This window comes from Mustelus asterias, chromosome 16 (genome assembly GCF_964213995.1).
Source record: "Mustelus asterias chromosome 16, sMusAst1.hap1.1, whole genome shotgun sequence".
In the NCBI taxonomy this organism is placed as follows: Eukaryota; Metazoa; Chordata; class Chondrichthyes; order Carcharhiniformes; family Triakidae; genus Mustelus; species Mustelus asterias.
The window spans coordinates 28,523,070-28,667,248 of NC_135816.1; the positions used below are offsets into that span (position 1 = coordinate 28,523,070).

The 144,179-nt window shown below is 46.1% G+C and overlaps 1 protein-coding gene across 1 annotated transcript; it reads left to right on the forward strand.

Annotated features, from left to right (window-relative positions):
* Positions 1-967: 967 nt before the first annotated feature.
* LOC144505066 (organic cation/carnitine transporter 2-like) lies at positions 968-71,927 on the forward strand. The gene is made up of 10 exons (XM_078230814.1): positions 968-1,474; positions 23,300-23,403; positions 29,514-29,668; positions 42,008-42,179; positions 49,140-49,266; positions 50,925-51,025; positions 55,969-56,183; positions 60,323-60,505; positions 67,451-67,586; positions 70,312-71,927. Exons 1-10 carry the CDS (start codon positions 1,088-1,090, stop codon positions 70,409-70,411), a joined length of 1,680 nt encoding a protein of 559 aa, XP_078086940.1. The 5' UTR covers positions 968-1,087; the 3' UTR covers positions 70,412-71,927.
* The last annotated feature ends 72,252 nt before the right edge of the window (positions 71,928-144,179 follow it).

Sequence of the window (144,179 nt, forward strand, 5' to 3'; positions counted from 1 at the left end):
ACCCCATCACTGATAGTCTCTCCTGCTCTCTACCCCACACTGATACAGCCTCTCCTGCTCTCTACTGCATCACTGACACAGTCTCTCCAGCTCTCTACCCCATCACTGATAGTCTCTCCTGCTCTCTACCCCACACTGATACAGTCTCTCCTGCTCTCTACTGCATCACAGGCCTTCCCATTTGCTCATTCTGTCTCTTCTCCCTTTCCACTTTTTTCAAACTCTCACATTTCTCGAGAGATCTGAGCTAACGCTTCAAGCCGGGATCAGACTCAAAACGTCGCCTCTGTTCTCTCTCCGCAGATGTTGCCAGACCTGCTAATTATTTCCAACATTTTCAAGGGCGGCTCGGTGGCACAGCGGTTAGCACTGCTGCCTCACAGCGACCAAAGACCCAGGTTCGATTCTCAACTTGGATCACTGTCTGTGTGGAGTTTGTACATTCTCCCCGTATTTGTGAGGGTTTCCTCCGGGTGCTCCAATTTCCTCCCACAGTCCAAAGACGTGCTGGTTAGGTGCATGGGCCATGCTAAATTCTCCCTCAGCGTACCTGAACAGGTGACAGAGTGTGGCGACTAGGGGGTTTTCACAGTAGCTTCATTGCAGTATTAATGGAGCCTTACTTGTGATAAATAAATATAACCATTTCTATTTCAGTTTTCCAACATCTGTGGGATTTTGTTCTGTGTAAATTTTTAAGAAATAGATTAATTACCAACATCTCAGAGAGAACTGAAAACGCTGTCAATGTCCCAACTGGAAAGCCATCGGAAAAACTCAACACACCGGGTGAGGAAGGCTCCAGTTTCACCACAACCAATCATTCCAGCATTCTGTCAGCAATGTGTTTTACAAGGGACATCAGAGGCTGTGTTCAAATTGCAGAGTATCTGCTCAATGATGTCCCATTTGGGAGGAGCTCTCTCAGTGCCGGGTGAAGATTGGCTGAATATTTAAATGTGGAAATGACTGATATTGAATCAGACTTTGAAATGACTCCAGGCTGTTTCTCCACTCGCTCTCCAGAGGTAAATTCTTATAGTTTTAGAGAAGTAATTCACTGCCGGTTCCCCCCACTGTCACCAACATGCGGGACTACGATGAAATCACCGCTTTCCTCGGAGAATGGGGACCCTACCAGAAAGTTGTCTTCTTCCTTTTGAGCCTCAGTGTCATCCCCAATGGCTTCGGAATGTCCATGGTTTTTGTCGCGGACATTCCAGAGCATCGCTGTTTAATTCCGGGGGATCTCAATCTGAGTGAAGCGTGGATCAATAGGACTATCCCTCTGGAACTGGAAAAAGGCAAACTCCAGCACAGCAAATGTAGACGGTACCGGCTGGATGTGATCGTGAATCTTTCGCAGACTTTTCCAGATCCGGATTCCTTCAATATGTCTGAGCTAGAACAGGAGCCCTGTTTGGATGGTTGGGAGTACAGTAAGGATCAGTACATCTCCACCATCGTCAGCGAGGTAAGTGGCTGAAGGAACACAGTCATTACACTGGCAGTAGGGACTCTGAGATTCGGGTAACTAGTATATTTCAATTTCGTGTTGAGTAAAAGGAGCAGATACACTGGGATTGAAATGTGACCGGACAGCTGTAATTCTTTATCTTCCCTGTTCTTAGGCTAGATATATATATTAATATTTAACTTCAGTGTCTTTGCCTCTCTGAGCATTAGTTTTGTTGAATTTTAACTCCTGATTCAAGTTGTTCTCAATTGATATCAATCTTGTTTCTTCTCCTGCAATGTTTAACTGTGCAGGACGGTGTGTTAACCATGGCTTCATGTTCTCTGGCCTCTGAGTCAACAGGTTCAAATCCTAGCCCTGCACAACCATCTAGGCTGCAACTCCAGCGGTGAACCTGGGGAATGTTGAGCCGTCAGACACACAGTTCTCGAGTGGGATACTCAACCAAGGTTCTGTCTGCCCTCTCAGGTGGACATACGCGATCCTGAGGCACTATTTTGAAGAAGGGTGAGAAAGTTAACGTAGTGTTGTGAGCAATATGTATCCCTCAAATCTATACCATCAAAAAATGATCTGCTCTTTATCATATTGCTGTTTCTGAAAGGTGGCTGGGTGCAAGATCGCTGCCACATTTCCTGCATTGCAACAGTTTCTCGAGGTTAAAAGTACAGAATTGACTGGAAGCACTTTGGAATGCCCGATAGTTGTTACAGATACTACAAAATGCAAGTCATTTATTTTTGCACGTTAAGTCCTATCAGCTTTCTGCAGTGTTGGGCTTGTGGAGCAGAGGCAGGGCTCCGACCCATTGCGCCACAAGAATAGAGCCAATGTAAAAGATACAAAGGTACCAGGATTTTTAATTGAATTCAGGAAAACTTTTTTATAGCTAGAACCCAGCAAGCCCAATGAGGAAAGACTGGGTTCTGGAGTTAGGTTTCAGGGATAAAGCTGGAAACGTCTTGGTGGTTTCATGGAATTTTAGTCAGTAATTTACTTCCAAAAAAACCTTTGGAGGGTGGAAGGGAGTTATAGCCTTAAGGTATATAATCCCTACAGTGCGGAAAGTTTATTTATTTATCAGTCGCAAGTAAGGCTTACACTGCAATGAGGTTACTGTGAAATTCCTCTATTCGCCACAGTCAGACGCTTGTTCGGTCAATGCACCTAACCAACAGGTCTTTCAGGATGTGAGAGGGAATCGGAGCACCCGGAGGAAACCCACACAGACACAGGGAAGCCATTCGGCTCATCGAGTCTGCACCGACCACAATCCCACCCAGGCCCTATTCCCGTAACCCTACATATTTACCCTGCTAATCCCCCTGATACTGGGTCAATTCAGCATGGCCAATCACCCTAACCCGCACAGCTTCGGAAGGAAACCGGAGCACCTGGAGGAAACCCACGCAGACACGGGGAGAATGTGCAAACTCCACACAGACAGTGACCCGTTGCTGGAATCGAACCCGGGTCCCTGGCACTGTGAGATAGCATTGCTAACCACTGTGCCATCGCATTGCCCATTCGTTTCAATCTGAGTCACTTCCACATTTAAATATGAATCCAGTCTTCAGCCGACCCCAGAGCTCCTCTCAAATGGGCGGTGTGGACCACTAGGTACAGGAAGTAAAACAACAAAACAAATTGCAGTTAATATTCGGGTAATTGAAATTCCCTACTATTGCTACCTTTCCTCCCCCTCATTTCTCAGCTTCTGCCTATATATTTGTTCTTGTAATTATATAGGAAAATTGCTTAGAAGTGAGAAAAATACTTTTGAGCATAGCTACAACATAAATACAACATAATATTAATAAACTGCAAATATATAGGCATTAACAAAATATAAGAAAGGCAATGGAACGTAAATTAAATATTTTTTCTGGGTGTATGGTGAGGATTAGTTGGACAACACACACAGTTAATAAGGAAGGTTTGCAGAAAGCAGGCACACAAGAACTTCTGCAGATGATCACCAAGAAGCGACTACAATTCATTCTGCACATGCTTATGACTAGTCTGTTAACTCAGTTGGCTGGACGGCTGGTTTGTGATGCAGAGTGATGCCAACAACATGGGCTCAATTCCCGTACTGAGGTTATCCATGAAGGCCCTGTCTTATCAACCTTGCCCTTTGCCTGAGGTGTGATGATCCTCAGGTTAAATCGCCACCAGTCAGCTCTTCCCCTCAAAGGGGAGAGAGGCCTATCGTCATCTGGCACTATGGCAATTTTACTTACTTTACATAGGACGAGAACATTGGATATAATGGAGGGTAGCAGAGCAAGAGGGAGACAAAGGAGGACATACACCTCCAGTTTAAGAAGCAGGACAGGCGTAAGATTTAAAACAACACCAAAATGTTGGTTACTGTCAATGATCATGAAAATTGGAAAACCCTGATCGTGGAGGTTGTAAAATATGGCACTTGAAGGAGATTTGCTCTTGTATACCTGTCTGACTAGGGGTCTGTAGCACTCTCCCAGCAGAAATTCAGAGGTGTGTTCTTCAACAGCAATTCTCAGCTGGGGATCTTCAGCCCCATTGGATCAGTGAGAAGATTCCAAAAGATCTGTCAAGGCCTAGAACTGATACTTAAGGTCAGTGGCTGGATTCAGAATTGTGCTACCACCAAGTGACTTGCACAGAACTGCAGCTGTAAAGGTCTCACATTGAATGTAGCTTCAGGTTTTGCCTTATTCACTTCCACTGAGTGTTCCTCACCTTGAGCTACACAGAGTAGAGTGCTGGACTATGAACAATTCCCCTTTATTTGCTGCCTTATATCATTGGTTCTGATGATACCGAAGAGGCAGGTTAAACTGTTGTTCCAATTAATTTGCTTGATGTGGTGTTATCTGATACTTTCTGCCTTGGATGCAAATGTCTGCATGTTGAGGTGTTGTGAATAGCAATGAATATTGTGCAATCATCAATTAATATCCACAGTCATTAATAAAGCAACTAAAGTTGTGTGGGCCTAGGATGCTGTCATGAGAAACCAGCAACAATGTACTAGGGTTGAAGTGATTGGCTGTCAAGAATCACAATGATCTTCCTTTTTATGAGGAATGATTCCTGCCAGTGGAGAGCTTTCCTCCTGATTCCCATCGACTTCAATTTTGTAAGCGTCCCTTGATGTGCCACACTGGTCAAATGCTGCTTTGAACATAAGAACATAAGAACATAAGAAATAGGAGCAGGAGTAGGCCATCTAGCCCCTTGAGCCTGCCCCGCCATTCAATAAGATCATGGCTGATCTGACGTGGATCAGTACCACTTACCCGCCTGATCCCCATAACCCTTAATTCCCTTACCGATCAGGAATCCATCCATCCGCGCTTTAAACATATTCAGCAAGGTAGCCTCCACCACCTCAGTGGGCAGAGAATTCCAGAGATTCACCACCCTCTGGGAGAAGAAGTTCCTCCTCAACTCTGTCTTAAACCGACCCCCCTTTATTTTGAGGCTGTGTCCTCTAGTTTTAACTTCCTTACTAAGTGGAAAGAATCTCTCCGCCTCCACCCTATCCAGCCCCCGCATTATCTTATAAGTCTCCATAAGATCCCCCCTCATCCTTCTAAACTCCAACGAGTACAAACCCAATCTCCTCAGCCTCTCCTCATAATCCAAACCCCTCATCTCCGGTATCAACCTGGTGAACCTTCTCTGCACTCCCTCCAATGCCAATATATCCTTCCTCATATAAGGGGACCAATACTGCACACAGTATTCCAGCTGCGGCCTCACCAATGCCCTGTACAGGTGCATCAAGACATCCCTGCTTTTATATTCTATCCCCTTCGCAATATAGGCCAACATCCCATTTGCCTTCTTGATCACCTGTTGTACCTGCAGACTGGGCTTTTGCGTCTCATGCACAAGGACCCCCAGGTCCCTTTGCACGGTAGCATGTTTTAATTTGTTTCCATTGAGATAGTAATCCCATTTGTTATTATTTCCTCCAAAGTGTATAACCTCGCATTTCTCAACGTTATACTCCATTTGCCATATCCTCGCCCACTCACTCAGCCTGTCCAAATCTCTCTGCAGATCTTCTCCGTCCTCCACACGATTCACTTTTCCACTTATCTTTGTGTCGTCTGCAAACTTCGTTACCCTACACTCCGTCCCCTCCTCCAGATCATCTATATAAATGGTAAATAGTTGCGGCCCGAGTACCGATCCCTGCGGCACGCCACTAGTTACCTTCCTCCAACCGGAAAAACACCCATTTATTCCGACTCTTTGCTTCCTGTCGGATAGCCAGTCCCCAATCCACTTTAACACACTACCCCCAACTCCGTGTGCCCTATGAAGAATAGTCACTCTCACCTCACCTCTGGAATTCAATGCTTTTATCCATGTTTGGACCAAAGGCTATTATGAGGTGGGCAGCAGGGTGGTCCTGGTGGAACCTGAACTGAATATCTGTGAGCAGGTTGTTGCTGAGATAATGCCACTTGACAATGCTGTCACTGACACCTTCTATCAATTTGTTGATAAATGTGAGTAAACTGATGAGGTGGTAATGGTCCAGCTTGGATTTGTCTTGAGTTTTGGACAATTTCCCAGTTTGTTGTTTAGATGCCAGTGTTGCAGCTGTAATGAAACAGCTTGGCTAGAGATGCTAGGAGTTCTGAAACACTCGTCTTCACTGCTCCAAGTGGGATGTTGCCATGGCCCAGTGAATCCACAACCAGTCATTTTTTTGACATTGCACGGAATGATGTAGATTGGCTGAGGTCTGTAATGAAGAGGAACACAGGAGGAGGCAGAGATGAATCATTCACTCAACACTTCTGCCTCAGTATGTTTACAGTGCTTCAGTTTTGACTTTTGCTCTGGGCATGTTGGGTTCCAGCAGGGCTGTTGTGTGGTCAAAGCAGCAACAACAGTGCACATTGGTGCCTGGAGTCCACTCTTTATTGTTAGGTTGAGTTGCGTTCCACCAATCCACCCACCCGACTATCACATGGAAAAGCCACACTTTCTCTGACACAAAACAAAGGCAAAATACTGCAGATGCCGGAAATCTGAGATTAAAAAATTGAAAAATCTGGATACATTCATCAGTCAGGCAGCATCTGTGGAGAGAGAAACAAGGTTAACATTTCAAGGTGATGGCCCTTCATCAAAGCCGGTTCTGCTGAACGCTCATCGGCCTGAAACAATTGTGTTTTTCTCCACAAACGGGGCCTGACTAACTGAGGATTCTAGACTTTCTGCTTACAGTCCTGCAACCAATAACTTTTACCTTTCACAGCATTCCTTTGTTCAACATCCGATCTTGCCATTAGTCACAAGTGAAAAGACCACGAGCAGCCACAAAAAATTAAAGCGAAAGCTAGACTCCAGCAATAATCAAAAATGACCAACTATGGTAGAAGGTGTGTGATTTACTTCAATTGATAACTTCATTCATGATAGGTGTTGTGGGAAAAATCCACCAGTAGTCAGACTTCGAGATTCAGAAAATACGATTTATTAAACGGATTCGTGGAGACAAGGCACATGGTCTGTAGCAAACCTTCTCTCAATTGTATGCCGGGAGCGGTTCATTTTTATACCCTTTACACAATGGGCATACCGGTGATTCGAACATTATCACATTGTTTAAGTGAGTCCAAGTATTTAACATTTCATGAATGGGTACATTTCCCCATGTTTACAAGAGTACAAACAGGTATAGACATTTAACATTTTATGAATGGGTCTATCAATGGCTAGTTTCGTCTTGTGCAGGTGCTAATCGGTTCCCTCGCATTTATATTTCCCGCGTTCCTGTAACGTTAAGCTCGGCTCTTTGTTTAGGGGTTTCCTTATCTTAAAAGATGTTTCGACCCTTGGCTTTGGCTTCAACAAAAGAACAAAGAACAATACAGCACAGGAACAGGCCCTTCGGCCCTCCAAGCCCGAGCCGCTCCCCGGTCCAGGATTGAATCCTGAATCCAGGATTCCCGCCCAATTTTCCAGCCTATCTACATACTAATATCCTATCCACCGAGCTCTCCCTCACAGCTATGATGCTTTGTTCATCACAACCTATTAACTCACCCCTACCCCCCCATACCAGACCATGTGATCTCCAGGGAGAGGCGAAAACCCAGAGTGAAAACCCCAGGGCCAATATGGGGAAAAAGAAATCTGGGAAATTCCTCTCCGACCCCCTGAGGCAATCGAAACGAGTCCAGGAGATCACACTGGCCCGGATCGGAAAATGCTTCCCAACCCTATTCATTTCCACTTCCACGAACACCATATGAATTCCCTGCCCCCGAGACAGGTTCCCAACTATCCGCAGTCTCGCTCTGTACTGGCACCAGCAAGATGATAATAGAACAAAGCCTTGAAACGAGAAACAAAGAACAATTAGCCCGCGCCGCTCCCTGGTCCAAACTAGAGCACTCTTTTGTATCCCTCCATTCCCACTCCGTTCATATAGCTGTCTAGATAAGTCTTAAACGTTCCCAGTGTGTCCGCCTCCACCACCTTGCCCGGCAACACATTCCAGGCCCCCACGACCCTCTGTGTAAAATATGTCCTTCTGATATCTGTGTTAAACCTCCCCCCCTTCACCTTGAACCTATGACCCCTCGTGAACGTCACCACCGACCCGGGGAAAAGCTTCCCACCGTTCACCCTATCTATGCCTTTCATAATTTTATACACCTCTATTAAGTCTCCCCTCATCCTCCGTCTTTCCAAGGAGAACAACCCCAGTTTCCCCAATCTCTCCTCATAACCAAGCCCCTCCATACCAGGCAACATCCTGGTAAACCTCCTCTGTACTCTCTCCAAAGCCTCCACGTCCTTCTGGTAGTGTGGCGACCAGAACTGGACGCAGTATTCCAAATGCGGCCGAACCAACATTCTATACATCTGCAACATCAGACCCCAACTTTTATACTCTATGCCCCGTCCTATAAAGGCAAGCATGCCATATGCCTTCTTCACCACCTTCTCCACCTGTGACGTCACCTTCAAAGATCTGTGGACTTGCACACCCAGGTCCCTCTGCGTCTCTACACCCTTTATGGTTCTTCCATTTATCGTGTAGCTCCTCCCTACATTATTCCCACCAAAATGCATCACTTCGCATTTATCAGGATTGAACTCCATCTGCCATTTCTTTGCCCAAATTTCCAGCCTATCTATATCCTTCTGTAGCCTCTGACAATGTTCCTCACTATCTGCAAGTCCTGCCAGTTTTGTGTCGTCCGCAAACTTACTGATCACCCCAGTTACTCCTTCTTCCAGATCATTTATATAAATCACAAAAAGCAGAGGTCCCAATACAGAGCCCTGCGGTACACCACTAGTCACAGGCCTCCAGCCGGAAAAAGACCCTTCCACTACCACCCTCTGTCTTCTATGACCAAGCCAGTTCTCCACCCATCTAGCCACCTCCCCATTTATCCCTGAGGTGTTTGTTTGCTATGAGTCACTGTCTGTACTTTGTAAGTGGTTTGTCTGTCAGGATTCTGGCTTGACGTTATTTCTGAACAGCGGGAGCCTGTGGCTGCTTTTCTGGCTTCTTTCCCAGTTAACCCTGTGTGTGCCAGGCAGCCATTTTAGAGTGTGCTTTCTTGTGTTGCCATTTTAAAGTGTGCCCCCCTTGTATTTTCCCCTTTACAGTCCCTCCTGTTGGTCGGATTATAGCTTGGACAATCCTCAGACCACCAATCATACATTCACATATACAGGTTCTCGTTCTTCTCTCCTTCTTTGCTTCTTTTGATGTCTTTATTTCTTCCAGTATCTTCATTTCTTCTGACGTCTTCGGGAATCTTCATTAGGGGTTCTTCTTCGATGTACACACTGGCTCCTGGCACAATTCTTGTCAACATTATTTTAAAACAGGCTTTAAGGCATCCCACAGTCAGACAACAGACAAGTATAATGACAATGAGTATAATCAACCCATGTAACAGGTACGATTCCCAGGATTCTCCCACCAGCCAAGCCAGCCAACTACCTCCTCTTTTGGGTCCCTGTCTAAAGTTATCGAGTTGCGTCCTGATGTCATTGATGACTTGTGTAATATTGTAAGACTCATCTGTGACATGGGTTATGCATTTGTTGCCTATGATGGCACATACTCCCCCTTGTTGTGCTAACTGGTAGTCCACTGCGTATCGTGTCTGCTGAGCATACAATCTTAACTCAGCCATTTCTTGGTTGACAGCCTCCAATGCTTTTGAAGTGCTGTTTCCCAGGATTGTTAGCCCACAAACAATATGGTTTCTATTCTTTGCTCCAATTACCCCGGCTGACCCTCCTAGAGATAAAGCTCCGAGGAACCCATACCCCAGTGAGGATCCCAGTGTACCCGGGGTTTCCCAGTCAGCGCAGAATTCCCTGCTAATAGCCCGGGTTACTATTCTCCTCCGAATGTACCCCTTCTGAGGGCATGGAACAGTCAGTGGCCCGATTGTCCCTACCGCAAAACGGTTTGGGAGGTTTGGTGTTTCTGTCATGTAGGTACCATTGAAGAGGAATACATATCCCTTCTTAGCCCGGTAACACTTAGTGTCCCGATTGTGAGTTTGCTCATACTGCCAATTGTTCAGTTTATTTGGCTTCCCGTTTGATCCCACCACCTGGTAAGTATCAAAGGGGTATGTCCATTTGGCTGAGCTTACGTGAGTCCCATTACATTGCCCACAAATAAGCTGTCTTCCCGCGGTTATATTTAAACATTTCCATTCGTCACAAATACAAGTAATCTGTCCCTTGTTAATCCAACAATGTTGACGGACACACTGTGTCTGTACACAAGAATCATACTTAGGGACTAAGGCATAGGCACATCCCCATCCCTGCCCCGTGAAACAAAGCGGATAGCTTGCAATGTCTGGGCAAGCTTTTCCTCCCTCCTGTTGGGACCCCTCGCATGTAGGATTTGTGGGGTTTACAAGTCCCACACATCTCCCCTGTAAACCTCTTTTATATTTGCCAATTTGTCCCTTACAGGGTGTCTCTGATGTATCTACAGTATATAAGTCATGAGGGGTCCACCCAGGGGTGGCTACAAATAGGGCTTCTACAGATTGTGTTAATGGGTAACATACAGTTCGATTCCCATGTAAATGTATGTGGGCTTTGTAAAACAAGTTATCTTCTAGCCCAGTCAGATTTACAGTTGCCACAACGCAAAATAATACAATTACATACGCGATTACATACATATTCGCAACAGTTATAAAACTTAACACTACAATTCAATTTTTTACAGTTATTTCATTTATTAACCCGCGCACGCCGGCTCTTGCTTGCAGTCTTTGCCTGTGTTGAGGAAAGCAGTTCTGTTAGTTCATCAATTTAGCTACTTATCTCCTTTGTATAATTTCAGCTGCGTCCAGTGCTTCCAGACACCTTTCCCTCTTATGTCTATACAGGCACAGATGTCCCCACTAATTATAATTTCATATGGCCCATTCCACTTTGGTGCAAACCCTGGTTTGTCGGGTAGTGTTTTCACTAGGACGTGACTTCCCACTGTTGGGACGTCAGGGAGCATTTCCAGCTCTCTCTCTGCGTCTTTTATTTCCTGATTGTCTTTTACCAATTTGCGCATCCCTTTTAGCTGGGTGCTCAGGTCCAGAACGTATCTCTTGATTTTATCTTTTAGTGGACCGACATCGGTCCCACCTGTTATGATGCTTTCTGGTAATTGCATCACCCGTCCTGTCATTAGCTCATAAGGGGTTAATCCGGTTGTCCGGTTTGTGGTAGCTCTTAATTTCTTTAAACTAGTGGGCAATACCTCTGTCCACCTTCTCCCTGATGTTTGTATGTCTTTAGCTAGTGCATTATACATTTTAACTATATATCCCCCTTCCATAGCAAGCTTAGTGTGAATTAAATAACACTTTGTACTGGCCTTTTTTGGCTGCAATTGGACATACATTCATTTGTATGTAATCTTATCAAAAGACATCGCTTTCCCCATTAAAATCACATGCCATACAGTTCCGATCTTTATATGAGTACTCTTACACTATCTCTAATTTGATCATTTGTTTGCGTGCAAGCGCTACACCACAGTACTTCACAAAATAATTATGTCTTTATCAATACACAATATAGTATATGAATATATCATACAAAGTTGGTTAAGGCTTTTCAGGATTTGATGTTATTCTTGTGTCTATATAGCAGTGCTATACTGTATAATAAAAATAATCAAGCGGCAGTTGTATCATACCACTTTACACATCTTAACCGTGATATCCAAACCCTTTTAATTCAAGCCGTTTCTATTTTTAAACTGAGCTCCAGATCGAAACCCCCGCACTCTAGGAAAAGTAACAGGCGCCGAATCAAAATCAAAGCAGGTACAATACACACCAGTTATTTGATTAGGAACATTTTGGTTTCTTAACTGGCTAGATTTTAAGCTTTGCAGTGTTTTTATATTTGGCAAACCTTGAACAATAAACGGCACATGAAATTCCGACGGCAGTACATAATTTTAACTAGTTCAGAATACCAAACTATCTGACGTTCGTAAATCGCGATATTCTGCGATTAATACTGTATTTCACTGACTTGATATACTTTAAACTGATTCATAGACCTCAGTCTTTTGTTCCTGCTTTTCTACCTTTCCACAAAATAACTTATTTTCTTCTCTTAACTCCTCAACTAACTCTTATAATTTCTACTTCAAGACAAAGGAAAGAGCACATGCTTCCTTCCAAGGTTTAAATCCTTTCTTAACATTAAAGCAAACAACAACAAAGCATCCACGCAACCACTTTGTTTAAACACACACACACACATGGAAGCTTCCAAAAGTCATTCCACAGTACATCCTTTTTCATTCAAACTTATCATTTCAGACTGGGATGAGTGTAAAACATTCAAAGAGAATACAGAACATTGATTAAGACAGTCGCTTTTATTCTTCTTTCTTCCAAACTTTAATTGACTCAAAACAGAAGTAAATTCAAGAAATCCTATCACTTTAATCTTTACAGTTTTAACACTCTCCCAGCCCCCTGAGGTTAAACCAAGGTGCAATGTACTGCACCCACTGCCTGTAGCAAACATTCCACAGGAACAAACAGGCTTCTGCAGATTGTGTTAACATTATTCCTATTTTCTTCAATTAGACCTGCTAACTGATGTGTTAACATTATTCCTATTTTCTTCGTTCTGTTTCTTTTTACTTTATCTATCCACTTTCTCTGCTGCTCTAAGGTTTGAGAAGTATCCCAGGCATCCTTTTGCATTCTCTTTATTAACTCCTTCCTGTCTGTCATGTAGATTTCATGATGTGGAGATGCCGGCGTTGGACTGGGGTAAACACAGTAAGAAGTTTAACAACACCAGGTTAAAGTCCAACAGGTTTATTTGATAGCAAAAGCCACACAAGCTTTCGGAGCTCTTAGCCCCTTCTTCAGGTGAGTGGGAATTCTGTTCACAAACAGAGCTTATAAAGACACAGACTCAATTTACATGAATAATGGTTGGAATGCGAATACTTACAACTAATCAAGTCTTTAAGAAACGAAACAATGTGAGTGGAGAGAGCATCAAGACAGGCTAAAAAGATGTGTATTGTCTCCAGACAAGACAGCCAGTGAAACTCTGCAGGTCCACGCAACTGTGGGAGTTACAAATAGTGTGATATGAACCCAATATCCCGGTTGAGGCCGTCCTCGTGTGTGCGGAACTTGGCTATCAGTTTCTGCTCAGCGACTCTGCGCTGTCGTGTGTCGCGAAGGCCGCCTTGGAGAGCGCTTACCCGAATATCAGAGGCCGAATGCCCGTGACCGCTGAAGTGCTCCCCAACAGGAAGAGAACAGTCTTGCCTGGTGATTGTCGAGCGGTGTTCATTCATCCGTTGTCGCAGCGTCTGCATAGGTTCCCCAATGTACCATGCCTCGGGACATCCTTTCTTGCAGCGTATCAGGTAGACAACGTTGGCCGAATTGCAAGAGTATGTACCGTGTACCTGGTGGTTGGTGTTCTCACGTGAGATGATGGCATCTGTGTCGATGATCCGGCACGTCTTGCAGAGGTTGCTGTGGCAGGGTTGTGTGGTGTCATGGTCACTGTTCTCCTGAAGGCTGGGTAGTTTGCTGCGGACAATGGTCTGTTTGAGGTTGTGCGGTTGTTTGAAGGCAAGAAGTGGGGGTGTGGGGATGGCCTTGGCGAGATGTTCGTCTTCATCAATGACATGTTGAAGGCTCCGGAGGAGATGCCGTAGCTTCTCCGCTCCGGGGAAGTACTCGACAACGAAGGGTACTCTGTCCACTGTGTGCCGTGTTTGTCTTCTGAGGAGGTCGGTGCGGTTTTTCGCTGTGGCGCGTTGGAACTGTTGATCAATGAGTCTAGCGTCATATCCTGTTCTTATGAGGGCATCTTTCAGCGTCTGGAGGTGTCTGTTGCGATCCTCCTCATCCGAGCAGATCCTGTGTATACGGAGGGCTTGTCCGTAGGGGATGGCTTCTTTAACGTGTTTAGGGTGGAAGCTGGAGAAGTGGAGCATCGTGAGGTTATCCGTGGGCTTGCGGTACAGTGAGGTGCTGAGGTGACCGTCCTTAATGGAGATGCGTGAGTCCAAGAATGCAACCGATTCCGGAGAGTAGTCTATGGTGAGCCTGATGGTGGGATGGAACTTGTTGATGTCATCATAGAGTTGTTTCAGTGATTGTTCACCATGAGTCCAAAGGAAGAAAATGTCATCGATGTATCTAGTGTATAGCATCGGTTGAAGGTCCCGTGCGGTGAAGAAGTCTTGTTCGAACCTGTGCATGAAGATGTTGGCATATTGAGGTGCGAATTTGGTCCCCATGGCTGTTCCGTGTGTCTGGATGAAGAACTGGTTGTTGAAGGTGAAGATATTGTGGTCCAGGATGAAGCGGATGAGATGTAAAATTGCATCTGGAAACTGGCAGTTGTTGGCGCTGAGCACTGAGGCCGTTGCAGCAATGCCATCGTCATGGGGGATGCTGGTGTAGAGTGCTGAGACAACCATTGTGACGAGGAGCGCTCCTGGTTCAACTGCTCCATGTGTGCCGAGTTTCTGTAGGAAGTCCGTTGTGTCGCGACAAAAGCTGGGGGTTCTATGTACAATGGGTTTCAGGATGCCCTCGACATAGCCGGAGAGGTTCTCGCACAGGGTCCCATTGCCCGATACGATGGGACGGCCGGGTGTGTTTGCCTTGTGTATCTTCGGGAGGCAGTAGAGATCTCCAACGCGGGGAGTACGCGGGGACCAAATTCGCACCTCAATATGCCAACATCTTCATGCACAGGTTCGAACAAGACTTCTTCACCGCACGGGACCTTCAACCGATGCTATACACTAGATACATCGATGACATTTTCTTCCTCTGGACTCATGGTGAACAATCACTGAAACAACTCTATGATGACATCAACAAGTTCCATCCCACCATCAGGCTCACCATAGACTACTCTCCGGAATCGGTTGCATTCTTGGACACACGCATCTCCATTACGGACGGTCACCTCAGCACCTCACTGTACCGCAAGCCCACGGATAACCTCACGATGCTCCACTTCTCCAGCTTCCACCCTAAACACGTTAAAGAAGCCATCCCCTACGGACAAGCCCTCCGTATACACAGGATCTGCTCGGATGAGGAGGATCGCAACAGACACCTCCAGATGCTGAAAGATGCCCTCATAAGAACAGGATATGGCGCTAGACTCATTGATCAACAGTTCCAACACGCCACAGCGAAAAACCGCACCGACCTCCTCAGAAGACAAACACGGCACACAGTGGACAGAGTACCCTTCGTTGTCGAGTACTTCCCCGGAGCGGAGAAGCTACGGCATCTCCTCCGGAGCCTTCAACATGTCATTGATGAAGACGAACATCTCGCCAAGGCCATCCCCACACCCCCACTTCTTGCCTTCAAACAACCGCACAACCTCAAACAGACCATTGTCCACAGCAAACTACCCAGCCTTCAGGAGAACAGTGACCATGACACCACACAACCCTGCCACAGCAACCTCTGCAAGACGTGCCGGATCATCGACACAGATGCCATCATCTCACGTGAGAACACCAACCACCAGGTACACGGTACATACTCTTGCAATTCGGCCAACGTTGTCTACCTGATACGCTGCAAGAAAGGATGTCCCGAGGCATGGTACATTGGGGAAACTGTGCAGACGCTGCGACAACGGATGAATGAACACCGCTCGACAATCACCAGGCAAGACTGTTCTCTTCCTGTTGGGGAGCACTTCAGCGGTCACGGGCATTCGGCCTCTGATATTCGGGTAAGCGTTCTCCAAGGCGGCCTTCGCGACACACGACTGCGCAGAGTCGCTGAGCAGAAACTGATAGCCAAGTTCCGCACACACGAGGACGGCCTCAACCGGGATATTGGGTTCATGTCACACTATTTGTAACTCCCACAGTTGCGTGGACCTGCAGAGTTTCACTGGCTGTCTTGTCTGGAGACAATACACATCTTTTTAGCCTGTCTTGATGCTCTCTCCACTCACATTGTTTCGTTTCTTAAAGACTTGATTAGTTGTAAGTATTCGCATCCCAACCATTATTCATGTAAATTGAGTCTGTGTCTTTATAAGCTCTGTTTGTGAACAGAATTCCCACTCACCTGAAGAAGGGGCTAAGAGCTCCGAAAGCTTGTGTGGCTTTTGCTATCAAATAAACCTGTTGGACTTTAACCTGGTGTTGTTAAACTTCTTACTATGTAGATTTCAATCAGGGAACCTGCAGATCCCCTTTTAACTTCACTATCTGCCATTTTGCAGATTTCACTAACCCCGGCCACGATTATTCTTTAGTAAAGTGTGCTAACTACCGTAGGGACTTCACTACCCCCGGCCACTATTGCTATTCTCACACCGTGTTTTACTGCCGTTACAGGGTTTTAAGTTATACTCACGGCTTCCACGATTACCACTTCGGCAATGTGCTTCTCCACCGGATTTCGGTTTAGGTCAGAGTTGATCAAACTCCTGTTCCGCCCCGCTTTTCACCACATTGACAGTACAGTTCCCAACTTTTCAATACATTCATGCAATCAGCTGGCACCTCTGCGTCTGTTCGCCACTACAGAGGGTGATGTTAAACCGATTTCTGCCCTTTTGTGCTTCACAATCCTTTAGTGCCCTTGGTGTCTCTCACTCACTTCAATTCCTGACCTTCACGTGGCAGATTTCTGCTCTTAATAGCCAGTCTAAGGCAGAGCTTTTGAGACAGGCACTACCTTGTCCTTTTGTCGATCAGCACAAATCAGTTATTTATTCCTATCAGCAGTTAGTACTTATCACTATAACAAATACTATCACAAATACACAGTACAAATATTTCCCCCTTATAAACCGTATTTCCTGATCCAGTCTGACTGTCACAGATTCCGTGATCTCTACCCCGGTTGCGACCGTGGCCAATCGGTCTCACCAGTAATAGGATCCTGCCGACTACACCATTTGTTGTGGGAAAAATCCGCCAGTAGTCAGACTTCGAGATTCAGAAAATACGATTTATTAAACGGATCCGTGGAGACAAGGCACATGGTCTGTAGCAAACCTTCTCTCAATTGTATGCCGGGAGCGGTTCATTTTTATACCCTTTACACAATGGGCATACTGGTGATTCGAACATTATCACATTGTTTAAGTGAGTACAAGTATTTAACATTTCATGAATGGGTACATTTCCCCATGTTTACAAGAGTACAAACAGGTATAGACATTTAACATTTTATGAATGGGTCTATCAATGGCTAGTTTCGTCTTGTGCAGGTGCTAATCGGTTCCCTCGCATTTATATTTCCCGCGTTCCTGTAACGTTAAGCTAGGCTCTTTGTTTAGGGGTTTCCTTATCTTAAAAGATGTTTCGACCCTTGGCTTTGGCTTCCTGAGGTGTTTGTTTGCTATGAGTCACTGTCTGTACTTTGTAAGTGGTTTGTCTGTCAGGATTCTGGCTTGACGTTATTTCTGAACAGCGGGAGCCTGTGGCTGCTTTTCTGGCTTCTTTCCCAGTTAACCCTGTGTGTGCCAGGCAGCCATTTTAGAGTGTGCTTTCTTGTGTTGCCATTTTAAAGTGTGCCCCCCTTGTATTTTCCCCTTTACATAGGTATTATGTTAAGAACCCCACTGGTATTAAATGTGAAAGTATCCCTAAACAGGGAAGGGTAACTTAGAATATTTGTTCTTAGTCGTGTATATTTTCAATTTGTATAATGTGAGGGAAGATATGAAAACCAGTGAGGAACACCTCAGTCTTGTTGTGGTAATTTAATGAAGAATATTTATTAACTTAAAAGAAACACACTACAAGGAAGACTACAATACGTGACAACAGTACACATAACTACAATAATGGCCATACAACCCCAGTATCTTATGAAGTGAACCCCTTTTCCCAGATATCTATGTTCCTGAAATCTGAGAAATGCCCCTTCCCCAAATAACATCCAATATTTTATAACTCTGACCTAAATCCCGCATATAGTTACCACCATAAGTTCTCTTTCCATCTGGGAAAACCTTTCTTCGGCGTAATTTTTTTTTTCTTTGGGAGTTTTTTTAAAACAGCTGCTTTCAGCTCAACTTGTATTTGGAAGAGTTTGCTCTCTCAAGATAGATGTGATTATCTTAGCAGTTGCTCCTCTCCTACTGTATTCAGTTATCTTGCTGTGTATATACTGTTTCACTCCTTTGATGTTATCCTATCTCAATAACCACATGGACCAGGCTTTTAAAATATAGGTGCAAATTATTTTATTATCTCTCCATGTTGAACAGGCCCCTTCTACTGTTCTAGCACCTATTTCTATACACCATTGTTCACCCCCTAGTCACTTAGGTAAAGATTTGTTTTCCCACTGCTACGCTAATTCACATATCAAAAACACCTTCAAACAGGTGCACTCATATCAGTTCCCCTTTTATCCAATTCTTTATTGTATCCCAATTTTATTTTTAATCTTGATTTTACTCAATTCTTGCATCTTCCTTTTACTCCAGTACCTTGACAATTAAATGATATCTTGTCTTGCAAAATAGCAGCAATTTGGATTTATGTAATAAAGTAGTCGCAGAATCTTTACAGTGCAGATGAAGGCCATTTGGCCCATCGTGTCTGCACTGGCTCTCTAAAGGAACATTCTACCTAGTCCCACAACCCAGCCCTATCCCCATAAATTTGCACATTGTTTTTTTTAGAAAGCAATCCAATTCCCCTTTGAATACATCAAGTGAACCTATCTCCACCAACCTCTCAGGAAGTTCATTCCAGACTCTAACCATCATGTAAGCGAAAAAATATTTTCCTCACATCACTTCTACCTCCTTTGCCTGTTATTTTGAATCTGTACCCTCTAGTTCTTGGTGTTGACTTGAGAAGTTTCTCACTATTCACCTTGTGCATACCCTCAGGATTTAAATACCTCTATCAAGTTTCCTCTCAGACTTCCTTTCTCCAAGAAAAACAGACTCAACCTCTCCAATCTATCCTCATAGTTACAGTTCCTTATCTCTGGAATCATTTTTGTGAATCCTCTCTGTACTTTCTCCAATGCTTTCACATCCTTCCTCAAGTATAGTGCCCAGGACTGGACACAGTACTCCAGGCAAAGCCTGACCAGTGTTGGTCATAATTTTGAAATGCTCATGTCATCATTATTAGGGTAAGATTATTAAGTTAAGATTATTGAGTTTGCTGGAATACAGATATGCAGCATTTTGGGGACGGCACGGTGGCACAGTGGTTAGCACTGCCACCTTACAGCGCCAGGGACCCAGGTTCGATTCCCGGCTTGGGTCACTGTCTGTGCGGAGTATGCACGTTCTCTCCGTGTCTGCATGGGTTTCCTCCGGATGCTCCGGTTTCCTACTGCAGTCTAAAAGATGTGTTGGTTAGGTGCATTGATCTGAACAGACACCGGAGTGTGGCGACTAGGGAAATTTCACAGTAACTTCATTGCAACGTTAATGTAAGCCTTACTTGCGACTAATAAATAAACTTCTGGAACAGTCTTCCATCAAAATAAATTAGTTGCAACAGTGATTCACTTGTTATTTTCATTGATATTTCAGTTGTTAAGTGCAGTTTTTAATGTTGGATTGATATGAACAGACCAGAATTCTATCCCAAATTGGGGGGGCTGGATATGTTTGAGGAAAAATCTACCAATATCTCTTATATCTGTTCACTAACTAGTAATTCCAGTTGAAAATTTTATTTGTGGATTTCCATGAGTTCAGTTCTGATCTGTCCATTGTCGATTAGCCTGTACTGACCCCCTTGTCAAGTTTCACACACAATGAACGGTCAAATGGGGAGACGATAGCCTAGTGGTATTATCGCTAGACTATTAATCCAGAAACTATTCTGGGAGACCTGGGTTCAAATCTAATGGCAGATGAATTCAACAAAAAATATCTGGGAATTAAGAATCTGCTGATGACCGTGAAATCATTGTCGATTGTCAGAAAAACCCATCTGGTTCACTAATGTCCTTCAGGGAAGGAAATCTGCTGTCCTTACCCAGTCTGGCCTACATGTGACTCCAGAGTCACAGCAATGTGGTTAACTCTCAATTGCCCTCCAAGGTCAACTAGGGGTGGGCAATAAATGCTGCCCAGTCTGCGATGCCACGTCCCACGAATGAATTTAAAAAAATGATCAAGGTAACAACAGGCAGAGACTACACCCAGGGCCCAGATGAGCAGTGATCAGCGGTCTCAGACTATTGTGAAGAAAATCAATGGTGAAAAAGTAAAAATTAATTGATTACAATCCATTTAGCAAAAGCACTGATCATCACATGTGTATGATATAAACATAGATAACCTGTGGAATTTGATTCTCCCAATCATTGACCAATATTGATAATGTGCAGTTTTGCTGCATTATTTGCATGTTGTTGGGGAACATTTCACTTTCAGCTTTAGAAATTTGACATAGTTTTTTTTAGTGGTACAGAATTTGAATATGGTTGTAGACTTGTTGTAGAAGTTTTTGTCTTACACTCATCAGAACAGATGTCTTGTCCAATCCTGGAATCACATCAGCTGTTAGACATAATGGGCAGAATGTTTCTATTAATAAGACGAAGGGGGCAATTCTCCCAAAAAAGTTCTAAGTGCTGAATTCACGGGAAAAATGGTGTAAATCACGATTGTTTTTTCAATGGGAGTTCAGACTCGAATCTCCCACACTCTGCAATGCAGAGGTCACAATCGAGATTTTCATTAAAAGCTCAGGGGACGGGGTCTATTCACGCCAGAGTCTGATAGTTCCGGAACTCTGTGCATAACCCTTCACCCCGCCATGGCCTGATCGCAGCCCCATGACCATTCCTGGGTCAGCCCCAACTTCCCTTGTCTCGGAGCACCACGATCCCCCCCCCCCACATCCCGGCAGACCCCTCCCCACGGGAGGCAGACCCACCGGAGTGAAATTGTACTGGCGGGGTGGGAGATGCCATTGGGCCTGGAGAATTCAGTCCTGGGCCCAATAACCACATTTAAATGACATTAAAATAAGATTAAAAGTACTTACCTGCTGTTCGCTCCGATTTCCTGCGTGGTCCCGACTGCGCCGGATATCCATCGCTGGGAGATGCGCGCGTGTCGGAACACATGCACATATTCCGCGAATTGATGCACGCACAAATCTCCCGGCCCAACCCGCCAAATAATTAGTGGGTCGGAATGGGAGAATCGCCTCCTAAGTGTGGTGGTGAAGTAGTTTTGACAACAGCCACCCCACTGGCCAGAATGGTAGAAACTCAGACCTGATTCAGTGCTTGGAAACTCATTAATAACGCACAGATGATTCATGGGCCGAAACAGCTGTTGGGTCAGGAATTTACTCTCAGGCTCACCATCAGCTGACAGGGTCAAAGTTCGAAGGGGCCAGGGTTACTTGCCAATGCAACACATACATCTCACTCTCTCTAGTCCACCTGTCATCAAGAGACTGTTACAGATGTCTGGCAATGAGAAGAACAAGGCTTGCAGGCTTTAGAAGAAGGTAACACATTGCTTCACCCAACAAGCCCTTTGGGCCTTGATCAGAGGATCATAGGTGCACAGGGATGTCCTGTATCTCAGGGATAGCTCCAGGAAGCACACCAAGGAAGAGTGCATGAGTACTGCAGCACACTGGTGTTCTTCTGGACAACTTTGGCAAAGAACAGGAGCAGACTGACTTTAAAGCCTCAGCAGTGTGGCGTACATCGCAACAAGAGCGATGCAGTGCAGTGGTAGATGGGCTATATATGTTGCACTCACCTCAAAGTTATGACTGAACTGAGTCTGACTTGTGCATGCCACTCATTTTTAAATGGGTTTTAGGCTGGCCTAATATCCCGCTGGTGTGATAAAAGTTTGGAAGGCCTGATGACATTCCAGCGAGCATCTATTTTAATGAGCATTCAGCAAATGTTAGAACATAGAACATAGAACAGTACAGCACAGAACAGGCCCTTCGGCCCACGATGTTGTGCCGAGCAACATGTTAATGAAAGCAAATAGCATTAGCACTACTGGGCAGAGAGGTAGCCAACCCACCATCGATCTGACGTTGGGAGAATTGCAAACTGTTTTTATGCTGGCAGGTCTCTGACTTATTGCCTGCCGCTGGATTCTTCACTGTCATCCACCACAAAACCTGCCAAGTGTGGAATGAGAGAATTCCACCCAATGTTTAATGTCTAGTGTCAGATGTGATTTCACAATTGCACAGCACTTTCTGAACAACACTAAGAATGGCACTAACAACCAATTTAAGATTATCAGTCAGGCTTGCAATGTGGCTCACTCATGCTTGTTAAAAGTGACACATATTCATACATAGGGACCTGTCCTCTGCAGACAAAAGGAACATGACCAGGCATTGCACCTCTTTTGAATTCATTGAAACAATAGTTTTTGTTGCATTCTCCAGCCAAAGCCTCGGCCAACCAAAGTCAACTTGCCAAAGCTCTGACGAAGGGTCATCTAGACTTGGAATGTTGGCTCTATTCTCTCCCCACAGATGCTGTCAGACCTGCTGAGATTTTCCAGCATTTTCTGTTTTTGCTTCGAACTTGCCAATCAATTGGTACTCTTTTCTCATGCAATGTAAATTATTGCTCCCTTTGAAATTTGGCATTCTTGCATGATCCTATGCGTGTGAGATGAAAAGATTCAACAACTTGTCTCTTTCTACAACAATACGCATGATGCATTACCCACCACCAATGAAATTCATTGGGGAGATTCTTTAACAATGGAAATTGTATAGCATCTGTTGGAATTAGGATCATTTTACATGTAGTTTAATGAGTTTCCCTCGGCACCCCAAAGGTGATGAATTGTTTTTGAAGTGTAATCACTGCTGTAATTTGGATAAATGTGACAGCAACATCCTAGAAATTAGATGAACAATCAAATAGTAAAACTTTAGTAGTGGTAGTATAGTAAAACCTTTAGCTTTAGTAAAACCGATTGAGCTATTATTGTGGCCAGAAATAATCCTGCTTTTCTTGAAATAGTGTCATTTTATATCTGGAGGGCGGAGAGGATTGCAGTTTAACATTTCATATAAAACACTGCACCCCCTCATTGCTGAACTGAAGTGACAGCCTGGATTACGTACTGAAGACTCTGGAATTGGATTTGAACTCACAGCCCTCTCATTTAGAGGCGTAAATGCTGCCATTGATCTGAGACTTGGTGGGGCAAAAGGGCTTATCTCAAATCCGATCCCATCCATTCTAAAACAAATACAGTCAAATGATTTGCCTGTAAATTTTTTCCAAACTATGCACAAGTTATTTTTCATTTCTTTTTCAGTGGGACTTGGTGTGTAACGATGACTGGAAAGGGTCATTTTCTATGTCAATATTCTTCATGGGAGTGCTGGTTGGTTCTTTTGTTTCTGGACAGCTATCTGACAGGTGAGTTTTTCATTTATTTAATGTTGGACCACAACCAAAATTGCCTGATCCCTGGTTGGATCCACAATATATTATTGGGAAACTGTCCCAAATACGTTATGAATTCTTAATCATGGCTGCCTACGTCAATTTGATTTTGCCAAACCACATGAAGATTCAAGTCACCTATGGCTAATGTAATGCCTTTTTTACATGTCCTCATTATCTCTTGATTTATTCTCCATCCTACCGTATAGCTACTGTTTAAGGCCCTACAGACTTCTCCCATTAGTGTCTTCTTCCCCTTGTTATTTCTCACTTTCATCCATATGGATTCTACATCTTCTAAGATCATTTCTTGCTACCGTATTTATTCCATCTCACAGGGCAAGTCAGTTAACGTATGCATCCTCAGTCCTCAGCCTTGGAGAGATTCTAATCGCAACTAATGCTTTCCAAGGTAAGGTGCCCATCCATCATGTGCAGCTGCAAGAGGCTCCTTTTGGGTCATGGCTATTGTGGGTGAGAGTAAGGGAGTGGAGTTCATTGGAAAGACCACCAATAGTAAGACCCATGTCTTGATTGGGCAATGGGTTGGGGCATTGGCAGCACGCCTCACGACTCACATTCTGTCCCCTCCCTTCCAGTTTTTGGATTCACAAGTTGGTGACTCTACTTATAGCCGTGGGCCAGGAGAGAGGATGCCAGGGTCAAATCAAATGCAACAGCATGTAGAGAGAAGCAGCGCCTTGAGGAGGAAAGAGTAGGAGGGCCTGCTGAGCTCCTGGTTCAATCTTCACCATCTGCCATGGTGGGATTCAAACCTGGGATATCAAAGCATTACATAAGAACATAAGAACTAGGAGCAGGAGTAGACCATTTGGCCCCTTGAACCTGCTCCGCTATTCAGTAAGATCATGGCTGATCTTTTCGTGGACTCAGCTCCACTTATCTGCCCACTCACAATAACCCTTAATTCCTTTACTGTTCAAAAATCTCACTATCTTTGCCTTATAAACATTCAAAGAGGTAGCCTCAACTCTCCACTGGGCAGAGAATTCTACAGACTCACAACCCTTTGGGTGAAGAAGTTCTTCCTCGACTCAGTTCTAAATCTGCACTCTCTTATTTTGAGGCTATGCCTCAAATTTCACCCACCAGTGGAAAGCACTTCCCTGCTTCTATCTCATCTATTCCCTTCATGATCTTAAATGTTTCTGTAAGATCCACCCTCATTCTTCTGAATTCCAATGAGTATAGTCCCAGTCTACTCAGTCTCTCCTCTATGAGAGGTCATAGACTTAGGATAATGGGTAGAAAATTTAAAACAGAGTTGAAGCAAAACTACTTCTCCCAAAGGGTTGAGAATTTGTAGAATTTGCTACCCCAGAGTGCGGTGGATGCTGGGACAGTGAGTAAATTTAAGGAGGAGTTAGACAGATTTTTAATTGGTAATGGGTTGAAGGGTTATGGGGAGAAGGCAGGAAAATGGGGATGAGGAGCATATCAGCCATGATCGAATGGCGGAGCAGACTCGATGGGCCGAATGGCTTAATTCTGCTCCTATATCTTATAACCTATGAACTTATGAACTCATAAGCCAACCCTCTCAACTCCAGAATCAACCTAGTGAATCTCCTCTGCACCCCCTCCAGTAAGAAGTCTAACAACACCAGGTTAAAGTCCAACAGGTTTATTTGGTAGCAAAAGCCACTAGCTTTCGGAACAGGCTGTCCCTTCGTCACAAACAGGGCACAAAGACACAAACTCAATTTACATGAATAATGATTGGAATGTGAGTCTTTACAGCTAATCAAGTCTTAAAGGTACAGACAATGTGAGTGGAGGGAGCATTAAGCACAGGTTAAAGAGAAGTGTATTGTCTCCACATCATGACCCCCTCCAGTGCTAGTAGATCCTTTCTCAAGTGAGGAGACCAAAACTGTGCACAGTACTCAAGGTGTGGCCTCACCAGCACTTCATACAGCTGCACCATAATCTCCCTTTTTTAAAACTCCATCCCTCTAGCAATGAAGGACAAAATTCCATTTGCCTTCTTAATTACCTGCTGTACCGGTAAACCAACTTTTTGCGATTCATGCACAAGAACACCCAAGTCCCTCTGCACAGCAGCATGCTGCAATTTTTTACCATTTAAATAATAGTCCATTTTGCTGTTATTCCTACCAAAATGGATGACCTCACATTTACCAACATTGTATTCCATCTGCCAAACCCTTGTCCACTCTATTTTAGACAGTTTGACTCAATTGTTTACAATTTACATAGATGATTTGGAGTTGGGGACCAAGTGTACTGTGTCCAAGTTCTCAGATGACACTAAGGTGAGTGGTAGAGCAAAGTGCACAGAGGACACTGAAAGTCTGCAAAGGGATATGGATAGTTTAAATGAGTCATAGAGTCATAGAGGTTTACAGCATGGAAACAGTTACGTGGTAAGATGGGTATAGTGGGATATGGGCCATAGAACCATAGAAAATTACAGCTCAGAAACAGGCCTTTTGGCCCTTCTTGTCTGTGCCGAACCATCTTATGCCTAGTCCCACTGACCTGCACTTGGACCATATCCCTCCACACCCCTCTCATCCATGAACCCGTCCAAGTTTTTCTTAAATGTTAAAAGTGACCCCGCATTTACCACTTTATCTGGCAGCTCATTCCACACTCCCACCACTCTCTGCGTGAAGAAGCCCCCCCTAATATTCCCTTTAAACTTTTCTCCTTTCACCCTTAACCCATGCCCTCTGGTTTTTTTCTCCCCTAGCCTCAGCGGAAAAAGCCTGCTTGCATTCACTCTATCTATACCCATCAAAATCTTATACACCTCTATCAAATCTCCCCTCAATCTTCTACGCTCCAGGGAATAAAGTCCCAACCTATTCAATCTCTCTCTGTAACTCAGCTTCTCAAGTCCCGGCAACATCCTTGTGAACCTTCTCTGCACTCTTTCAATCTTATTTACATCCTTCCTGTAACTAGGTGACCAAAACTGTACACAATACTCCAAATTCGGCCTCACCAATGCCTTATATAACCTTACCATAACACTCCAACTTTTATACTCGATACTCCGATTTATAAAGGCCAATGTACCAAAGGCACTCTTTACGACCCTATCCACCTGTGACTCACTTTTAGGGAATTCTGTACCTGTATTCCCAGATCCCTCTGTTCAACTGCACTCTTCAGAGTCCTACCATTTACCCTGTACGTTCTTCTTTGGTTTGTCCCTCCAAAGTGCAATATCTCACACTTGTCCACGTTAAACTCCATTTGCCATTTTTCAGCCCATTTTTCTAGTTGGTCCAAATCCCTCTGCAAGCTTTGAAAACCTTCCTCACTGTCCACTACACCTCCAATCTTTGTATCATCAGCAAACTTGCTGATCCAATTGACCACATTATCACCCAGATCATTGATATAGATGACAAACAACAATGGACCCAACACCGATCCCTGCGGCACACCACTAGTCACAGGCCTCCACTCAGAGAAGCAATCCTCCACAACCACTCTCTGGCTTCTTCCATTGAGCCAGTGTCTTATCCAATTTACTACCTCCCCATGTATACCTAGCGACTGAACCTTCCTAACTAATCTCCCATGAGGGACCTTGTCAAAGGCCTTGCTGAAATCCAGGTAGACAACATCCACCGCCTTCCCTTCATCCACTTTCCTGGTAACCTCCTCGAAAAACTCTAGTAGTTTCCTGGTAACCTCCTCGAAAAACCAAGCATGCCGAATGCCTTCTTCACCACTCTGTCCACCTGTGACTCCACTTCCAAGGAGCTATGAACATGTACCCCTAGATCTCTTTGTTCTGTAACTCTCCCCAATGCCCTACCATTAGCTGAGTAAGTCCTGCCCTGGTTCAATCGTCCAAAATGAATCACCTCACATTTGTCTAAATTAAACTCCATCTGCCATTCGTCAGCCCACTGGCCCAGTATGTCTATATTCCACATATAGACATACTAGCCCACTGGCTCGTATGTATATATTCTCTCAGCTACACAACGATCATGCATTTAAACACAGACTTCTCCACTCAGCCTTTGATTTACATGAAGTCGCGTGTGATTGAAAATCTACGTTCCATTTAGTTCTCAGCTACCATAACTTTGAGATGCACTGGGAGGATAAAACATTACATTGGGTTCCCAATGTGAGGTTATGGTCATACCTCTGGGATTGAGGGATGGTTTGTCGGGCATCCCCCCCCCCCCTCCCCGCCCCACCGAAAACCAATCATGAGGAAATAAGTTTGGAGATGGTAGATGGAATTTTTCAGAGAAATGGCATTTTTGGTGTGAAAATCAGTGTGAATCCCATCGGTCCTGGTGGTGCATATCCAGATCACAATCTTTAGGCACTTTGAAAATTTTCCCTGGTGTGAAAAATGCCACGCAAAGCCCGCCCCACGGGTCATCTGAGCACTTCAGTCAAGAGGGTACTGCATTTAAACAACTCCACAGCAGTCGCTCACAGTCAAGCTAGGAGGATGGCAGTGAGAAGTCAAACTCATGGATCCTCGGAGGTTGCACTGACTTGATTGCTGGAAGCCATGGAGGAGACGCAGGTTACAACTTACCTATGGGTTGGCAGGGGAGGCAGTGGTGTGGTATTGAGACTGGACTAGTAATCCAGAGACACAGGGTAGAGGATTGGTTAACTAACAGAAAGCAAAGAGTGGGGGTAAATGGGAGTTTTTCTATTTGGTGATCAGTGACGAGTGGTGTGCCTCAGGGATCAGTGTTAGGACTGCAATTGTTTACAATTTACATAGATGATTTGGAGTTGGGGACCGAGTGTACTGTGTCCAAGTTCTCAGATGACACTAAGATGAGTGGTAGAGCAAAGTGTGCAGAGGACACTGAAAGTTTGCAAAGGGATATGGATAGTTTAAATGAGTCATAGAGTCATAGAGGTTTACAACATTGAAACAGGCCCTCCAGCCCAACTTGTCCATGCCACCCTTTTTTTTAAACCCCTCAGCTAGTCCCAATTGCCCGCATTTGGCTTTTGGCAAGCAGGCTTTTTCCGCTGAGGCTAGGGGAGAAAAAAACCAGAGGGCATGGGTTAAGGGTGAAAGGAGAAAAGTTTAAAGGGAATATTAGGGGGGGGCTTCTTCACGCAGAGAGTGGTGGGAGTGTGGAATGAGCTGCCAGATAAAGTGGTAAATGCGGGGTCACTTTTAACATTTAAGAAAAACTTGGACGGGTTCATGGATGAGAGGGGTGTGGAGGGATATGGTCCAAGTGCAGGTCAGTGGGACTAGGCATAAAATGGTTCGGCACAGACAAGAAGGGCCAAAAGGCCTGTTTCTGAGCTGTAATTTTCTATGGTTCTATGATTCTATGGTTTCATTGGTCACAACATTGAATACAGGAGTTAGAATGTCTTGTTGAAGTTGTACAAGACATTGGTAAGGCCACACTTCAAATACTGTGTGCAATTCTGGTCACCCTCTTATAGAAAGGATATTATTAAACTAGAAAGAGTGCAGAAAAGATTTACTAGGATGCTACCGGGACTTGAGTTTGGATTGAGTTATAAGGAGAGGCTGGATAGACTGGGACTTTTTTCACTGGAGCGTAGGAGGCTGAAGGGTGATCTTATAGAGGTCTATAAAATAATGAGGGGCATAGATCAGCTAGATAGTCAATATCTTTTCCCAAAAGTAGGGGAGTCTAAAACTAGAGGGCATAGGTTTAAGGTGAGAGGGGAGAGATACAAAAGTGTTCAGAGGGGCAATTTTTTCACACAGAGGGTGGTGAGTGTCTGGAACAAGCTGCCAGAGGTAGTAGTAGAGGCGGGTACAATTTTGTCTTTTAAAAAGCATTTAGATAATTACATGGATACGATGGGTATAGAGGGATATGGGCCAAATGCGGGCAATTGGGATTAGCTTAGGGGGTTTTAAAAAAAATGGGCGGCATGGACAAGTTGGGCCGAAGGGCCTGTTTCCATGCTGTAAACCTCTATGACTCTACTATGTACACCAATGCATCTGTTTATATACAAATGTGTGCAGTATTTAACATGTGAGTAACTACATGTATGTGTTTATCTGTACCTTCAGCACACAGCAGTTTGCTTCTACTTTACAGGTTTGGGAGGAAGATAGTTCTGTTTGGAACTACGGTTGTACAGACTGGATTTAGCATAATTCAAGTATTCTCCACAAACTGGGAAATTTTCTGCTTTCTCAATTTCCTTGTGGGTATTGGACAGATTTCAAACTATGTGGCTGCCTTTGTTCTTGGTAAGTACCTACTCATTCCCATACTTTTATTAGCTCTTTCATACTCATTTTGATAATCCTGTCTCTCTCAGTATGACACTAAGTTCTGGTCGTTACACGATAATCCAGGACACTGGTAGAACAGCTCTGCAAATTTAAGTCCTGATTTTATTCCCCAATCCTTTTGCGGAAAAATGGTCAAAAAAGTTCCAAAATCTGAGAGGCAGCAAGAATGGTCCCTGCTAGGAATGCAAACCAGAGGGTTAATGGATTGCAAATAAATCAACACGAGGTTTGATTCACAAAATTCAGTGTGACAAAATAAATACTTTGCTGCAAAAATATACTTTATTCATTAAAAAATCTGAAAGAACATTACAAAACATTTCACAGTGGCCTTCACAGGAAGCACAATGCTTTTCAAGTTGTCTACATAGATCATGCCAAGTAGTATCCGCCAAGGCTGGATCTTCATTGTTGGAGTCATGTGTGAGCTGGGTTCTGGTCAGCTGAGGCACCCTCAGGCGCTTCCAAGTGTAGAGATGAGCTATTTAAAAGACCTGTAAAAATAAAACACAAAGGCCCTCCAGTCCTAAACCCCCTTCGGCCTCCCATCCATGCCCTCCAACACCCCCATGGCCTCTCATGTTCCTATGCCAGACCCTGCTCTTCCATTCACCTCCTCCCCCCTTTGCCAAACTCTGCACTTCCACGCAGGCCGTCAGGTTCCTCATGCTAGTTCTGGCATTTCCATGCCCATTGTCCCACTGTACACTTTCTAGAACTAATGAACACCATAATACACATAGTACAGTATATATGATTCCTGAAAAAAATATATATCACTTTGAAAAAATGTAATCCATTGATAAATTTCACTGATGAGCAAAGCCTGGATGGCAAGTTGATGTGTCAGTCATCCAAGGCCGTAGAATGTTCAAAAACCACAAATAATGAGCAGACACAATAAAGCTTTGCTGAGAACCCAGATATAATTATAAGAACACTTGGAGGAGAAATGTTGTTTGATTGACAGCTCAGACTCGCTGATCTCTGTGGTCAATTTCACAATGTCTGTTGACATACATCAAGTGGTTTCAAGTGTATGTGGTTTGTGGTGCTAAAAATTCAAATGGCCTGAGCTATTGACACTTTGATGTGCAGCTGTCCAGACATTTTTCACAGGATAAATATATCAATGTGTTACATTTGTTAAGCTATATTTTTCACAGATCCCACTGTACATTATGGTGTTCATTGGCCCTCGAAAGTGTACCATGACTCAATGGACATGAAAGAGCCAGGTATTGGTAAAGGAAGCATGAAGGGCCTAAGGCTGTGGGGGGTTCTGCAGAGCCTAGCGTTGGGGATGCGAAGAGCCTCAAGTGTTGAGTGAGAGGGTGTAACTTGGGACAGAGGGAGGAGGGGGACCTTTTGAGCTTATCTTTCAGAAGGTCCTCTCATGTACACAAGGGTTCACAACTAAGGGACTGTGAACCACGACTCCTTCAAAACCTGGCCCAACTTCATGAAAATTGTGGAGGAGTACAAGATACCTGTCTCAGCAATGGAGCCAGCCATGTTGGGAGAGCTGGATGCGGACTTCTGACAGAAAGAAACACTCACCCTTTAAAGGCACTCCTGCACATCACACAGTCCAGTGATCTAGGCCATTTTGTAAGGGCTCTCAAGTCAACCCAACTCAGTGAAAATCCAGGCCATGATCTTGGAGTGCACTTCTAGAATTCTGTACCCAGGTTGCTTCAGTGCTTTGCAAGCATGCCCTCTAGATAGTACGAGAGTGAAGAACTGTTCCTTTAGTGTTTTTCTTTCAGATACAGAAAGTATTTGTCACAAATAATTAATATTAGAATTGTGTTAGAACAGGAGTACCTCGAAAGGGGGGTAAGGGCGAATATGCACCCAGGATGTTTTGGATAGTGGAGCATTACAATTGGAGCTGTGCCCAATTAAGTGGTCCACCACTGAGCAACTTTGTCATGTCGGGGTAATTTAAGTATTGACAAAAGATTATTGTCACGATTTTCACCTCTGTTGGCCAGTTGACATGTGATCAGGACACAAAATGGTTGTGGCAGATTTCAGATACCTGCTGGAGTGTTGTGTGGCCAAAGGTCTTTGTGATTGAGCAGAACATGGTGATACTTGTTTAAACAAATTTTAATCTCAATGTAGAGTATCGTCAGCAAGTGATGTCAATGCAAACAATTAAATTAACTGTGATGAAGCTTTAAATGTTTGCTTATCTGCATTGAAAAGGAAACCAAGACAGATTCCAAATCTAAAAGAGGATGAGTTGTGAGGGAAAGTTAGCCATCTTCTGTGCCAAACCAGGAATGAAGGCAGGAATGAGGGACTTCTTGTGATATCTAAAATACTAAACGTTTATAAATCATTTGCACCTAGAATAGTACATCAAATACACCAGAAAATTAGACCCAGAGAATATAACTGGACACAGTTAGTGAAAATTAAATTTAAGAAATCAGAACAGCTTCTTTATTGAAGCAATGAGCCAAGTTTGTAATGTCTGTCAGGGAGGAAGCACAGGCAGAGAAGGATTGTTCAAAGTACGGCTGGAAGATAAGATTTAGAACACGAGAGGGTGGGGCTTTCAAAGAATTACAGATCCATTGTCATCAGAGCAAAGAAAAGAACAGTAAAGAAAAGTACAGCACAGGAACAGGCCCTTCGGCCCTCCAAGCCTGCGCCGAACATGATGCCCTAAATAAAATTAAAAAGGTCTTCTGCCCTTACTCGGTTCATATCTCTCTTTTTCTTCCCTATACATGTACCCATCCAGATGCCTCTTAAATGTTGCTAATGTGCCTGCTTCCACCACCTCCTCTGGTAGCGCATTCCAGGCACCCACCGCTCTCTGCATAAAAAGCTTCCTCCACACATCTCCCTTAAACTTTCCTTCTCTCACCTTGAACCTGTGCTCCCTTACAATGGACACTTCCACCCTGGGAAAAAGTCTCTGACTATCCACCCTGTCTGTGCCTCTCATAATTTTGCAGACCTCTATCAGGTCTCCCCTCAGCCTCCGTCTTTCCAGTGAAAACAATCCTAGTTTATTCAACCTCTCCTCATAGCCAACACCCTCGAGACCAGGCAACATCCTGGTGAACCTTCTTTGCACTCTCTCCAAAGCTTCCACGTCCTTCTGGTGGTGTGGTGACCAGAACTGCATGCAATACTCCAAATGCGGCCTAACCAAGGTTTTATATAGCTGCAACATGATTTCCCAACTCTTGGATTCAATTGACTATCACTGACTACTGTTGTATTTTTGTATCAAGAAACAGCAATAATCCCAATGCCAGTTATACATTTCTGTTTTTGCTTTCTTTTAACCTCATTTTGTTTTTAATTGTTCAAATGTATTCCTCCTTTTTTCCAACTAAATGCATTTGCATGCATTTCAATTGACTTAATGGATTGCACGCCCAATCTTTTTTTTCTATTCATGGGACATGGGCATCGCTGGCTGGCCAGCATTTATTGCCCATCCCTAGTTGCCCTTGAGAAGGTGCTGGTGAGCTGCCTTCTTGAATCGCTGCAGTCCATGTTCTGTGGGTTGACCCACAATGCCGTTAGGGAGGGAATTCCAGGATTTTGACCCAGCGACTGCGAAGGAATGGTGATATATTTCCAAGTCAGGATGGTGAGTGGCTTGGAGGGAACCTTGCAGGTGCTGGTGTTCCCATTTATCTGCTGCCCTTTTCCTTCAAGATGGAAGTGGTCGTGAGTTTGGAAGGTGCTGTCTAAGGATCATTGGTGAATTGCTGCAGTGCATCTTGTAGATAGTACACACTGCTACGACTGAGCATTGGTGGTGGAGGGAGTGGATGTTTGTGGATGTGGTGCCAATCAAGCAGGCTGCTTTGTCCTGGATGGTGTCAAGCTTCTTGAGTATTGTTGGAGCTGCACCCATCTAGGCAAGTGGGGAGTATTCCTTCACACTCTGGCCTGCGCCTTTTAGATGGTGGATAGGCTTTGGGGAATCAAGAGGTGAGTTACTCACCGCAGTATTGTCAGCCTCTGACCTGTTCTTGTAGCCATTGTGTTTATGTGGTGAATCCAGTTGAATTTCTGGTCAATGCTAACCCCAAGGATGTTGACAGTGGGGGATTCAGTGATCGTTACACCATTGAATGTCAAGGGGCGGTGGTTCGAGTGTCTCTTATTGGTGATGGTCATTGCCTGGCATTTGTGTGGCACGAATGTTACTTGCCACTTGTCAGTCCAAGCCTGGATATTGTCCAGGTCTTGTTGTATTAGAACATAGACTGATTCAGCATCTGAGGAGTCGCAAATGGTGCTGAACATTGTGCAATCATCGGTGAACATCCCCACTCCTGACCTTATGATGGAGGGAAGGTCATTGATGAAGCAGCTGAAGATTGTTGGGCCTAGGACACTACCCTGAGGAACTCCTGCAGAGATATCCTGGAGCTGAGATGACTGACCCTCCACAACCACAACCATCTCCCTATGTATCAGGTATGACTCCAACCAGCGGAGAGTTTGCCCCCTGATACCCATTGATTCCAGTTTCGCTAGGGCTCCTTGATGCCGCACTCAGTCAAATGCGGCCTTGATATCAAGGGCTGTCACTCTCATCTCACCTCTGGAATTCAGCTCTTTTGTCCATATTTGAACCAAGGCTGTAATGAGGTCAGGACTGAGTGACCCTGATGAAACCCAAACTGGACATCACTGAGCAGATTATTGCTGACCAGGTGCTGCTTAATAGCGCTGTTGATGACCCCTTCCATCACTTTACTGATGATCGAGAGTAGACTAATTGGGTGGTAATTGGCCGGGTTGGATTTGTCCTGCTTTTTGTGTATAGGACATACCTGGGCAATTTTCCACATTGTTGGGTAGATGCCAGTGTTGTAACTGTACTGGAAGAGCTTGGCCAGGGGAGCGGCAAGTTCTGGAGCACAAGTCTACAGTACTGTTGCCAGAATGTTATCAGGGCCCATTGCCTTTGCAATATCCAGTGCCTCCAACCATTTCTTGATATCACGTGGAGTGAATTAAATTGGTTGGAGGCTGGCAGCTGAGATGCTGGGGACCACTGGAGGAGGCTGAGATGGATCATCCACTCGGCACTTCTGGCTGAAGATTGCTGCGAATACTTCAGCCTTATCTTTTGCACTGATGTGCTGGGCTCCTCCATCATTTCGGATGGGGATATTTGTGGAGCTTCCTCCTCCAACGAGTTGTTTAATTATCCATCACCATTCATGACTGGATGTGGAAGGACTACAGAGCTTAGATGTGATCCGTTGGTTGTGGGATCACTTAGCTGTGTCTATCACTTGCTGTTTATGCTGTTTTGCATGCAAGTAGTCCTGTTTTCACCAGGTTGACACCTCATTGTTGGGTATGTCTGGTGCTGCTTCTGGCATGCTCGCCTGCACTCTCCATTGAGCCAGGGTTGATCCCCTGGCTTGATGGTAATGGTTAAGTGGGGGATATGCCGGGCCATGAGGTTGCAGATTGTGCTGGAGTACAATTCCGCTGCCCACAGCGCCTCATGGTGCCCAGTCTTAAGTTGCTAGATCTGTTCGAAGTCTGTCCCACAACACGATGGAGGTTATTCTCAATGTGAAGGCGAGACTTCGTCTCCACAAGGACTGTGCGGTGGTGACTCTTACTAATGCAATCATGGACAGGTGCATCTGCAGCCAGCAGGTTGGTAAGGATGAGGTCAAGTATGTTTTTCCCTCTTGTTGGTTCCTTCACCACCTGCTGCAGACCCAGTCTAGCAGTTATATCCTTTAGGACCCGGCCAGCTCGATCAGTCGTGCTGCTGCCGAGCCACTCTTGGTGGTGGACATTGAAATCCCCCATCCAGAGTACATTTTGCGCCCTTGACACTCTCAGTGCTTCCTCCAAGTGTTGTTCAACATGGAGGAATACTGATTCGTCAGCCAAAGGAGGACGGTATGTGGTAACCAGTAAGAGGTTCCTTTGCCTATGTTTAACCTGAAGCCATGAGACTTCATGGGGTCTGGAGTCGATGTTAAGGACTCTCAGGGCTTCTCCCTCCCGACTGTATACCACTGTGCCACCACTTCTGCTGGGTCTGTCCTGCCGGAGGGACAGGACATATCCAGGGATGGTAATGGTGGTGTCTGGGGTGTTAACTGTAAGATATGATTCCGTGAGAATGACTATGTCAGGCTGTTGCTTGACTAGTCTGTGAGACAACTCTCCCAATTTTGGCACTAGCCCGCAGATGTTAGTAAGGAACACTTGGCAGGGTCGACAGGGCTATTTTGTTTTGCCGTTGTCTTTTCCGGTGCCTAGGTTGATGCCAGGTAGTCTGTCCGGTTTAATTTCTTTGTTGAGACTTTGTAGCTATTGTTACAACTGAGTGGCTTGCTAGGCCATTTCAGAGGGCAGTTGGAAGTCAACCACTTTGCTGCGGCTCTGGAGTCTCATATTGGCCAGGTCAGGTAAGGACGGCAGATTTCCTTCCCTAAAGGACATTAGTGAACCAGATGGGTTTTTCCAACAATCAACAATGGTTTCATGGTCATCAGCAGACTCTTCATTCCAGATATCTTTTATTGAATTTAAATTCCACCATCTGCCGTGGCAGGATTCGAACCCAGGTCCCCAGAGCATTATCTGGGTTTCTGGATTAATAGTCGAGCGATAATACCACTAGGCCATCGCATCCCCCTGCACTTCCCCCTTTACCACCGCGTTCGCCCATCCAGATTTGGCGCAAAACAGACATGCTCCACAAAAGTCCGATTTGGGCGCTCCAGTTAGTGAGGAGGTAAGTGCCGAGCATCCGACGGCACTCTGCTTGAGGTCATGGGGAGGGGGGAAGGGGGGTCCACTGCCACTCTGCCTGTGATCAGTGAAGGGGAAGGGGGGTCCGCTGCCACTCTGCCTTTGATCAGTGAAGGGGAAGGGGGGTCCGCTGCCACTCTGCCTGTGATCAGTCAGTGGGAAGAGGGGACCGCTGCCGCTCTGCCTGTGATCAGTGAAGGGGAAGGGGGGTCTGCTGCCATTCTGCCTAAGATCAGTGAGTGGGAAGGGGGGTCCGCTGCCACTCTGCTTGTGATCAGTGAATGGGAAGTGGGGACCGCTGCCACTCTGCTTGTGATCAGTGAGTGGGGAGTGAGGACCGCTGCCACTCTGCCTGTGATCAGTGAAGGGGAAGGGGGGTCCGCTGCCACACTGCCTGAGATCAGTGAGGGGGAAGGGGGATCCACTGCCACTCTGCTTGTGATCAGTGAGTGGGAAGGGGGGTCCACTGCCACTCTGCTTGTGATCAGTGAGGGGGAAGGGGGGTCTGCTGCCACTCTGCCTGAGATTGGTGGGGGGGGAGGGGTTTCCGATCGGTCCAGGTGGAGGGTGGGTGGGGGGATAAGGGGGTCAGTAATGTTGTGGGTGTGGGGCAATGTCTGTGGGGCCAGGGAGAGGCATTATCTGACCCGGGAGCAATGTGGCAGGGGAGCCGCATGCTATCATTTCTTTTACTGCGCATGAGCAGTTGGAAGCTCCGATCAGAGCTGCCGGGTTTCGGGTGCGTTAAGCCCCGCCCACAGGCAGAATGCGTATGGGGGCGCCTGAGAACGGGTCTAAAAGTCGGATCTGAAACACTCCCAGTTTCAAGTCCGCCCAGCACTTAGAATTAAAATGGTAAAATACTACTGTGCAACCATGCCGCCCTACCTGGGGTTACAGCCCTATCCCTGTGACCCCAGGTAGGGCGGCATGGTTGCATAGTAATTAGCACTGCTGCCTACAGCACCAGGGATCCAGGTTCAATTCCAGCTTTGGGTGATTGTCTGTGCGGAGTCTGCAGGCCCTATTTTATCATTTTGATTCTAAGTGCTGGGCGGACTTGAAACTGGGAATGTTTCAGATCCGACTTTTAGACCTGTTCTCAGGCGCCCCCCCATATGCACTCTGCCTGCAAAAATATCAGTGATTCTGAATCACACTTCAGAAGCCTGTGGGCGCCTCCAACTGCGCATGCACAGTAAACAAAAGATAGCATGTGGCTCCCCTGCCACATCGCTCCCGGGCCGGATAATGCCTCCACTGGCCCCGACAGATATTACCCCATCCTCACAACATTACTGACCCCCTTATCCCCCCACCCATCCGCCACCCAGACCGATCGCGGACCGCTCCCCCCCTTCCCCCCACTGATCTCAGGCAGAGTGGCAGTGGACCCCCCCTTCCCCCTCACTGATCAAAGGCAGAGTGGCAGCAGACCCCCCTTCCCACTCACCGATCACAAGCAGAGTGGCAGTGGAGCCCCCTTCCCCCTCACTGATCACAGGCAGAGTGGCAGCGGACCCCCCTTTCCCCCTCACCCCACGATCTCAGGCAGAGAGCTGTCGAATGCTCGGCACTTACCTCCTCACTAACTGGAACGCCCGAATCGGACTTTTAGAGGGCATGTCTGTTTCGCGTCGAATCTGGATGGGCGAACGCGGTGGTAAAGGGGGAAGTGCAGGGGGATGCAATGGCCTAGTGGTGTTATCGCTCGACTATTAATCCAGAAACCCAGATAATGCTCTGGGGACCTGGGTTCGAATCCCACCACGGCAGATGGTGGAATTTAAATTCAATAAAAAATATCTGGAATGAAGAGTCTGCTGATGACCATGAAACCATTGTTGATTGTTGGAAAAACCCATCTGGTTCACTAATGTCCTTTAGGGAAGGAAATCTGCCGTCCTTACCTGATCTGGCCTACATGTGACTCCAGAGCCACAGCAATGTGGTTGACTTCAAACTGTCCTCTGAAATGGGCTAGCAGGCCACTCAGTTGTACCAATCGCTACAAAGCCTCAACAAAGAAATTAAACCGGACGGATCACCTGGCATCGACCTAGGCACCGGAAAAGACAACGGCAAAACAAACAGCCCTGTCGACCCTGCAAAGTCCTCCTCACTAACATCTGGGGGCTAGTGCCAAAATTGGGAGAATTGTCAAGCAACAGCCTGACATAATCATTCTCACGGAATCATACCTTACAGATAACACCCCAGACACCACCATTACCATCCCTGGATATGTCCTGTCCCTCCGGCAGGACAGACCCAGCAGAGGTGACGGCACAGTGGTATACAGTCGGGAGGGAGTTGCCCTGGGAGTCCTTAACATCGACTCCAGATTCCATGAAGCCTCATGGCTTCAGGTTAAACATAGGAAAGGAAACCTCTTACTGGTTACCACGTACCGTCCTCCTTCGGCTGATGAATCAGTATTCCTCCATGTTGAACAACACTTGGAGGAAGCACTGAGAGTGTCAAGGGTGCAAAATGTACTCTGGGTGCGGGATTTCAATGAGTGGCTCAGCAGCAGCACTACTGATCGAGCTGGTCGGGTCCTAAAGGATATAACTGCTAGACTGGGTCTGCAGCAGGTGACGAAGGAACCAACAAGAGGGAAAAACATACTTGATCTCATCCTTACCCACCTGCTGGCTGCAGTTGCATCTGTCCATGATAGTATCGGTAAGAGTGACCACTGCACAGTCCTTGTGGAGACGAAGTCTCGCCTTCACATTGAGAAAAACCTCCATCGTGTTGTGTGTCACTATCACCGTGCTATGGGACAGACTTCGAACAGATCTAGCAACTCAAGACTGGGCATCCATGAGGCACTGTGGGCAGCGGAATTGTACTCCAGCACAATCTGCAACCTCATGGCCCAGCATATCTCCCACTCAACCATTACCATCAAGCCAGGGGATCAAACCTGGCTCAATGGAGAGTGCAGGAGGGCATGTCAGGAGCAGCACCAGGCATACCTAAAAATGAGGTGTCAACCTGGTGAAGCAACAAAACAGGACTACTCACTGGAGGAGGAGACTCCACAAATATCCCCATCTCAATGATGGAGGAGCCCAGCACATCGGTGCAAAAGATAAGGCTGAAGTATTCGCAACAATCTTCAGCCAGAAGTGCCGAGTGGATGATCCATCTCAGCCTCCTCCAGTGGTCCCCAGCATCTCAGCTGCCAGCCTCCAGCGACTTCGATTCACTCCACGTGATATCAAGAAATGGTTGGAGGCACTGGATACTGCAAAGGCAATGGGCCCTGAAGACTTGTGCTCCAGAACTTGCCGCTCCCCTGGCCAAGCTCTTCCAGTACAGTTACAACACTGGCATCTACCCAACAATGTGGAAAATTGCCCAGGTATGTTCTGTACACAAAAAGCGGGACAAATCCAACTCGGCCAATTACCACCCGATCAGTCTACTCTCGATCATTAGTAAAGTGATGGAAGGGGTCATCAACAGTGCTATTAAGCTTCACCTGCTCAGCAATAGCCTGCTCAGTGACGCCCAGTTTGGGTTTCGCCTGGTTCACTTAGCTCCTGACCTCATTACAGCCTTGGTTCAAACATGGACAAAAGAGCTGAATTCCAGAGGTGAGGTGAGAATGACAGCCCTTGACATCAAGGCCACATTTGACCGAATGTGGCATCAAGGAGCCCTAGCGAAACTGGAATCAATGAGTATCAGGGGGCAAACTCTCTGCTGGTTGGAGTCATACCTGGTACATAGGAAGATGGTTGTGGTTGTGGAGGGTCAGTCATCTCAGCTCCAGGACATCTCCGCAGGAGTCCCTCAGGGTAGTGTCCTAGGCCCAACAATCATCAGCTGCTTTATCAAAGACCTTCCCTCCATCATAAGGTTAGAAGTGGGGATGTTCACCGATGATTGCACCATGTTCAGCACCATTCATGACTCCGCAGATGCTGAAGCAGTCCATGTTCTAATACAACAAGATCTGGACAATATCCAGGCTTGGGCTGACAAGTGGCAAGTAACATTCGTGCCACACAAATGCCAGGCAAAGACCATCACCAATAAGAGACACTCTAACAACCGCCCCTTGACATTCAATGGTGTAACCATCACTGAATCCCCCACTGTCAACATCCTTGGGGTTAGCATTGACCAGAAACTCAACTGGACTCACCACATAAACACAATGGCTACAAGAACAGATCAGAGGCTGAGAATACTGCGGCGAGTAACTCACCTCCTGACTCCCCAAAGCCTATCCACCATCTAAAAGGCGCAGGTTAGGAGTGTGATGGAATACTCCCCATTTGCCTGGATGGGTGCAGATCCAACAATACTCAAGAAGCTTGACACCATCCAGGACAAAGCAGCCCGCTTGATTAGCACCACATCGACAAACATTCAATCCCTCCATCACCGATGCTCAGTAGCTGCAGCGTGTACTATGTACAAGACGCACTGTCGCAATTCACCAAAGATCCTTAGACCGCACCTTCCAAACCCACAACCACTTCCATCTTGAAGTACAAGGGCAGCAGATAAATGGGAGCACCACCACCTGCAAGTTCCCCTCCAAGCCACTCACCATCCTGACTTAGAAATATATCGCAGTTCCTTCGCAATCGCTGGGTCAAAATCCTGGAATTCCTTCCCTAACGGCATTGTGGGACAACCCACAGAACATGGACTGCAGCGATTTAAGAAGGCAGCTCACCACCACCTTCTCAAGGGCAACTAGGGATGGGCAATAAATGCTGGCCAGCCAGTGACGCCCATGTCCCATGTATAAATTTTTTAAAAGGTTGGGCGCGCAGCCCATTAATTCAATTTAAATGTATGCAAATGCATTTAAGTGGCCATCATGCCCGTTTTGGGCGTCGTCCCAACCGTGGCCATTTTCAGGCCTTGGTAAAGGGGGTACCAGCGCGGAGGCAGGTGCGGACTGCACTACTCGCCTCATGCCCGACTTTACCAAGTTTTCGCACCCGAAAATGGGCACAACTTGATGGTAAAATCGGGCCCTGCATGTTCTCCCTGTGTCTGTGTGGGTTTGCTCCGGGTGCTCCAGTTTCCTCCCACAAGTCCGGAAGACGTGCTGGTTACATGCATTGGCCAGGCGTAGTTCTCCCTCAGTGCAAGCAAACAGGCGCCGGACTGTGGCGACGAGGGAATTTTCACAGTAACTTCATTGCAGTGTTAATGTCAGCCTACTTTTGACACTAATAATAAATAAATAGATTACCCTGCTCATCCCCCTGACACGAAGGAGCAATTGAGCAAGGCCAATCAACCTAACCTACAGAACTTTGAACTGTGGGAGGAAACCAGAGCACCTGGAGGAAATCAATGCAAACACAGGGAGAAACTCCTCACAGTCACCCAAGGCTGGAATTGAACCCAGGTCCCTGGCACTGTGGGGCAGCAGTACTATAAGCACTGTGCCACCGTGCCGCCCTCATACCTGCTGAGTATTTTCCAGCATTTCCTGTTTTTAACTTGCAATCACTGTTTCTCTTGAACTTGTTGCAGGATCGGAGGTTTTTGGGAAATCTGTTCGTGTTATATACTGTACGTTGGGAGTTGGTATTTGTTATACACTCGGCTATATGATGCTGCCCTTATTTGCGTACTTCATACGAAGCTGGTGGATTTTGCAATTGACCTTGTCTATTATTAGCACCCTGTGCATTGCTTTGTGGTGGTAGGTATGAATGCAAACCTTATACCGATATAATCAGTGAGTAAGAACTTCTGTTACAAATTCCAGTTGAGATAAAATGAAAGCCCTTCTTGCATGGGGGTAAGGATAGGGATCAGCAGTGACAGTGTATGAAAAAGGAGGGATGTCTCCTGGACTGTGATGAGGCGCTAGATATTCAGAGGGTTAATTTTCACCTTCACTGCATCATGAAACTTGATGGGAGAGTGTGCCTCAATTCTGGCCCCATCTTTTCGCAGGTCGCAATAAAAGTTTAAGGCTGGAATGTTACGGTGGTTCATGCCGGTGGGATTTTCCCATGCCGCCACAATAAATGGAGATTTGGCTCAGTTCTCTGACCTCACTGCAGCAGAATCGTGCCCTAAATGTCTACCTCACTCACAAAATTGACCAATTGATATCCTTTGACGCTGTTACTCCCAGCATAGAATCATACAGTGCAGAAGAGGCCCTTCGGCCCATCGAGCCCACACCCACATATTAGAAACACCTGAACTCCCACCTAATCCCATCTGCCAGCACTTGGCCCATAACCCTGAATGTTATGATGTGCCAAGTGCTTATCCAGGTTCCTTTTAAAGGATGTGAGGCAACCCATCTCCACCACCCTCCCAGGCAGCGCATTCCAGACCATCACCACCCTTTGGGTAAAAAGGTTTTTCCTCAAATCACCTAAACATCCTGTTCCTCACCTTGAACCTATGTCCTCTCGTCACTGACCCTTCAACTAAGGGGAACAGCTGCTCCTTATCCACTCTGCCCATGTCCCTCATAATCTTCTACACCTCGATCAGGTCGCCCCCTCAGACTTCTCTGCTCCAATGAAAACAACCTAAGCCTACCCAACCTATCTTCATAGCTTAAATGTTCCATCCCAGGCAGCATCATGGTGGATCTCCTCTGCATCCCCTCCAGTGCAATCACATCCTTCCGATAATGTGGCGACCAGAACTGCTCACAGTACTCTAGCTGTGGCCTCACCTAAGTTCTATACAACTCCAACATGACTTTCCTGCTTTTGTAATCTATATCTCAATTGATAAATCTCTGCCAAAGGGCAGCACGGTGGCACAATGGTGAGCACTGCTGCCTCACAGTGCCAGAAACCCGGGTTCGATTCCCGGTTTGGGTCACTGTCTGTGTGGAGTTTGCACGTTCTTCCTGTGTCTGCATGGGTTGTCTACGGATGCTCTGGTTTCTTCCCACAGTCCAAAAGATGTGCTGGTTAGGTGCATTGGCCATGCTAAATTCTTGCTCAGTGTACCCGAACAGGCGCCGGAGTGTGGCGACTAGGGAATCAAAGAACAAAGAACAAAGAACAAAGAACAATACAGCACAGGAACAGGCCCTTCAGCCCTCCAAGCCCGCGCCGCTCCCCGGTCCAGGATTGAATCCTGAATCCAGGATCCCCGCCCAATTTTCCAGCCTATCTACATACCAATATCCTATCCACCGAGCTGTCCCTCACAGCTACGATGCTTTGTTCATTACAACCTATTAACTCACCCCCACCCCCCCATTCCAGACCATGTGATCTCCAGGGAGAGGCGAAAACCCAGAGTGAAAAACCCCAGGGCCAATATGGGGAAAAAAAAATCTGGGAAATTCCTCTCCGACCCCCTGAGGCGATCGAAACGAGTCCAGGAGATCACAATGGCCCTGATCGGAAAATGCTTCCCAACCCTAGTCATTTCCACTTCCACGAACACCATATGAATTCCCTGCCCCCGAGACAGGTTCCCAACTATCCGCAGTCTCACTCTGTACTGGCACCAGCAAGATGATCATAGAATGAAGCCTTGAAACGAGAAACCAGGAACAATTAGCCCGCGCCGCTCCCTGGTCCAAACTAGACCACTCTTTTGTATCCCTCCATTCCCACTCCGTTCATATAGCTGTCTAGATAAGTCTTAAACGTTCCCAGTGTGTCCGCCTCCACCACCTTGCCCGGCAACACATTCCAGGCCCCCACGACCCTCTGTGTGAATCTTCACAATAACTTCATTTAAGTGTTAATGTAAGCCTATCTGTGACTAATAAATAAACTATTTCTAAAGACAAGTGTCCCATATGCCTTTTTCACCACCCGACAAACTGCCCTTCCACCTTCAGAGATCTGTGAACAAATTTGCCAAGGTCCCTTTGTTCCAGAGTACTTCCTAGTGTCCTACCATTCATAGAAAATCTTCTTGTCAAATTACTCCTTCCAAACTACCTCACACTTTTCAGGGTTAAAATCCATCTGCCCATGTGACCATTCCGTCTATATCTTCTTGTTGCCCAAGACCTTCCGCCTCACTGTTAACCACTTGGCCAATCTTTGTGTCATCGGCAAACTTACCAATCCTACCCCCCAACATAGTCATCTATGTCATTTATATAAATGATGAACAAAAGGGGGCCCTGCACAGATCCCTGTGGTACGCCACTAGACACTGGCTTCCAGTCACTAAAGCAGCCTTCTGTCATCAACCTCTGTCTCCTACAACTGAGCCAATTGTGAATCCACATTATCAATTTACCCTATATCCCATGTGAATTTACCTTCTTTACAAGCTTCCCATGTGTGATTTTGTCAAAGGCTTTGCTGAAATCCATATAAACTGCATCAACTGCACTACCCTCATCTACATACCTGGTCACCTCCTCAAAAAATTCATTCAAATTTGTTAGGTATGACCTCCCTCTGAGGAAGCCATGCCGATTATCCCTGATCAAGCTTTGCCTCTCCAAGTGGAGATAGATGCTCTCCTTCAGAAGTTTCTCCAATAGTTTCCCTACCACTGACTTGAGACTCACTATTCTGTAGTTCCCTGGTTTATCTCAACAACCCTTCTTAAATAGCGGAACCACATTAGCTATTCTCCAGTCATCTGGCACCTCCCCCGTGGCCAGAGAGGAATTGAAAATTTGGGTCAGAGCCCCTGCAATCACTTCCTTGCCTCCCACAGAAGCTCAGGGCACAATTCATCTGAACCTGGATATTTATCCACTTTTAAGGCAGCCAACATCTCCGATACCTTGTCCTTCCCTGTGTCAATTCGCTCAAGAACCTCAGTCTCTCTTTGAATTCCATACCATCATCCTCATTTTCTTGGGTGAAGACGGATGTGTAGTATTCATTCAACACTCTACCAATGTCCTCTGGCTCCACTCACAGATTGTCCCCTTGGTGCCTAATGGGCCCTACTCTTTCCCTGATTATCCTCTTCCCATTGATATACTTACAGAATATCTTGGGATTTTCCCTACTTTTACCGGCCAGAGCTTTCTCATATCCGCCCTTTGCTTGCCTAATTGCTTTCTTAAGCTTCACTCTACACTTTCTACACCTCACTAATGCCTCCACTGATTTGCTCCCCTTATACTTTTTAAAAGCATTACTTTTCCTTCTCATTGTATCCTGAATATCTTTGGTCATCCATGGTTTTCTGGGCTTGTTATTCCTAATGTGGAGATGCCGGTGTTGGACTGGGGTATACACAGTAAGTAGTCTCACAACACCAGGTTAAAGTCCAACAGGTTTATTTGGTAGCAAAAGCCACTGGCTTTCAGAGCGCTGCTCCTTCGTCAGGTAAGTGGGAGTTCTGTTCACAAATAGGGCATAAGTCTGTGTCTTTATATGCCCTGTTTGTGAACAGAACTCCCAATTACCTGACGAAGGAGCAGCGCTCTGAAAGCTAGTGGCTTTTGCTACCAAATAAACCTGTTGGACTTTAACCTGGTGTCGTGAGACTTCTTACCTTGTTATTCCTACCCATCACCTTAGAGCAGCGGTCTCCAAACCTCAAGCCGGATGTGGCCCGTGGGTCGTAATTTGGAGACCCCTGCCTTAGAGAGAACATGCTAGACTTGCATCCTCCCCATTTCATTTTTGAATTCCCCCTGCCCCCCACCCCCCCCACTGCCCTTCTGTAGATATTCATGTTCGTAGCTGTTCCCAGTCTACCTTGGCCAGATCCTACCTTATTTTACTAAAATCCCCTCTCCCCCAATCCAAAACATTTTTTTGTAACTTGTCCATTTCCCTGTCCATAACAAGCTTAAATTGTACCATGTTGTGATCGCTATCACTAAAATGCTCCCCCACCACCAACTCAACCACCTGTCCGGCTTCATTCCCCAGAATCAGGTCCAGCACAGCTCCTAACCTGCGTGGACCCTCTACACATTGATCTAGCATAAGAGGACTAACCAGGCTTCTTTCAGTGAGCACACGAGAAAAGATTCATGAGAAAACAAACTCTTTAAAAATTAAGAAACAAGTTTTAAAAAACTGATTAACATACAAGTTGTAGTTTAGAAGTGTAACAATTTTCCCTTTTTGCTAAAAAAAACAGATATTCAAAATCCATGTGCTCATTCACAAACACAAAACATGACCAAACAAGTATAGACCCCTGTAGAGGATGGAGTATGGGAAGGGATAAAACCTGATGCTGCTTATCTGACAGAACTCTGGTCACAATAGATTTGGAAGTTCTTTCGGATGGATTTTTGGTGAAACTATCCTTAATGACTCTAAATTATTACAACTTTGCAGACAAAAAAAGATGATTTATTCTGATCAGAATTTCTGTTGAAAGTTTCATTTGCTCTCGGCTGCATGTAACACAAAGGTGCAAGAGAAAGCGGGAGACTTCTTCTTGCAACCTGTAAGAGGTGCACACTCCCATTTACTTTTACTATCAGTTCTTGACTTTAGCATTTTATAATGGACAAATTTACACAGGCTTTTAGACTCAACCGCAAACATGATTGTTAACACAATAAAACACTCCTAATCCTTAATACAAGAGCTATAAACTAGTTTAATGATACCATACAACACTTGAAACCACGACTTATTAATAAAACATGTCCACGAAAGAGCATGGGAAATCCCTGGGGGTGATTCTCCCAAAAAAATGTGAAGTGTCGAATTTGTGTGAAAACTGTAGCAAATCACGTTTTTCTTTCAGTGGGAGCTTAGAGAAGAATCTCCCACATTCTGCGCACTGCAGAGTGCACCAGAGTAAGTCCCATTGAAACTCAAGGGTGGGGCCTTTCCCTGCGGAAGAGGCCGGCAGCATAGCACTGAGCGGGCCACAGCACATGTGCCGATCTGTCAGCGCCGAGATCGGCGGAGGTACAATGGTCCCTGTTGGCCAGCCCCCTGATTGCTGGCCAGCTCAATCGCTAGCCAGCCCCATGACCCTCGCATCGCCGACCGTGCAACCCTCCCCACGGATCGATCGCTGGCCAGCCCTGCAATCCCACAACACCGGCCCTCCGAGCACCCCGTAGCCCGATAGCTGCTCTCCTGGACATGTCCGGGCCAGCCTCGATCCCCCACATTCACATTCCCCCCCCGCCCCCCACCTCCCGATCTCCATGCCCCGCACCAGCAGTCCCGACTGCCACCATCCACCCTCCCCCTGATCGTGCTGACCAGCCCCCTGCAGCCCTAACCCCCCCCAGCAGGCTGCCCCCACCCCCATCCCAATGGCCAATCACGATCATTGGCCTCCCTCCCACCCCCACCGATCCTGACTGCAGAGTGGCAGCGAGGCCCGCCACCCCCACCGATCTTCTCCCAGAGGCCCTGCCCCCATTAGGCTCCATCCCATTAGGCTCCGCCCCCTTGGCACTGCCCTATGCCTGATTGGCCCCCTGGGGGCCCAGGCTGGCACTGCCAAGGTTGTAATGCCCAGGGGTCTTCCCCCACTGACGCCCAACCTTCTGGTGGGGGGGAGGGCCTCGATGGCCCCCTTCACTCCAGCTCCCCGTAAGTGGGGAGCTATAGTAATCCCCGCTGGAGTGAAATACTCCTGGCTGGGGGGAGAGGCTAGCGGGCCCAGAGACTTCAGTCTCAGGGCCGCTAATGCCATTTAAATCATATTTAAAATAGGCGCTGCATGTGTAATGCAGCTCTGTGCCTATTTCCGGAAATCTGGCGCTGGGAGACGCATTCGGGGCTGGCCGCAAAACACAGGTCTGCTAATCTGGCGCTGCTTAAATTTCCCAGCCCACTGCACTGAAAGATCAGTGCAGCAGGATGGGAGATTACCTCTCCACCCCACCCCCCCGTGTTTCTGCCCAAATCCCTGCTCAAAGATTTAGTTGCTACCATTAAACGATCTTTAATCCTCAGCAACAACCTATACCTTAGATCTGGCCGATACTTACAACTCCCCACAATGTTAGTCCTTACAGTAGGAGCTTTAGGCTGTGAATCATGATGACTGATTGTGACCCTCTTTCCTGACTGCTGCTCAGACTCAACTGTCTTGACTTTTTTATTACAAAACTGTAAGAAATACATCAAAGCATGTACTGGAGACATCCTGGGCAGAATTTTATCATCCCACCCGCCACGGGAATCGTAGCGGGCGGGACACGAACCATGCAAAGCTCCTTTGACTTTGGGCAGCATGTTCTGGCACTGGGGCGATTGCGACCAGAAAATCCAGCCCCCTGTTTAGATTTAGGTGAGTGCTTAGCACCTTTAATCTGGTTTAGCCTGGCTCCTGCCTAGGTCCAGACAAACCACCCATCGTGATGCAGTTTTGGCAATGTTTTCGCCCCTCTTGAAGTTAATGTTGGATAAAGACATTTGATTCTTTTCCTGTTGGAGTTTCCATTCAATGCAATGCTTGATACAGCTTGGTGATAGAGACAAAGCAAAGTACCCATTCTTTCTCTCCAGGTCTCCCTGCAATAAATGCCATATTAATTAATGGAATTTTGTAAGTTCAGACCTAGGCCTTTCTATCATCTTGTCAAATTCAATTTTAAACTTTATCTTTCATACCATTGTCATTTTTAAATCTATCCCTGATTTGAATAAAGTTGCCTGTTAATATCTGCCATTAAAAAGCATTTGAATGTTAATAGTAACTGATCAAGTCCTTTCTGTGTCCTTTGTACTTTCCAATTAAAACGAAACACTTTTAATTCCAGGTTTATTCCTGAATCCCCACGCTGGCTGCTGATAAAGGGAAGAGTACAGGAGGCTGAAGCAATTCTCCGACACATTGCAAAGAAAAACCATATCACTCCACCAGAGGTTCTCTTCAGTGATCTTGAGGTACTGCAGAATGATAACATCATGACAGCTACCAGGAGGCTGGGCATTGTCCTTCATAATAAATAGAATAACGGGATCTCCCAGCTGAAGCTAGAGGCTGTGGAATCCTTTTCAGTTGTGTTATATTTCATATCATAGAATCATAGAAACCCTACAGTGCGGAAGGAGGCCATTCGGCCCATCAAGTCTGCACCGACCACAATCCCACCCTGGCCCTACCCCCACATATTTACTTGCTAATCCCTCTAACCTACGCATCTCAGGACTCTAAGGGGCAATTTTTAACCTGGCCAATCAACGTAACCCGCACATCTTTGGACTGTGGGAGGAAACCGGAGCACCCGGAGGAAACCCCTCAGACACAAGGAGAACTTGCAAACTCCACACAGACAGTGAGCCGGGAATCGAACCCGGGACCCTGGAGCTGTGAAGCAGCAGTGCTAACCACCGTGCTACTGTGCCGCCCTTGTTATATGAAGTCATGAAATTTTTGATGGGCAATGACTAAAGCAAGGTGTTCCATTTCAATTTGTGAACTTCCAACAAAGGTAATTTATTCTTTAGCTCAACGGCTACTTACGGTACTTGGGCTCTGCTCGAGATCCCGGGGATAACTCCCATGCTGCAACCACGTGACCTCTTATCTAGCCACATCATCACGTTCTCACACGACGGCTGGGTCTACATGTATGTTTGTGTAGGATAAAATCAGTTAACTTATGTCACACCCCTGCCTATAGATTGTTGGCAAATTGTGTGAGATGCTGATGCATGGCTGATTGGGAAAGGAATAGTCGCGTGACCGGGGGGAAAGTTGGATCAGGTTGAGGGGTAGGGAGGTGACAAGGCGTAGCAGTTGGGTGGTCAGTGCGCTTGGTTTGAGCCCGGGTGGAGATTCGCGTGATCGGGGTACAGTTGAGTGATTGGGGAGGGCAAGATGGGTGATTGGGGTTGCGGGGGTTGGGGTGAGGTGAGGTGGGCGGGTCAGGTATGGAGTTACCCAGTTGCTAGAGCAGGTTATAATCTGTATAAAATTTCCGGGGTAACTACTCTGGTAAATATGTGGATCTGTACAATTCTCTAAATCAGAGTTGGAGCCCTTTGTGCAGAGTATCAGGAAACAGGGGAACTGCCCACTGCAACTTTAAACTTCCTGAGCAATTCCCACACAGTTCTGCATGTCAGGGCTTTCACAAGATCCTGATACACCTCTTCAGTCATACATCCAGTCTCCGATGATCCGGAAACCAGATGTAGCCCCGAGAGACCTGGGGAGGGCAAAGTGGGTCTGCTAATCTGGCGCTGCTGAAATTTCCCAGCCCACTGCACTAACAAAAGCATTTTAACTAACCAAGCACAGACTGAGTGACAATATGACTCCTTGAAACAAGTATCATGAATTGTGACAATATAATGGGGGTTTTATTCCGTGTACACTGAGCCCCACTTTTCTTATTCACCAATGGCGCAGGGTCAACACAGTAGGTGACAACGGCAGAGGAAAGAAAGAAGCTGCAAATGCGATCATTTATTCCGCACTCTTTTCAGATTTTCTCTGATTCATCCATGTCCAACATACACTCAACAGTAATAGTTAATAATATTGTTTTTTGCCAATAATCCTTGATAACTCTGAACCCTCTCTATTTTCCTTCCAGCTCCAAGATATGAAAGCTAAAAGTGAACATCCTCATTCAATTATTCACTTGTTTAAAACACGAAATATCCGAATTATCAGTATTTTAAACTTTCTAGTGTGGTGAGTATTTCATTGAATCACATATGAATACAGCAGAGCAGCACGCCATTCAGTCCATCACCTCCACACTGGTTATTTTGAAGAACATTCCAGTTATTTCCATTCACAGAAAAATGGAATGCCTACAGTGCAAAAGGAGGCCATTCAGCCCACTGAGTCTGCACTGACTCTCTGACAGGGCATCCCACCAGACACTATCCCCGCAACCCCATGCATCCACCACACGAATCCCCCTGACCTACACATCTTGGCAATTTAGCATGCCCAATCCACCGAACCTGCACATTTTGGACTGTGGGAGGAAAACAGAGCACCCAGAGGAAACCCATGCAGACAGTTTATAAAAGTTTATTTATTAAGTGTCACAAGTAGGCTTACATTAACACTGCGATGAAGTTATTGTGAAAATCGCCCACTTGCCACACTCCGGCATCTGTTCGGGTACACTGAGGGAGAATTTTAGCATAGCCAACGCACATCTTTCAGAATGTGGGAGGAAACCGGAGCACCCGGAAGAAACGCACACAGACACGGGGAGAATGTGCAGACTCCGCACAGACAGTGACCCTAGCCAGGAATCGGACCTGGGTCCCTGGCGCTGTGAGGCAGCAGTGCCAACCACTGTGCCACCATGCCATTCAACTGCTCATTCCCCATATCCCCTGCACTGAAAGTGCATGATCAGCCTTGATCATATTGAATGGTGCTGCAGGATCGAAGGGCCGAATGGCCTACTCCAGCACCTATTTTCTATGTTGGTCCAAATGTGTTCTAGACCAGTGTGATATCCCACTGTGGACAATTGTGGGGAGTGTTGGGACAATTCAAGTTGAGCATTTATCCGCATCCGATTAATGGGATGCAAATCAGTTTCATGCTAACCTCTGGCAAGATTCATGACCCGCCATGACAAATTCTTTTGTTACTCAGCCGGAGCGTCCTCGGACAGACTTGCTACACTTAACAAGGTGGTAAATAAAATATACTCACTCTGTTTGCAGAGCCGTTCCAATGATTCAGTACGAGTATCCTGTGACTACACCAAATTGTTATGGTGGACCTCTACCAGCTAACCACAGGAGTTTCAGGGACAGGTTACAATAGTTTATTCATGATTCAAGCCTGGAGGGAATTAGCCCAGAGAAACCTCTGCAGGAGCATCCTCTGATACAGCTCCAACAAAGCTCTAACTCAGCTCTGTAATATAGCAATCACAGGGACAGCTCGAGTACAGTTCTCAGCTCGAACACAGTTCTCTAGTACAGCAATTACAGGGACAGCATTCAAATACAGCTCGAAGCAAAAGCAATTTTTCAGCTTCCGCCGCATTGCAACGCCCACCCTTCCTCCCCACCATTAAACCTGCTGTGGGGCGGCACGACCTGCTGTTGGGGTGGCACGGTTGCATAGTGGTTAGCACTACTGCTTCACAGTGCCAGGGATCCGGGATCGATTCCCGGCTTGGGTCACTGTCTGTGTGGAGTTTGCACGTTCTCCCCGTGTCTGCGTGGATGGTCTCTGGGTGCTCCGGTTTCCTCCCACATTCTGAAAGACGTGCTGGTTAGGTGCATTGACCTGAATAGGCGCTGGACTGTGGCGACAAGGAGAATTTCACAGCAACTTCATTGCAATGTTAATGTAAGCCTGACTTGTGACAAATAAATAAACTTTGGAAGACAGACTGGAAAATTCCACATGGTAGGTATGCCTACACCACGCGGACTGCAGCAGTTCATGAAGGTGGCTCATCACACCTTCTCAAGGGCAATTAGAGTTGGGCAACAGATGCTGTTCTAGCCAGTGATACCCGCAGTCCATGAGAGGAATTTTAAAAAGTTAATGGGCGGCACAGTGGTTAGCATTGCTGCCTCACAGCACCAGGGTCCCGGGTTCGATTCCCAGTATGGGTCACTGTCTGTGCAGAGTCCGCACGTTCTGCCTGTGTTTGCATGGGTTTCCTCCGGGCGCTCCGGTTTCCTCCCACAGTCCAAAAGACATGCTGATTAGATGGATTGACCATGCTGAATTCTTCCTCAGTGTACCCGAACAGGCGCCAGAGTGTGGCGACTAGGGGATTTTCACAGTAACTTCATTGCAGTGTTAATGTAAGCCTACTTGTGACACAAATAAATTAATAATAATAACACTGTAAAAGTCGCATTGCATTTTGTCTGGCAGCTCCTCCCAGCCTTGCCCCATTGTGTGGCCCTACCAGGAACTAGGGACTTCCCTGTACAATCCCTAATGGATTGTCAGAGCGTACAAATCTTTTCACCACCTCAGGCTGGTGATTCACTGAGGTGCATTCACATGCAGGGGGTACAGTTGTATGGTGGATGAGTTACTGGACTAGTAATGTGGGGGATGTGGAAGCCATAGAAAGGGTGCAGAGGAGATTTACAAGGATGTTGCCTGGGTTGGGGAGCATGCCTTATGAGGATAGGTTGAGTGAGCTCGGCCTTTTCTCCTTGGAGAGACGAAGGATGAGGGGTGACCTGATAGAGGTGTATAAGATGTTGAGAGGTATTGATCGAGTGGATAGTCAGAGGCTTTTTCCCAGGGCTGAAATGGTTGCCACAAGAGGACCCAGGTTTAAGGTGCTGGGGAGTAGGTACAGAGGAGATGTCAGGGGTAAGTTTTTCACTCAGAGGGTGGTGGGTGCGCGGAATGGGCTGCCAGCAATGGTGGTGGAGGCGGATTCGATAGGGTCTTTTAAGAGACTTTTAGATAAGTACGTGGCACTTAGTAAGATAGAGCGTTATAGGTAAGCCTAGTAATCGCTAAGGTAGGGACATGTTCGGCACAACTTTGTGGGCTGAAGGGTCTGTATTGTGCTGTAGTTTTTCTATGTTTCTAAGTTGATTAATGATATCGATATGTGAGTTCAAATCCAACCACAGCAGCTCCTGCATTTAAATTCAACTTCTTGAATAAACATCAGGAATAGGAAGCTTGGGTGAAAAGTTATAGTCCTCCTTCATCAAGTTTTAAGGTGCAGGGATGGGGGGTGCGGGGCGGGGTAGCTCATAAAATGTAGCAAGTCTGTTATCTGTCCACTGTTTACCTGCCTGACCCGACTGGTCTCCTATTTTATAGGGGGGTGGCCTGCCCATCCTTGGGCCTATTACATAAGGACATAAGAACTAAGAACAGGAGTCGGCCATCTGGCCCCTCGAGCCTGCTCCACCATTCAATACGATCATGGCTGATCTTTTCGTGGACTCAGCTCCACTTACCCGCACGCTCACCATAACTCTTAATTCATTTACTGTTCAAAAATGTATCGATCCTTGCCTTAATAACATTCAATGAGGTAGCCTCAACTGCTTCACTGGGCAGGAAAGTCCACAGATTCACAACCCTTTGGGTGAAGAGGTTTCTCCTCAACTCAGTCTTAAATCTGCTCCCCCTCAATTTGAGGCCATGCCCCCTAGTTCTAGTTTCACCTGCCAGTGGAAACAACTTCCCTGCTTCTATCTTATCCATTCCCTTCATAACCTTGTATGTCCCTGTAAGATCTCCCCTCATTCTTTTGAATTCCTATTAAGTGGCCAATCAATGGTCATTTCAGGGCCTCATCTTGTCACCAGCAGTTCTCACATCCCCATTCTGTCTGCATCAGCTGCCTGGACCAATGTGACTTTTACAGTGTTATTATTATTAATTTATTTGTGTCACAAGTAGGCTTACATTAACACTGCAATGAAGTTACTGTGAAAATCCCCGAGTCGCTACACTCTGGTACCTGTTCGGGTACACTGAGGAAGAATTCAGCATGGCCAATCCATCTAATCAGCAGGTCTTTTGGACTGTGGGAGGAAACTGGAGCACCCGGAGGAAACCCATGCAGACACAGGGAGAACGTGCGGACTCCAACGTGCGGACTCCGTACAGACAGTGACCCATGCCGGGAATGGAACCCGGGTCCCCAGAATGCTGTGTGGAATCCAGTGAGGATGCAGATCTTTGTCATGGTCTGGGCCTTTCATATAGGAACCAACTCTTGTTCCTTTACAAAGGACTTTCTTGTCTTCCCCAACCACCTCCCAAGACCCAGCAGTTAGCCTCATAGTCTGCAGCCACCTGTACAAACACATCTCCAGGATGGGACTTCTATGCAAAGGGAAAGAATCTCCCCTGGTCACATGAAGTCTGCGGGGGGTGAGGGGGGTGGGGGGGGGGGGGGGGCGGGGTGGTCACTGTTACAGTTCCTCAATGGATTTCCACACCATGTCCCCTTTACAAAAAAGGTGACTTTTTTTCTTTCATTTTGTTACTATTTGTGGGTTTATCTCAAGTGCAAGAAATATGTAAAGTTACATTTTAAGAGAGTATTGTAAACAGTGCTACAGAATAGCAATCCTTCAGAATATTACAGTTGAAGAGAGAAGGTAATCAAGCCATTTCGAAAGGAAAATATAGAACCAAAATTCAGCTGTAAGTGAGTGTGACCTAATGGAAATACATCCATATATATAAATAATAATAAAATAACTGATTCTGTAGCACTGAGGGCAGAAAGGAAGGAACTCACTTGCCCAGTCTCTCAGCAGCTGGATGGATCATTGACAGCTGGTATGTTACATTACTCCATGAACTAATAGAAGGATAAAAGATGGAATGGAATCATATATACATGTTATATATATATATATAATGTTTGATTTTCCAGGAAAATACCTGTTTCTCAATGGAGAAGAATTTCTTAGTTAGTTTGTTCGTTCGTTAGTTCATTAGTTGTCTGTAGGGAATGTTCATGTTGGCCTCCTAATGTTTGACATTAACGCAGTGTACGGAGAACAGATCTATTGCCTGCCCCCTTGGTGGAAAATGCTATGTGGAATAGGGAGCAAAAGTCCTTGTCAGACCAAATTGAAAAAGATGTGAAGGGGAGGAAATTTTAAAGAATGGTTTTGCAATTAAAATTTTACATTTTGTTGCAGGTTCATATCAGCATTTGGATACCATGGTCTATCTTTGAATACACCTAATCTCCATGGCGACAACTATTTGAATTGTTTCCTCTCTGCTGCTTGCGAAATTCCAGCTCATATTGCAGCTTGGCTTTTACTCCGGAGGTTTCCCCGAAGGTTCAGCACGTCAGGCCCACTCTTCCTTGGTGGAATTGTCCTTTTGTTCATCCAACTCATACCTTCAAGTAATTTCCTTACTGTGCAGCGAAAATTAGTGCAAACTATCTTTGTAAAATGTTTCAAAGCTGAATTTCCTTATCAATTGGAACGGAAAACTGGTATAAGATTCGATCAAGGGACACACATTACTCAAAAAAATCAAGGAGTTGCAAGTGTTTTAAAGTGGTTTATTGAGAAGTGACAGAATAACAGTTCAAATGCATAGCAAGATGGTTCACTGGAACCCATGTGGGTACCCAGACAGAATTTAGGGGGCATGATTAGTAAGTTTGCAGATGACACCAAGATTGGTGGCCTAGCAGATAGTGAAGAAGGTTATCTAAGGTTGCAATGGGATCTTGATCAATTGAGCCAATGGGCTGACAAATGGCAAATGGAGTTTAATTTAGATCAATGCGAGGTGACGCATTTTGGTCGATCGAACCAGGGCAGGACTTACTCAGTTAATGGTAGGGCATTAGGGAGAGTTCAGTGAGAGAACAAGTTCAACCAGGCAGAGAATAGTGGTGAATAGGGATTGTTCAGGCCTCCATTCAAGGAGGAAGCGGGGAGCACTAAGACCATCCTAATGGGGATGGGGATGTAGAGAAATTAGGGTTGGCAATGGCTGTCTTTGTGGAACATTCCCTGTTCTAGCCTAACTCAGGCCCCTCCCATTACTTTGATTATATTATTGGTGCTGCTTCATGCTCTCATATTTATCAAATTTTCTTCCAATTTCCACTCCTCTCTGACTTCTCCATTTCAGATGATAAACTGTCCACCAATAGTCATTACAAGCCCATTGACTCCCACAGCTACCTCCACAACGCCTCCTCACACCCTCTTTCCTGTAAGGACTCCATCCTATTCTCCCAGTTTCTCTGCCTCCGTCATATCTGTTCCGATGATCGTACTTTCCAAAATAGCCGTTCTGACATGTCTTCCTTTCCATTGAGTCAGGGTTTCCCCCACACCCCTCACTGTGTTTGCAGGACCATCAACTGTGTCTAACTCATCTGCCACATGTCTGCTCCCACCCCCTTCCCCTCCCTCCCGGAACCATAATAGAGTTCACCTTGTTCTTACTGATCCCATCAACCTTTATATTCAAAGAATCATCCCCCATCATTGCTGCCAACCCCGGCATGGTTGGGGTAGAAGCCACCAAGCAAATCTTCCCCTTGCCCCTGTCAGCTGTTCCCTCTGTAATGCCCTTGTCCACTCCTCTATCACCTCTAACTTATCCCTTTCCAAAGTACCTTCCCATGCAATTGCAGGAGGTATAAGATCTGCCCCTTTAGCCCCTCTCTCCTCACTATCCAAGGCCTTAAACATTCCCTCCGGGTGAAGCAGTGCTTTCCTTATACTTCTTGCAATTTATTCTCCTGAATTTGCTGCTCACAATGCAATCTCCTCTGCAGTGGGGAGACTAAACGCAGACTTGGTGACCACTTTGTGGAACAGCTTTGCACAGCTTGTAAGCATGACCATGGCCTTTCTGTCACTTGCCATTTTGATTCACCATCTTGCTCTTGTGCCCAATTTCTGTCCTTGGCCTACTACAATGTTCGAGTGAAGCCGAACACAAATGGGAGAAACAGCATCTCATTTTCCAATTAGGTGCTTTACTGACTCCTGGACTTACCATTGAGTTCACCAACTCATGAATTCTGCCCTCCATTTTGATATTTCCTCTCTGACTCCTCACCCGCCCCCCGCCCCCCACCCCCACCACCCCCTCCCCTCCCCCCCACCCATAGGGCCAGTCTATAACTTGTTTTTATGCTAATAGAATCCCTACAGTGCAGAAGGAGGCCATTCAGCCCATCGAGTCTGCACTGACTCTCTGACAGAGCACCTTTCCCAGGCCCACTCCCTGCTCTATCCCTGTACCTCCACATACTTACCCCGTTCACTTTTCTACAATTCTTTTAGTTGTGATATTACATTAAGCAATGGCCTCTGGAAGTCTAGTGGAAACATCCATTATGGACAACAAGTACTGATTCCCACTTTTTGTTTTAGTGAGGGGTCCTACACAATCAATTAAGACCTTTGCAAAAGGTTCCTCAAATGCTAGAATGGGTATCAGGGGTTTTGGATTGATTACCGCGTGAGGTTTTCCTATTACCTGGCATGTATGATATGTATGGCAAAATTCTACTACATCCTTATGTAGTCCAGGCCAATAAGAATATTTTTGTATTTTTGCTTGAGTTTTCCTTATTCCTAAATGACCTTCTACTGGTACCTCATGCACTACCCACAACATCTCCTTTTTATAACCCACCTTTTATACAACTTGATGAAATTCTGCTCATTTTTCATTTACCTGAATATGTAAAGGTCTCCACTTCCTCTTGAGATATCATTTTTAATGTAATATCACTCCGGTATACACTCAGATTCTTCTTCTGTGTATGCTTTCTGATATAACTGCTTTATCTCTACATCTTTCTGATGTAATTCTGCCAACTTTCCTGAACCGAAGATATCCACTTCATCCTCCACCTGTTCTTGTTCTTTCTCAGCCATCTGATCAAAATGATTTCTGCTAACTGAACTTCAACCTTTTTATCTTTACTCTTTGATTTCTGCTTCTGTCTAAACCTGTGACTTTGTTATCTTGTTACCACACAGTCGGGAAAAATCCTAGGATATGCTTCCTGCAACACCTCAGTTGTTTGATTTTCCACTGGCTTTTCAACTGCAGTAGGCATCACTCCCACCTGCGATCCAGCTATATCGTTACCAGGGATTAACTGTCTTCCTGGAAAAGATAATTTCCCTATCACTCCTACCATCACCATCACTTTCCACCAGACTCTCCAACTTTATCCTTTATCATGGAACACCGCTCTTTTCAAAACGAATTCCACATAGTATCACCTTTAATGGCAATACTCTTTCTGAACTACATTGGTTCCTTTATCTCTTAAAATCTCAAATTTGTTACCCACAGGTCCTTGTACATATGAGTAAACCTTACCCACACAAGTAAATTATTTAACAAGATCTAGCCCTCACTAATCAGCCAACCCTTGACCAGACTGTACATTTATTTTGCACCTCTTTAGCATCAACTATGGTTTCCTTTACCACTTAAACAAACCCCACCTGCTTATCCTTTTTTACCACGCCTGGCTTCTCGGTGTTTTTCTTAAGCCGCCAATACTGTTACTTTGTGTATCCAACTTTATTGCAACGAAAGCATCTGAGGTCTCACATGTTTTCTTTTTAACTTTAGGCAAACTATCCTTACTATCTCCAACAAGGTCTTCTTTGCCTTTACCACCTGAGGGTTTTTCTTTTTCCCAGTTCCTATCCCTCAAAAATTGAAATTGATGTCGAAAATCAAGCAGTGATTCATCATCCACTGCAAAATCAACTGCCCTTTTTGCTGCTGCTCTCACAGTTTTACACATTTGCACTTCTAACATTTCAAATTCAAATTGTCTTTCCCATTCCTGAAGGTCTAATTCTCTTTTTTCTTTTTGTTCTGCCAGTGCTATTCTTTCCCTTTCCTCTGTTTTTAATCATAACTCAAACTGTTTAATTTCCTTTTCCCTTGCCATTGCCCCAAATTCAAGATGATCCATTTCTTTCTCTTGTTCAAATTGTTTTCATTCTTTTGTTCTTTGTCCTTTCGGGAAGGAAATCTGCCATCCTTACCCGGTTTGGCCTACATGTGACTCCAGAGCCACAGCAATGTGGTTGATTCTCAACTGCCCTCAGGCAACTCGGAATGGGCAATAAATGCTGGGCAGCCAGCGACGTACATGTCCCACGAATGATTAAAAAAAACAATTTTAGGATAAGACATTGATCATTTAGTACTGAAGTGAGGGGAACTTCCCTCACTCAAATGGCTGTGAATCTTTGGAATTCTCTACCCTAGACAGTTGTGGCTGCTCCATCTTTGACTGTATTTAAGGCTTGAATAGACAAACCTTTGGTCTCTCAGGAAATTAAGTGATATGGGGGGCATGCAGTAAAATGAAATTGACCTCCAAGATCAGCCAGGATTATATCGACTGGTGGAGGAGGCTCAAAAAGGCTTTTGGTTCATTCCTGGTCCTATGTCTTGTGTTCAGGTGTTCTTGCGTTCTTTTAAACCAATACACTTTCCATTAAGTTTATGTATATATGTGTTTTTTTCTAGATCTTTCAGCACTTCAGACAGTGTTGATGTTGATTGGGAAATTTGGACCCACAAGTGCTTTCACGATTATTTATATCTACAGTGCTGAACTGTACCCAACCACAGTAAGAAACATGGGCGTAGGAACAAGCTCAACGGTCTCAAGGTTGGGTAGCATAATCTCGCCTTACATTTTCTATATTGGTAAGTTAACAGTATAACTTCTGTACGCTTCAGTGAGAAGTTCAGTAGTGCATTCCAGGCGCACCACCAGCCTTACTTAAAAATTAGGATCCAAATTGGTGAAGCCACAACAGGACGACATTCATGCCAAACAGCAGAAACAGCATGTGTTGGATGAAGTGAAGTGATCCCACCTCCAACAAATCAAACCAAAGCTCTGCAGTCCTGTCACATCAAGTAGAAATGGTGATAGACAATTAAACAACTAACTAGTGCAGCAAACGCCTCAAGTATATTTATCCTCAATATTGCCAGAATTCATAGAATGTTTTCGAGATAGCTTCTTAGAGCAGCACATTCTAGAAGCATCCAGGGTGCACTTTATATTTGAATTTGAGGGAGATGGTGATGTAGTATCAATGGCCGCGATTCTCCCATCGCGACCCACAACTTTTCTGGCAGGTTGGACCGGGAGATGCGCATGTCGGCCATTTTGAAGGTTCCCCGCCAGCTTTTACGACCCGCGCGCATCTCCCAGCTGGAGAAAAATGGTACCACCGGGAACCCGCTGAAAATCAGTAGGCCGTCGATTAGCATGAGTTGACATACCTTTACATGTCATTATCGGAATCCACACGGCAATCTCCGCCCACATCTGTGTCTCCCACCTCTTTGGCGTGATGTAACTTTGGCGCGAATCAGACTATGTATTTAAAAGTCGCAACCTGGCGTGTCAGCCTTGAACTGGCATGAGGAGGTAAGTGCTGCTAGCGGAGTGCGGGGGATGTTGCAGGCAGGCCCTGGAGATGCCTGGTGGCCTTCCTCCTGCTGCCTTCAGTTGTTGGCCCATGGACCAGTGATATCTGTTTGTGGGGGGGGTCGGTGGGGGGCTTCAATTTCCTCACAGCTCTCTGGGTGAGGTTCCATCAGGGAATCCCGCTCCCCCCCCCCACCCCCTCTCCGGGCAGCTCTGTCGTGCACTGTGGGAAGCAGCCTCGAGGGCTCCCGCTTCCCCCCTCCCTCCCCCCTCCTGTGCAGCAATATCTCTGTGAGGCGGGGGGGGGGGGCGGTTGTAGGGGCTAGCAATGAGGCCAACAATGTCTCTGTGGGGGGGGGGGTTATGGGGGCTAGTGATGTCTGTGGGGGTTGGATGGCAGTGATCTGGATGCTGGGAGGTCTTTTATGTGATCTCCCAGAGATGTGGGCATGCACAGGTTCCTGCTCATTCTGCCGATTTCAGGCTCTTTGGCGCAAATAGGCCCCGCCTATTTGAGCGTTTAATGAGATTCACGACTGGGACCTCTGCAGTGCAGAGTGCAGCGATTCAGGTGAGAAGCTGAACTGAGAAAACAGTCGGGAATTAGAACATTTTCCCGCCAATTCAACGCTTTTGGGAGAATCGCCCCCAGTGTTGCTAGACTAGTAATGTAGAGAACCAGCTCTGGGGACAAGGTTCAAATCTCATCATGACAGGTGCTGGAATTTTTAAATTCAGTTAATAAGTCTGGAATATATAACTCATCTCAATAATGGTGACCATCAAACTATCATTGATTATAGTTAAAAACCCATCTGATTCACTAATGCCGTTTCGGGAAGAAATCTGCTGTCTTTCCCTGGTCTGGCTTGACTCCAGACCTACAGCAATGTGGTTGACTCTTACATTCCCCTGAAATGGCCCAGCTAGCCATTCACTTCAAGGACAATTAGGGATGGTCAACAGATGCTGGTTTTGCCAGTTACACCCACATCTTATGAAGGAGTTTAAAAACTTGATGTTGTGTAATGTGACAGGATGAATTAATGAGCTCAGAGTAAACGCACTCATAGATAACAGCAACGATATGATTGAATTTTGCATCCAGTTTGAAAGGGAGAAGAGTGGGTCTGAGATTAGTATTTTAAACTTAAATGAGGGCAACTATTGGGCATGAAAGCTGAGCTAGCTGAATTGAACAGGAGGGTAGATCAATAGATAAGCAGTGGCAGACTTTAAGGGTACATTTCAGAATACTCAGTATAAGTATATTCTTGCTGTGAGAAAAATTCTAATGGCTGGCCCCACATCAATGGTTAACCAAAGAAGTTAAAGAAGTGATCAAACTTAAGGAAAAACTGCACAAAGGTGAGTGGCAAGTTAGATGATTGGTCAGAATATAAAGAATGGCTCTGACAAAAATTAAAGAAGATGTGTTTCAATTATATAGGACATACATCTCAAATACTGTGTGCACTTTTGGTCTCCTTATTTAAGGAAGGATGTAAATGCATTGGAGGCAGTTCAGAGGATGTCTACGAGCTTGGTACCTGGAATGAGTGGGTTGTCTTATGAGGCTAGGTGGGACAGGTTGGGTTTGTTTCCACTGGAGTTTAGAAGAGTGAAAGGTGACTTAATTGAAGTATATAAGACTCTGAATGGACTTGACAAGGTGGATGTTGAAAGGATGTTTTCTTTTGAGCGTGAGCCCAGGACTAGAGGACAGTGTGTTAAAATTAGGAGTCGCTCTTTTAGGTTGCAGATGAGGAAAATGTTGTGCAACTTTGGAACTCTCAGTTGCCAAGCAATGGAAGATGTTGTCAACACTGCTATCAAGTATCACCAGTGCTCTGCTTGGGTTCTGCCTGTTCCATTCAGCTTATGCCTTCAATACATTGGTCAAATTGGGAGCACAGCACCTGAGAAAAGAAACCTTTTAATGCTTTTGTTTCAAGTTCCAGCATCCGCAGTATTTTGCGAATACCTTTTAATGGTGTCAGCTAAGATGCAAACCAGGAAGTGAAGTTGAGTAGGAATGGGGTGCAGAGAGCAAGAGGTGGATCTCTTGGACAGGTTAAACTTAGAGAGGACATGGGGAGAGATAGAGGAGAAACGAGACAACATTACACATTCAGGTCCAGGGCAGGGGAAAACTAAAGACTCCAGTTTGCAGTACAGGAAAGACGCCTGGAGATTTATCTTTACAATCAGGGTGATCCTGGAATAGTAAGCAATTTTTGTAAATGCAGGAAGGACCCAATAGTGCATTATGTTACCCAGCCAGATCTGTCAATGAATGGCTGAATCAGTTGCCTGTCATATCAACTCATGTCTACATCTCTTGGAGGTAATATGCATTCATATCAGAGTTGTACCAGAGGGAGTGACCAAAGTGAGAGAATCTGTTACCACTGCAGCTGATATTAACATTGAGCAAGCCTGACCTTAAATTGAAATCTATCTCAACTGGTTGTAATTTTTTTAATATTGTAGAATCAAGGAGGGATAGCTACTGAACTCAAAAGCACAGAAATCCAGTGATAAATTTTTAAATTTGGAGAATTAAATAATATATTAAAAGAAGCGAGAACTAAAACACTCAAGATCAAAAATACACTGTTTGAAAAGATCTTACAAAATAGCCCCCAAAACTGTTTCCCAAAGGTACCTAATCTAACTATCTTTTTGACAATGCCCTTAAAGATTCTTAACTAAAATGCCAGGAAACATTAACAAATCAAGAAATTGTCTTTCACCACAAACAGAAGTACAATGTCCCACTTCCCAGAAGTAAAACACACTAATGCAGTTCTCCAAAGACAGATTCAAATGAACTGCTTCACAAGACAATTATCCTCCTTGTAAAGTTGCAGGGTTTTTATGGAAATTATGACAAAGGACTAACTGGTTGAACCATTTACTGAGCGATCTTAGCAGCTCTTACATGTTATGTGTTTGCCTACGTCGGGGGAGAACTCTCACACTACCGACACGTCACTTGTGTACACATCATCCTGCCATAGACATAACCATTCAGTCCACATCGTCCCCATTTTAGTTCAGACAACTGGTACTACAGGCGTATGACAATGTTGGGCAGTGTTAACAGGTCATTAACTATTTACAATGTATAAAGCACAGGCTTGGACAACAGATATTAACTATTTACAATGTACACAGAGCACAGGCTTGGGCTGCTGCACCTGGTATAAATCCCATCAAATCTCTTCCCGAGACTCTTTCTGAACAAAATGGCCCATATGTAGACTAAGTCAGTACAGAGTTCTTGAGCTTGGAGTTTGGTCCACTCAGACTCCAGAGCATGTAGTTGTGCCAGTAAGCAGTGCTTGGGGTACACTTGGGTTATTGTCCTGAGACAGATGGCCTCTGGCATTCCTGGGGTGTGCACAGTGGCTGCAGAGCTTGTTGCATTGGTCTCCAAAGGGACTTTCATCTCTACCTGTATAGGGGCACAGATTGCGGACTCGGTATGTTGAACTCTGTGACAGTTGATGGTGCGCGTTTGGGTACCTTTAATGAATGACGTGGGTTTCCGATGTAGAAACCATCACCTGAGGCAACCACATAGTTGTTTGGTTGGGGTGCATGGCCGTGGACCACTGCCAGTTTGTCATGGCCCCCTGTGGCCTGCATTCTGAATGTTTGGCCTGATTCTAGAGGACAGAGTCTGCGGGCATTGTGGTCATAGTGCCTTTTTCTCTTTGTCAGCATTTCAGGAGGGCTCCAACCAGATTTGCTTCCACTTTGGATTGCAGAAGAGCCTTGGTGACAAGGATCATGGTTTTGGTATGTCTGGAGAACAATCTCTGTGCTGACCAGGACAAGCTCTGTCTCGGCCAGCCTATTACAATGATGACATGGAGCTGCCTGCATGTGTGATCTTCCTGTAGGGCAGCTTTGAGTTTGTTGATTCTGCGAGATAACGATACTTGAATCAACATGATATCAATGTCCTCCTCATGAACTTCCTGGTTAGTATTGGGCAGGTAAGCTCTGGAGAGGGCGTCAGTGAGGTGTAGCTCCTTACCACGCTTGTGAAGGACACTGAGTTTGTAGATGTAGCTTGAGCATCATCTGCTGCCAGGCAGGGTGTGATTGGGGGAATCTCTTGAACTCAGATGGGTTTTCCATTGCTCCTTGAGGCCTCCCAGCATACACTGTTTGGGTTTGCCTGCAGCCTCCCAGTGGGGAGGTGTGATTGCAGGTGGGGTAGGGGGAGTCCCTCTTTCAAAGGCACTTAGTGCCCAATTGAGAGACCTGGCATCTGGAAGGGTTGTGCCTGCTGACAACTACCCTTGTATTCGACTGCCTCCCCACCCCCATACCTCCCTCACCTGTGACTCCCCTTCCCATAATACCCAACCCACCTACCTCCAGGGATCTAGTAAAGGTTCGTGATGAAGGCCTCTTTGAATTTTTGGCAACAGCCAGCTCTCCCTCTAGCACTGCCTATAATACAGAGTTTCCAGCCTCTGATTGGTGACGGGCAGCTCTTCGGGTGGGCTATCTTTCTATGGGGGACTTAATTCTGTAGGAAGCCGGATTGCACTTAAAAATGATTCAGTGTCTTTTGGAGAGGTGACAAGTTTCCCGCCAGTTATTCCAACAGTGGGCTCAATGGTGTCACCTACACTCACATCCCACCCACCCCCATCTCCCCACTCTCTCTTCCACCATCTACTCCCAAAGCACTCCTTTGTGAACACCAGGAGAGTTCTGGTTGATGGTTGTCCCTCAATCACCATTCATGAGATGCTGTGGACCATCAGTAGGGATAGAACTGTATTTCAAAAGAATCTGTAACCTCATGGTCCAACACATCCCTCACTTTACCATTCCCAGCAAACCAAGGGATTAACCCTGGTTCAGTGAAGAATGCAATGAGGATGTCAGGGACATCACCTCAAAATGAGATGCTGTTCTGGTGAAACTCCAACACAGGTTATTGAACAAAACTGACTCACACTGACCACAACCAATGCATTCGGTCAAAGTTCTGCAGACCAGCCACAGCCGGGCAGGACTGGGAATGGACAGTTAAACAACTAAGGGGAGCAGAAAATTCCATGAATCATCTTCATTCTCAATGATGGCCAAAAGGCATGTACTTCTGTTAGTATTTGCAGAGACAATGACATTGGAGGAGTCCATTCCACTGATTGACATAAAGTCTCAGGAATTTGGGCTGTTGTCCACCTCGATGGAAAGAGTCTCCATCTTCACGGAGCATCTGATGTGGAGTTGCCGGTGTTGGACTGGGCTAGGCACAGTAAGAAGTCTCACTACACCAAGTTAAAGTCCAACAGGTTTATTTGGTAGCACGAGCTTTCGGAGCGTTGCCCCTTCATCTTGAAGGGGCAACGCTCCGAAAGCTCGTGTTACCAAATAAACCTGTTGGACTTTAACTTGGTGTTGTGAGACTACTTACTATGGAGCATCAGATGCAGCAGGCCACCGAGTACATATTGGCCCAGACCAATGGCCTGCACACTCTGAGGCTTTAAACAGGATGGGGGAAATCTCTCCCTGGTAGCTCAATGTATTACTGACATGGAGCCAAGTGCTCTCCAGCTCTTGGATAGCAGGCAAGAGTAGGTGAACCATGAAAGGCAATGAAGAGAAAGGGCTCATGGCCATGGGCAATCTTCTCAAAGTGCTCCTTCCTCTCAGCCAAATGATCCCATTTCCCCCCAAACACAGCCCCACACATTGCCTTCTGCCCTGGTGACCGAGTCTGCCCCTCCATTGGTGCAGGTGGAGCATCTTTGGTTGGGTTCACACGGTCTCCAAAATCCAGAGGATGTCTACAACGTGCGTCTCATCTGTCAGAGCAGGGGTTGGCACACGGTGTATCCAAAACACGGCATGTTGCAACGAAGAATGGCAGATTGTGGGTATGATCTTCTAATTGTGAGGAAAAGCCAAAGTAATTCCAGCCCAATTCTGTCGTCATTGTTTCGGAACAAATTTCCTACCTCTTCACTGGGAAATGGAGCCTGAAGTACAGGCAGGAAAAAATAAACTTCAAAAACAGAAATGAAAGACTTTCCACACTATTTGAACATATTCACATTGTAAATGTATGGAAGAGTATTGATGACAAGACCTGTTTTATATGGACTGTCTGTGGCTTTATTTGATATGTGGGTCTTCACCTTACAAATTATGTATGTGCTGTGTTTTCTCAGGTGTTTATCATGAGTTTCTGCCTTTTATTCTGATTGGGAGTTTGACAGTATTTGCAGCAATTCTGGTCTTGTTTCTGCCTGAAACACTCAATGTTCCTCTCCCAGAAACCATTGACCAGATGCAGAAAATGAAGGGGTAAGTGTGTACACTTTTAAAGATTTAGCTTTTTGCTAAGTGTTTTGCTGTGAAGAGCAACTTGCATTTATATCAGGCTTTTAATGTACACAATATCCCAAAGTTCTTCAGAAAGGAGAAAGGAAGCAAGTACTTGTCCTTTGATGGGATGTGAGGAGAGGCGATTAAAAGCTTAGTTAAAGATGACTGTCTCAAATAGAGGGAGAGATGCAAAGATCTGGGAATGTCTGGAATGGGAATTCCAAAGAGGACTTTGGGGGAAGTGATGGCCCAATAGTATTATCGCTAGATTATTAGTCCAGAAGCTCAGCTAATGTTTTGGGCACTTGGGTTCGAATCCCACCACAGCCAATGGTGGAATTTGAATTCAATTTTTAAAAATTTGGAATTAAGGGTCTACTAATGACCATGAAACGATTGTCGGAAAAACCCATCTGGTTCACTAATGTCCTTTAGGGAAGGAAATCTGCCATCCTTACCTGATCTGGCCTACATGTGACTGCAGAGCCATGGCAGTATGGTTGATTCTGAACTGCACTCCAAGGGCAACAAGGAATGGGCAATGAATGCTTGCCAGCCAGCAGTGCCCATGTCCCACGCATTAAAAATAAACTGCTCTGATAACTGAAGATGGAAGGTGAGAGTGAGGATTGGAGGGGGGAACAGGTTCAGACCGATTGTAATATTTCCCAATTTGCTGATAACACCAAACTGAGTGGGAATGTAAGTTGTGAGGTGAACGCAAGGTGACTTCAAGAAGATTTGGACAGGCTAGGTTAATGGGCAATAACATGGCAGATAGAATATGATATGAATAACTGCACAGATGATCACTTCTGTAGAAAAAACAAAAAGGCAGAGTATTTCATAAATGCTGAGAGGGTTAGAAGTACATGTGTTCAAAGTTCGATTCCCGGCTTGGGTCACTGTCTGTGCAGAACCTGCACTTTCTCCTCGAGTCTGCATGGGTTTCCTCCGAATGCTCCGGCTTGCTCCCACAGTCTGAAAGACGTGCTGGTTAGGTGGATTGGCCATGCTAAATTCTCCCTCAGTGTACCCAAACAGGCGCTGAAGTGTAGCGACTAGGGGGGGTTTCACAGTAACTTCATTGCAGTGTACTGACCTGATAAAGGATCAGTGCTCCAAAAGCTCGTGCAACCAAATAAACCTGTTGGACTTTAACCTGATGTTGTGAGATTTCTTACTGTGCCTACCCCAGTCCAACGCCAGCATCTCCACATCATTGAAGTGTACGCCTACTTGTGACTGATAAATACATTAAAACTTTTTAAAACTTACCAAAAAATTAGTGCAATGGTGGTTCACCAGATTAATCCCTCAGGTGGGGGGATTGTTCTATGGCATTCAATAGCTTTCTAATTCAAAATTTGATTAGAGGTTAAGGGGACAGAGTGCTCATGGTTCTGTTTGTTATGATGGAGTTTTTGAAAATACAGTGTGTGAGCAGAGGCAGTGATTAAAATGTTGATGAACATTAGTGCTGGAAAAGATGGTGCTCAGGAAGAGGGAGAATTGCGATGGCTCTAATAGAAGAAATGGATCTCTTTGAGAGGCATTTTGTACTAAGTCCTGTGAGTGTTATGTCACTAGATGTCATCGCTCTAGTTTCAAGCCAAGTAGCCAAGGCTGTTAGTGAGTGAAGTGATAATTGACTCAATCAAGCTCCATGGCCGAAACTCTACCACCTTGCCCGCAAAGAATCAGCACGGGCGAGGGTCCAACAACAGAAATCTCCGTTGACCTCGGGTGGGAATTTTCGGTCTCGCCCAAGGGAGGCTGTAAAATCCTGCCCCATGTCTCTCTTTCCAGCAGAGAACCCTGGCTTTGCATACATACACCACTGCTCCCTCAGTCCCAACTCCATCACATTCCCCCACCTCCTTGCAGGGACCATTACAGTACCAAATCAAGAACTTTCAAGATATTGCCACTTTACTCCAACCACCGCATCCAGTTAACAGCCTTTACTCCCATCCTCAATGTTTTTATAATTAATAATAAAATAGCATCAGCTCAGTTTTTACACTCTCAGCGCTGAGTGGCAAAGATATGGGTTCAAGTTCTAGCTCAGAGTCATGTCAGTTTCTCTGGCCACATTATCACATTGCTGTCCACGGGATCTCTTCACCGCAAAAAAAAAGCCACTCACCTGATGAAGGGGCGGCGCTCCGAAATCTCATGATTCCAAATAAACCTGTTGGACGTTAACCTGGTGTTGTGAGACTTCTTACTGTCCTTCAACTTTGATTTCAAAACACATTAACAGGGAAAATAAGCCTAACGCATACACTACTTTGATGTTGCTTAATGCCTTAACTTGAACACATTTTTCTGCTCCACCTGTCCATTTACAGTTGACTGAGTTGAGATTGATTTTTCTGATCCATCTGAGCTTGGTTAAAAGGTGCTAATCCCAAAGGTAGAAAGTTTATATTACCATTTCCCCTGATATCCTGGCATGATTATTAGTGGTAATCATTGACAGATTAATGAATTGGTACATTCCATTATCATATCACCAATACTAAACCTATTTAAGAGCAAAAGATGTCGGAACAGAAATAGGCCATTCGGCCCATCGAGTCTGCTCCACCAGTCAAATAAAATCAAACTGATATGAAATAAGTGACAGCACCTCGAGAGACAAAATGGAAAGGTTTTGGTTCATTCTTTATGATGGTGCTTTTTTTAAATTTTATCACAGGTTCAAGTGCAGAAGGAAACAAAAAAATGCACAAAATATTTATGAAAATAAAACATCTGGAGAAAACAATATAGCTGTGAGTAAAACGGAAGAAATCTAACCCATCCCTGGCCACACGTCCGCAACAATGAAGAAATGGACCAGCAATCCTTTCCAGTTTATGTCACAGACTAACATTATCTCCTATGCAAACATTCTTAGCAATGTAATCAAGATACTCAGGGTTTACTGATAAATATTCAGATCAGCACAATTTCATACTTTCATTTGGAATCAACAATGTATTCTTGTGTAGCGCAAAACTTTGTCTCACATTTTGGGCTCAAGTGTATTACGAGGTTGATTTTGACAGTTAGACAATAGACTAATGGCGCCCATTGGCCGATTGGTCACCCATTACTGGAATGAACACAATATTGATGCTGACCTCATGAACATATAGCTGCCTCATTATGAATTGGGAAGTTATGGGTGATGGTAATGTAATGCTAATGTGACCTGATTAGTAATCCAAAAGCCTAATGCTCTTGGGATGTGGGTTCAAATCCCACCACGGCAGCCGTGGTGGTATTTAAATTCAATAATTAATAAAATCTGGAATTGAAATGTAGTCAGACCATGAAACTAACATCATCCAAAAGAATCTACAAAATTCAATGCAGATGACCAAGTTGCGCTCCCAATAATGATGTTAAACCATTGATGTTAATGGGGTGATAATGCAGCCAACAACATTTTGGATCCATCATCATCCTGTTAGCACTAGGGGTAGAAGTGATAACTGACTCCATGCGGATCATATCTTCCATGTGTTTCTCACCCCAAAGGAACAGTTTTGCCAAAGAACATGAAACAAACCACAGCACCAAACCAGTGCCTTCCTTTCAGCTGATACTGTTCACTGTTCCTGACGACTATTATTCCTGTTCTATTCCTGTTGCTAAATTTCCCCAGCTGGGTATAAAATGGGAAATAGATCATCAGGTTAAATTCAGGGAGAAGAGATCTAAAATCAACAACAGGAGCCGGGTCTGAAATACGGAGAGATAATTAACATTTAAATAGCACAATATTGAAGAAGTGGACTAATTAGGCATTAAAAATGTCCAAATTGCAATGATAAAGGACAGGAAATAATGTTGCTAACAGCATGCATGTGAGAATTCATTGAGAGATAATGCATTACAATTTTGTTCATTATTTTGGATGGATGTTTAGAGTTATTTTACATGTAATTCACATTATAAATTGATACTTACGATGCGTTTTGGAACATAAGTTATACTCGAATAAAGTTTGGATATTTCTCTGAAGTTGTTGATTGATTCTGAAGACAAATGCCATCATTGATGATGTTCAGTTCAATTTTATTTAATTATTTCCTGAAATGATTTATTTCTGTTTATTGATCTCAGAATTACAAAGGGTCGTCTGGACTCGAAACGTCAGCTCTTTTCTCTCCTTACAGATGCTGCCAGACCTGCTGAGATTTTCCAGCGTTTTCTCTTTTGGTTTCAGAATTACATTTGTTCTCCTTGTTAGCAAGTAAGGTTATTCAATCTGTAATGATGGGATAATGAATGTGAGTAATTAGGCTGCAACAGTGGATTATTGATGTTAATCCAAATTATAGGATTTAGCTATGAGTGATTTTTGAAATTCACTGAAACCCCTTTGATTTTATTTGATATCAACAAGAAGTCTCACAACACCAGGTTAAAGCCCAACAGGTTTATTTGGAATCATCAGCTTTTGGCGCACTGCTCCTTCATCTCACCTGATGGGCAACAAATGCTGTCCTTACCAATGATGTGGAGGTCCCATGAAAGAACAGAGAAAAAAAACACACAACTCACAAGCTGGTCCAAAGGCAGGTCTGGATGATGGAGCAGGATACTTGGGCGAAATAGCTTTCTTTTTATGTTTCTGAGGGAAACATAGTCATATATCCAAGGGAGTAAATGAAACTCTTGTGAGGACCCATCTCCAGTTTTCAAGTAGCAAGCAACTCGGGCAGGAGTGATAATTCCCCTCTGATATTATGAAGAGAAGGTGATTAAGACCTGGCAGGATAGGTGGCCAATTAAGATCGACAGTGTGCCTTCCATGTTGCCAGCCGAATCTGTGAGTCAGCAGATCTGGAACTTCGATAGCGCCACTGAGAGAGGTGGCTGCTGATGAGGCAGCAAGGAGAATGTGAGGATGTCTCCATTTGTGCCTTAGAAAGGTGGGCATTAAATAGATGTTTACATGGTCCAAGCAGGCAGGGCACAGAAAATGGAGAGAAACCCCTCCAGCAACAGTACTGGGGCCAAGAGGACAACATTTTCAGCCCACTGCTCCTTCCCTTTGCAATGCAGCCTCTAGCTCGGCATTCCTAAGGAGCTGCTAGGAGGTCACTTTCATCCAACTGACAGTCTTTCCAGGCAGGGGAGGGCCACTCCACCACTGGCAAAATGTCAGCGACCCAAGAAAATCACTCCGAACTGGACCATTAATCATTGGAATTGGCTGCCCACCTCCGTTTGATGGGCAGCTGAACCACCACCATTCCTGCCATTGGAAGCAATGGGACTGCCTCAGCCAGTCGCCATGACATGGTTCCCTGGCATTTTCCTGGCACCCTGCCTTTACTGGCCACCTGGGGGTGGGGAAAATGTAACCCTATTTTGGTGACAGAGGTAATAGTGCACATGGGAGTAGAAAGTTCCCAAAGGATATGGATATATTGAATCATACAATCATAGAATCCTACAGTGCAGAAGGAGGCCATTCAGCCCATCGAGTCTGCACCGACCACAATCCCACCCAGGCCCTATTCCTGTAGCCCTACATATTTACCCTAACTAATCCCCCTGACACCAGGGTCAACTTGGCATGGCCAATCCACTTAACCTGCACATCTCTGGACTGTGGTAGGAAATCGGAGCACCTGGAGGAACCCACGCAAACACGGGGCGAATGTGCAAACTCCACACAGACAGTGACCCAAGACCGGAATTGAACCCGGGTCCCTGGCGCTGTGAGGCAGCAGTGCTAACCACTGTGCCACCGTGCTACCCCACCATGGGCGGAATTTTCCGGTCGCGCTTGCCCCAAGACTGGAAAAATCCCACCTGAGCTCAATGGACCTTTACATGGTCCATGTCCCTCCCACTACATTTCCCATGGCGGGCAGGATGGGAACATTCCACCCATTGTGTGGGAAAATATGTCAGACAGGGTTCATTCTAGGGCCAAGTGAGGCCATTCGCTTTGGTCCAGAGAAAGATTTATCAGTCTATTTTCAAAAAAATATTTTTTTAAATATTTAAAATATTTGAACTATCTATCTTTTAAATATTTTAAAAGAGTATTTTCAAAATGGCAATAAACTGGAAAGAACAGAAGAGGAACAAAGAGATTTACAAGCGTAAAAATCAGTTGAAAAATCAGCACCAGCAACAAAATTAATCAAGACTGATGAAATGTAAGGTAGAAACGGAAAATGCTGGAAACACTCAACAAGCCTCGCAGCATCTGTGAAGAGAGAAACAGAGCTAACGGGCTTGATTTAGCGGCACCCATTGGCGTGTAATGATGGTGGGTGCCAAGCAACACAAAGGCAATGAGGCAATGAGTCGCTTGAAACCAATTTTCCATGAGCCCTCCCAGAGTTTGGTGGTAACTCGGGATTTAATGGAAGTTGTGTGACTTTCCTGCATCTGCCAAGGCTGCCCAGTGAACTCCATTGGGCTTGTCTGTAGTCTCGGGGTGCTGGTGTTGAGGGAGTGGTGGTGTGGGTGGTGTATGGGCTGGAGATGGAGCTCATTGTTGATGGGCATGCTGTGTCAGATTCTTGGACTCGGTATCGCAAAGAATGGGGGAGTGGCGGGGGGGGGGGGGGGGTCACTGAAAGGCACCTCCGGTTCTTTCCTCCAACTCAGCCTTCCCCCCACTCTCCAGTGATCACCGCCCAGAGGATCCCATCGGCACAAACAGCTGGAAAAATCCCACCCTGTTTCTTTGTCCTTGGATGCTGCTGGGTACTTTCCAGCATTTTCTGTTTTATCCCAGATTTTTTGCGTCTGCTGTACTATGCGCTTGTATGAATGGAATGTAGCCTTTATTTCAATCCAAAGTTATACTACAGTTATAGGATAGATGCCATATGGAGGAATGGCCTTCATTCTGAGCATCGTAACGCAAGAAGTGTGTATTAATTTTGGATGTTATAAAGGGTTAATAGCTATTATGCTCATTGCCAATGTACATCATCAGTGATGTCAGATCACATGTGACCAGATCTCAGAGAGAGAGGGAGAGAAGCTTCTGGAAAGCATGTGATCTGTAGCAGATATGTTTTTAATCCAGAGAAGTCCATTGTTAAATAAACAGGAAGTAAGGTTTGATTTTAACAGTTTATGAACTCTTTCATGTCCTATGGCGATGACAAAGGGCAGTGGTGGAGTAGCAGTATAGCAAGGACGAATACCATCCGCCTGAGCCAGCATGCATATTTGTGCTCTATGAAACTCCAGTGGGATAGTGCTTCAGCAATCCTAGAAATGTGTTAGAAGGCTGATTGTTGCTGAGATCCTGCAAGCCCCTTTGCGCCCATGGAGCACCTGGAGGAAACCCACGCAGACACAGGGTGAAATTCCAAATCCACATAGTCACAGAAAATCCCACCGACCACTGGAATCGCAATGGGGTGGGACCTTGATTTGGATAGATTTGGATGAAACAGTTTTGGAAAAGACATAAGATGAATTAAATGAGTACACTATACTCTATAGACTATGACGATAACACCCTTAAGTTTCTGCATGGTCTAAATACAATGGCCATGTCACTGCACAAGCCAGAGTAGAGGAAGAATCAAATTTAAATTAATTTAATTAAATGCAAAGGTCCATTGCCCTCGGGTGGGATTTTCCAGCTTTGGGGCGAACATGGCCGGAAAATCCCACCCTATACCTTTCATTTTTTTGCAGACGATTTCACGAACCACCAGCCCAGTTGCCTCTTGATGAAATAGATATGTTATTCCAGGTGAGGAGTGGTAAAATGCCCATGGCCAGGGAGTGGAATCGTTGGCCCCAATGCTTCTCCTGTTTCTGGGCCCTTAATTCCTTTCCTCACCACTCTAACCCTCCCATTCAATCCTGTACAACAATTTTCCTCTTTGAAGATTCACCAATCAACTGAGCCAACAATCACAGAAAGATCCTAGTAAAATGATGACGCCCATTAATATTAAGAGTAGCAATTATATAATGCAGCTTTAGTTTGTGTGTACCGTATAGACGATTCCACCATGACTAATAAATAAACCAGAAAGTACAAATATTACTTTAACAGCCTGATGCAATATTGTTAATCTGACAGGAAAATATCCCATTATTATAACGCTGCAATTGATAACACTAATTCTGGTGACTGCCTCAGCCCTCAGTAACATGTTCTGCACATTGACACAATGTTCACAATGGCCCCTATTTTACCATTTTGATTCTAAGTGCTGAGCATACTTGAAACTGGGAGTGTTTCCGATCCGACTTTTCGACCCGTTCTCAGGCACTCCCATACGCACTCTGCCTGAAAAAATATCAGCAATTCTGAATCGCGCTGTAGAAGCCAGTGGGCGGGGCGTAACACGCCCAAAATCCTGCAGCTCCGATCGGAGCCTCCAAATGCGCATGTGCAGGAAAAAAAAGATGGAATGTGGCTCCCCTGCCACATCCCTCCCAGGCCGGATAATGCTACCCCCTGGCCCCCACAGGCATTGCCCCACCCACACAACATTACTGACTTCCTTATCCCCTCGCCCCTCCGCCACCCAGACCGATCGCAGGCCCCTCCCCCACTTCCCCCCCCCCCACCGATCTCAGGCAGAGTGGCAGTGGACCCCTCTTCCCCCTCACTGATCACAGGCAGAGTGACAGCAAAACCCCCTTCTCCCCCCCCACCGATCTCAAGCAGGGAGCCGTTCGACACACCTCTTCCCTCCCACCACCGATCTCAAGCAGGCAGCCATCGGATGCTTGGCACTTACCTCCTCACTAACTGGAACGCCCGAATCGGACTTTTGTGGAGCATGTCTGTTTCGTGCCAATACTGGATGGGCGAACACGATGGTAAAGGGAGAAGTATCGGTAAGGTTGGGTGTGCATCCTATTAAGTCAATTTAAGGTCGCGGGCATTTTCGGGCCTTGGCAAAGGGGGAACCAGCGCGGAGGCAGGCGCGGATCATGCTACTTGCCTTACACCCGACTTTACCAAGCTTTCACGCCCAAAAATGGACGCAACGTGGTGGTAAAATCAGGCCCAATAACAGTAAATTCATATTTGAAGTCTTGCTCAAGTGGAATCAAATCTGAAGGATGGGTTATTGCGTCCGGGGGCCCAGAAACTGCCTCCCTCGGCAGGTTCTTTTCTCCCAGCTCTCAGCTGGCCAACGCTCTAAGGGCAGCCAGATGAACAGGAATAAGGAAATGCTCAAGGCCACCCGAAAGCATCGAGGCGTTAATACCACTGGCTGGGAGGAGAAGGCGGCGGACCATTTGTCATGGTTCAACCCCTGGTCCATCAAGGCACAAGCCTCTTTGAGGCTCAGTGAGTTGACAGTGAGACAGCGGCGGTGACAGAGGACGGAAAGGGAAACCAACCTGGGGCTGTGAATTCCACCCCACTGCTCAACAACCTGCTCCCACTGTGGAATAACTGGTGGCTGCAGACTTGGGTTCCTCAGTCATCTGAAGACTCACCAAACGAGATAGATGTCACCTTCGATTTTGAACCAACGACAATGGTTTGGGGAAAGAATTCAATACTTGCAACCCAGATAAACTGCACAGGAACTTTTTCATCTTGTAGGAATAGAAGAAGACTTTCTTCTGCCTGGGTTCATGATATTACTCAATATAATTATTTCAAACAAGGGTTGTATTGGATTCTATTTTATCAGTAATATCGCAGAGTACAAACATCAAATAACTCCTGAACAATGAGGTGGAATTGTTGAACAACATAGGTCTTCGTGATCAATGCGAAGCCCTGAAGCATCTCTGTGCAACACAACTTTTAAGAGTGGGATAAAACGTAAAGACAAAGGACAAAATTGGCGTCAATGGAAAACAATCTTGAGAATTATATGCAATGTAAGGCAGGTTACTGATTCAATATGAGCCCATTATGCACTCTTGCCCTGGCAATCCTGCCCTCAAATCCCATTCACTGTAAAATTTAATTACTAACAAAATAAACAGAACTTCAGTCATGATTCCACGCTCTGTTCATAAGATAATTATGAATGACAAAGCAAAGAAGGTGTAACTGGGGTGATGAAGGTGTAACTGGGGTGATGAAGGTGTAACTGGGGTGATCAGTAAGTTTGCGGACGACACAAAATTGGCAGGACTTGCAGATAGTGAGGAGCATTGTCAGAAGCTACAGAAGGATATAGATAGGCTGGAAATTTGGGCAAAGAAATGGCAGATGGAGTTCAATCCTGATAAATGCGAAGTGATGCATTTTGGTAGAAATAATGTAGGGAGGAGCTATTCGATAAATGGCAGAACCATAAAGGGTGTAGATACGCAGAGGGACCTGGGTGTGCAAGTCCACAGATCCTTGAAGATGACGTCACAGGTGGAGAAGGTGGTGAAGAAGGCATATGGCATGCTTGCCTTTATAGGACGGGGCATAGAGTATAAAAGTTGGGGTCTGATGTTGCAGATGTATAGAATGTTGGTTCGGCCGCATTTGGAATACTGCGTCCAGTTCTGGTCGCCACACTACCAGAAGCACGTGGAGGCTTTGGAGAGAGTACAGAGGAGGTTTACCAGGATGTTGCCTGGTATGGAGGGGCTTAGTTATGAGGAGAGATTGGGTAAACTGGGGTTGTTCTCCCTGGAAAGACGGAGGATGAGGGGAGACTTAATAGAGGTGTATAAAATTATGAAAGGCATAGATAGGGTGAACGGTGGGAAGCTTTTCCCCAGGTCGGTGGTGACATTCACGAGGGGTCATAGGTTCAAGGTGAAGGGGGGGAGGTTTAACACAGATATCAGAAGGACATATTTTACACAGAGGGTGGTGGGGGCCTGGAATGCGCTGCCAGGCAAGGTGGTGGAAGCGGACACACTGGGAATGTTTAAGACTTATCTGGACAGCCATATGAACGGAGTGGGAATGGAGGGATACAAAAGAATGGTCTAGTTTGGACCAGGGAGCGGCACGGGCTTGGAGATCCGAAGGGCCTGTTCCTGTGCTGTATTGTTCTTTGTTCTTTGTTCAAATAGACTCACTTCAGCTCATCCATCCCAGTATGACAAACAGACATGTAGGGGAGGTGATGGCCTAGTGGTATTATTGCTAGAAGCTCAGCTAATGCTCTGGGGACCTGGGTTCAAATCCCGCCACGGCAGGTGGTGGAATTTACATTCAATAAAAAATATTTGGAATTAAGAATCTACTGATGACCATAAAACCATTGTTGATTGTCGAGAAAACCCATCTAATTCACTCATGTCCTTTAGGGAAGGAAATCTGCCATCCTTACCTGGTCTGGCCTACATGTGACTCCAGAGCCATAGCAATGTGGTTGACTCTTAACTGCCCTCGGGCAACTAGGGATGAACAATAAATGTTGGCCAGCCAGCGACGCCCGTATCCCACAACTGAATTTTAAAGAAATATGTATTAGCAGCAGGAGTAAGCCAATCGCTCCATGAGTTTGGTCTGCCATTTGATAACATTGCCTACATTAAACAATGACTGCAACTCAGAAGTACTTAATTAGCTGTAAAGCAACATGGGACATTGCAAAAGATGCTGTCAATGTAGGTTTTGTCTTTCTTTCATTACATCTGTATGCAGGAGGCAGAGTCACTGTAGCAATGGTGAAATTGGAGGTCCAATACTGATTCTCTAAGGATAATTAATCACAGAGCAATCCACTGATGTTAGAAAAGAGACGACAAAGAAATCACTACATTTACAAAAACAATTCAATTATGTAGCTAACCTCCCCCCAAGACCATCTGTTCTAACCTCCCCCAAATCCCTCTAATGTCTCCCCAACCCAAAATATCCCTCAACCCCCCACCCCTGTCTAATCTCCCCAAATCCCCAATCTCTCCTACCCCTACACCTAATTGTAACCTCTCCAACCCTCTCGATCTCCCAACAAATCTCCATCCCCTAACCTCCCCCAACCTCCAGTCTCATCCCCAATCCCCTCCAATCTCCACTAACCCCTTTCTAACCTCAATCTCTAAAATCCCCCACACCCCAATATACTTCCAGCCCACTCCAGCCCATCTACTCTCCCCCAATGCTCCCCAGCCCACATTCTAGCCTCAATGCTCTTCTAATCCTCTCCTCAAACCCCCCTCCAACTTCCATCGCAACCCCCTCATCCTTTTTTAATTTGATTTGATTTATTATTGTCACATGTATTGACATACAGTGAAAAGTATTGTTTCTTGCACGCTTGACAGACAAAGCATACCGTTCTTAGAATAGGAAACGAGAGAGTGCAGAATGTAGTGTTACAGTCATCGTTAGGGTGTAGAGAAAGATCAACTTAATGCAAGGTAAGTTCATTCAAAAGTCTGACAGCAGCAGGGAAGAAGCTGTTCTTCTGTCAGCTGATACGTGACCTCAGACTTTTGGATCTTTTTCCCGAAGGAAGAAGGTGGAAGAGAGCATGTCTGAGGTGCGTGGGGTCTTTAATTATGCTGGTTGCATTTCCAAGGCAGCAGGAAGTGTAGACAGAGTCAATGGATGGGAGGCTGGTTTGCATGATGGGTTGGGCTACATTCACGACCTTTTGTAGTTTCTTGCGGCCTTGGGCAGAGCAAGAGCCATATCAAGCTGTGATACAACCAGAAAGAAAGCTTTCTATGGTGCATCTGTAAAAGTTGGTGAGAGTCATAGCTGACATGCCAAATTTCCTTAGTCTTCTGAGAAAGTAGAGGCGTTGGTGGGCTTTCTTAACTATAGTGTCGGCATGGGGGGACCAGGACAAGTTGTTGATTCATATTAATAATAATATTATTGATATTATTACAGAATAGTTACATTCCAACAAGAAAAAATATTTCTAAGGGGATGGTCCACCATCCATGGTTAACGAAAAAGTTAAAGATCATATTAAACTTAAATTAAAAGCATATAAGTGTACAAAAATGGGTGCAGGTCAGAAGATCGGATAGAATTTTTTTTAAATCTAAGAATGACAAAGATTAATAAGAAGGGAAACAGAGTATAAAAGAATGTTAGCGAGAAATATAAGGATATATAGTAACAGCGTCTATGGATATTTTAAAAAGAAAATGGTTTACAGTGAGCATTGATCTGATAGAAAGTGAGTCTGCACCCGTTGTCACCGTAGAGGATACCAGTATGAAAGAAATGGCTCTAAACCAGGAAATGCAAGGGAGGGATGAACTCAAACAAATTACAATCACTGGGGAAGTGATGCTGAGAAAATTGTTGGAGCTGTGACTGATAGTCTCCGGATCCTGCTGGACTTCATCCTTGGGTTATAAAGAAGTGGCTAGTGAGATAGGTGAAGTGTTGATTTAATAAAGTGCCTATAACATCTTGCTCTTCCAGAACCTTCTCTGATACTTTTCTACAAACTACAGCAAACATTTTCTTACTTGCGCACTTCTCAAAACGCTCTCGAACTTAGGAAGGGCCTCTCTCTATGTTCCTGATTCCATTGAGCCATTGAATCCCTATAGTGCAGAAAGAGGCCATTCAGCCCCTCGGGTCTGCAGCAACTCTCCAAACGAGCATCTCACCCATACCCTCCTCCCTATCCCCATAACCTCACTCATTTACCATGGCTAATCCATTTAACCTACACATTTTTGGACACGAAGGGGCCATTTAGCATGGCCAATCCACCTAACCTGCACATCTTTGGAGTGTGGGAGGAAACTGGAGCACCCGGAGGAAACGCACACAGACACGGGGAGAAAGTGCAGACTCCACACAGTCGATTGGCTGGAATCGAACCCGGGTCCCTGGAGTTGTGAGACAGTAGTTCTAACCACTTTGCCAGTGAGATTTTGCAAATCAGACCCAGCTGTTTATCTCAGCTGTGATGTGGAGATGCCGGCGTTGGACTGGGGTAAACACAGTAAAACGTTTAACAACACCAGGTTAAAGTCCAACAGGTTTATTTGGTAGCAAATGCCACTAGCTTTCGGAACAGGCTGTTCCTTCGTCAGGTGGGGTGGAGAAATGCTCACAAACAGGGCATACAGCTCATATATACAGCTCATATAACTCAGCTGTGGCAGGTCACCCCGCTTCCAATATTCCGGATCCACATCCCACCAGCTTTTCTTTTTGCCCGACCCATTCAACCCCGCATTGGCACAGCAAAATCTGGCCCTATGACTGACTCTTCTTCAGTGTCACAAAAAGGACTTGCAAATCAAACTACATTCCTGCAGAGGGAGCTACAATTGCATTCACTCTTGGAAAGTTTGGAAAAGTATTGGTTCAATTTTCTGACTGCAGTCGGTTCATTAAATATTCTGGCTCAATCAGTTGTCATGGTGTTACACGAAAAAAACCAAAGCCTTTGAAAGGGACCAAACCTCTGGCTTTTCTATCAATCAGCTGTCATGTTCACGTTCTCCAGGAATTTGTTTTAAAACCAATGGAATGGATTGTCATTATTACCACTTGGGTGTTATCTCCTGTATTAATGGAAAACTGTGAGATGATTACATGCTGCTAATAGAACACAAATTCAGATTAAAGGAATAAAAGTCCAGAGACGGGCAATCCTTACCCTGGATTTGTGTTTTCACACGATGCTTAATAAAATGAGGCAATAAAAATAAAATCCTACCCCAGTTTCTTCTTTCCTTTTTGACCTCAATACACTAAAGGCCATATCAGGGTGAAAAATCATTTTAGTACTTTAAATCTCCGGTTTATTCCTGAATCTCCACGCTGGCTGATGTTAACGGGAAGGGTGCAGGAGGCTGAAGCAATTCTCCCACACATTGCAAAGAAAAATGTTTTCAATCCACCAGCGGTGCTTTTCAATGATATTGAGGTGCTGGAACACAATATTGTATTTGTTTTCTGAAGGTGTTAACATTTTGCTGTTACAGTTCACGGGAGTCAGTCACCTCCTATGTCCAAGTCAAAAATGAACCCAGATGGGTGTGCTGTTAGATTAATTGGCCATCAAGGATCACAAAACCCAATTCCGTCTGCACACAAAAGCAAATTTACCACAGAGGGGTTAGGTATGGGAATTCATGCCTTTGCTTCCCTGGGGTTTTATTGGACAACTTTAGTGCCACAAGTGCACAAACGAGAGATCAAAAGTGATTGATTTGACTCATTACGACAGTACATTCTGACTTGACCCATTGAGCTGTTTCACAATCCTTTTGTCACGCGGACTGATTGTCTTCTCCCAACTGCTACTCAATTCAGCACGATCCTTGGGGCTAAACTTTTGTGTCTTAACTCCTCACTGGATAAAATCATGGTGGGGAATCTTTTCTTAATTCAGAAGGATTTGGGGATGAGGTCACGTGGACGGGGCCATCAGTTCATCAAGACGTGCTTTGTATCAGAGAGCGCACAGATGATGACTAGATTCTTTGTTTGCACTATGCTTTCCTTCCACTTCAACGCGTGCAATTTTCTTGTGGCATTTTCCCCCAAAATTCTTCACATCAGTGACATGTGCGCCATGAAAAGTACAGAATGAAAACAAATTGTATTGTTTGTAAATTACAGAAGTGTCTAGTTTTTGACTCTGGTGTACTTCCTTAATCTTCGGCCACTCCTGCAAGAGATATTGCACACTGAAAATCACTAGATGTTTTTCATTTATCTGAAACATAGACTCACAGACCTGCTCACAGCAGGGACCTGGCAGTAAATTGGAAACCCGATATTTTGCAAATCAGACATAGTTGTTTATCAGCTGTGGCAGTCCATCCCAACATTCTGACCAATGGCAGTGCGGGCCTGAGAACTACCTACATCAATCGCTGATAGTCTCTCTATTCAAAAGACCCACAGCAGGACTCAGAACGGCTGTGTCCAATGTTCTCTGCGAAGGTTGCAGGAAAAAGAATGGTGATGGTGAGACATTGGAAGGCTCCCCCACCTGAAACCTGATTCTCTGACTCTTCACTGGTGACTGTCCCTTTAAGAGCAACACAGCAGAGTAAGGGTCACCTGGCTTGGTGGGTGCAGAGTGGGTAATCACCCCAAGGGCTGAAGTCCTCTCTTGGGAAGGAGGGACCTACCAGCAGCTGTGTATCTGCTGGCCTCTGTACAGTTTGGTGTGTGAGTAGTCCTGTGTTGTAGCTTCACTGGGTTGACACCTCATTTTTACGTATGCCTTGATATTGCTCCTGGCATGCTCTCCTGCACTTTTCTTTGAACGCCCAATTTGATGGTAATGGTAGAGTGGGGGATATGCCGGGCCATGAGGTTACAGGTTGTGGTTGAATTCAATTCTGCTGCTGATGATGGCCCACGGTGCCTCGTGAATGCTTTGAGTTGCCAGACATGTTCATAATCTATTCCAGTTTGCACAATATTAGTGCCACTTAACAAGATAGAGGGTATTCTCAATGTGAAGACACAACTTTATCTGCACAAGGATTGTGTGGTGGTCACTCCTACAAATACATGATGCAGTTACTACAGGTGAATTTGTGAGGACGAAGTCAAGAACTTTTTTCCCTCTTGTTGGTTCCTTCGCCACCTGCCAAAGACCCAGTCAGTAGTTATGTTCTTTTGTGCGCTTTGTTTCAAGTTTACTTTGTCCTTTCACCTCCATTGTCACCTCTCACCTTCTGGACAGTAGGCTTAAGGGAAATGGTATAAGCAGAGAGGAAGATAAACAAAAGATTTGAATGAGTTGGAGAAATTTCTTACTGTGGGAATGATTTGTGTTTGTGGTGAGTGGGCAAATGAGGTTCCACACCAGTCTCCAGTGGGTTTCCCAATCCACTAGGGCAGGTACCAGTGGGAAATCCACGTTCGTGTAAAACCGATATTTGGGCCTCTCACTGAATTCTCCTCCACCTGACACGGGCATGGGAGAATTCCAGCCACTGTGGCTACAAGAGCAGGTCAGAGGCTGGGAATCCTCCAGGGAGCAACTAACTTCTTGACTCCCCAAAACCTGCCCAGCAAAGACAAGGCACAAGTCAAGAATGTGATGGAATACTCTTCACTTGCTTGAATGGGTGCAACTCCAAAACTCAAGGAACTTGACTTCATCCTGAACAAAACTTATTGCCACTCCATCTACCATCATCAACATCCACTCTCTCCACCACTGACGCGTAGTGGCAGCAGTGTGCACCATTTACAAGATGCAGTGCAGCAACTCACCAAGGCTCCTTCGATGGGCGGCACGGTAGCACAGTGGTTAGCACTGCTGCTTCACAGCTCCAGGGACCTGGGTTCGATTCCCGGCTTGGGTCACTGTCTGTGTGGAGTTTGCACATTCTCCTCGTGTCTGCGTGGGTTTCCTCTGGGTGCTCCGGTTTCCTCCCACAGTCCAAAGATGTGCAGGTTAGGTTGATTGGCCATGCTAAAATTGCCCTTAGTGGCCTGAGATGCGTAGGTTAGAGGGATTAGTGGGTAAATATGTAGGGATATGGGGGTGGGGCCTGGGTGGGATTGTGGTCGGTGCAGACTCGATGGGCCGAATGGCCTCTTTCTGTACTGTAGGGTTTCTATGATTTCTATGATAGCCACTCCCAAACACGTAACCTCTACCACCTAGAACGACAAGGGAAGCAGATATAAGGGAACACCACCATCTGTAAGTTCCCCTCCAAGTCTCATAGACTTGGAACTAGATCACCATTCCTCTCTGTCACTGGGTCAAAATTCTGGAACTTCTTCCTTCCCTAACAGCACTGTGGGTGCATGGACTGCAGTGGTTTAAGAAGACATCTCATCACTACCTTCTCAAGGGCAATTTGGGATAGACAATAAATGTTGGCATAGCTAGCGACACCCATATCCTGTGAAAGAATAAAACAGTTAGTCCATCTTTTCTATATCATTTCCACCTCATAGAATCACTACAGTGCAGAAGGAGGCTATCTGGCCCATTGAGCCTGCACTGACAATCCCACCCATGCCCCATCCCCATAATCCCACGTATTTACTCTGCTAATCCGCCTGACACTAAGGGACAATTTAGCATGGCCAGTCAACCTAACACACGTATCTTTGGAGTGCGGAAAGAAACCGGAGCACCAGGAGAAAACCCACGCAGACACAGGGAGAATGTGCAAATTCCACTCGGACAGTCACCCAAGGCCGGATTTGAACCTGGCTCCCTGATGTTGTGAGGCAGTAATGCTAACCACTGTGCCACCAGGCCATCTACATGCCACCTGCTTCCTAAAAGGAGGTGTCCAGAATTGGACTCTCTGGAGCTGAACTAATATTTTATATATGTTTGGGGAACTGGTTAATTCAGTTGGCTAGATGGATAGCATGACATTTAAAAGAATTACCACAGGGCATTTAATCCCTGTTCGAGCTGAGGTAGACTTGGGACCTGGCTCCTTGCCCAGATCCATTGTAAATGTCACAGCATTAGCCATGGCTCAGGGACTCTCAAATAATCAAGGATGTTACTGTGGGCATATCTCAGGATGCATAAAAGATGAGATAAAATAAAATTCTATAAATTAAAGTTTGAGGTGTCTATTGCCAACTTCACTATATTGGAAAAACAACCTCATTAATAAAAACTCATGCACTACATTTACATTCCTTCAACTAAATATAACCTTCAACACCCAACATTTCATTCAAGCACAACAAGTATTCGAATTCATAATCCAACATCAAGGCGTCCAAAACCACTTGGAGTTATCAATCAAACAGTGAAATTAAAGGCACCCTAATGTGTTAATGGCTGGTTGTGAAATCAAAGATGCAACAGTAATCATGTACTGGAAGGTCTCAAGCTTACATCAACAGACTGGATGAAATAGCAAGCAATCCTTTTTTAAGCTCCCGACATTCTTTCAAAGATTTGTAGGCAGAAATTGCCTCAACATGCGTGATACATTCTCGCAATACCACCCTTTAACAGGTGCTTCTGGCAGCTTTGATGTGTCTATTGATAGTTGCAAAGAGCTTGATAGTTAATGAGTTGATGCATTTCTTTATACACATTTATTCCTGTTTTTAACCAATCGAAAGAGCACCTTGCCTTCCCCCAAAGACGGCAAGGTCTAAAGGCGTACATTACCTCACCAAAGGGCTGACCTGGCTATCCAAACACACTCACAAGGTTCATACCTTTCCAAGCAAGTCTACCCTGCATACCCCAAATTCGGAATTGAATGGAGGCAGCTGACGATTTAAATGACCAACTCCCTCTGTGAAGCACGTATGCAGTAAGTCAACCTGAACCACTGATTGGCATGCAAGTAAGTAGTCCTTTGTTGCAGTTTCATCAGATTGACACCTTATTTTACAGAATGGCTGATGATGCTCCTTGCACCTTCACCTGCATTCCTCATTGAACTAAATTTGAATTCCAATTTGATGGTGATGGTAGCCTGAAGGCTATGCTGGGCCATGAGGTTTCAGATTGTGGCTACATACAATTCTGCTGCTGCTAATGGGCCACAGCACCTGATGGATGCCCAGTTTGGGGTTGTTAGATCTGTTCTAAATTTGCCTCATTTAACACAGGGGCAGTGCCTAAAACAAAAGAATGGAGACTATGCTCAAAGTGAAAATTGGACTTTTGTCTCTAAAAGGACAGTGCAGTAGTCTCCGACCAACTGCATCTGTAACAGGGAGATTGGTGAGGATGAGATCATGTAGATTTCTCTCTCTCATCGGTTCTCTCACCACTTGGTGCAGACCCAGTCTTACAGCTATATCCTGAAGTTCCTCATAATTCCCAGGAATCTTTTCTTCACCCTTTTGACTATATTCACATCATTCCTAAAGTACGGTGTCCAGAATTGGATACAATACTCCAGCTACGATCAAATGAGTGTTTTATCACAACTTCCTTGCTTTTGTTCTCCATGCCCCTACTTATAAAGACCATGTGTCCTGCATGCTTTAGAAACTGCTTTTTGAAACTGCCCTGCCACCTTCAATGATTTTACACACATATACGGCTATATATATAGATATATATGCATATACTCTGCCCCTGCTTTCCATTTAGAGCTGTACTCATTACTTTAGATTGTCTCTCCTCATTTTTTCTACCAAAATGATTCACTTCACACATCTCGGAACTAAATTTCATCTGCTACCTTGTCTGCCCATGTCCTCTTGAAATTTATCACTACCCTCCTCAGAGTGAAAAATGCTTCCAAGTTTTGAAATTGAGCCCCTGTCTTCAAGTCCAGGTCATTCAAATCCATCAGGAAAAGCAAGGGTCCTATCACTAACATCATTGTGTCGTAAAACATTGACTGGATCAGCTTTACTTGGTCAGCAAGGCTGAGGATTATTTTTAGCTCACACTGAAGATGGAATTTGACACAGACCAGAATTTTCCCATCCCGCCTGCCAAGGGAATTGTGGTGGGCCGGTGGATGGGGTGGGAGGGAGCGGACTGTGCAAAGTTTGTTGACCTCGGGTGGGATTTTTCCGGTTTTGGGACGAATGCGGATGGAAAATCCCAGCCAGAAATGCGTGTTGAGATGTTTCAATCGGAAGATCGAGGAGTGTGATTACTGAACCACTTTGTTAACCTGTCTACAATCCTCATAGATTTGGGGACAAGTATTACCAACTCTTCCAAAAGAGAAAATGCTGGAAAATCTCAGCAGGTCTGGCAGCATCTGTAAGGAGAGAAAAGAGCTGATGTTTCGAGTCCAGACGACCCTTTGTCAAAGCTTTGACAAAGACATTTTCTCTTTTGGTTTCAGATTCCAGCATCCGCAGTAATTTGCTTTTTACCAACTCCTCCTCTTTTTTGTTCCTCCTTTAACAATCCACCTTCAATATGTATTGTCACTTCCCATTGCATTTATCATCATCAGTGACCACTCCACTTCCAAAGCTTCTAAATCCATTCTGACAAAATTTAACTTGTGTTTTTTTTCCGCTTTGTAATTCAATTGATAGAATATTTGGTTTAGCTACAACTTTAGTTGAAGCAAGGAGGAGGAGGAGGGCACAGTGATAGGTGAGCCAGTGCCAGTGAGGCAGGCCTTTAGATGGAGGGAAGGGCAGTTGGTGACACTGCCACGGTTTGATGATTGCCACTGAGCGGCCTTTCATGGGACATAAAGTGCAAGGAAAAGAGGCTGCCCCCACCCCCACCCAATGTCAGCAAGATGGTAAGTTGGTGGGCAAGAGGATGATAGACGCACCATCTTTGCCTCCCTGTGCTATCTTATATTCAGAACTTACCATAAGACCATAATACATAGGAGCAGAATTAGGCCACTCGACCCATCGAGTCTGCTCCGCCATTCAATCATGGCTGATATTTTTCTCATCCCCATTCTCCTGCCTTTTCCCCATAACCCCTGATCCCCTTATTAATCAAGAACCTATCTATCTCTGTCTTAAAGACACTCAATGACCTGGCCTCCACAGCCTCCTGCGGCAAAGAGTTCCACAGATTCACCACTCTCTGGCTGAAGAACTTCCTCCTCATCTCTGTTTTAAAGGATCGTCCCTTTAGACTCAGGTTGTGCCCTCTGGTTCTAGTTTTTCCTACGAGTGGAAACATCTTCTCCACTTCCACCCTACCCAGGCCTCACAGTATCCTGTAAGTTTCAATAAGATCCCCCCTCATCCTTCTAAACTCCAACAAGTACAGACCCAGAGTCCTCAACCATTCCTCATATGACAAGCTCTTCATTCCAGGGATCATTCTTGTGAACCTCCTCTGGACTCTTTCCAAGGCCAGCACATCCTTCCTCATATATGGGGCCCAAAACTGTTCACAGTACTCCAAATGGGGTCTGACCAGAGCCTTATATGACCTCAGAAGTACAATCCTGCTCTTGTATTCTAGCCCTCTTGACATGAATGCCAACATTGCATTTACCTCCTAGCATGTCCCCAGTAAGCTGTTAAAATCCAGCCCTCTATCTTTGTTATAATGACAGGATCTTTCAGTGCTGTCAGTTAACCCAGCCCTGCCTCTGAGCAACCTGATGGATGATTGTCAGGCTGTGAAACCAGTGTAACAGTTTTCCATAATGCTCAATGTGATTGCTATGGGAGGAGGAGACCTATAGTGAAAGTGACCCAGCACCACCCCATTGCCAGCAAGATGGTATCGTGGCTTAGGTAAAAGTTTAAAAAGTGATTTCTCTGTTGTCCTGAGGGTAGGGGAGAAGGAACTGTTTCCTCAGTCCACCAGGGGCTGAATAGTTCATTTGTATCCAACATGTTCCATACACCTTGAGCAAATGGAAAGATAAAAATTAGAATGGAATCACTCACACAGGTATTACATACAGCATTTGTTTTTTCCAAACACATTTCAATAGAGATTCTATTGTTTCTCGATGGAAAAGGGATAAATTAGAAGGTTAGTTTCCTGAAGAGGATATCTCTGTTCACCATCTAATATTTGACATTAATACAGAGTATGGAGAGCAGGTCTGCTGCCTACTCCCTTGGTGGAAAAGTATAGGTGTGATACATATGGAAGAGTGTTGGGGTTTAGGGGTGGACAGCCCCTTTAAGAGTGCGGGTCAGGGCAATTAGTACCTCCCAATGTGGGACCCTGTTGGGCAGTCTTAGACCTGACTGTGACTGAGTGCACATCTTAAATCAAGAGCTCCCAATGTTCAAGTTACTAAGCCCACCTCGTGATTCTTTATGCATCATTAGTCCATAGGCGGCATAGATAATAACGGGCGATGAGACTGCTTCACTGTCTACGCATTCTGCTGCCGTTCAGTTCTGGTGAAGGGGGGGGGAGATTGAGCATCGCCCTGAGACTTTGTAGGACGGCGCTGGAAAAGAACCACATTGTGACGACCCCGTGGAGAACGGGTTGGAGTGATCTGACCACCATCACTTCACTTTGAACAGTCCGTTCAGGGGGAGGTAGGATTTGCCTGGGAGCCAGCCAAAAACATCGCAGAAAGTGAGCACCAAGGGGACTCGGCCTGTGAGTAGCTATCGGCAATGGCAGTGTTGTCAGTAAAATAATACCTCTGAGATTGCTAGTGAGTCAAAATACAGTGGCTTTATTTTCTAAAGCTTCTGGGAGAAGCAGGTTACTAAAAGCGGTCTGCCAGACTTCTCCCTGAATATAAATAAGTGTGAGTATTTATACATCATGGTTCCCAGTCCCAGTCACGACGCAGTCTCCGATTCCCGTCACGACCTGCAGTTCTTCCGGCTCCAGTCACGACCCGCAGTTCTCCCGCCTTCAGTCACGACCCGCAGTTCTCCCGCCTTCAGTCACGACCCGCAGTTCTTCCGGCTCCAGTCACGACCCACAGTTCTTCCGGCTCCAGTCACGACCCGCAGTTCTTCCGGCTCCAGTCACGACCCGCAGTTCCCACCTTCAGTCACGACCTGCAGTTCCCGCCTTCAGTCACGACCTGCAGTTCCCACCTTCAGTCACGACCCGCAGTTCCCGCCTTCAGTCACGACCCGCAGTTCCCGCCTTCAGTCACGACCCGCAGTTCCCGCCTTCAGTCACGACCCGCAGTTCTTCCGGCTCCAGTCACGACCCGCAGTTCTTCCGGCTCCAGTCACGACCCGCAGTTCTTCCGGCTCCAGTCACGACCCGCAGTTCTTCCGGCTCCAGTCACGACCCACAGTTCTCCCGGCGGCTTCGGCAGTTTCTCCCTTTAAGTAACTTGTGCGGTCGCGGCTGTCCCAGCAGGATTCCTCCTTTCAAACAGCCGTTATCGTGCTTTAACATCTGCAGCTGTTTAGCTATGTTTAGTTAGCACACAAGCCTGCACAAACAGGGAAGGTTTGCAATGCGCTTGCACAGATTCTAGGTACAAAATTCATTAATCCTTTTCATTAACCCTTTCCCTTCTTCAGCAGGAACAGGCTTTTGGCCTACATTCACGTGGAAGCAGGTGCCAAGGGGACTCAGGCTGCAGTCGACAAAGGGGAAAGGAGAGTTAATTTCAGTCACTGAGGGAGAGCTATCGCAGGAAGCGGACACCAAGGGGACCCAGGAAGCGGATGCCAAGGGGCTTCAGGCTGCGGGCAGCTGCCGGTGACAGCAGGAGGAGGCTTCAGGCCTATGCTCATTTGGCAGGAATAAATCCGGCCAAGGCTAGCAGGTAAAACAAAATGGCAGCCAGATTCGGGATGACAGGATACGTTAAATAGAGAGCTTCAGTGCTTATCGGCAGCAAATAATGTGGGTGAGAACCCAGTAGTTCCGGTTTTCATGAGTACCATAGGGAGCAACATCTTTGTTGTTTAAGGAGTTTGGTACAACCTGATAAACCGGCTGAGAAGACGGCTGAGAAAACGGCGGTGCAGTGGTACAGTGGTTAGCACTGCTGCCTCACAGCGCCAAGGACTTGGGTTCGATTCCCAGCTTGGGTCACTGTCTGTGTGGAATCTGTATGTTCTTCCCGTGTCTGTGTGGGTTTCCTTTGGGTGTTCCAGTTTCCTTCCACAGTCTGAAAGACGTGCTGGTTAGGGTGCATTGGCCATGCTAAATTCTCCTTCAGTGTACCCGAACAGGTGCCGGAGTGTGGTGACTAGAGGATTTTCACAGTAACATCATTGCAGTGTTAATGTCAGCCCACTTGTGACACTAATAAGTAAAAAACTTTTTAAAAAACTTACCAGGAATTGTGCGATATATTTGTGATAACCCACATGATCTACATGAGGAATCACTAATTGACCTCCCAGTTGGACTCGTTGAACACAAGCTCCCTGGAGATTGGTAATTAGCCAACCAGATGGAGCTCGTATACCGAGCCCTGTATAAAGCAAGACCCTGAGAAGGTCCATTAACCTTTTAGTCCCAGTTGGGGCCTGTTCTGCTCATCACCAGCTTGTGGTTTTTATTCATTTTCATTTTGTGCAATAAAAGCACAGTTCCTTCACAGACGATTCCTGGAGTTATTATAGTATTAAAAGATCATTTTGCTCCAAAGCCACTAACGATTGCTGACGTCTTCGATTCTACCAGTGAGACCAACTCAAAGGGGAGTACATTGTTCAATTCATGGCAACTGTGTAGAGGCTGGCTGAACACTGCAAGTTCAGAAACGTACTCATAGAACCATAGAAAATTACAGCTCAGAAACAGGCCTTTTGGCCCTTCTCGTCTGTGCCGAACCATTTTATGCCTAGTCCCACTGGATGGTTTCCTCCTGGATGGTTTACGGGATCGATTGGTTTGTGGTCTCTCACATGAGGCCTTTCAGCGGAAGTTATTGGCTGAAAGGAATTTACTATTTAAGTCTGCATTAGAAATTGCAACTTTCAGGGAATTAGCCGCCAGAAAAGTAGCACAGTTGGGTGTCAACACCGGGTACACCAGGTACTGGACGCCTTGCAGGTTTTGGCACGATGGGTGAAATGCCACCAATGTGGCAGGACAGGTCACAAGAACTCAAATTGCTGGACACAAGATGCCCAATGTCGCAAGTGCAAGCGAGTTGGTCACATTGTCTGGAATTGTCGGGTGCAACTACATCCATAAAGATGGGAAAAAAAGGTCCATGTTACCAGACATGGAGGGGATAGGGAGTCAGCCAGGTCTGCAGACAAAGCAAGGGTTTAGGCTAAATATTCTATCGGTACAAGGTGAAGTCAATTAGTTCTGGGTTCTCCCTCAACTGGAGGGGAAAATGTAAGTTGATATGGGGGTGGCTGTGCCCTTGATAACCAAATCATTAAAAGCCCCGGCTTTAAAGGCTGCAAAGATCACATTATGAACAAAAACTGAACAAGTGGTTCCCCTCAAGGGTTATGTACTAGTGAACACACAGTTGAGGGACCAATGTGCACAATTACCACTATATGTGGCAAAAGGCGACTGCCCTGCATTATTCAGATGCTCCTGGTTACAGGAGTTGAAATTGAACCGGGGCTTGGTTAATAGGCTGGCAAACCCGAACACAAGGTTACAAGACATAGAATCAAAGAATCATTGAAACCCTACAGTGCAAAAGGAGGCCATTTGGCCCATCGAGTCTGTACCAACAACAATCCCACCCAGGCCCTATCCCTGTAACCCCACATATTTACCCCGCTAATCCTTCTAATCTAAGCATCCCGGGACATCAAGGGACAATTTAGCATGGTCAATGCACCTAACCCGCACATCTTTGGACTGTGAGAGGAAACTGGAGCACCCAAAGGAAACCCACGCAGACACGGTGAGAACGTGCAAACTCCACACAAACCTGGGTCCCTGGCGTTGTGAGGCAGCAGTGCTAACATGTGCCGCATGTTGGAAAAAGTAAGTATGTCTTTCAAGGAACCCTTGGAGAGATGAAGGGTATCAAGGTTAAATTACGGTTGAAGCCAGATACTTGTCCAAGGAGTTTAAAGGCACGTCCGTACCATACACCATTAGGCCTAAGGTGGAGGCTGAAGTGGAATCGCTGGTGGATCTGGGGGTGTTGGAACCAGTGACCATCAGTGAATGGGCCACCCCAATTGTTCCAGATTTGAAATGGGTGAGGAGTGACAATAAGCCCAGCCCTGTGTGCAGACCAATACCCACTTCCTCTCATAGAGGACCGCTTCAGTGGCCTGGCAGGGGGGAAGAACTTCTCTAAAATGGACCTATTGCAGGCCTACTTGTAGATGGGGGTAGTGAAGAATTCACAACTACTGCTAACGATAGTCACGCACATAGTGGTGTGTTCCACTAAAAATGGCTTCCTATTGGCATTACGTCAGCTCTGGCCCTTTTCCAGAGGGCCATGTATCAAATATTGAGTGTGTTGACAGGAGTCCAATGTTACTTGGATGATATTTTAGACACGGGTTCGACAGAGGAGGAGCATTTAAAGAACAGGTGCTGTGAGGCAGCAGTGCTCACCACTGTGCCACTGTACATAGCTCCAAATTATTAATAAAGACTTCCTGGTCACTTCAACAAGACTGCTTCATGGTGTCCAAGCAGCACACTTCACAGGTAGCAACAGGGGAATAGATCATGGTGGCAGCGCAGAATGAAAAAAAAACATATCTCTCCAGAAGGCTGAAAAACTCAAGAAAAGGATACCAGCAACAGTTTCTGCACTGAAACAACCTCACCCCAAAAGCAAGACACTGAGAAAACTTACTTGGGAAGATTCAGAGACACGAGCGTTTGGCAGCAGAAAAGACAGAACCAGAAGTCTCCAATGAATCCGTGTGGAAGATCAGCTTCAACAAAGCAGAGCCTGCAGGTGGAGACACAATCCCTTTAAAGGTCCAGGCTAGTCAGTCCTGTGAATCTTTATAAAAGTCTAGTCAGGCAGAAACTCTGTTGTTTATAGTCTGTCCAACATGGCACTCTTGCCACATGGACCCTGAGTCCGGAATGAATCAAGAATAAAAAAGAGACCAAACATGGGGAATATTTTTTTAAACGAATGCCGAGTGCCTCGTGATTCTACGTCTTCAGGGCCAGGGAGAATCCTGCCCTTCTGAACTGTCCCCAACTCACAGCACAATAAGAAGTCTCACAACACCACGTTAAAGTCCAACAGGTTTATTTGGTAGCACAAGCTTTCAGAGCGACTCACCTGATGAAGGAGCAGCGCTCCAAAAGCTCGGGCTACCAAATAAACCTGTTGGACTTTAACCTGGTGTTGTGAGCCTTCTTACTGTGCCAACCCCAGTCCAACACCGGCATCTCCATGGCAACCTACAGCATGTAGTCATGAGTGAAAAGACCCTCGGCACAGTCCAACCCCGAAGCTGATTTTTGCTTAAAAGCAAATTACTGCGGATGCTGGAATCTGAAACCAAAAGAGAAAATGCTGGAAAATCTCAGCAGGTCTGACAGCATCTGTAAGGAGAGAAAAGAGCTGATGTTTTGAGTGAAATTGACCCTTTGTCAAAGCTCATGATTTTTGCTTCTTCTTCCTTGGCAGACAACCACCAACATTTCCAAAATTCACACCAAAGCAAGAAGTGTGCGAGAACAGACCTGAACTAATGGCCTACCTTCAAAGTGGAAGTTACTTTGGGCACGATCGATTTGTATTCCCTTGAAAAGGAAAGGTAAAGAAAACAAGCCCAGAACTATTTGGACATGAGAGAAATTAAGATAAGGAAGTAAGCGTGCTTATATGTCAGGTAGAAAATATATTTGAGAACCAGAATTAATACAGCCTTGAACATATTTAACGACACAGATTCTAGGTAAAGAATTGTACAGATACGCTACTTCTGAGGGAAGAAATTCTTCCTTATCTGTTTTAAATGGGTGATCTCTTATTTTGAGATTATGCCCTCCTATCCTAGATTCTCCCATAAGGGGAAACAACTTTTACAAATGCACCATAGAAAACATTCTTTCCAGTTGTATCACAGCTTGGTATGGTTCCTGCTCTGCCCAAGACCGCAAGGAACTGCAAAAGGTCATGAATGTAGTCCAATCCATCACGCAAACCAGCCTCTCATCCATTGACTCTGTTTACACTTCCCGTTGCCTCGGCAAAGCAGCCAGCATAATTAAGGACCCCACGCACCCCGGACATCCTCTCTTCCACCTTCTTCCCTCGGGAAAAAGATACAGAAGTCTGAGGTCACGTACCAACTGACTCAAGGACAGCTTCTTCCCTGCTGCTGTCAGACTTTTGAATGGACTTATCTTGCATTAAGTTGATCTTTCTCTACACCCTAGCTATGACTGTAACACTACATTCTGCACTCTCTCGTTTCCTTCTCTATGAACGGTATGTTTTGTCTGTATAGCACGCAAGAATGTTAATACGTGTGACAATAATAAATCAAATCAAATCAAACCTCTCAGTGTCTACCTTGCCAAGCCCTCTGAGAATCTGATATGTCTCACTAAGGCTACCTCTCAGTCTTGTAAATTCTAATGAGTACAGGGCCAACCTACTTAACCTCTCCTCATAAGAAAATTCCTCCATATCCAGGATCAACCTTGTGAACATTCTGTGGATTGTCTCCAATGCCAGTATTGTAGGATGAGGTAAATCCACCTTTTTAATGGACATTAATACAATGTGTGGAATATGGACAAAACTGGCTGAAATACAGACAAACTTAAAATTCTGTGTTTCAAACACATGGACTTAAAATGGCTACAAAACAAGACATTGCCAAAGAGATACATAGCCTTATCAACTCCATCTCGGAGTTGCTTAAGCAGACAAAGGACGATGAATCATGGCAAAGCTAGTCTGTTAGTTATGCAAAAATGGGCCCTGCTAGACCTGGCTAACAATGCCACCCATTGCAACATCTATGGGCAGTACACATTATAGACTCCAAGTTGTCTGCGAAATCCAACAGGTTTGGGCCCAGGTTGTGTCTTGCAAAACCATCTCGATGGGAAAGTGATCAACACTTCCTGAGGACAATCAAAACCATTTCACCTCATCAGCTCCAAGCACACATCAAAATTCAACCAACTGTTGGGAGAAGCCTGCCAGAAATTCAAAGGCTGCATCTTTTTAAAATTGGCTAAAGACAAAGGACAAGAGACTCTTTTAGCCAGAGCACACGGGTGGTTCACCTCTCCACAAATGCAGCCAGAGACTCTTCTCCAAGCAGAACAAAAGGGGCAGCACAGTAGCACAGTGGTTAGCACTGCTGTTTCATAGCACCATGGACCCAGGTTCAATTCCCGGCTTGGGTCACTGTCTGCTTGGGTTTCCTCCGGGTGCTCTGGTTTTGTCCCACATTCTTAAAGACGTGCTGGTTAGGTGCATTGACCTGAACAGGCCCCGGACTCTGGCGACTAGGGGAATAACTAGGGGAATTTCACAGTAACTTCATTGCAGTGTATGCCTTACTTGTAACTGATAAATAAACTTTTAAAAAAACAATTTCAACTGATTGCAGATTTGCTCCTTATCTGCTCCAACAGCTGAAAGACTCTAAAAATTACTCTTCAACCACAAAAGAAAGAAATTCAACAAGTATTTACCAGCAAAGATCCAGGGCACAAAAAAACATATTTTTGGACACAACCCCAGACTGAAGGCCTGGGTTGCACAGCAAAGATTTCTATACCTACCTGACCACATGGCCAAAGTGCGTGTGCCTTGAAGGTAAGACGGCCCTGACCTTTTCTTAAAGACAGCACTGCCTCTTTGACCCCGGGAATGGTGAGTATAATCTACAGTCTCCAGAAATCCCCAATTAGCCAAGTGTTGTTGAAGGGTGGTTGAGAATTGTATAAAATTATGTAAACCTAAAAATATCCATTGTGTCATTATAGTCTCTTCCTTCCATAGCATAATAACTGGTTATGTGTGCATGTTGACAGGTCTGGTTAATTTCATTCCTTCCTGAATAAAATTTGGCCTTTTGTGTCACCCACTCCTCTCTCTTTTCATTCTGGTGGATCACAGTTAGAACATAATTCCAAAGTCTAGAACTGTAGGCATAGGAAATCCAGCATTGGGAGAAGCAAGTGAGGCATTAACGTTCATGCAAACCCACGAATCGGCTACCGCAGGATTCTCCTGGCCTGCTATGTTAAAAAATTAGCGTTGCAGGATGGGAGAATCGTGACCATTATGTCAAACATTTGTAGGCCACTAGTTTGCTCTTTGTGGCAGCAGTGTGTCCCATTCTGGGCACTGGCCATCCTTCCTTTAGGAAGGATGTGAAGACATTGGAGAGAGTGCAGAAAAGATTCATGAGAATGACTCCAGGGATGAGGAACCACAGTAAGGAAGATGAAGTTAGGCCCGTTACATTGATGAACAAAAGGCTGAGATGAGATTGACTAGATGTATTCAAAATCACAAAGAGACTGGACCGAGTGGATAGGAATAAATTGTTCTCACTTGTGAGTGAATCAAGAACAAGAGGGCACAGATTTAAAGTAATTGGTAAAAGAAACAAAGTGACATGAGGAAAAGCATTTTCACGCAGTGGGTAATTGGGGTCTGGAATGCACTGTCTGAGTGTGGTGGTGGCAGGTCCAATTGGAGCATTGAAAAAGGAATTTGATTTGATTTATTATTGTCACATGTATTAGTATACAGTGAAAAGTATTGTTTCTTGTGCGCTATACAGAAAAAGCATACCATTCATAGAGAAGGTGCAGAATGTAGTGTTACAGTCATATCTACGGAGTAGAGACAGATCAACTTAATACAAGATAGGTCCATTCAAAAGTCTGATGGCAGCAGGGATGAAGCTGTTCTTGAGTCGGTTGGTACGTGACCTCAGACTTTTGTATCTTTTTCCCAAAGGAAGAAGGTGGAAGAGAGTATGTCCAGAGTACGTGGGGTCCTTAATTATGCTGGCTGCTTTTCCAAGGCAGCGGGAAGTGTCAATGGATGGGAGGCTGGTTTGAGTGATGGACTAGGCTTCGTTCACGACCCTTTGTAGTTTCTTGCGGTCTTGGGCAGAGCAGGAGCCATACCAAGCTGTGATATACAACCAGAACGAATGCTTTCTATGGTGAGCACATAGCAGACATGTCAAATTTCCTTAGCCTCCTGAGAAAGTAGAGCCATTTGATTGTTACCTGAAAAGGATGTATGTGCAGCCTTACAGGGAGAAAGTGGCAGAATGGCACTTGGTGAATTGCTCATTCAGAGAGCCACTGAAGACATGATGGGCAAATGGTTTCCTTCTGCACTGCAGCAATGCTGTGATTCCATATAAAAACTGTAAAAAGCTGTAAACAGCTGTAAGCTGTCTCGGGCTTTGCATGTTAGACATGAGTCCTGATTGCTCGATGTTATCATTGAATCCTACAGTGGAGGAGGAAGCCATTCAGCCCATCGAGTCTGCACCCACCACAATCTCACCCAGGCCCGATCCCCATGACCCCATGCATTTACCCTAGCTAGTCCCCCTGACATGAAGGGGCAATTTCACATGGCTAATCCACCTAACCCGCACATCTTTGGACTGTGGGAGGAAACTGGAGCATCCGGAGGAAACCCGCGCAGACACGGGGAAAATGTGCAAACTCCACACAGATAGTGACCCACACCAGGAATCGAACCCAGGTCCCTGGCGCTATGAAGCAGCAGTGCTATCCACTTTGTCACCGTATTGCTGGGTTCATGATGGGGGTGTGATGCAGGGGTTATGGAGCATTGAGCATTGTTTATGGTTGACAGTGCAGTGAGTAGAATATGTGAAGATCCAGTCAATGACCATGTCATCTCATGACAGTTACTGAACCTTTTGCAGCATTTCTCCTAGATTCCTTGATGGCACACTGATAGAATTGGTCTCTGTGTCTAGTTGCTCCCATTCCCTTTGAACCAAGTCTAATGTACCCCAGTTTGCGGGTGATACAGAGCTAGAAGAAAAAATAATCCTGTGAAGAGAATGCAAAGAAACTACAAAAGATTATAAAGTGGTTAAGTTGAAAGAATACAGCATAGAACATAGAACATAGAAAGCCACAGCACAAACAGGCCCTTCGGCCCACAAGTTGCGCTGATCATATCCCTACCTCTAGGCCTATCTATAGCCCTCAATCCCATTAAATCCCATGTACTCATCCAGAAGTCTCTTAAAAGACCCCAACGGGTTTGCCTCCACCACCACCGACGTCAGCCGATTCCACTCACCCACCACCCTCTGAGTGAAAAACTTACCCCTGACATCTCCTCTGTACCTACCCCCTAGCACCTTAAACCTGTGTCCTCTCGTAGCAACCATTTCAGCCCTTGGAAATAGCCTCTGAGAGTCTACCCTATCCAGACCTCTCAACATCTTGTAAACCTCTATCAGGTCACCTCTCATCCTTCGTCTCTCCAGGGAGAAGAGACCAAGCTCCCTCAACCTATCCTCATAAGGCATGCCCCCCAATCCAGGCAACATCCTTGTAAATCTCCTCTGCACCCTTTCAATGGCTTCAACATCTTTCCTGTAATGAGGTGACCAGAACTGCGCGCAGTACTCCAAGTGGGGTCTAACCAGGGTCCTATAAAGCTGCAGCATTATCTCCCGACTCCTAAACTCAATCCCTCGATTAATGAAGGCCAGTACGCCGTACGCCTTCTTGACCGCATCCTCCACCTGCGAGGCCGATTTAAGAGTCCTATGGACCCGGACCCCAAGGTCCTTCTGATCCTCTACACTGCTAAGAATGGTACCCTTCATATTATACTGCTGCTTCATCCCATTGGATCTGCCAAAATGGATCACCACACACTTATCCGGGTTGAAGTCCATCTGCCACTTCTCCGCCCAGTCTTGCATTCTATCTATGTCTCGCTGCAACTTCTGACATCCCTCCAAACTATCCACAACACCACCTACCTTGGTGTCGTCAGCAAACTTACCAACCCATCCCTCCACTTCCTCATCCAGGTCATTTATGAAAATGACAAACAGCAAGGGTCCCAGAACAGATCCCTGGGGCACTCCACTGGTCACTGACCTCCATGCAGAGAAAGACCCCTCCACAGCCACTCTCTGCCTTCTGCAGGCAAGCCAGTTCTGGATCCACAAGGCAACAGCCCCTTGGATCCCATGCCCTCTCACTTTCTCAAGAAGTCTTGCATGGGGGACCTTATCGAACGCCTTGCTGAAGTCCATATAGACCACATCCACCGCTCTTCCTTCGTCAATGTGTTTGGTCACATTTTCAAAGAACTCAACCAGGCTCGTAAGGCACGACCTGCCCTTGACAAAGCCGTGCTGACTACTTTTGATCATACTAAACTTCTCTAGATGATCATAAATCCTGTCTCTCAGGATCCTCTCCATCAACTTACCAACCACTGAGGTTAGACTCACCGGTCGGTAATTTCCCGGGCTGTCCCTGTTCCCTTTCTTGAATATAGGGACCACATCTGCAATCCTCCAATCCTCCGGAACCTCTCCCGTCTCCATCGACGATGCAAAGATCATCGCCAAAGGCTCCGCAATCTCCTCCCTCGCCTCCCACAGTAACCTGGGGTACATCCCATCCGGTCCCGGCGACTTACCAACCTTGATGCCATTCAATAGTTCCAACACATCCTCTTTCTTTATGTCCACATGCTCGATCCTTTCTGTCCACCGCAAACCAGCAGTACAACCACCCAGATCCCTTTCCACCGTGAATACCGAGGTAAAGTATTCATTAAGCACCTCCGCCATTTCTAACGGTTCCGCACAAACTTTTCCCCCTTCACCTTTTAAGGGTCCTATGCCTTCACATCTCATCCTTTTACTCTTGACATATTTGTAGAAAGCCTTGGGATTTTCCTTAATCTTACCCGCCAAGGTCTTCTCATGACCCCTTCTCGCTCTCCTAATTTCCTTCTTAAGGAAATGATCGGCGCAACTTGTGGGCCGAAGGGCCTGTTTGTGCTGTGGCTTTCTATGTTCTATGTTCTATTAAGCTCCTTCCTACATCCCGTATACTCCTCTAAATCCTTAACACCTCCTAGCTCTCTGAACCTTCTGTACGCCTCTCTTTTCTTATTCACCAGGTTCATCACAACCTTCGTGCACCACGGTTCCCGTACCCTACCAACACCCCCCTGTCTCATCGGAACGTTGTCATGCAGAGCTCCAGACAAACATTCCTTGAAAATCCTCCACTTTCCTTCGGTACTTTTCCCCAAGAATGCCTCCTTCCAATTTACCCGTCTAATTTCCTCCCTGATGACACTGTATTTCCCTTTACTCCAGAGAAACACTTTCCTAGCCTGCCTGATCCTATCTCTTTCCAATGCTATCGTGAAGGAGATAGAATTATGATCGCTATCCCCAAGATGCTCACCCACCGAGAGATCCTCCACCTGTCCAGGTTCATTAGCCAGCACCAGATCAAGTACAGCCTCTCCTCTAGTAGGCTTATCCACATACTGTGTCAGGAAACTCTCCTGGACACACCTAACAAACTCCTCTCCATCCAAACCCCTAGCCCTAGGGATATTCCAATCTATGTTTGGGAAATTAAAATCTCCCATCACGACAACTCTGTTATTCCTACATCTCTCCAGGATCTGTTTCCCCATCTGCTCCTCAACATCTCTGTTACTATTGGGCGGCCTATAGAAAACACCCAGCAACGTTACCGACCCCTTCCTGTTCCTAACCTCCTCCCACAGAGACTCCGTAGTCAATCCCTCCACGGCGTCCACCTTCTCTACAGCCGTGACACTATCCCTGATCAACAGTGCCACTCCCCCCCCTCTCTTGCCTCCCTCCCTGTCCTTCCTGAAACATCTAAAACCCGGCACCTGAAGCACCCAGTCCTGTCCCTGAGACATCCAAGTCTCCGTAATGGCCACCACATCACAATTCGAAGCAGCAATCCACGCTCTAAGCTCATCCACTTTATTCACTACACTCCTGGCATTAAAATAGACACATCTCAGACCTTCAGCCTGAGCACTTCCCTTCTCCATCACTCCTCTAACCTCCCTCTTACCCTGTCTACATTCCTTATCTATTTGCGAGCTAACCTCCTCGCTCTCAGTCCCCTCATTTCGATTCCCTCCCCCCAACCTTTCTAGTTTAAAGTCTCTCCAGATCGACCATAACACTTGTATGTATGAAGAATGGAAAAGCAGGATTTTTTTCAAAGATAAAAAACCAGTAAACATTGCAGAAATATTAAATACAAATAATAAAGTTAACACGTAGACACAACAAACAGTTTGGCAGACAAATTGTATGTGAGCTTTTACTGCAAGGAGTACAAATATAACAGTAACAAAGTTTTACTTTTAAGATATATGGCACAACGAAACCACATACCAAGCAGGAGTTCAGGGACATGGAGGAAGTCCAGTAGGTTACCCTGTTCGGGTCTCGGGCAGGAAGGGGAAGGCACTTCCCTCACAAGCCCCATTTCCATATCATGTGGACCCCACTGCCCACCCCCATGTCTGCTCCCCAGCAAAATTGATTTCAAAACATATTAACAGTCCAAACAAGGGAAATAAGCCTAACTTCATATGCCTTCAAGTTGTAATCCTCGATGCAACTTCCACTCCTCCTGACCATTTATTGTTAAACGTCATTTGGTCTTGCTTATGTCTTGTGGCAGGTGAGTTGAGATTTATTTTTCTGAGCAATCTGAGATTGATTGAAAGGTGCTGATCTGGCATTTTGCATTACCATCTCAGTTGACATCGCAACATGCTTTGCTGTTCCCCAGCTGTGACACAGTAATGCACTGGTACTTTAACAAATTACTTTATCATATCACCCGACCCTAAACCTTGCTGAAATACTTCAATAAAATAAATCTCAATAAGAAATAAACAACTGTATCGACCCCACAAAATGTGACAGGATAGTTTCAATTAATGTTCATTCTTTTACGATGCTGCTGTTTTTGGTTTGATTGCCGATTCAGCTGTAAAAAGCTCGTAGAACTCACGGCCATTTTTATCACAGCGGAACAACTGGAGAAAACAATAGGGTTGTCAGCATAAAGGAGGAAATTTAACCCAGCCCTGGTCACAGATAAGCCCCAATGGAGAAATGGATAAATCAATTGTTTCTTTCCAGTTTATGTAAGAGGCTCACATTATGTCCCATTGAAATATACCTAGTAATGAAATCGAGATACTCAGATAACCATCAAATACTCAGAAAACAGGATGCTGCACCATATTTTGTTTCTTACATTTTCTCACTTTCACTTTGGAAATAGCAATGTCTGCTCATGTAATACAAAACTCTGTCTGCAATGCGGTTGATTTAACAATTGGACAACAAACCAACGGACTGAAATAGGAACAGAAAATGCTGGAGAAACTCAACGGGCAAGACTCTCTGATCTTCCCGTGGCGTGTTTCTCAGCGGCGGGAGGTGGCAGGCCGTTAGCCAGTGGCGGGATCTTCTGGTCCTGCCTCTATCAATGGGATTTCCCATGGATTCCTCCCCACGCCGCTGGGAATCTCATGGCATGGGTGTGCAGTCAGCGGGACCAAAAGTTCCCGCTAGTGTGAAGAACCAAAAGATTTTGCTCAATAGGCAGTATCTGTGGAGAGGGACACAGTTAACATTTCAAGTCCATATGACCCCTGGTTTCCAATACTCTACAGTATTTTCCTTTTGACCGAATGGCTATGGGCTGCTCTGGTCACCCAGACATCTGCATCAGCAGCAAAGAAGGGTCTGCAATTTTCAGTCATTGACTTCCTTTACATCAAGCTACTGCATTGTGGGGAAAAAGGGGAATCCCGATGCTGCTCACTGGTTGAAGTCTCCCTATAGTGCAAGATGCTAGAAATAGGATCATGAGCACACACACGGTGAGGTTCCAGATTAGTAGTCTTCATATTATTTTTGCGAAACCTAGAAGAGTATTCCTGCTCCCCACAAATGAGTCATATCTGGATCCATCAAATACTCAGAAAACAGGATGCTGCACCATAATTGTTTCTTACATTTTCTCCTCCACGATCATCCTCAACACCGGTGCCCCACAAGGCTGTGTTCTCAGCCCCCTACTATACTCCTTATACACCTGTAACTGTGCGGCCAAATTCCCCTCCAATTCGATTTTCAAGTTTGCTGATGACACCACCGTAGTCGGTCGGATCTCAAACAATGACGAGACAGAATACAGGAATAAGATAGAGAATCTGGTGAACTGGTGCAGCAACAATAATCTCTCCCTCAATGTCAACAAAATGAAGGAGATTGTCATCGACTTCAGGAAGCGTAAAGGAGAATATGGCCCTGTCTATATCAATGGGGACGAAGTAGAAAGGGTCATGAGCTTCAAGTTTTTAGGTGTCCAGATCACCAACAACCTGTCCTGGTCCCCCCATGCTGACACTATAGTTAAGAAAGCCCACCAACACCTCTACTTTCTCAGAAGACTAAGGAAATTTGGCATGTCGGCTACGACTCTCACCAACTTTTATAAATGCACCATAGAAAGCATTCTTTCTGGTTGTATCACAGCTTGGTATGGCTCCTGCTCTGCCCAAGACCGCAAGGAACTACAAAAGGTCGTGAAAGTAGCCCAATCCATCACGCAAACCAGCCTCCCATCCATTGACTCTGTCTACACTTCCCGCTGCCTCAGCAAAACAGCCAGCTTAGTTAAGGACCCCAAGCACCCCGGACATTCTCTCTTCCACCTTCTTCCTTCGGGAAAAAGATACACAAGTCTGAGGTCACGTACCAACCGACTCAAGAACAGCTTCCTCCCTGCTGCTGTCAGACTTTTGAATGAACTTACCTTGCATTAAGTTGATCTTTCTCTACACCCTAGCTATGACTGTAACACTACATTCTGCATTCTCTTGTTTTCTTCTCTATTAACGGTATGTTTTGTCTGTATAGCGCGCAACAAACAATACTTTTCACTGTATGTTAATACATGTGACAACAATAAATCAAATCAAATCAAAATATCTTCCCTCTGTATTCTCTCCCAGCTGGAATAATGTTGCCAATAACCATGACCCAAACAGTAGCAGCAAGCCAGTGCTTCCCTTTCAGCTCATAACATTAGCTATTCCATCAATTATTATTCCTGCTCTATTCCTCCAACTGGAACCTAAGCTGACACTTTATGGGAAATAGATCATCAGGTTAGATACGGGGATAAGAGATTTAAAATCAGCCACAAGGACCTGGATTGAAATTGAGAGATAGTCAGCATTTCAATCAGTGTGCGCTGGTGGAGTTCTTATTTTACAACAGAATGGCCACAGTATGCTTTGTATAATGCACAAGAAACAATACTTTTCACTGTTTGCCAAGCCATCATCATCCAAGATTATAACAACCCATTTGGAGATTGATGTCCTTCACTGAGGTGCTGAGGATGGCAAAGCAAGTGTTCATTTCAAACCTGCAGGGGAGGAGGGGTAAAAGTTAGCGGCTCGTTTGAGTTCATCATCATCGTTATTCTGGAACCTTGTGGCTATAAGGATTTCATGGGTATGTCCACTGCGACTGACCCATGCTATGGCCTCTTCCTCTGGGGCCTCAACATCTTCACCCTCATTGAGGCCCTCTACATCCTCCTCATTGGAGGAGATATGAAACTTCTCCATCTGGCAATTCACCCCCCCCCCCCCCCACCCCACCTCACCCCATGGAGTGCCAGGGTTCTGTAGAGTACAGAAAGTCACAGTGATGCCTGAGTGCTCTACAATCTAAAACTCATTGTCAACATGCCAATGATCTGCTCAGTCACAGAGTGTGTCACAAATGAGCCGCATTGTAGCCCTCCTCTGAAGCACTGTGACGTCCGAGCAGGCGTCATCAGCCGTATCTTTTGCGGAAAGCGTCTGTCACTAATGAGTCAAGCACTGAGCTCATCAGTGACAGGTGTAAGAGTCATTCACGCTGTGCAAGAGTATCTTGCACAGACTTGCATGAACAGCTTTTGGTGGTTACAGATTTGCTGCATGTTGAAGGGGAGTGGAAACCTTTCTGTTGATGAATCGTAGTGACTGCTGCCAGGGAACAAGCCAAGTGTGAGTCAGTGACACCCCACACCTGTTGAAATCTGGAGATCACTGCAAATCCCACTCCTCTGGCAGCCTGGCAGGGAGATGGAATTGTGTGCCTTACTGCACAGTGACACAGTAACCTTACGAATGCATTTATAATCAGAGGACTGTGATTTTCCACAGATGTCCCCAATGTAGTCTGGAACGAGCCAGTCACAAAGAAGTGGTGTGGCAGTCACCTTTAGAGCCACTGGCAATAAATGGTCTAGAAGTTTAACAACACCAGGTTAAAGTCCAACAGGTTTATTTGGTAGCAAAAGCCACACAAGCTTTCGAGGCTCTGAGCCCCTTCTTCAGGTGAGTGGGAATTCTGTTCACAAACAGAACTTATAAGACACGGACTCAATTTACATGAATAATGGTTGGAATGCGAATACTTACAACTAATCCAGTCTTTAAGAAACAAAACAATGGGAGTGGAGAGAGCATCAAGACAGGCTAAAAAGATGTGTATTGTCTCCAGACAAGACAGCCAGTGAAACTCTGCAGGTCCACGCAACTGTGGGAGTTACAAATAGTGTGACATAAATTCTGATTCTAGGATCGCATGATAAAGACTCAGGAGGAAAAAAGCAGAAATATTTATGTGAAATAGTGTGACATAAACCCAATATCCCGGTTGAGGCCGTCCTTGTGTGTGCGGAACCTGGCTATCAGTTTCTGCTCCGCGACTCTGCGCTGTCGTGTGTCGCGAAGGCCGCCTTGGAGAACGCTTACCCGAATATCAGAGGCCGAATGCCCGTGACCGCTGAAGTGCTCCCCAACAGGAAGAGAACAGTCTTGCCTGGTGATTGTCGAGCGGTGTTCATTCATCCGTTGTCGCAGCGTCTGCATAGTTTCCCCAATGTACCATGCCTCGGGACATCCTTTCTTGCAGCGTATCAGGTAGACAACGTTGGCCGAGTTGCAAGAGTATGTACCGTGTACCTGGTGGATGGTGTTCTCACGTGAGATGATGGCATCTGTGTCGATGATCCGGCACGTCTTGCAGAGGTTGCTGTGGCAGGGTTGTGTGGTGTCTTGGTCACTGTTCTCCTGAAGGCTGGGTAGTTTGCTGCGGACAATGGTCTGTTTGAGGTTGTGCGGTTGTTTGAAGGCAAGAAGTGGGGGTGTGGGGATGGCCTTGGCGAGATGTTCGTCTTCATCAATGACATGTTGAAGGCTCCGGAGGAGATGCCGTAGCTTCTCCGCTCCGGGGAAGTACTGGACAACGAAGGGTACTCTGTCCACTGTGTCCCGTGTTTGTCTTCTGAGGAGGTCGGTGCGGTTTTTCGCTGTGGCGCGTTGGAACTGTTGATCAATGAGTCTAGCGCCATATCCTGTTCTTATGAGGGCATCTTTCAGCGTCTGGAGGTGTCTGTTGCGATCCTCCTCATCCGAGCAGATCCTGTGTATACGGAGGGCTTGTCCGTAGGGGATGGCTTCTTTAACGTGTTTAGGGTGGAAGCTGGAGAAGTGGAAGCTGGAGAAGTGGAGAAAGGATGTCCCGAGGCATGGTACATTGGGGAAACTATGCAGACGCTGCGACAACGGATGAATGAACACCGCTCGACAATCACCAGGCAAGACTGTTCTCTTCCTGTTGGGGAGCACTTCAGCGGTCACGGGCATTCGGCCTCTGATATTCGGGTAAGCGTTCTCCAAGGCGGCCTTCGCGACACACGACAGCGCAGAGTCGCGGAGCAGAAACTGATAGCCAGGTTCCGCACACACAAGGACGGCCTCAACCGGGATATTGGGTTTATGTCACACTATTTCACATAAATATTTCTGCTTTTTTCCTCCTGAGTCTTTATCATGCGATCCTAGAATCAGAATTTATGTCACACTATTTGTAACTCCCACAGTTGCGTGGACCTGCAGAGTTTCACTGGCTGTCTTGTCTGGAGACAATACACATCTTTTTAGCCTGTCTTGATGCTCTCTCCACTCCCATTGTTTTGTTTCTTAAAGACTGGATTAGTTGTAAGTATTCGCATTCCAACCATTATTCATGTAAATTGAGTCTGTGTCTTATAAGTTCTGTTTGTGAACAGAATTCCCACTCACCTGAAGAAGGGGCTCAGAGCCTCGAAAGCTTGTGTGGCTTTTGCTACCAAATAAACCTGTTGGACTTTAACCTGGTGTTGTTAAACTTCTTACTGTGTTTACCCCAGTCCAACGCCGGCATCTCCACATAATAAATGGTCTCCCAGTCCCTGTGACTTAAGTTTATTCTGAAGAATCTGGCAGATGTGAGGCACCACATGACTTGACAAGCGAAACCATTGCCAGCACTATCTCTCTCTCAACTGTGGGTATGAGAAGATCTTCAATATGCCGTTAGAATTGATCTCTCTACCTCAGCTTCTGGGTGTAAGTGTGTCATGATGTGGAGATGCCGGCGTTGGACTGGGGTAAACACAGTAAGAAGTTTAACAACACCAGGTTAAAGTCCAACAGGTTTATTTGGTAGCAAAAGCCACACAAGCTTTCGGAGCTGCAAGCCCCTTCTTCAGGTGAGTGGGAATTCTGTTCACAAACAGAGCTTATAAAGACACAAACTCAATTTACATGAATAATGGTTGGAATGCGAATACTTACAACTAATCAAGTCTTTAAGAAACAAAACAATGTGAGTGGAGAGAGCATCAAGACAGGCTAAAAAGATGTGTATTGTCTCCAGACAAGACAGCCAGTGAAACTCTGTGGGGGTTACAAATAGTGTGCCATGAACCCAATATCCCGGTTGAGGCCGTCCTCGTGTGTTCCGCTTAGGGGTTAGGGGTTTTAAACAAAAAAGGGCGGCATGGACAAGTTGGGCCGAAGGGCCTGTTTCCATGCTGTAAACCTCAATGTGTAAATTCTCCTCCCTCTGATCACTCTCCTCCCCCCTCCACCCCGCCCCCCCCCCCAATCCTGGATCCTATCATGATTGCTGCTCATAGTTTGTGAACTGTTTTCTGTGGATATCCTGATGCCTATATCAACCCAAACACCTCCTTACCCAATGCACAAGTCATGTAAAAAGACACTCCCCCCCTCCCCCCATGGAGGCCATCAAATGCTCTGCACTTTATAACCTGTTTCCTATCGACAGACTGCAAATTCCCTTGACTGGGTCTGTGCCATCTGAGCCCAGTACTAAGCAACCAATGCCCAGGACTGCAGTATATGAGGGACTGGCCACACCTGACTCAGGATGCACAACTGACACAGAACGGAGACGCCTTCCCTCTCCCTGGACTGGGACCCAGACCTGCATGATCAAGCACAGCCTTGTAACTTGGTGCGCAATTGCCCAGGACTATGTCTGCTTACTGTCACAACTACTTGGAGCACTATTACCCAGGAATATCTGCACCTTCTGGCCCCAGCTAATTGTTCTCCCAGTCATGGGTCCCTGCCCACCACTTCCCCATACATCCTCCCTCCTTCCACCACCCACCCACCCCACTGTTGTGAATCACTGTCCACAGTCATCTACCACTTGGTCAGGTCTTTCTGTCCACCACTTGTGCAGTTATTCCCGTCCCCCTTCCCCCCCCCGCCAAGTTATATGTCCCTGTGCTCTGCACAATGCAGAGCATGCCTCTTCACTAGTCTTGCCTGAGCAGCCTTAGCAAGGAGTTGTTATATCAACAAATGCAGTGCAGTGGGGAGGGGCAAGCACTGTGCGCACAAAGGCTGGCACGGTGGCACAGTGGGTTAGCACTGCTGCCTCACAGCTCCAGGGACCCGGATTCGATTCCGGCCTCGGGTCACTGTCTGTGTGGAATTTGCACGTTCTCCCCGTGTCTGCGTGGGTTTCCTCCGGGTGCTCCGGTTTCCTCCCACGCTCCAAAGATGTGCGGGTTAGGTCGATTGGCCATGCTAAATTGCCCCTTAGTGTCCCGGGATGTGTAGGTTAGAGAGATTAGTGGATAAATGGGGTATGGGGTTACAGGGATCGGGCCTGGATGGAATTGTGGCAGACTCGATGGGCCGAATGGCCTCCTTCCGCACTGTAGAGTTTCTATGTTGATGATTTCTATGAAACCTTGAAGGCACAAGTGAAGTGCGGTCTGCCACGTTCACATCTGTTTCACCCAATTGTGATTCACGCCAAGTCTAATGAGCTGCCAGCCTTGCTAGATGGTATCAAATGGGCGCGGTAGGCTAGTCAACTTGCCATGGAACTCAGGAGCAGATCGTTGCAACAATTTTTACACCGACGGGAATCTCCAAATTCCACCCCACTGCTGTTGGGACCAGAAAATTCCACCCAATGGGCAAGGTTCTCCAGCCTTCCCTCAGTGTTTCACAATGACTGGAGACGATGCACTATTTGCTGGTGTGGAATCCTCTGGTCCCACCGCTGCCAATAGGAATTTCCATGGAAGGGGGTCCATTGCTGGGTGAACCCAGAGAATCGCATCAACGTGAACAGCCGAAGAATCCCGGTCAAAGTTGCAACTAAGCAACACCTCCTGAATCCACGGGTAATTTGCCCGCGCCAGGTGGGCTCACCACCGCCACATGTTGAGACCACCAAGTAAACCCTGGCACCCTCCCAATGTGTTTCCGTCAGGGTCTCCCCTTTATGAATGTTCTGTGGGCCACTGAGTAGCCCCCAGCAGCAATGGTCACTCCCATGACAGCGTCACTGCTGGTCTGCCACCACAAACACTCTGATCATCAAGGCCTAGCCTTGGCTTCCCCACACAAGCCTATTTGTTCTTTGCGGCCACTTTGCCATTGGAACATCCTCATCCTCTTAATTGCAGCCATAACTGTTCCATTACTTCTCCTGTCAGCCCCAGCATTGTAAGTAGTCTCACAACACCAGGTTAAAGTCCAACAGGTCTATTTGGTAGCATGAGCTTTTGGAGCACCGGTCCTTCATCAGGTGAGTGCAGGATTTGGTTCACAAAAAGGGCATACATAGACACAAACTCAATTACAAGATAATGGTTGGAATGCGAGTCTTAACAGGTAATCAAGTCTTTACAGGTGCAGACAATGTGAGTGGTCCCAGCATTGGTTGCTTACTGTGCTTCAATTAACATGTTTTTCCTTTCTGTGGCTGTAACTAAGTCATTTGCTGATGAACCCACACAAAATATTTGGATCTTCTATTCGACTGTAATTATGTTCACTGAAAAAACATATAAAACTATCAAAGCAGAAAGGCTGTTTTTCGATCTGTTTAACCAGTCCGTGTATTTCTCGTTGGTTAACTTACTGAAAGTCACTTTAGACAGTAACCTGAAAATGATGAATCCCGCTTGAATTGGAATGATAAGATTTTAAATTTTCTGGATTTGGTCTGGAAAGAAGGGTGTATTATGTAAACAAAAAGACAAATGCTGCGGTTGCTGCAAACCTGAAACAAAAACAGGAAATTCTGGGAATAGTCAGGATCCCAGGCAGCATCTGTGAAGAGAAAAATGGAAGGAGTCTTGTGCCCTCGTCGCTAATGGGTTTGGTGGCAGGGGACATTTATTCAGCTGAATGGGTAGTGGGATGGGTCCCCAGCACCTCCTCCTCACAGCTTGATGGCACAGTGGTTAACACTGCTGCTTCTCAGCACCAGGGACCTGGGTTCAATTCTGTGTGGAGTTTGCACATTCTCCCATGTCTGCGTGGGTTTCCTCCAGGTGCTCCGGTTTCCTCCTACATTCAAAGATGTGCAAGTTAGGTTGATTGGCCATGCTAAATTGCCTCTTAATGCCAGGGGGATTGGCCGGGTAAATAAGTGGGGTTACGGGGATGGGGCCTGAGAGGGATTGTTGTCGGTGCAGGCTCAATGGGCCAAATTGCCACCTTCTTCACTGTAGGGATTCTATAAATAAGACATTCCTTTCTGTTCCTTCTGCTACTGAAAAGTCATGGGAAATAATTTGAACTCTTTTTGGAGGGTGCTGTGATGTGACTCACAGGGAAGGAGGAGGATTTGATGACCCTTCCACACAAAGGCTGCAGTTTTAATGCCCGAGTCTTGGGGATGGAGTAGAGGCTGCGGAGATGAGAAGTTCCATGCTATATCCCCTTCCAAGCTGGAGCTGGTCTCCTTTCCTTGTGAAAGTATCAGAAGATGGTCTGGCAGCTAATGCACCCAACATCTCAGGGTTGATGGAGTTCAGTACAGGACAAGGTCCTCATCTGACTTGCCTGCAGCAGACTAATTTGTGGCATTTGCCTATAGCAGACTAATTTGCAACACTTTCCTCTGGTGAGTTAGCAAACCAAATCATCCTTAGCTTCACTGCTGCCCATTCCTCCCAGCGATTCACCACTTTACAAGCCATGTTATGTATAGTGTCAATGTCTAATCTGATGTCACATCAAGTGACAGGCCTCTTCATCAGAGCTGCACTCTTACTCTCTCCTCTTCCTCCTGGGCGTGTTGTGTCTGGGCAGCGGGTGTTCGATATCAGAAAGTGAAGGTTGGTGTGTGGTGGGAGAGGAGTGAGAAGCAAGAGGCCCATGGTAACATGTTCTGCAACTTGCTCACAAATGTCAGAGAGCAGGGTGCAAGAGAGCTGGGAGAGGAGAAGGGGGACAAGGAAAGAATATGTGGCTATATATTCAATGATAACAGATGTCACAGGGTCTCTTGAAGCTAGTTCCATGGTGTGGAAAGCCATCAGATATGGGCGGCACTGTGGCACAGTGGTTAGCACTGCTGCCTCACAGCACTAGGGACCTGGGTTCGATTCCCGGCTTGGGTCACTGCCTGTGTGAAGTCTGCATGTTCTCCCTGTGTCTGCATGGGTTTCCTCTGGGTGCTCTGGTTTCCTCCCGCAATCTGAAAGACATGCTGGTTAGGTGCAGTGGCTGTGCTAAATTCTCCCTCTGTGTACCCGAACAGGTGCCGGAGTATGGCGACTAGGGGATTTTCACAATAACTTCATTACAGTGTTAATGTAAGCCTACTTGTGACTATTAAATAAACTTTACTTTTTCCTGCTCTGTAGGGTTCAGGAGGTACAGAGATCTTTGCCCCCTTGGACTCTGATCTATCACCTTGTACTGTCAGAGAGAAGGAAGAGCGTGAATGATTGTACTGCATGTCCTTGCCATAGCTGATTATCTGAGGATAGACAGTGACAACTAGAAATGCGTGTGAGACAGACAGCTTTAGGGAAGTATGTGGGGATGTGATGGTGTATTGGATGTAGGACTGAGCCCCCAGTGCCAGGAGTATGTGCATATCAAGTAGTACGAATGATTAGTAGGGATATGGAACTCATGAGATGTGTTATCTGAAGATGTATTCACTGATCTTGACTTTCTTCATGAGGCACTGCTGCCAGGTCTTGGGAATTGGTCTCCCTGACTTCCTGCTCCCAATCCCATCTGAGGGTAGTTCTCGAGAACCTTCTGGTTCTCTGTGAAACCATAATGCCTCTCCTCCTGCCCATCTCCACAACTGAGGCCTCCAGCACTACATCAATGACTCCCTCTCTGCCCTACTCTCTGATCCTCCTTGTCTGTAACTGGAACAATAATATTCAGCAGCAATCTCCCAGGATTCATTTCAACTTCATTTTAAAGGACTCTAGACTATTAGCACAGACCTAGCACAGAAGCAGCCACACACTCAATCCTGTTGTAAGAATCCTGGGAAAGCCCTAAGTTCTAAGTGTGTTCTACCCATTCTAATCCCACCAGTTTGGATTCAGATCATTAGCCCATGTCTGTAGTCGCAGTAATTGCCATCAGTGAAGAGGTTCTGCAAAGGCAAGTCTTAAATTATCCCAGTGGGCCTCAGCAGTGCAGGAGTGCAAGTACCATAATTTAGGCTTCTGCCAGCCTGGGAAACATCCCCACTCTCCCAACAATTTCCATGTCAGTTACTCAGGATCATTTTGCTTTGTGTGTTTGGGACCCTGGAGCTTATCTGATGCACAAGATTAGAATCTCAAAGTGAAAGAGACCACAATGCAAATTTAACCACTTCAGGTTTTGACAAGTCATTCACATAATTGTTCTAGAATTAGTTAAAAGTAGTGCAGTTTGGTTTTAAACAAAAGCCTTTCTGGGAAATCAGGTTTAGCCCTCTTTATCCTGTCATTGACATACATCTAGCACACTGAGGGTGGCCACATCTTCTGAATGCCGCTGAAGTTTGGTCAGCCTTTTAAACGGAACATAACTCGAATGTATGCCTCGATAAACTCTGCTGCATCGAAGGGGAAAACCCTCCCCCTCCAACAACCCCGTCTGAGATGGCAAAACTTGTCCTCTCTGTCCAAAGAACCATGTCGTCAGGATTGTCTTGCTGAGTCACCCGTGAACATGTATCGAAGCCTGCCAGATGTCATCCTTGTTTCAAGAGATTAACAACAACAATAACCAATTCTTCCCAAAATTGTTTGCAGTATTTCGGAACTCCAAATATCACAGGACTGTCCATGATCAATGCCATGGAGTTCCACAAACACAAAATATATGAAACACAACAAAGGATTCACCTCCCATCAGCTTGCGACCAGCTGGTTGATATCGGCAAGGGGTATCTCGGTGTGGTTAATGGGAGCTCCTCCTGACTGGAACTCGTTAATGAAGTGATAATAAAATAACCTCATAGTTAAAAAAATAAAACTTATCATTCACGAGTGAAATTCTAACCCCTTCATTCTACTGAGTGTGCTAATCAGTAAAGATTGGATAGGATAAATAAATTGTGGCCAATGCAGAGAAAATTACCTTTTGGAAGCATGGGGAAGGATTCTCCCAAAAGGTTTCTAAGTGTCATAATGGCGAGAAAACAGGAGCGGTCGCTGATGGTCTTTTCAGCGCACTCTGCACCCCAATCCTTCCACTCTCAAGTCACTTTCTTGGAGTGTTAGGAATTCCGCGCTGGTAATGCAGGGGGCGGGGTCAGAGGTTGCCCAAACACGCAGGTGAGCCCAGCTTCAGAGCACTTGGGCACCGTTTCACAAGTGTGTCCCAATCTCAGTGCACTGGGAGATCCCTCCACCCATGGACATCAGGATCCCCTCACCCTCAATTGGCGGCATGTTCCACCACCCCCTCCTCGGCACGGGTTGCCAGCATTTGATAGGCCCCCCTGCCTGATGCCACACCCATATGCCCAACATGCTCCCCCCCCCATCATGATTGCCTTCATGATTCACCCCTGCGCAATCACCCCACCCCCTCAGCGGTGCCCAACTGGCATTACCAGGCTGTCTGGTGGCCACTGCTGGTGTGCCAGATGGACACTGCCCGGCCATGTCCCCAACCACCCAGGGGCTTTAGTGACTCGAGCCCCCCAGCGTGACCATCATGGTCTCCGCTAGTGGAGTGATTCACGTCGGTGTGACCTCCCACCAGAGAGGTGGGAGCATTCTGGGAGGGGGCAGGAACGCATGCCAAACACGCTAAGGACATCAGTCAATCTCAAGCAAAAAATGGCCTCATGCCCTTTCTGAGCGTCAAACAGCTTGTGCGATTAGAAAGGAGCCACAACTGTTTGGCAGCAGGCATGAAACCGATTTTTAGGCCCACACACAATTCTCCAGGATCAACGCGATCTGCGCCAGGCATGGCGAGATCGGAGAATCGCCCCCATGGTAAACAGCCAGTGAAGTTACCCGGGAATGTGATAAATTGGGAGGGAGTTCAATAGGGAATAGTAACAGAGAGGGGTAAAGTAGTAAATAGAAAATTATTTATTAAACGGGTTCAATTTGAAAATATTTTGCCCAGAGAACATGGGAGGCCTCACAAGCAATCCCAGGATTCTGCGGATTATCTAATCAAAACACAGTTCTGCTATTCCTAGCTCATCCATGGTCCCGACAGATCACTGTGGGATCCCCCAAGATTGATAGCTTGCTAGATCGAATGAAAGATCTTCCCTTTGTCTTGTTATTTGTAGATGGATGACAGATAATTACAGCAGATCATGAGATTTGTAACTGTTGGAAGTGTATGCTGGGACATTTTATTCGTAAGATCGTGCCCTAAGTGTCAAAAAAGTCTGAAAACAGGTGTGTTTCATACCAATTATTGGGCGTGTTTGACAATGAAATCTCACGACACTGTCACTTTTTTAGACATGATGTGGAGATGCCGGCGTTGGACTGGGGTAAACACAGTAAGAAGTTTAACAACACCAGGTTAAAGTCCAACAGGTTTATTTGGTAGCAAAAGCCACACAAGCTTTCGAGGCTCTGAGCCCCTTCTTCAGGTGAGTGGGAATTCTGTTCACAAACAGAACTTATAAGACACAGACTCAATTTACATGAATAATGGTTGGAATGCGAATACTTACAACTAATCCAGTCTTTAAGAAACAAAACAATGGGAGTGGAGAGAGCATCAAGACAGGCTAAAAAGATGTGTATTGTCTCCAGACAAGACAGCCAGTGAAACTCTGCAGGTCCACGCAACTGTGGGAGTTACAAATAGTGTGACATAAATTCTGATTCTAGGATCGCATGATAAAGACTCAGGAGGAAAAAAGCAGAAATATTTATGTGAAATAGTGTGACATGAACCCAATATCCCGGTTGAGGCCGTCCTTGTGTGTGCGGAACCTGGCTATCAGTTTCTGCTCCGCGACTCTGCGCTGTCGTGTGTCGCGAAGGCCACCTTGGAGAACGCTTACCCGAATATCAGAGGCCGAATGCCCGTGACCGCTGAAGTGCTCCCCAACAGGAAGAGAACAGTCTTGCCTGGTGATTGTCGAGCGGTGTTCATTCATCCGTTGTCGCAGCGTCTGCATAGTTTCCCCAATGTACCATGCCTCGGGACATCCTTTCTTGCAGCGTATCAGGTAGACAACGTTGGCCGAGTTGCAAGAGTATGAGACAGCAGTGCAATTCGCATCGGTGAAGCTGGTTTCACAATGCTCAGACTCCATTGTGCAGGGTTTCCCGATCTCCCAGTGAATTGGAGACTTTCTACCACCCCCCACCGGCTCCATCATCAGCAACAGTGCAATATACCCCTCCATGGCAACACCGATCGCCGGCATCGGATCTGCGGGACCCTCCCGATGAGACCCTCGTCACAATCCCTTCTGCAGCTCCCACCTTGCCAATCACCCAACCCGCCCCACCCCCCCCCCCCCCCCCCCCCCCCAGGCAGTGGTTCCCCCCTCCTTGCAGGGCCCCACATCCACCCAGGCCCCATCCCCACCCAGGTCCCACTCCCTTGGCACTGCCCCAGTACCATTATGGTGAGCGGTGAGCAGTGCCAGGGTGCCTAGTGAGCAGTGCTAGGTTAGCATTGGCGGATGGACACTGCCCGGTTATGCCCCAACCACCCAGGGGCTTCAATAGCTTCTGATCACACCCCGCCCCCCCCACCCAGCACGGCCATCATGCCTGGTCCCCATTGGCAGGGACCATGAATGATCTTTGCCAGTGTGAGGTCCGACCGGTGAGGTGGTAACTATGGGCGAAGCCGTAAACAGCCACGCTGAATACATTGTCATGTAAATCATTCCATTAATATGCAAATCATGCCGGCAAAACAGTGCCGTTTACATTGTGTGTGGTGCGAAAATGGGCGGGAACCCGACTTTTTACTTCACACACAACCTTACCACCTCACTACGCTGATTGATGGGCAGGACAAGGTGGTAAGATCACGCCCTTAGCCTTTCCAAAATGTAACAGATCCAAAAAAACTTGTGTAGATATTCTAGGACATATTTGGTTTCAGATAAAGCTCGGCACAACATCGTGGGCCGAAGGGCCTGTTCTGTTCTGTGCTGTACTGTTCTATGTTCTATCATGCATGGATTATTGTTATGATAAAATTGATGGTGTGTCTGTGCACTGAGTGACAATATAATGATGAGAAGGTGCTAACTGCATTGCTCCATGGGAGCAATGTTAAGGGAAATAATCATTTATTCTTGTGCATTGAAGTAGGTCGCTCTGATGTTTTTGGTTAGTCCAGCTGAGGAATGATTGTCGAGACGTGGAATGTCTAAATATTAACTGGTTTATCAGATACAACTGAACTATGTGCTGCCATACATGATCTGATGTTATACTGCTGAAGCATGAATGAACTGATTCTTTGTCTTGTGTCTGTTACAAAATCCTTATGGGAGCTTCTACATTCTCATACATTAACTCTTACAAATGTTTAGACTATAGGGGTGGGGATTCTTCTGGGCCCGTTAGCTCCAATTAGCCGATTGGGTTCCTGCCTGCCCGCTAATATGCCAATGCATATTCAAATCCACAAACTTAAATATAATTAGCGGGCTTGCAGTCAGAGTTAAATAGCTCTCACCCTTCACCCGCCTCTCCAGCAGGATCTGTAGCAGGCGGGCTGCACTTCCCGCTGCCTCAGAAAAGCACTTCCCGCTGCCTCAGAAAAGCCAGCATAATCAATGACCCCAAGCACTCCGGACATTCTCTCGTCCACCTTCTTCTGTCGGGAAAAAGATACAGAAGTCTGAGGTCACGTACCAACCGACTCAAAAACAGCTTCTTCCCTGCTGCTGTCAGACTTTTGAATGGATCTACCTTGCATTAAGTTGATCTTTCTCTACACCTTAGCTATGATTGTAACACTACATTCTGCACTCTCTCCTTTCCTTCTCTATGTACAGTATGCTTTGTCTGTATAGCGCACAAAAAACAATACTTTTCACTGTATACCAATACGTAGAGTCATAGAGGTTTACAGCATGGAAACAGGCCCTTCGGCCCAACTTGTTCATGCCGCCCTTTTTTTTAAACCCCTAAGCTAGTCCCAATTGCCTGCATTTGGCCCATATCCCTCTATACCCGCCTCTTCTACTACCTCCGGCAGCTTGTTTCCCCAACACTCACCACCCTCTGTGCGAAAGAATTGCCCCTCTGGACCCTTTTGTATCTCTCCCCTCTCACCTTAAACCTATGCCCTCTAGTTTTAGACTCTCCTGCCTTTGGGAAAAGATATTGACTATCTAGCTGATCTATGCCCCTCATTATTTTATAGACCTCTATGGGCGGCATGGTAGCACAGTGGTTAGCACTGCTGCTTCACAACTCCAGGGACCTGGGTTTGATTCCCGGCTTGGGTCACTGTCTGTGTAGAGTTTGCACATTCTCCTCGTGTCTGCGTGGGTTTCCTCCGGGTGCTCCGGTTTCCTCCCACAGTCCAAAGATGTGCGGGTTAGGTCGATTGGCCATGCTAAAATTGCCCCTTAGTGTCCTGAGATGCGTAGGTTAGAGGGATTAGTGGGTAAAATATGTAGGTATATGGGGGTAGGGCCTGGGTGGGATTGTGGTCGGTGCAGACGCGATGGGCCAAATGGCCTCTTCTGTACTGTAGGGATTCTATCTATTCTATCAAGATCACCCCTCAGCCTTCTACGCTCCAGAGAAAAAAGTCCCAGTCTATCCAGCCTCTCCTTACAACTCAAACCATTAAATCCCGGTAGCATCCTAGTAAATCTCTCTGCACTCTTTCTAGTTTAATAATATCCTTTCTATAAAAGGGAATGATAATGATAAATCAAATCAAATCAAGAAACTGGCATGTTGGACCCTGAGGGTCAAGGAAGCGCTACAAACCCCTCAGCAATGAATGGCAATTTCCCCCCTGTCCAAAAAACACCATGACGTGGAGATGCCGGCGTTGGACTGGGGTAAGCACAGTAAGAAGTCTCACAACACCAGGTTAAAGTCCAACAGGTTTATTTGGTAGCAAATACCATAAGCTTTTGGAGCGCTGCCCCTTCGTCAGATGGAGTGGAAATCTGTTCTCCAACAGTGCACATAGACACAGGAATCAAGTTACAGAATACTAATTAGAATGCAAATCTCTACAGCCAGCCAGGTCTTAAAGGTACAGATAATGTGGGTGGAGGGAACATTAAACACAGGTTAAAGAGATGTGTATTGTCTCCAGACAGAACAGCTAGTAAGATTCTGCAAGATCAGGGGGAAAGCTGTGGGGGTTCTGTCTGGAGACAGTACAAGCAAGCTTATGGTATTTGCTACCAAATAAACCTGTTGGACTTTAACCTGGTGTTGTGAGACTTCTTACTGTGCAAAAAACACCATGCAGGCTGAAGTTTCTCCAACCTGACCCCCTCTCAGGTCCCTCCAAGGGGGCTCAAGGAGATAGGTACAGTTGCCATTTGCCCCCCTGCTGCTGCTGCCAGGCTGCAAATGGGTCCTGCAAGAATTCTGAGGGTTGGGTGGACTCCGGTTGGGTGCTGACCTCGCCACTCTACGCTGAGATATGGCTATCTGCAGATATCTGCAGATATCCACTCCATCTGACGAAGGAGCAGCGCTCTGAAAGCTAATGGCATTTGCTACCAAATAAACCTGTTGGACTTTAACCTGGTGTTGTTAAAACTCTTATGGTGATTACAGGCAGTGCTGTGATCAGTATCTGCTTTCCTGCCTGTCAGCTGTGAAAATTCTGAAGTGGCCAGGTCACTTTAACCTCCAGGCACCCCCCCCCCCACCACCCTCCCCGCCCCGCCCCAGGTCACCTGGCAGAATTTGAAATCATTGCAGCACTCCATTCTGCAGCAGAGATTTTCCCTTCTCCCTGTCAAAGGCTGCAGCTGTAAGCCCACCCCATCTGTCAGAGAAGGGATGCCAATTTCACCTGGGTGGGGGTGGAGGGCCTGGGGTGGGGAGGGTTACTGTCTGCTTAGATGTGCACTGCACACAGCTTTGATTTGAAGTTGCTTATGCTTCCAGCCAGCTAAAATCATCGAAACCTTCTCCATTGCACTTGAAGCCTTGAAGCCTTTGATCTGTAACTAGTTTAAAGTGCAATATACGAAAAAACAAAGAACAAAGAAAATTACAGCACGGGAACAGGCACTTCGGCCCTCCAAGCCTGTACTGACCATGCTGCCCGACTTAACTAAAACCCCCTACCCTTCCGGGGACCATATCCTACTATTCCCATCCTATTCATGTATTTGTCCAGACGCCCCTTAAAAGTCACTACCGTATCGGCTTCCACTACCTCCCCTAGCAACGAGTTCCAGGCACCCACCACCCTCTGTGTAAAGAATCTGCCACGTACATCTCCTTTAAACCTTGCCCTTCGCACCTTAAAGCTATGCCCCCTCGTAATTAACTCTTCCATCCTGGGAAAAAGCTTCTGACTATCCACTCTGTTCATGCCTCTCATAATCTTGTAGACTTCTATCAGGTCTCCCCTCAACCTCCGTTGCTCCAGTGAGAACAAACCAAGTTTCTCCAACCTCTCCTCATAGCTAATGCCCTCCATACCAGGAAACATCCTGCTAAATCTTTTCTGTACCCTCTCTAAAGCCTCCACATCCTTCTGGTAGTGTGGCGACCAGAATTGAACACTATATTCCAAGTTCGGCCTATCTAAGGTTCTATAAAGCTGCAACATGACTTACCAATTTTTAAGCTCAATGCCCCGGCCGATGAAGGCAAGCATGCCATATGCCTTCTTGACTACCTCCTCCACCTGCATTGCCACTTTCAGTGACCTATGCACCTGTACACCCAGATCCCTTTGCCTATCAATACTCTTAAGGGTTCTGCCATTTACTGTTTATTTCCTATCTGTATTAAAACTTCCAAAATGCATTACCTCACATTTGTCCGGATTAAACTCCATCTTCCATCTCTCCATCTAAGTCTCCAACCGATCTATATCCTGCTGTAGCCCCTGATGGTCCTCATCGCTATCCGCAAATCCACCAATCTTTGTGTCGTCCACAAACTTACTAATCAAACCAGTTACATTTTCCTCCAAATCATTTATATATATTACAAATAACAAAGGTCCCAGCACTGATCCCTGAGGAACGCCACTTGTCACAGCCCTCCATTCAGAAACACACCCTTCCACTGCTACCCTCTGTCTTCTTTGACTGATGTGGAGATTCCCACTCACCTGAAGAAGGGGCTTGCAGCTCCGAAAGCTTGTGTGGCTTTTGCTACCAAATAAACCTGTTGGACTTTAACCTGGTGTTGTTAAACTTCTTTCTTTGACTGAGCCAGTTTTGTATCCACCTTGCCAGCTCACGTCTGATCCCATGCAACTTCACCTTCTACACCAGTCTGCCATGAGGGACCTTGTCAAAGGCCTGACTGAAGTCCATGTAAACAACATCCACTGCCCTACCCTCATCAATCATCTTCATCACTTCCTAGAAAAACTCGATCAAGTTCATGAGACACGACCTCCCCTTCACAAAACCATGTTGCCTCTCACTAATACGTCCACTTATTTCCAAGTGGGAATAAATCCTTTCTCGAAGAATCCTCTCCAATAATTTTCCTACCACTGATGTAAAGCTCACCGGCCTGTAATTACCTGGATTATTCTTGCTACCCTTCTTAAAGAAAGGAACAACATTGGCTATTCTCCAATCCTCTGGGACCTCCCCTGTAGCCAGTGAGGATACAAAGATTTCTCTCAAGGCCCCAGCAATTTCCTCCCTTTCCTCTCTCAGTATTCTGGGGTATATCCCATCAGGCCCTGAGGAGCTGTCGACCTTAATGTTTCTCAAGAACCCCAATACCCCCTCCTTTTTGATCTCAAACTATCTACACACCCTTTCCCAGACTTCTCATCCACCAAGTCCTTCTCTTTGGTGAATCCTGATGCAAAGTACTCATTTAATACCTCGCCCATTTCCTCTGCCTCCACGGATAGATTCCCTCCCTTGTCCTTGAGTGGGCCAACCCTCTCCCTGGCTACCCTCTTGCTCTTTATATATGTATAAAAAGCCTTGGGATTTTCCTTACTCCTGCTGGCCAATGCTTTTACGTGACCCCTTTTAGCCCTCGTAAAATATCTCATAAAAGATTCAGTTGCCACCTCAATGGATTTCTATCATCCTTGTAAGCTACCTGTGCTTATTTTAATTATGCTTCATGGTTGGATGCGCCTTAAGTACCTCATTGATCCTGAACACAATGTTGACAGATTCTAACCGTGCAACCTGTGGTTTCATTCCCTCTTGTTTTCAAAAGAGGAAGTTAAACCACAGACTGTCAATTAGGCCTAAACTGAGTCGCTATCAGGGGCAACCATGAAGGGAGATCAGGACGCCCCTCTTTGGTGAGGGTTTGGTGATGTTCCCCTGGTCAGTGTGAGGGTCACCATTTATTTTTTTCTGTTGGGGGGATGTCTGTCTCAGAGTGCAGAGATTGGGTTGACATTTAAAAATGGTGGCCCAGTCTTGAAACTGGTCAGCAGGTTGTCCGCTATGAATAAATTAGTACCTATCAGGTGGGAGTGCTAACCCCAGTATGAAACCTTCCAAATTTCCCGCGAGCGCGGGCACTTAACTCGCGGCCGACATCTACACCTCCTCGAGCCTTTCTCCTTCTTGTTAGAGGCCACTCCATTTCCCAGTGAGGTTCTGGCATCACAAGTCTCCCTGATCATGTGACTTGTGAAGACTTGGAAGATCTGGAGTTTCCACGAATTTCTTCTCCTCCACTTGGCTAGTCTTCATTGAGACTTCCAGTATCTGACTCTTATTAATTTATGACTCAACGACCGGTTCTTCCAAATGTATAATTGTTGTATTTGATGGACAGGGATAGGATTGCTTGAGATTCAATGGATGGTACCTTCAGAAGGATGTACTAAATAAGATCTTTGTTGATCCTCCTTTCCCTTGGTCTGACTTCTGGATCTGGACTTGATCAGTTTCTTCCTCTTTACTTTTCCCCATTACATTTTCTTCTGGGTTTACCCCTCTTTGCTTTTCACATGTTCTTGATCCTCACTTCCTCTTTCCTGTGTTTGGAATGTTTTATTCCTCCCTGGCCTCTGGAGTGATGATTCTTTGCAGTCTCTCGTTCTTTAATCCTCAGATTTTCCTAGGCTTCTGAGCCGGGAAGTGATTCTTTGGGTAGGGTGGGAGGAATCCAGCTCAACTATATTTAGGTTTCCCTTAAAGTCCAACAGACCTGGTTGACCAATGAAGTTAATTCCGGTCTCACGTAGCAATAGCAGACATTGCGTGGATTGACGATTGGCTGTCAGACAGAAGGCAGAGAGTTGGGATAAAAGGTTCTTTCTCAGAATGGCAACCGGTGACAAGTGGTGTCCCGCAGGGTTCAGTGTTGGGGCCACAGCTGTTCTCTTTATATATTAACGATCTAGATGACGGGACTGGGAGCATTCTGGCCAAGTTTGCCGATGATACAAAGATAGGTGGAGGGGCAGGTAGTATTGAGGAGGTGGGGAGGCTGCAGAAAGATTTAGACAGTTTAGGAGAGTGGTCCAAGAAGTGGCTGATGAAATTCAACGTGGGCAAGTGCGAGGTCGTACACTTTGGAAAAAAGAATAGAGGCATGGACTATTTTCTAAACGGTGACAAAATTCATAATGCTAAAGTGCAAAGGGACTTGGGAGTCCTAGTCCAGGATTCTCTAAAGGTAAACTTGCAGGTTGAGTCCGTAATTAAGAAAGCAAATGTAATGTTGTCATTTATCTCAAGAGGCTTGGAATACAAAAGCAGGGATGTACTTCTGAGGCTTTATAAAGCACTGGTTAGGCCCCATTTGGAGTACTGTGAGCAATTTTGGGCCCCACACCTCAGGAAGGACATACTGGCACTGGAGCGGGTCCAGCGGAGATTCACACGGATGATCCCAGGAATGGTAGGCCTGACATACGATGAACGTCTGAGGATCGTGGGATTATATTCATTGGAGTTTAGGAGGTTAAGGGGAGATCTGATAGAAACTTACAAGATAATGAACGGCTTAGATAGGATGGACGTAGGGAAGTTGTTTCCATTAACAGGGGAGACTAGGACGCGGGGGCACAGCCTTAGAATAAAAGGGAGTCACTTTAGAACAGAGATGAGGAGAAATTTCTTCAGCCAGAGAGTGGTGGGTCTGTGGAATTCATTGCCACAGAGGGCTGTGGAGGCCGAGACGTTGAGCTTCTTCAAGACAGAAATTGATAAATTCTTGATTTCTCGAGGAATTAAGGGCTATGGGGAGAGAGCGGGTAAATGGAGTTGAAATCAACCATGATTGAATGGTGGAGTGGACTCGATGGGCCGAATGGCCTTACTTCCGCTCCTATGTCTTATGGTCTTATGGTCTTATGGATTGGTTCCATGAATGGTTTTTGACAGCTAGCATCCTTGATGACAATGTTTTGGTGGATGGATAGGTGTCAATGTACTTTTTAGTAAGTCGCCACTGTTAGGTGAGTGTGGCATTTGGATAGTGTATACTGTCACTAGATTTTATCTTTCAGAGCTAAAGCAATGCCACAGAGAGTGACGAGGAATCATTCTTGTTTTTATGCATTGCACTCTTAGGTGTGACGTTAAACTGAGGCCCCACCTACCATATTCAATGGATTTAAATGATCCCAAGGCTAATTTGAAAAAGATCAGGAAAGTTATCCCTGGTGCTCTGACCAACATTCATCCCCCAAATCAATCAAAAATAGATTATCTGGTCATAGAATCCCTACAGTGCAGAAGAAGGCCATTTGGCCCATCAAGCCTCCACTGACAACAATCCCACCCAGGCCCTACCCCCCTAACCCCACATATTTTACCCTGACACTAAGGGGCAATTTTTCATGGCCAATCAACCAAACCTGCACATCTTTGGACTGTGGTAGGAAACAGGAGCACCCGGAGGAAACTCACGCAGACACAGGGAGAATATGCAAACTCTACACAGATAGTCACCCAAAGCCAGAATTGAACCCAGGTCCCTGGTGCAGTGAGGCAGCAGTGTTAACCACTGTGCCACCATGCTGCCCTGTCATTTTCACGTAGCTTTTTGCAAGAGCTTGCCGAGCGTCAATTCGCTTTTATGTTTCCTAATTACAACAGCGAGTCAGAAAGTATTTCATTGACTGTAAAGTGCTTTAAGGCGATCAAAGTGCTACATACATTTTTTATGTCATACACCTGTTGTAGGTTAATTAGTTGAGGTTGGTTGCCATGGTTAATCCAAGAACGATCTTCATATCATGCGATTGATGCAGCAAGACAGAGCAAGACAGACAGATGGACCTTTGTCTTTTTTATTCTAACAACGCTTATGTTCTTAATCAGGTAAGTGAAAATCAGGCATGAATGTTTACATGTTTGAGATAACCTTCTATAATTGTTAGAGATTGTCTGCTATGGTTAACCCAAGAGCAGCTTCATAAGAACATAAGAACTAGGAGCAGGAGTAGGCCATCTGGCCCTTCGAGCCTGCTCTGCCATTCAATAAGATCATGGCCGATCTTTTCGTGGGCTCAGCTCCGCTTACCCGCAAGCTCACCATAACCCTTAATTCTTTTACTGTTCAAAAATTTATCTATCCTTGCCTTAAAAACATTCAATGAGGTGGCCTCAACTACTTCACTGGACAGGGAATTCCACAGATTCACAACCCTTTGGGCATTCATATCAAGTCCTCATATCACGTAATTAGTGATACAAGTCAACAGATGGACCTTCGAGTTTTTATTCTGACAATATTTATGTTCCGAATTAGGTAAATGAAAATCAGTCATGAATGTTCACATGTTTGAGATAACCTTCTATCCTTTTGCGGAGGATTAGAACTACTACCCAGTTAAATATCCGACCTAAATTATCCGAAAACCTATAATTACCCTGATCATGGTCCACTAAGTTAGTTTGATATCTATAAACTTTATAATGCTGCTCCCTCCGTGTGAGCCGAGGTGATTTATAAAAATTGCAAAGAGTAATGGACCCAAAACTGTTCCTTGGGGAAGGCAACTGCAAACCATCTTCCCGTCTGAAAAACATCCATCCATCCACCATCATCCTTGGTTTCTTGTCACTGGGATAATGTTGTATCCGTATTGCTGTTTATCCTTCAATTCCAAATGTTTCCATCTTCCACATAACCCTCCTGTGTGATACTATATTAATTAGAGCTCCTGTTACTCTGTTCCTCCATGTTTTCAAAAATATTATAGCCTTTGAGCCAGGGTTCCATTCTGGGATCTTCCCGTCACTAACTGGGGTCATATCAGTGACTTGAAGGGGAACTTCCAGGTGGTGGTGTTCCTCTCTGGCTGCTGCCCTTGTCCTTCTAGATGTAGTGATCATGGGTTTGGAAGGTGCCAAAGGAGCCTTGGGGAATTCCTGCAGTGTATTTTCTAGATTGTACACACTGCTGGCTTCTTTCCCACCTGCATGCTTCCATTGAGTGACTGGAGGACACCCAGTTCTCATTGCATATAGCCATTCAGATAATAATCGCTCTTCCTGATTTTGCTACCAAGGTGGATAAACTCACATTTATCCACATTACTGCATCTGCCTGCCCTGCATTTGACTACTCACATTTGTCCAAATCACACTGAAGCATCTCTGCATACCCTTCACAACTCACCTTCCCACCCAGCTTTGTGACATCTGCAAATTTGGAGACATTACATTTAGCTCCCTCATCTAAAATCGTTAATATATATTGTGAATAGCTGGGGTCCAAGCACCAATCCATGTAGTACTCCACTAGTCACTGCCTGCCACCTGGCAAATGACTTGTTTATTTTGTTTTGTGTCTGCCAATCAGTTTTCTCTCCATGACAATACACAACCCCCAATCCCTTGCACTTTAACTTTACACCAATCTCTTATGTGATACTTTGTCGAAAGCCTTCTGAAAGTCCAAATAAACCACATCCATGGGATCCCCCTCATCAAGTCTACCAGTTCCATCCTTGAAAAATTCCAGTCGATTTGTCAAGCATGATTTCTCTTTTACAAATTAAGGGAAGGCAATGGCGTAGTGGTATTATTGCTCAACTATTAATCCAGAAACTCAGCTAAGGTTCTGGGAACCTGGGTTCGAATCCTGCCATAGCAGATGGTGTATTTTAAATTCAATTTAAAAATCTGGAATTAAGAATCTACTGATGACCAAGAAACCATTTAGATGGTCGGAAAAACACATCTGGTTCACTAATGTCCTTTAGGGAAGGAAATCTGCCATCCTTAACTCATCTGGCCTATACGTAACTGCAGAGCCACAACAATATGGTTGACTCTCAAGTTTTTAGGTGTCCAGATCACCAACAACCTTTCCTGGTCCCCCATGCCGACACTATAGTTTAGAAAGCCCACCAAAGCCTCTACTTTCTCAGAAAACTAAGGAAATTTGGTATATCCATGACACCAACTTTTGCAGATGCTCCATAGAAAGCATCCTTCCTGGTTTTATCACAGCTTGGTATGGCTCCTGCACTATCCAAGATCGCAAGAAACTACGAAGGGCCGTGAACGAAGCCCAGTCCATCTCTCAAACCAGCCTCCCACCCACTGACTCTGTCTACACTTCCTGCTGCCTCAGAAAAGCAGCCAGCATAATTAAGGACCCCACACACCCCGGACATTCTCTCTTCCACTTTCTTCTGTTGAGAAAAAGATACAAAAGTCTGAGGACACATACCAACCAACTCAAGAACAGTTTCTTCCCTGCTGCCATCAGACTTTGGAATGGACCTACTTTGCATTAGGTTGATCTTTCTCGACACTCTAGCTGTGACTGTAGCACTGCATTCTGCACTTTCTCCTTTCCTTCTCTATGGGCGGTATGTTTAGTCTGTATAGTGCGCAAGAAACAATACTTTTCATTGTATACCAATACATGTGACAATAATAAATCAAATCAGATCAAACCACAATGTAAAACTAACTAGCCTACAATTGTTTGGCATTTCCTTCAATCCCTTTTTGAACATTGGAACTATGTTTGCATTTCTCCAGTCCTCCAGTACCTCCCCTGTATCTACTAAGGATTGGAAAATCATCCACATAGAATCTGCTATCTCCTCCCTGACCTCTTTCAGCAGCCTCAGAAACAATCCATCTGGCCCTGGTGACTTATCAACTTTCAGGTATTCCAAACCTTTGAGTGCTTCCTCTCTCTTTATGAGTATCCCATCCAATATCTCACAGCGTTCCTCCTGGACTACAATATCTGCATCATCCCTTTCCTTTGTAAACACGGAGACAAAATATTCATTTAAAGCCCTTACCACAGCCTCGGAATCTGCACCCCAGTTTCCTTCATCATCTCTGACAGGTCCCACATTTTCCTCAATGAACCTTTACCATTAGTATATTGGTAAAACATCTTTGGTTTTTCTTTAACTTTACATGCTAATCTTTTTTCATATTCAGCCCTTGACATCCACATTAGAGGTACCTCCTGCTGCTCTTGTTGTACCAAGCCATCTGCCCTACATTGGAGCATGTTGCAGAGTAAACAATGCTGTACCTCTCCCCTGAGGCACTGGTGAATTGAGCTTTGTTTTTTCTAAGTATTCAGTGTATGTCTGCACTACTCTCAGTCTCAGGTCTCACACTTCCCCATAACACCACATACGCACAGACACCCAACTCACAGTGGATGCTTCCACTGGCAGGAAAAACTAGAACCAAAGGGCGCAACCTCAGACTAAAGGGACGATCCTTTAAAACAGAGATGAGGAGGAATTTCTTCAGCCAGAAAGTGGTGGATACGTGGAACTCTTTGCCACAGAAGACCGTGGAGGCCAGGTCATTGAGTGGCTTTAAGACAGAGATGGATAGGTTCTTGATTAATAAGGGGATCAGGCGTTATGGGGAAAAGGCGGGAGAATGGGGATGAGAAAAATATCAGCCATGACTGAATGGCAGAGCAGACTCGATGGGCCAAATGGCCTAATTCTGCTCCTATGTCTTATGGTCTTATGGTCTCACAAGGGGACAAACATCCTTGTCTTCTTCGAGAAAGCATATTGTCTATGATGTCTTGTGCCTTAATTTCCAAAATGGGCTGAACAGCCAGAACTGAGAAACTGGCTTTAAAAACAAATCACAACCTTCTGTCTGGGTGTTCAAAATATTTGAAGGTGGTCTGTCAAGTCAACTTAACTCATTGTTGAGCTGCTGCTGCTGTGGAGCTTGGGGTTTGGGGTTTGGGGAGGGGTATTGTTTGGTGCAGGGGTGTCATGCTGCCAGAGCGCACCGGAGCACCGCTCCAGAAACACGTATTTAAAGGCTTTAATATTCACTGCTGGATGGTAAACTCTCCTCGGTTGATCGGCCATCATGTCCCACTTGACCTTCCTTTCCACCAATCTCGGTGGAATCCAAAACGTTCATTGTCTGATTGGATTTGAATCCTCACCGCCTCCCATATTGAAGGTATTTATTTCTGGGAATAACACATACAAAGAGGGACATTGTTCGGAGCAGCACGGCGGCAATGCGGTGAGACAGTGGTTAGCACCACTGCCTCACAGTGCCAGGGACCCGAGTTCCATTCCCGGTTTGGGTCACTGTCTGCGTGGAGTGAAGCGCTATCAATTAGGCAAAAGACTACTTGTGTGCCAATACAACTGTAGGCTTTTATTCATTACAGAACTAGGAGCATATCCTAACAGATAACCGACCCGAACTGAACAAAGGGGAGGAAACAGCCACCTTTATACTAGGTGACAAGGGGAGGAGCCGGCAGGGGATGTGTCCAGGCATGACAAACACAACAACGGTGGTCCAGACAGGACAAAGGCGCAACTGTAGTCCACCACATAGAGTTTGCACATTCTCCCCGTGCCTGCGTGGGTTTCCTCCGGGTGCTTCGGTTTCCTCACCCAAAGCCAGAGACACAGATCCCTCTGCCCGGGCGCATTTTTAATCTGCTTTCCATTCAGGCAATAATTTTCCTTTCTATTTTTTCTACTAAAATGGATGACATCACACTTATCCACATTAAACTCCATCTGCCACATTTTGGCCCATTCTCCTCGCCTATCTATATCCATCTGTAGAGTCTTTATATCCTCTTCACTGCCTGCTTTCCCACCTATTTTAATATTATCCGCAAATTTTGCTATGTTACACCCTGTCCCTGCTTGTAGATCATTTATATAGATTGTAAACAGTTGAGGTCCAAGGACTGACCCCTGCGACACCCCGCCAGTTACATTTCACCAGCCAGAGAAAGGCCCATTTATCCCGACCCTCTGCTTTCTATCAGTCAGCCAATCCTCAATCCAATCCAGTACTCTATCCCCAATCCCCTGCGATCTCACCTTCTGGATCAGTCTTTTGTGCAGCACCTTATCAAATGTTTTCTGGAAGTCTGGATATACCACATCCATAGGTGAGGTAAGGACCAATTTAACACCTCTGTGCCACTCAGTAAAAATGCTAACATTGCAAATATTCCAAGCATTTAGTTAAAGAATGCAAAAGCAGCAGTTGTGGAATTTGAATGTTCATGATTGCTTAACAGTAACATAATGTTTCAATATAAGAACAAACGATGCAACATTGAATTTGGAATATAACAGAGTGGATTAACAAGCATGAGATAACGGGGTCTATTTTATTATTGCATCGCGCCCATTTTCAGGCGCGAAAACTTGGTCAAGTCGAACCTGAGGCGAGTATCACGATCCGCGCCCGCCTCCACACCGGTTCCCCCTTTACCACGGCCCGAAAATGGCTGCAATCGGGAACCAGTCCAAAATGGGTGGGATGGCTATTTAAATGTATTTGCATGCATTTCAATCCACTTAATGGGCTGCAGGCCCAACTTTACTGGCACGTCCCCCTTTACCACCGTGTTCGCCGAACCGGAATCGGCCTGAAACAGACATGCTCCATAAAAGTCCAATTCAGGCGCTCTCTCATTAAGGATTAGTGAGGAGGTAAGTGCCTAGCGTCTGACGCCTCTGTGCTCCTTTCGTTGTGGCCATTTTGTTTCTTGGGTTGGGGGGGGGGGCTCTGCAAGTGTGTGGGGGTGGGGAGCTGTTGCTCAGCAGGGTGTCCAATTTGCAGCACGGACCCGGGTCTCAACACTGACCTCGGGTCTTGTGGATGCTGCTGGGTCCTAGCGCACTCAGCACTCTTGCAGCTGAAAGATGTGCACAAAGCCTTTGGAAATTGCACTCTTGTAGCCTCAGAACTTTTCAAGGAGCTGTGATTCTGGGGGGCATGTGGGTGGGGAATGAGGTTCTGTGATTCTGGGAAGCATGTGGGTGGGGGGTCTGTGATTCTGGGGGGCATGTGGATGGGGGAATGGGCAGTATGGACAGTGTGTGTTGCTGGGCTAAGGACAAGCAGCGTTCCTTAACCTCTACATGTGTTCCTCTCCTTCTCCAACAGTGCCCCCCCCCCCCCCGACCCCTTCAGAGTGATGAGATGACTTTTGCGATGCAACCAATTGATTTTGCTGTTCTTTTGGTTGCTGTTGGAGATGAGGTGGAAGAATTGCATGCACAGGAGGCCCAGGCCTTACCACTTGCAGGAGTAGAGGGAGATGACCACCAGAGGCAGGAGGTGGCCGCCATTCTTCCAGAGGGTGGGGTGGCACAGGAGAAGGAAGGAACGGAGACCCCGGCATTTCCGTGCACGAGTGTCATTTGAACAGATGTCGGACACCGTGTGCCGCCGATGGCTCCGCCTCCGAAAGGAGACCATGCAACACCTGTGCACCTGTTGCAGGACCTGGCACCACGGGGCAGGGGGGGCACCCACTCTCGGTGGCTGTCAAATTGATGACCGCTCTGAACTTTTATGCAACTGGCTCCTTCCAGATCCCTAGCGGAGACGTCTGTGACATTTCGCAGACAGCTGTGTACACCTGTGTCAAGCAGGTAACGGAAGCCCTGTATGCCCAGGCTGGGCAGTACATCAAATTTAACCTGGACCAGGCCCATCAGGAAGCCCGGGCTGCAGGGTTCGCAGCCATTGCGGGGATGCCTAATGTACAGGGGGCCATTGACTGCACTCACATCGCCCTCAAGGCTCTGCTGCAGAATCCACAAAGATTTGTCAGCAGAAAGGGGTTCCACTCCCTAAATGTCCAACTGGTGTGTGACCACAATATGAACATTATGCATGTCTGCGGGAGACACCCTGGCAGTGTGCACGACAGCTTCATTGTCAGGAGCTCTAACATACCGGAGGCCTTTGAGGAGGAACCCAGGCTGCGGGGTTGGCTCATGGGTGACATGGGTTAGCTGCCTCGGACATGGCTGATGACACCTGTGTGGAGGCCTGTGTCTGAGGCTGAGACCCGCTATAATGAGGCCCTTGTAGCCATCTGCGCGAGAGTGGAGAGGCGCATTGGGCTCTTCAAAATGCGATTCCAGTGCCTGGACCAATGTGGCGGGGCCCTACAATACAGCCCTCTGATCTCTTCCCACATTGTGGTGGTGCGCTGTGCCCTGCACAACCTGGCACAGCAGAGAGGTGACCATTTGGTGGAGGAAGAGGAGGATGCGGAGGCTGACCAGCCGGGCGTCGCTGGGAAGGAGGCTGCCCAGTAGGAGGAGGAGGAAGAGGAGGAGGAGAAGGAGCACGCCAAGGAACACCACCCAGGTGCTGGAGAGCTGGCAATTAGAATGAGACATGCGAGGCCCTGATCACCAGGCGCTTCACTCACTAGGGGGCTGTGTCGGTGCACGTAGGTTCCAATTCCACCCTCCCCCCCCAACAAAGTCCTTCTACCTCCTGCAACACCATCACAGCAGAGTGGTGGACCTGGGTACTCTGTGTTAGCAAGTTTCTTTGGCAGGCAAGAGGGTGATGACGACTCAATAAGCACCATTATGATGATGCCCTGGTGCAAACTAGTCTGATTCCGACCTGAGCTCCGCATGCATGCTGGCACCTGGGCCCACATCTGTGTAGTGGGTAAGGGATTTGAAACTTCCATACAGGGCCCTGGGGCGGGTCGAGTGGAGGAGGGGAGGGATTTGCTCATGGGTTCTCGGGAACAAATGGCTTCATTTTCTCAGTGACACAACATTGAGGGGCCTCCCCAACTGACATCAACATGAAGCATCCCTCAGGTGACTGTCAATGGATGAGAATTCCTGTTTGAGATTAATCTGAGACAAATTAGTCACAGGTGGGTGGTGAAAAAACATTTATAGGTGACAATAAAGGTGTTTAAATAATAGGTTCTGACATAAAAACATGTTAATGGAAAACATTAAGGTGTTTAAAGATCTATCTAACTAGTGCAGCCCTTCACCCATGCCATCTCAGTGCAACTACCACTACCACAGGTCTAATACAGATAGGAAATATACAGTAAATGGCAGAACCCTTAAGAGTATTGATAGGCAAAGGGATCTGGGTGTACAGGTACACAGGTCACTGAAAGTGGAAATGCAGGTGGAGAAGGTAGTCAAGAAGGCATACGGCATGCTTGCCTTCATCGGCCGGGGTATTGAGTTTAAAAATTGGCAAGTCATGTTGCAGCTTTATAGCACCTTAGTTAGGCTGCACTTGGAATATAGTGTTCAATTCTGGTCGCCACACTACCAGAAGGATGTGGAGGCTTTGGAGAGGGTACAAAAAAGATTTACCAGGGGTGTTGCCTGGTATGGAGGGCATTAGCTATGAGGAGAGGTTGGAGAAACTTGGTTTGTTCTCACTGGAGCGACGGAGGTTCAGGGGAGACCTGATAGAAGTCTACAAGATTATGAGAGGCATGGACAGAGTGGATAGTCAGAAGTTTTTTCCCAGGGTGGAAGAGTCAATTACTAGGGAGCATAGGTTTAAGGTGTGAGGTGCAAGGTTTAAAGGAGATGTATGAGGCAGATTTTTTACACAAAGAGTAGTGGGTGCCTGGAACTCGTTGCCGGGGGAGGTAGTGGCAGCGGATACGGTAGTGACATTTAAGGGGCGTCTTGCCAAGGACATAAATAGGATGGGAATAGAGGGATACAGTCCCCGGAAGGGTAGGGAGTTTTAGTTAAGTCGGACAGCATGGTCGGTGCAGGCTTGGAGGGCCGAAGGGCCTGTTCCTGTGCTGTAATTTTCTTTGTTCTTTGTTCCTAACCTTACGTGGCCTACCACTACATCTCAGTGTCTCCCCAGAATGTACACCGGAGGTGGAGGGGGCCAACTGCCTATCTCGCCCCATTGCCTGTGATGCGCGTGGCGGGAATCCTCTGGAAGCTCTGGACCTTGAGGGCCCCGGCCGGTTTCCAGATGTCTGGGATGTTTCCATGATATCCTCTTCATCCCACTGCCCTTGAGATGCCCCGGTGTCAGGAAGGGGGGAGTCAGAACTTTTAGCCACATCCACAGTCTCCTGGCTAGAAGGCCCCGGCATGGGCTCGAGCCCTTCCTCCTCCCTTGGGGTTCCTGTGGGCCCCTGGGTCACTCCATGGGGTGGTGATGCTTCTGCAGTGAGCTCCAGAAGCTCTGGAATCACCTGGCCCTGCCAGTCCTGGAGGACCACCTGTGTCCTACCCATGGTGGTCGAGCCCTCAGTGATGGCCACCTGAGTCGGGGGCCACCTGTCAATGGCCGCAGCTGGTGCCCTTCAGCGAAGGCCCCCTGCGACTGGGTCATGTCCTCAAGGGCTGCTGCTATAGCCCACTGTGTCTCAGCGTTGTCCTGCTGGGTCTCGTGCAAGCTCTCGAGCTTCTCAGCCATGAGCTGCAGAACCTCGCGAATCATAGAAACATAGGAGATAGGAGCAAGAGGAGGTCATTTGGCCCTTCGAGCCTGCTCCGCCATTCATTACACTCATGGCTGATCATCCAACTCAATAGTCTAATCCTGCTTTCTCCCTGTAACCTTTGATCCCATTCTCCCCAAATGCTATATCTAGCCGCCTCTTGAATACATTCAATGTTTTGCCACCAACTACTTCCTGTGGTAATAAATTCCACAGGCTCACCATTCTTTGGGTGAAGAAGTGTCTCGTCCCCTCTGTCCTAAATGGTCTACCCCAAATCCACAGACTGTGATCTCTGGTTCTGGACTCCCCCACCATTAGGAACATCCTCTCTGCATCTACCCTGTCCAGTCCTGTTAGAATTGTATAAGTCTCTATGAGATCCCCCCTCATTCATCTGAACTCCAGTGAAAACAATCCTAACCTAGTTAATCTCTCCTCATACATCAGTCCCGCCATCCACCGAATCAGTCTGGTAAACCTTCGCTGCACTCCCTCGAGAGCAAGAACATCCTTCCTCAGAAAAGGAGACCAAAACTGCACACAATACTCTAGGTGTGGCCTCACCAAGACCCTGTATAATTGCAACAACACATCCCTGCTCCTGTGCTCGAAACCTCTCGCAATGAAGGCCAACAAACCATTTGCCTTCTTTACCGCCTGCTGCACCTGCATGCTTACCTTCAGTGACTGATGCACAAGGACACCCAGCACTGGGTGACCTCAGACTTTTGCATCTTTTTCCCAATGGAAGAAAGTGGAAGAGAGTATGACCAGGGTGCGGAGGGTCCTTAATTGTGCTGGCTGCTTTTCCGAGGCAGCAGGAAGTGTAGACAAGGTATTGGGACTCTTGCTTTTTCAGATCGAGATGAATGATCTAGATCTTGATGTCCAGGTAATTATTTCAAAATTTATTGCTGTTACAAAACTTAGAAGCACTTTACACTTCAAAAGGACATAGTCAAGTCGGTGGAATGGGCAGATAGGTGGCAGATGAAGTTCAGTGCAGAGAAATGTGAGGTGATACATTTTGGTCGGAAGAACATGGAGAAACAATATAAAATAAAGGGCGCTACTCGAAAGGGGGAAAAGGAACAGAGGGTCCTTGGAGTTTATGTGCATACGTTATTGAAGTTGGCAGGGCAGATTGAAAACTTGGTTAATAAAGTGATGGTATCCTAGACTTATTGGCAGATAGTATAAAAGCAAAGAGGTGATTTTGAGCTTGTATATGACACCAATTAGTCCTTAGTTGGAGTACTGCATGCACTTTTGAGTGACAAATTTTAAAAAGGACATGAAAGCATTGGAGAGAGTGCAGAAAAGATTCACAGGAATGATCCCAGGGATGAGAAACGTCAGTTATGACTCTGAATTGGAGTGGTTCTCTTTTATCTTTGCATCTCTTTTCACCAGAGAAAAGAAGGCTGAAAGGATATTTGATAGAAGTATTCAAAATCATGAGGAGGCTGAACAGCTCCCATTGGCAGAAGGATCAAGAACCAGGTGGCACAGTTTGAAGGCGATTGGCAAAAGAAGCAAATCATAGTATCCTACAGTGCAGAAAGGGGGCCAGTCAGCCCATCGAGTCTGCACCGACCACAATCCCACCAAGGCCCTATGTCCATAACCCCATGCATTTACCCTAGCAAGTCCCTCTGACACTAAGGGGCAATTTAGCATGGCCAATCCACCTAACCCGCACATCTTTGGACTGTGGGAGGAAACCAGAGCACCCAGAGGAAACCCACGCAGACACAGGGAGAATGTGCAAACTCCACACAGACAGTGACCCCCGAGGCCAGAATTTAACCCCCGGGACCCTGGCGCTATGCTAACCACTGTGCCACTGTGCCGCCCCAAAGAATCCCTACACTACAGAAGGAGGCCATTCGGCCCATTGAGTCTGTACCAACCACAGTCCCACTTAGGCCCTATTCCCATAACCCCATACATTTACCCTGCTAATCCCCCTAACACGAGGGTCAATTTATCATGGCCCATCAACCTAACCCCACACATCTTTGGAGTGTGGGAGGAAACCAGAGCACCCGGAGGAAACCCAAACGGACATGGAGAGAACGTGCAAACTCCACACAGAGAGTGACCCAAGCTGGGAATCGTACCCTGGTCCCTGGCGCAGTGAGGCAGCAGTGCTAAGCACTGCACCACCGTGCCACTCTCCAACCTCGCCAGCAGCTGGGATTCTCCGCTCCAATGAATGGAGATTTGGCTGAGGGCCAAATTCTCTGTTCTCACTGGCAGTGGTGGCGGGACACGAATGGCTGGAGACCTCCAGCCTATAAGTGTATGCTGTGACCCTAACTTTAAGACATCATTCATCTTTATGTAGATCTTTTGGAAGGCTATGCATCACTTTTATTGATTTACAGTTTTAATTAACTTGTACCAAGTACTAGCAGCGCCTCGCCTGATAAGTATTCTTTCTGATGTTCAATGAAATGTTTCCTGAATTACATCACTAAATTGCCTTCTATTGTCAGAACGGCTAAAGCCACAAAAGAACAAATTAACACTGAGTCAGTGCTGACTCATGCATTTGAGGTTAACCCTTCCTCCACACCTGCTGAAATAACTTGCACAATGCGAGGCCACACTGATTTAAAAAGTTTTTTAAAGTTACGATTTATTAGTTACAAGTAAGGCTTACATTAACACTGCAATGAAGTTATTGTGAAATTCCCCTAGTCGCCACAGCCACAGTCCGGCGCCTGTTCCGGTCAAAACACCTAACAGCCCGTCTTTCAGAATGTGGGAGGAAACTGGAGCACCCGAAGAAAACCCATGCAGACACGGAGAGAACGTGCAAACTCCACATAGACAGTGACCCAAGGCCGGAATTGAACCCGGGTCCCTGGCGCTGAGAAGTAGCAGTGCTAACCACTGTGCTACCGTGCCAGCCAATAATTTGTTTTTGCTTCCCTGGGGTTACAGGACAACTTTACTGCCATCAACTGCTCAAATGAGAGATCAAACATGTTCTATTTGACTCATTATGACAGGACATTCTGATATGACTATTTGAGCTGTTTCACAATCCTTTTCTCACACAGGCTGATTGTCTTCTCCCAACTGCCATTAATTCAGCATGGTGCTTGGGGCTAAACTTTTATGTCTTAACTGCTCACTGGATAAAATCATTGAATCAGTGGAGAACTTTTTCTTAATTTATCGGGATTTGGGGATGAGGTCATATTTGCACTGTTCCATCAGTTCAAGACATGCATTGTATTAGAGTGCACACAGATGATGATTATACTATGCTTTTATCCAACTTCAATACATGCAATTTTCTTGTGGTTTTTTTCCCCCAAATACTCTTCATACACCATGAAAAATACAGTATGGAAACAAGTTGTCTTGTTTGTAAAATACAGAATTGTCCAGTTTTTGAGTCTGTTGTACTTCACTAATCTTCAAGTGCCACTTCTGCAAGTGATATTGTACACTGAAAATCACTAGATGAGGAAAACCTAGTTTAATTAATGCTGCACATATCTTACTTTTATTCAAGTGAATGTTACTGACAAGGTCAGTATTTATTGGCCATTTCTAATTGCCCTTCAGAGGTCCTGGTGAACTGCTTTTCTGAGTAATGCAGTTCATGTGGTGTAGGTATACCCATTGTGCTGTTGGGGAGGGAATTCTAGGATTTTGACTCAGCGGCAGCGAAGGAAGATGCATGGCATGGAGGAGAACTTGCAAATGGTTGTGATCCATGTTTCTGTTGTCTTTTTCCTTCTAGGTAAAGATTGTGCTGTCAAAGAAGCCTTGGTAAATTGCTCTAGTGCATTGTATACCATATTGCTTCCAGATGCATCAGTGGTGGAGAGAGTGAATGTTTAAGAAGTGAATGGGGGTCTTATCAAATGGGTTGCTTTGTTTTGTATTGTGCCAAACTTCTTAAGTATTGTTGGACTGCCGTCATCTTGGTAATATTCCATTAAACGCGTGACTTGTGCTTTGAGAGCCAAGGAGTGAGTTACTCATTAGAGAGACATGCTTAGAGAGCCAAGGAGTGAGTTACTCATTACAGAATTCACAGCCTCTGACTTCCTCTTGGGACCACCATATTTATATTACTGGTCCAGTTAAGTTTCTGGTGAATGGAACGCAGAGAATGTGAAATGTAGTGATGATAATGTTATTGAATGTTAAGGGAAGGTGGTTAGATTCTCTCCCTTGTTGGAAATGGTCATTGTCTGGTACTTAAATGGTGCGAATGTAATTTGCCACTTAGGCTAAAGTTGGCAGCCATCTTTGTCAAAACCCATTACTGGCGAGGAGATCCACCATTTGATCAGATGCACCAGCTCAACCAATCTACAAACAACAGCAGCGAGTGTTTGACAACAAAGACCTCCGTAGGATAACCAAAAATCCAAATGTGCATATCAATTGTCAACACATTTCTGTACTACTGTGAGACCTGGACTTTATATCTGTAACACATAGGAACATCGGACAATTGCCATCAACAGTGACTCTGCCACTACCTCTGATCAGCCATGATCGCATTGAATGGCAAAGCAGGCTCAAGGGGCTGAATGGCCTACTTCTATTCCTATTTCATATATTCATATGAATTCAATGGGTTGACAGTTGAATGAACAGTGGTGTCCTTCTTGAAACCAGTCCCACAAGCATTCAGGCAGAACTCTTGAAAAATAAACTTCAATGGACTGGACACTGTGTCCTGATGACAGAAACCATCTACCCTGCACTTCAAAGGCATTCTAATGTCTTCTTTGAAGTACAGCAGCACTGACCTTAATGACTGCCAGTAACTACTAGTGACAATTGTGTCTATTAAGCTGCATCAGGCTTTCATTCAAATGATGAAACAAATCAGCACCAGAGAAGGAAAGCGAAAGAAGTAAATCTTGCACTCCGGATCCCATTACCTTGTCGGACATGCTCCCTCTTTACTCAAAGTTCTTTGAGCAAGAATTGGCCTCTTCAGTCATCTGAAGACCCATGGCAAACACTCAGATGTCACCCTCGAATTGAGAGACCACCAACAACGTGCCACTTTATCAGCCCAAGCCTGAATGTTGTCCGGAGCCAGAATTTTACGTGTCTGTGCCCAGTCCATGCCTGACACAGAAGGGCGTAAATTCTCGTGATAAGATATCAGGCACATTTCCTTCTATCATTGTGTACCTGTACGATTTTGAGGCTGGCAGGTGTGTATGCACATCAGTCAACAATTAAAGCCATGAAATGTCCATTTTGCAGCAATTTTATGCTGTCCACGCCATTTTTAGCTTGCTGCATGTGCAAAACAGGTTGATACTGTGGTGGACCTCAGTTGTGCCTTTGTTCTATATGGACCACCGTTGTGTGTGTTTGTCATACCTGGACACATCCCCTTCCAGTTTGGTTCCTCCCCTCGGCACCTAGTATAAAGGTGGCTGTCTCCTCCCCCTTGTTCAGTCCAGGTCGGTTATTTGTTGGGATCTGCTCCTGATTCTGTTGTGAATAAAAGCCTACACTTGTATTGGCACACCGGTAGTCTTTCGCCTTATTGATTGCGCATCAATTTTATTCACAACAGTTGACCAGCATGGAGCAGCTTCTAAAACCCGACAAGTTAGCATTAGACCCTCAAGAGGTTGGAGCCTCTGATAAATTCGATCATTGGCTGGACTGCTTCGAAGCATTCGTCGACACCGCTACGGCCATCGACACCGATGACGCTAAACTCCACGTGCTCCACGCCCGGGTAAGCGAAGCTGTCTATGGAATCTTCCGGGACGCTGCTACATACGCGGACGCTATCGAACTCCTAAAAGGGCAGTTCCAAAAGAGCCCTAACGTGGTTTACGCCAGACATCTTCTAACTACCCACAAGCAGCAGCCAGGAGAATCGTGCGCCCAATTTCTGCGCGCCCTGCGGGTCCTAGCTCGAGCTTGTGACTGTAAGGCTGTTACAGCAGCTCAGAACACGGAGGACCTGATCCGCGACGCCTACGTTGCGGGCATTGAGTCTACATACATCCGGCAGCACCTGCTGGAACAAGATGACCTAGATCTTCGAAGAACAGCCACGATGGCTGAAACGCTAGAAGCGGCCTCTCACAATCTCGGGTCTTACCCTGCATCCCGTTCCATCGATGGCTCCACCGCGACGGCTGTTCCGGCGGGGCCCAAATGTTACTTTTGCGGCCTACCCAAGCACCCTCGGCGTCGCTGCCCGGCGAAAGACGCGATTTGCTCCGGATGCGGTAAGCTCGGCCACTTCGCTAAAGTCTGCCGGGCAAAGCTGCTTCCGAAGCCTCGTGGCGCCACGTGTGTTCCGCGGGCGCAGCCATCTTTAAGGCAGGCGGCGGCTGCACGCGAATCGCCATCTTTAATGCGGTCACCGGAAGTGCGGGAATCGCCATCTTTGGTGCGGTCACCGGATGCGCGGGAATCGCCATCTTTGAGACTGGCATCAAGACGCGCTGAGCAGGAAGCTTTATCCGTGACGTCATCAGACGGGGACGAAGACGGATTCTTCTTGGATTCGACGGTGGCATCGATTTGCCTGGACCAGTCGCAGCCTCACCAACTCTCCAAGTCAATAATGGAGATCAAGGTAAATGGTCATGCAGAAAACTGCCTGTTCGACTGTGGGAGCACAGAAAATTTTATACACCCTCGCACAGTGCGTCAATATGCCCTTCCTGTGCGACCCTGGAGCCAGACCATCTCCATGGCCTCGAATTCCCACTCAGTGGAGGTCCTCGGGTGCTGTTTGGTGACGCTGACGGTACAGGGCACAGTCTACGAGCGTTTTCGGCTCCTCGTGCTGCAGCGACTCTGCGCAGCTGTATTGCTGGGGTTAGATTTCCTCAGCCATCATAGGAGCGTCACCCTGCAGTATGATGGCCCTTATCCTCCGCTCTCCGTCTGCAAGGCGCCGTCACTGCAGCGCCCCTCGTGCACCACCTACAGTCTCTCGACCCTCAAGATCACACCCCCCCCTTATTTGATAACCTCACACCGGATTGTAGGCATATAGCCACCAAGAGTAGGCGCTATAGTGCGGATGACCGGGCCTTCATTCGGTCCGAGGTACAACGTCTGCTCCGGGAAGGGATTATCCAGGCCAGCACCAGCCCCTGGAGGGCGCAAGTGGTCGTAGTTAAATCGGGGGAGAAACACCGCATGGTGATTGATTACAGCCAGACCATAAACAGGTATACCCAACTAGATGCGTATCTTCTTCCCCGTATCGCGGACATAGTCAACCACATCGCGCACTATAGGGTCTTCTCAACGATCGATTTGAAATCGGCTTACCACCAGCTCCCTATCCGTTCGGAGGATCGCCCATATACTGCCTTTGAGGCGGATGGCCGCCTCTACCAGTTCCTCCGAGTCCCCTTTGGTGTCACCAATGGGGTCTCAGTCTTCCAGCGGGCCATGGATCAAATGGTGGACCAGCAGGGGCTACGGGCCACTTTCCCGTATCTGGATAACGTCACCATCTGCGGCCATGATCTGCAGGATCATGATGCCAACCTACAAAAATTCCTCCGTACAGCCATTCTCCTGAACCTCACATATAATGAGGCGAAGTGTGTTTTCCGGACACGCCGCCTCGCCATCCTTGGGTACATGATAGAAAATGGTGTCCTTGGCCCCGACCCAGCCCGTATGCGTCCCCTTATGCAGCTTCCCCTCCCTACTACCCTCAAAGCACTGAGGAGATGCCTGGGCTTCTTCTCCTACTATGCCCAGTGGGTTCCCCGTTACGCGGATAAAGCCCGTCCGCTTCTAAAATCGACCTCTTTTCCCCTGGAGGAGGAAGCCTGTCGGGCCTTCGACGACATCAAAGCGGACATCGCGAAGGCCGCGATGCATGCTGTGGATGAATCCATCCCATTCCAAGTGGAAAGTGATGCGTCTGACTTTGCCCTAGCCGCCA

Coding starts and splice junctions, on each gene's coding strand:
- LOC144505066 (XM_078230814.1), top strand. CDS start 1,088: ATGCGGGACTACGATGAAATCACCGCTTTCCTCGGAGAATGGGGACCC. Junction 23,404..29,513: donor TCTGGACAGCTATCTGACAG/GTGAGTTTTTCA, acceptor TCTACTTTACAG/GTTTGGGAGGAAGATAGTTC. Junction 67,587..70,311: donor CAGATGCAGAAAATGAAGGG/GTAAGTGTGTAC, acceptor ATTTTATCACAG/GTTCAAGTGCAGAAGGAAAC.